Raw genomic sequence first — 137,108 nt, forward strand, 5'->3', positions numbered from 1 at the left:
CAAATATCTTCATTGACAGTAACATCTACATTGATGTGTCTTGTTTGACCATATGTTATTTTGAATAACGTTGAAAAATACTATTACTGTTTTTCTTTCAAAGTTGCCTGTGTCAGTGTGCAGTGAGAGCTGTCATCCAGGAACTCATAAAGTCCTTCAGAAAGGAAAGCCAGTGTGCTGCTATGACTGTATACCATGTGCAGAGGGAGAAATCAGCAACAGCACAGGTATATGTACCACAACCTGGAGATATGGCAATTTTCATACATTGTTTGCTTTCTACACTCTGTGCATTATGTTAAAGTTTGCTATGGTACAGTCTCTTATTTACGTTTTTAAGATGTAACTGATGCAATTAAAATAATAGTGACAATATTTCTATTACAGATTCTAATGACTGCCATAAGTGTCCTGAAGAGTATTGGTCCAATGAAAACAGAGATACATGTATACCGAAAAATGTTGAGTTCCTCTACTTCACTGAGGTTATGGGTATATTACTTGTATTTTTCACTTTGTTTGGTGTGCTCCTTACTTTTATTATAGCCACTGTATTTCTGATAAATAAGGATACTCCCATTGTAAGGGCTAACAACTCTGAGCTGAGCTTCCTGCTGCTCTTCTCCTTGACTCTGTGTTTCCTGTGTTCTCTGACCTTCATCGGCCGGCCCTCTCAGTGGTCCTGCATGCTGCGACACACAGCATTCGGCATCACCTTTGTCCTCTGTATCTCTTGTGTTCTGGGGAAAACAATAGTGGTTCTAATGGCCTTCAGGGCTACACTTCCAGGCAGTAATATGATGAAGTGGTTTGGGCCTGCCCAGCAGAGACTCAGTGTTCTGAGTTTTACTGTAATACAGGTTATAATTTGCATACTTTGGCTGACTATCAATCCTCCGTTTCCCTTTAAAAATATGAACCACTATAAGGATAAGATTATTCTTGAGTGTGCCCTGGGATCACCTGTAGGGTTCTGGGCTGTGTTAGGATACATAGGGCTCTTAGCTGTGTTATGTTTTCTACTTGCTTTCTTGGCTAGAAAGCTGCCTGATAATTTTAATGAAGCTAAATGTATCACATTCAGCATGTTGATATTCTGTGCCGTCTGGATCACCTTTATCCCAGCATATGTCAGCTCTCCCGGGAAGTTCACTGTGGCTGTGGAGATATTTGCTATTCTAGCCTCCAGTTATGGGCTACTATTTTGTATATTTGCACCCAAATGTTTTATTATTGTACTCAAACCTGAACTGAACACAAAAAAACATCTGATGGGGAAAACTGAATCCAATTAAATACAAATAAAATAAGTCTTTTATTTATTTTTATTTTATGGTTTGGTTTGAATTCTGCAGTGACACTATTCGTTACAAACATTATTAGCTAAAACAAAACATTACATTTTAGATGATTCCATGTAGTGAATCCTAGCTATCTGGTGCTACAGTACTGATATCAAATACATTTAGAATAATTTGTATTTCATATTAATAAATCAATTAAAAGTTTAAACCATCCATGACTTTCTGTGTTTTCATTTAAACTTTATTTATATTTCACAAAAACATGTAAAAATGTGTTTTATAAGCTCTCCTGGACTGTTTGTTATTTAGTAGCCCCAAATATATTAAAGTTATTAAAATAAAACATCTTAACCTCACTTTATTCAGGGTCATGGCGGCCGGCCCATAGGGGCGCTAAGGGCGCCGCCCCACCTCTTCCCACATTCTACATTGTCATAAGAAAATACTTACATTTGTATTAATTTTAAACTTTTTTTTTAATTAACAAGGTACATATTATATAGTCGGTTTCAGTAAAATGTATAATCTACGATAAAATATAGATTACGATTGTTTTACGATGTCTAAAGTTACTGATAAATAACGTGTTTCCTGCTTGTGGCGCAGAAAGTGTTGCATGCGCAGTCCGCACCCCTTCAATGCAACAGATAAGAGCAGCTCGGGCGCCCACTAAGCCCCCAGGAAGTGCGCCGGACCCTGAGGAAAATATTCTTAGTGTCCAAACGGCGGTACTACAATTTCCTTATCAGTCCGTGACGTCACCCGGCCCAGAAATACTTTTTCCCATTGTCTTACATGGGGAAAGAGTAAGTAAATCAGCGGAATTTTTTTTTTAAACTAAATACACTACCCAGTATTAACTTTGTTGTAGCCCTTATTAGAATCATTAGGTCCTTAAAGTTGTAAAATGCACTAAAAGCCGAATCTAGATATATTTTCTCTCTACATTCATTATAGTGAGCCAAGAGCGGGAGCTTGGGGGCGGGGCTTAACTGCGCATGCCCTATGCTCTCGACAGCAAGGCATGATGGGTAATCTGTGACGTTTTGCTCTAGAAAATATCAGTCCATTTTGTCCTCATTCGCCAATGAGCAGCTCTCATAGGAATGAATGAGGCCCCGCCTCCGACGCTGTATCCAGTTCTTATAGAGTGGTGCAGGGATGACGTATTTACCCGGAAGTAAGCTGCGCATTGGTTCCCTCGACAAAAAAGCAATGGGATTTCTCCATAGGATTGTCGAACCTCAGATTGAGGAGGAACAATGTGGATTCCGTCCTGGTCGTGGAACGACGCATCAGCTTTTTACTCTCGCAAGGATCCTGGAGGGGGCCTGGGAGTACGCTTATCCGGTCTACATGTGTTTTGTAGACTTGGAGAAGGCGTATGACAGAGTTCCCAGGGAGTTACTGTGGGAGGTGCTGCGGGAGTATGGGGTGAGGGGGTCTCTACTCAGGGTCATCCAATCTCTGTACTCCCAAAGCGAGAGCTGTGTCCGAGTCCTCGGCAGTAAGTCGGACCCATTTCCGGTGAGGGTTGGCCTCCGCCGGGGCTGCGCTTTGTCACCAATCCTGTTTGTAATATACATGGATCGGATTTCGAGGCGTAGTCGTGGGGGAGGGGGTCTGCAGTCCGGTGGACGAAGGATTGCACCACTGCTTTTTGCAGATGATGTGGTTCTAATGGCTTCATCGGTCTGCGACCTTCAGCACTCACTGGATCGGTTCGCAACCGAGTGTGAAGCGGCTGGGATGAGGATCAGCACCTCCAAATCTGAGGCCATGGTTCTCAGCAGGAAACCGATGGATTGTCCACTCCAAATAGGGAATGAGTCCTTACCCCAAGTGAAGGAGTTCAAGTATCTCGGGGTCTTGTTCTCGAGTGAGGGAACAATGGAGCGTGAGATGGGCCGGAGAATCGGAGCAGCGGGAGCAGTACTGCAGTCGCTTTACCGCACCGTTGTGACGAAAAGGGAGCTGAGCCATAAGGCAAAGCTCTCTGTCTACCGGGCCATTTTCGTTCCTACCCTCACCTATGGTCATGAAGGATGGGTCATGACCGAAAGAACGAGATCGCGGATACAAGCGGCCGAGATGGGTTTTCTCTGCAGGGTGGCTGGTGTCTCCCTTAGGGATAAGGTGAGAAGTTCGGTCATCAGGGAGGGACTCGGAGTTGAGCCGCTCCTCCTTCGCGTCGAAAGGAGCCAGTTGAGGTGGTTCGGGCACCTAGTTAGGATGTCACCTGGGCGCCTCCCTAGGGAGGTGTTCCAGGCACGTCCAGCTGGGAAGAGACCAAGGGGTAGACCTAGGACCAGGTGGAGGGATTATATCTCTTCGCTGGCCTGGGAGCGCCTTGGGATCCCTCAGTCAGAGCTGGTTGATGTCGCCAGGGAAAAGAAAGTTTGGGGCTCTCTGCTGGAACTGCTACCCCCGCGACCCGACCACAGATAAGCAGGAGAAGATGGATGGATGGATGGATGGATTTTGGAAAATAGCTCGAAATAAGGTCTGTTGAAAACTAACCTGTTTGATAAATGCACGTTTTGTTCAGCCGGATAATATCCACATGTCTACCCTACTTTTATAATTTTCTAATCATAAATCTAATCGCCAGAACCAAAATGCTAATGTTATGCTATAAACGAACCAACCCGAGAACAGCAGGGTCGCACGACTTCAACGTCACACCAACTTAAGATTGATATTCAAAAATGCAGATTCAAAATTGTACAAGTTGAAGCGTTTGTTTTAACAGTTTGCAAGAGCGCAGGTACTTGCTTTCAAGCAGAACAGGGGCAAACAAACTTAGCGGAGTGTTTCCGTGTTTGGCGTAATGATGTACAACGTCCTCGACAACTTCTGTAGTCCTATTCAGCCACTTGTTAACAACCATCGTTTTTCAGACACGTAAACTATTCAAAAATCACCAGTCGGGTCACTGCTGATGTATTTAATGTTGTAGAACAAAACGTGATCCGTCTCTTAAATTTGTGTCAACCACAGACTCTGGAACACTGTTGCCGAAGGTTCGGGGGTCAAGCTGCACCGCACCACCGCATATCACCCCCAGGCTAACAGCTTATGTGAGCATTTCCACCGATCAATGAAGGCGGCCTGCGTGCCGCCTTGAAAGACGACAACTGGGTAGATAAGCTTGCGTGGGTTATGCTCGGCCTCAGGTGCGCCCCCAAAGAAGACCTGCAATCCTCGTCGGCGGAGCTCGTGTATGGCCAGACGCTACGAGTCCCCGGAGAATTCATTCCGGCCGCCACGGTGCCCTGGTCTGCAGCCAGGCATCGCACCTCCCTGCTGGAGACCGCCAGGACATTCACGCCTGCCCCCACTTGGCAGAACAGCAACCCAGCTTTCCGGGTGTCCCCCGGACTACTGTCGGCGGATTTTGTTTTCATTCGTCACGACGCCCACCGCGGCCCCCTTACAACGACTGCTCATGTGTTTCCAGGTCATTGGCGCTCTTGTCCTCGCCTGCGGCCCCGCCCTCCTCGGCCCCTGTGGTCCTTACGCACCGGGGTCGGGTGGTCCTTCCTCCCCGATGCGAGGATTTTGACTATGGCTGAATTCTGGGGGGGGCTTGTGTGGTGGGTTGACATAATTCACCCACGGAACCATGGGTGGGGGTATTGTTCCGCATGGACATTTTAGTTGACAGGACTTCCTGTTTTGCCGGTCAGTGATTTCCCGGGCTTGAGTTGTTTACTTTTCTGTTCCATGTATAATACAAGACTAGCTTTGTCATTTGACACACCGCCTCGGACTCCCGCCTCTCGGCACTACAATACAAACATGATACATATTAGCATGTTTAGTTATGTTATGGTTTTTTCAAACCTGTCTCCTAAAAATTACGTTCCAACAGAACTAAACTGCATTCTCAATTACGTTTAGCTAGAAACGTATTTTCTCCCACGTTACGTTTCTTAAATACGTTAAGTTACATGTTTCTGTACTTCCTATAAGAAGAAAGGACAGTAACAGAAGATCTCTGTGACGCCAGATGTGGTGTTGTTATGCGATATGATATCCGAAAAAAAATTCTGTTTAGGATGGCCGAAGACACTACACTACCCATAATCCCCAGCTATCGTTTGGGACTACAGTCCCGTTGACAAACCCCGTGATTAATCTTCAAGCTCTGGGATTGGATGTTGGAGTGGCAGTGCGCCAAGGTTACGCCGAGCGCCAAGCTCTTTGAAATGGAATGAAACCACGGCAGACTATTCAAAACTGGACTCGAACACCCCCCCAGAAATACACATGCTGGCTATTGTGTTTCGCAACATGTTCTCTATGGCACGTTTCTACTGGGAATTGTAGTTTTAAAAGACGTTTTTGTTTTTCCCAAAATTAGAAGTTGACAGTCTTAAACTGTGTACATTGATTGATTGAACATGTTATTAACAGATTGCAGAATGGGTACAATACAGTACAGCTCAATACACACAATTGTTAAGGGGATGCAGACCAGAAAAAGACTTTCGTCTTGTTTACATCAGGGTCCCCCATTTTAATTCATCTGAACATATATGACATACATGACATAAAGATAGATTACATTTTCATTTTAGATTCATTTTCAATTAATCATAACCAGTGTTGTGCTAGTTACTGAAAACCAGTAACTAGTTACCATTACTAGTTACCTCATTTCAAAAGTAACTCAGTTACTTTACTGATTACTTACACCAAAAAGTAATGCGTTACTGTGAAAAGTAACGTTTTAGTTACTTAAAAAATGGGCTCCCATTATATTAATGCCCTTATAGCCTTCATTTCAGTACTGTTATTGCATTGGAGAATAATACAATCTGTTGATCAACTTGACATGCATTATATGCAATCTGGATAGCATCGATATTAGCTGGCTTTACATTTTTGTATATTCTTTCTCCAGTTTTCCGTTTCATATGCCGTGTGCGGCCCGGACATGCTATCATGCTAACTAGCTCCCTGAAAGCGGGTGACTCCACTGTAGCAATAGCCTGCATGTGTTCTACAACATACCGTGCAATGGCTTTATCGACTTTTCCCTGGCTAGCAGTCCCTTGGTTAAAATCCAGCCGCTGTTGCTTAGGTGCAGGTGGAGGTGGAGTGGCGTCGGCTGAGTCTCTGTGGTCTCAGCTACTAGCTTCGTCCCAGCATGTTGTTTTTGCAGATGTTTTAAGAGATTTGAATGACTGGTTTGGGCAGTAGATAGGCTCTTTGACCCGCCAGGACACAACTTACATTTAACTAAAACGTTCTTTTCTTTGTGCTCGACAAAAGTGAAATAGTGAGAATATCTCCAGGTGGAGAAACTAGACTTGAGCTCCGCCGCCGCCATGATAGTCTTGTTAGTAAACAACACAAACACGCCCACAGCCCGCATGTGACACAGGAAGTATTTAAGTACATTTACTCAAGTACTGTACTTAAGTACAGTTCTCATCTCTGTTCACCTGGCTGTTGACTATATAAAAAAACTAACGCAGTAACGGAGTAACGCACCATGTAGTAACGGTAACTGAGTTACTGAATTTAAAAAGTAATGCGGTAACTAGTTACTGCCAAAAATAACGGCGTTACAGTAACGCGTTACAGTAACGCGTTACTTTGTAACGCGTTAGTCCAAACACTGATCATAACATATATGACATACATGACATACAGATAGACAGTACTGTTACATCTAGACATTTATGACATACCAGATCTACAAATATACAGTACTGTTTTTATGTGAGTATAAAAAGAGTCTAAAAAGAGAGTATATACAGTTGCAAGAAAAAGTGAACCCTTTGGATTCTCCACACACAGCGTTGTGTGTTCCTTCCAAACAACTCAATGTTGCTTTCATCTGTCCACAGAATATGTTGCCAGTAGTGCTGTGGAACATCCAGGTGCTCTTTTGCAAACTTCAAACGTGCAGCAATTTTTTTTCTGGACAGCAGTGGCTTCCTCCGTGGTGTCTTCCCATGAACTCCATTCTTGTTCAGTATTTTACGTATCATAGATTCATCAACAGAGATGTTAGCATGTGCCAGAGATTTCTTTAAGTCTCTAGCTGACACTCTAGGATTCTTCTTCACCTCATTGAGCATTCTGCGCTGTGCTCTTGCAGTCATCTTTACAGGACGGCCACTCCTAGGGAGAGTAGCAACAGTGCTGAACTTTCTCCATTTATAGACAATTTGTCTTACCACGGTAAGACAAATGAACATCAAGGCTTTTAGAGATACTTTTGTAACCCTTTCCAGCTTTATGCAAGTCAACAATTCTTAATCGTAGGTCTTCTGAGAGCTCTTTTGTGCGAGGCATGGTTCACATCTGGCAATGCTTCTTAAGAATAGCAAATTCAAAACTGGTGTGTATTTTTTATAGGACAGGGCAGCTTTAACCAACACCTCCAATCTCGTCTCATTGATTGGACTCCAGGTTGACTGACTCCTGACTCCAATTAGCTCTTGAAGAAGTCTTTAGCCTAGAGGTTCACATACTTGTTCCACCCTGCACTGTGAATGTTTACATGGTGTGTTCAATAAAAATATGAAAACATATAATTGTTTGTGTGGTATTAGTTTAAGCAGACTGTGTGTGTCTATTGTTGTGACGTAGATGAGGATCAGAACACATTTTATGACCAATTTATGCAGAAATCCAGGTAATTCCAAAGGGTTCACATACTTTTTCTTGCAACTGGACATTGAGGGGGGGTGGGAAACTGTATATTGTAGGGGATTGGGTTTGGACATTTACAGGGGCCAGTTTCGAATTGCAGTCTCCCGTAGGTGCTCTTTTAGAGAGGTTTTGAAGGTGGGTAGTGATTCACATTCCTTGACAGCTGTGGGTAGGGCATTCCACATTGTTGTGGCATAATTGCGAAACGTGTTTCGTCCCTTGTTTGAGCCAAATCTGGGTTTAACATGATTTGTGGAGCTCCCTCTGGTGTTGTGGTCGTGGTATTCACCGACCTTTGGAAAATATTTTGACATGTACATGGGTACCTTAGTGGTGTATCTTGTAGACCAGGCCCATTGCAAGTTGCTGTACTCTGTTGTCTACTCTAAGCCATCCTAGGTTGTCAAAGTGGGTTTGTGCTTTGGTACCATGAGGTGCAAGCATAGTCGTAGTACTCTTGAATGAGTGCTCCTGCCAGAGTCTTCAGGGTATTTTTGTTTACCAGAGAGGAGATCCGGTACAATCATCTAGTTTCCTTGGTTGACTTTTTTGATTACATTGGATGCCATTTTGTCACAAGAGAGATTTGCCTCTAGTATGGAACCTAGGTATGTAATTTCCTCTTTCCTTGTGACAATATTGTCACCCACTGTAACTGAGAAGCCGTCGGTCTTGCTGAGTTTGTTTTTTGAATCGAAGAGAATGGACTCTGTTTTACCCAGGTGTAATGATAGTTTGTTATCGGCGAGCCAGGTGCAGATTCTGCCAAGTTCCGAGCTGAGGGTTTTTTCAACCTGCAACTTGTTCCTATCAGAGACCAGCAGGGCTGAGTCGTCCGCGAACAGGAACAAGTTGCAGTCACAAGCTGACGACATGTCATTTGCATAAATTAGGAACAGTAACGGTCCTAGTATGCTTCCTTGTGGAACACCACAGCTCACTGGGAGGGGGGGTGATAGAGTACCATTTACCTCCACCATCTGTTCTCTCCCCTCCAGGTAGGATTGCATCCAACTCACTGATAGACTATCAAAACCAATTGCTTTTAGCTTGTCAATCAGAATGGAGTGATTGACAGTGTCGAAGGCCTTTTGTAGGTCCAGCATGACCATGCCGCAGTATTTGCCCGCGTCCACCTCTTGTTTGATGTGGTCGTTCAAATAGAGAAGGCATGTGTCAGTGGAGTGGGATGTTCTGAAGCCAGATTGGAATTCGTAAATTAGATTTTTTTCTGTGAGGTACTTTTCGACCTGTTCGTATACTATTTTTTCCATGACTTTCGAGATGGAGGTAAGAATAGAAACAGGGCGGTAGTTGCCTGGGTCCAATTTGCTGCCCTTTTTCTGCAGGGGGGTTACTCTCGCAATGTTGAAGTCTTTGGGTATGTGTCCCTGTTTATTATTATTATTATTATTATTATTATTATTATTATGTGTGTGATGACTGGGGTGATGGCGGCTGCTGAGTCTCTGAGGAATGTGGAGGGGATATTGTCATGGCCAGTGGCCTTGTTAGGTTGGAGGACGCTCAGTTGTTTGTGTACCTCAGCTATTGTTACCATTACTAGTTTGAAATCATCTTTGCGGACCCCTAGGTTATTGTAGTAGGCTAGGATGTGTTCTACCCCAAAATGCCCTGAGTGGGAGGGTAGTTTATTTACCAGTGTTGTGGCTATGTTTGTGAAGAAAATGTTTAAGTAATTGGCCACATCCAGCTTGTCTGTGATGAGCGTGTTATCTGTCTTTATGTTTATGTTTGAACATCTGGTTTTAAGTTTTTTACTGCAGCCGAGTTGATTATTGAGTAATTTCCAAAGTTCACAGGGTTTATTTTTGTTTTCCTCAGTTTTGTTATTGATGAAATTCTTTTTTGCAGTTTTGATCATGGAGTTTTCGTCATTTCTTAGTCTGTTTCTTTGCAGTTTGAGTTCAGTCACATGGGCTTGGAGTTCACTGCTCGAGCTTTTTGTAAGCTTTGATTGACTTTTACGAAACTCAGAGCATTTTTTGTCTCTGGTTTTCATAGCGGTCAATATTTTGGAGCGCATCCACTGCTCAGCGCGATTTTTTACCCTGGTGGTTCTTAGGGGGGCCATGTCGTTTAGTACTGTTGAGAATTTGGTTTTGAAACCAAGCCATGTTTCTTCAACCAGTGTACCACTGAGCTCCTCTGACCAGTCCAGGCTCTCCAGCTCTAGGTTAAAGGCCTCGCTAGAGAGGTTTTGAGGTCTCTAGATGTGACTGTTTTGTGACAGCCGTCCTTTTGTTTTAGCTTTTTGCGGGTACAGAATATCATATAATGATCGCTTAACCCGCATGCTATAACCCCTTTACTGGAGATCCCGGACCTGTCAGAGGTCAGAATGAGATCAATGGTAGTCTGTGTTGATTCACATACCCGGGTGGGTTTGGTGATTAGCTGGCTGAAGCCGTGCAGATCACAAAACCTACTGAAGGACTTGAAAACGGGTGCATCTTTTCGTTGCATATCCGTGTTCCAGTCTCCAATAAGAATTGCTTCTACACCCCCAACTCCAGCCAAACACCCATCCAGTGTATCATAAAAGCCACTCTGTTCTGGCGGTCTGTAGATTGTGCCGACTAATACTGATTTAGCCCGTTAAAAAATAATTTCAACCCATACAGTTTCAAAGGTTTCGTGATTCAGGTCAGTACGGATAATGAATTTGGTGTCTTTATGTATGTACATGCAGACACCACCTCCATACATGTTCCTGTCATTTCTGACTATTGAGTAGTTCTCAATTTCTATTTCTGGGTCTGTCACAGAATTGTCAAGTTTTGTTTCTGAGAAGCATAATATGTTTGCACCAGATTAGCCGCGTTCACACTGCGGTACTTTTCCCACAAAGGTTCATGCGAACTTAGTTCATGATCGCGTTCACACCAAAAAGAGCCGGTACTAAAAGTAGTTCATGCGAACCTTTTTACCACCTCGAAAGTCCCTGCTAGAGAGCAGGGACTTTCGAGCGGCTCTTTTTTGAGAAAAGAGCTATATTTCTAATTGGCTGGGCGGATTGCAAACCACGCCCCGTAAAACTCCCAAAAAGTTTTGTGAAGCCGCCATTTTATTATCCTCGCATTAGCATTATTAGCATTAGCATTAGCCCAGCGCAGAAACGCAGAGAGACTAACTTATGGCAACACAAAATAAAACATGGGAGCGGTGGAGATGAGGAGGTGTCGGCGTTCTGGCGATTTACTCGGAAGGCTTCAGTAGAAGCTGCTGGGACTCCCAGCAACTTCTACTGAAGCCAGTCCCCAACTCCGGGGACTTCCGGCCGTGGACTTTGGGCGGCAGTATACGCCGTGAAGTGGTTTGCGGCCTGCCAGTAAACCCAAAGCAGAAGAAGAAGAAGTGACGTCAGCGGCTTCATTTGCCTAATCCACCCCCAGGGACTTGTTCTGGTGTGAACGCGATCTGTACTTAGTTCATGCAAACTAAAGAGTTCGCATGAACTAAGTTCACATGAACCTTGGTGGGAAAAGTACCGCAGTGTGAACGCGGCTATTGATGCATTTCACTTCAACATTTAAAAAAGGAGGTTAGGTCGACCCCCAAATAAAGCAGGTTAAAATAATTAAATTGAATACATTTTCTTTTAGTAAACACTGAAAACGGGTCCCACAGACCCAAACAGCACACAAAGGTTAACGGTAAGCATATAATAATGTTAAAATGTGCTAAATATATACACTGCAAACAAACTAAAAAAGAGGAGTAAAAGTAGCTCACGACTTGTTTTATTTTTTAAAGTAGCTCTCATCTTAAAAAAGGTTGGACCCCTGTTATAGAACGATACATTTGACAATTTTAAGTTTGGCCTACCATTTTATTGGAGCGATGAGGAACAGGTGGGGCTTGAAAAGGCCCACCTGTTCAAAGTGGGGAATGACAGAAAAGGTTTGAGAACCACTGACTTACAGTATATTCTTGATTTTTTATATTCTATATTTCTATCATTGACCTTCTACTTTCCCCCTATGAAAGTATGTACTCTTAATATTTTTTTCATCAAATAACATTATTCAACAAAAATAACATTATTCAACAAAAATAATGCAATAACATGCTTGAACCAGGGTTTCCGTTAGCCGGTAATTACCGGTTTTTAGCTGGTAAAATGTATAAAAAACCGGTAAATTCAAAACCTGACGGTCAAAATGTCTGGTAATAATTAGGGAGGCTCCGATCGATCGGCCGCCGGTCATTATCGGCCGATATTCACTCTTAATAGTTTGATCGGTGCTCTCTATAAAGGCCGATCAGGAGAGCTGGATCTGATCGATATGGACATAAACGCGAGTGAAGTGTAACCGGAGCGAGAGAGAGATCAGATCAGCTGCTGAGTCTGACCGAGACACACAGCTCTGCAGGATCACCTGAAGCCCCGCCCTCTGTTTAGCGAGCTGCATGAGAAACTCCTGCTGTCAGGAGAGAGAGAGGGAGGGAGAGGATCCGTTTCTCCCGTGTTATTATTCAAAGTTGATGTAAACTTCTGAATAATGTACGTTATCTACTACAAGTAGTTTGTTTGAATGTAATAATTATGTTGTTTGTTGTTTGTGGAATCATTTATTGAAAAATGAATCTGAATTTTTCGATCTGTTACGATTATAAACTGAAGCAATATAAAAATGAGACCCGTGAACTGAGTTTTAAACTGAAGCATATCTGCTCATAGTCCGGTAATTACCTGCTAATGGAAACTCTGCTACACAACTATTATTATTATTGAAATATGACCGGTAAGTTTCAAATTAGTCCGGTAAAATAAATTCTGCCCGGACATTTGACCGGCGAGAAAAAATCCTAGCGGAAACCCTGGCTTGAACCACTAGGCGGTGCACACAAGGTACACACAGCATACTAATAATAACTTTTTATTATTAGTGTAGGACACTTATGTATGTATAACATCTGAAGATGTGCAGTTTACTAGTTGTATACATGTTTTTACATAATTGTACAGGATATTGCTATACTATTTCTCATGTTTTACTTCTACACATTAATATCTGATTTGTAAAACATCACAGACAGAAAGGTATATCCGTCATTTAATGGTAAGCTATTGAAATTGTGATTCCATAGATGTGTTAATATATACCTATCTACCAATTGGATCAAATATAAAAGTCAGCCGGATTACTATTGATACTACAAGGAGACGTATTTTGTGAAAAGAAATGCAAGATGTTGTTTAATTGTTGATATATGTATGATCCACTTCACATATTCAGTTTTGGCGGCAGTTCTCCCATTTGTACAGAAGTCTTCTCATCAGGGCTCTATAAATAGAGAACTACGGAAGATGTGTAATATTTAATGCAGCCGAACCGTGTATTACAATGCAGTTATGTGATGACTTCCAAAGAGAAAAGCAAGAACACTCGGAATAAAGTATTATTATTTTTTTTTTAAATGTTTTCGGATATCATAGCGTATTAACATCATATCCCAACATGCATTGCGGCTAAAACATCCAATCAACGAGCTTCAAGCTGAGGATCTTGGGTAATCTGTTATGGGTGGTTTGTGGTGTGTATCGCTCGAAATGTGCCTTATAGGCCTACGTCTGTTTCCGGTGACTTTATTTACGGCTAAAAAGCATGCTAAAAATTCCAAGATTATAGAATTAAACGAATAAATAAAAACAAGGATAATTGTGTGTTATTGTTGAGTAAATAACAGTGTGTTATTTAGAAAAGAATAACAAATTAGAAGGAAAAAAAGATTTTTAAAAATACAGATTTCAGTATTTTGAGGCTCTGAACCCCATTTATTTTCCTCACATACGGCAAAAAAAGTCCGGCATTATACGATTTAAAAATAAAAACAAATAAATAAAAATATAAAACACTGGCATGTAATTTACGTTAGAATAAATAGAATGGTTTTGAATAATATATTTAGTAAAATCTACGTCACTTTACAGCCCCGCCCACTTTTGGGGAAACCAACGCTGTCATTTGAACGGCGATCAAGCCTGAAGCCACAGAGATCTTCTTTTACTGTCCTTTGTTCTTAGAGGAAGTACAGAAACACGTAACTCTTGATTTGTTTTAATGTTTGAGGTGCAATAAACGACACAGCAGCTTTTTGGCATGATAAAACTATTATTTTCTGCCTCGCTCATGAGAGGCAGAAAATAATACCTGGCGAAATTACAGCCTCGCTTACTGATTTCAAATGTGTGCTCTAAAATGATATTTATAAATGACTATTATCATTATCATAAGCAAGACAATAAATGGCAAAGATATGTAGAAAATAAACGTATTTGATACGTTCATAACGAACGTATCGTGGGAGAAAATACGTTTCTAGCTAAACGTAATTGAGAATGCAGTTTAGTTCTGTGGGAACGTAATTTTTAGGAGACAGAGTTGGTTTTTTAACCATATCATTATGTTCTCATACATTTGTAATTTTATTATAAAACCAATGCACTATCGTATGTTTTGGTTTTGAATATTAGGGGTGTAACGGTACACGTACGAATATAACGTTAAACGTAACAAATTGAGAACGTTAACAACTTTTTGGAAGTAATCTTTGGTGCTGCATCGCAGCATTCAGAGTAATTTGCTCACATTGGGTTCAACCTAGCGGAAAACTCTGGGGAACAGCTGGGACGCCAATACGGAAGTGCCACACACTGCAGTTCATACATGGGCCGCTAGGGACTGGCTGCAGAAAGGAGCAATTTCCATAGACCCCATGTTAAAATGCCAAACTTTACAGCAGAAAAAACATGTTTCTACCCATGGATGCAATACATATTATTATCGATATAGTTAGATTACACCTTCATGATTATGAATCTGTGAGTGAATTGTTTTCTAACACGACGCTTTTATTTATATTAGGTCTTAAAGTATTTGCATAAATTAGGGCGTGGTCACTTTGATGGACACGTACATGCCTCACTGTCAGCTAACAGCAACTTGTCCACTCTGCTAGGCTACAACCATAGAGGCTACAACGTTAGTTAGTCATAGTACTGTACTTGACCTTGTAGCTTTAGCCATGTTCGTGGTGATTGTGCCTTTTAGGGAATATTGTTACAAATACCAGACAATTAAAATGTTGTGCTGTGCGCTTGAATGTACTAACAGAACTTCCAAGAAGTCTAAAATTATAATATTATACATATTAACCCCGTTCGCAGGTGTTTGTGTGCTTGGTAGCTTAGCTTGTTACTTATTAGCCAGCTAAGGACGTAACCCTTTATACATACATATACATTTTAGTTTATGATTCATCCTTGGGTAAGACTTTTATAGTCTATGGCTATGACACCCATAATGCTAAACGGGAGCAGATGTTAATAGGGGACCCAATTATCCCAGTGGTGGCCGCCGGAGCTAACGGAGCCGCAGGGGGCTAGCTCCAGCCGGCGTCCCGGAGCTAGCCCACTGCGGCTCCGTTAGGTCCGGGCGTTGGAGTCCGTCGTTATAACTGGAGACAAGGAGTGCAGCAAAACGCAGACTTGGTTCGCCTGCTGTAGTATTAGCTAAATAAATTATGTTGAACAAGGCTTATTAAGCTGAACATCGCCACAATTGTTCTGCTATGTATCGGTACTTGTTTTCTTAACGTGTGAATGACAAGCATTGAGAATAACAAAATATAGCTAATTCTCTTGCAGATTGTCTCATTTGATTATGAATGTAACTTTTATATAGGGGAACTACACTGTTAGCAGTAACTTGGTATGCATGTATTTCATGTTAGCTTAGCTTCTTAGCTTGAGCTAGCTCTGTTTACTTCCAGTTCGGAGGCAGCAGGTCCCGCCTCGGCTCCGCCTCTTTGCCCTTATTTGGAGCAGGCGGGATTAGACTCTGACGCCACAGTCGCGCCGTTAGTGGCCGACTCCGCCTACTAAGGGCTTCACGGCAACTCTGCAGAATCCTATGGGTGACGTCACGGACACTACGTCCATTTGTATATACAGTCTATGGGTTCAACGCGTCATAGAGCGAACAAGTCATTTCATTGGACGAGAGGCATACGATTAGAGAGCTGGTCAGAGGGATGCGTTCAAATTTAAATCAGTAATTTGAGGAACTGTCAAAATGGCGAACGCAGATAAAGTTGAGCTCGAAAATCCTCCAGCATCATTGAAGTCTCCGGTTTGGAAACATTTTGGTTACGCAGTTACGTACAAGGATGACGGACAAAGACAGGTGGACCGAACCAAAGCTGTTTGTCGGCATTGTTCAAATAGAATTGGTTACGCGGCTGGCAATACATCAAACTTGCACAGTCAGGCCCGGACTGGCCATCGCGAGGACCGGGAGGTTTCCCGATGGCCTGGCCTGTTAAGTGGCCTGCTGGCCTGAGGAATTGTTTTTTTTATGTATTGTGAACGCAACGCTGCGCAAATATGGGTCTGACTCTGCCTCACAGAGGGTGACTGGCTGTCTACATGATGTGGCCTGCCAACATGGCCACTTTCATACAGATCATATTAATGCCCTCGATTGGTCTTCTGTCATTCAAGCTCGGGAGTGTATGTGTTGCGCGAGCGAGAGAGCGAGCGAGAGAGCGAGCGAGAGAGCAAGCGCGCGCACCGGTTACGTGTATTGTTGTTGTTAGCATTTGGTGCTAGCTAGCTGCGCTAACGGATATAATGAGCTGTCAACAAGGTGGAGGAGAGTCCTCTCCTGTCAGACTGAGAGACTAGGCTTGTTTGAGACAAGCGAGACCTGCGCAGACCTGCGCAATTGCGATCAACGTCTTGCTAGTGCGTTGCATGATGGTTCAACCCAGTCTCACGGCATTTCGTGTTCACCAACACGATTTTTAATCTATTGATTCGTGTTCACCATCACGATTTGCCCCTTTTTTTCGTGTTGTACAGCACGATTTTAAAAGCAATGTATTTCTACTGGTAACGTGTTTTGTGCCTGCAGGCTGCAGCACTTTCTCTGGTCGGGTCGTGGAAGACCGGAAGCTGTGTGGTTCATAAAAACATGTTCTTACTCAATATCAAGCCACAATTATTGCTTTTATTTTAAATCGTATAATTTCGGACTTTTGTTGCCGTCTGTGAGGAAAATAAATGGGGCTCAGAGCCTCAGGATACGGAAATCTGTATTTTTAAATATTTTTTTCCTTCTAATTTGTTATTCTTTTCAAAATAACACACTGTTATTTACTCACCAATAACCTACAATTATCCTTGCTTTTATTTATTGGTTTAATTCCATAATCTCGGGCTTTTTTGATGTCCGTCAGGAACTGAATTTCAAAATAAAAATAACCGGAAACAGACGTAGGCCTATAAGGGACATTTAGAGCATCATTGCGATTGTCAACATTTCTGAGTTTAGGATGGCCGAAGACACTACACTACCCATAATCCCCAGCTATTGTTTAGGACTACAGTTCCCGTAAGGTTACGCAAAGCGTCAAACAGCTGTGTGAAATGGAACGAAACCACGCCAGACTATCCAAAACTGGAATCGAACACCCCTCCAGAACTACACATGCTGGCTATTGTGTTTCGCAAAATGTTCTATGGCACGTCTCTACTGAACGTTTTCGTTTTTCCCACAATTAGAAGTTGCCATTATTAAACACATTGGTGTTATCAAATGTAAAACATATAATTAATAAATGGGTGAAAATCACTTGTGTCCATAATGCGCAGCATTATATTAATGCCGTATACCCACATGACAGCTCATTGCTACTTTGTAATTCTACTCCACTACAATTCAGAGGTTAACCTGGTATTTTTACTCCACTGCATTTATTTGAGTTACTTTGCAGATTCTGATTAATTATGTGAAATATAAACAACCCTTAAATCAGACTTTAGTTACACCTGAGTAAAATTCAGGTAAGGTGATTGTCAAGTGCCAACAATCAGGAGAGATAGTTGGTGCTTGAGAAGACTAAACATGTATCTGTAATTGACATGAATGGAAACAAGTAATAAAGTATATTCATTACTCATTATTCTCTACTCATAGTTAATTGAAGACTGTATATTATGGCTATTTTGCACATCCCTTTCTAGATTTGCAAAGGTTTATTGACATATCATATACACAACTACGGTGTAGTTAAGCAATGAATGAAAGACTTGGGTCACAGGTTCCTCAACAGTGCATTACAAGACATCTATCAATATGTGTGTACCTCCACCATTAAACTGTCATATTCTGCACATTTCTTATTCTATCTACATACATAAGAGTATAATTAATGTGTATAATATCAGTTAAAATAAGTGCTTCAACATAGTTAACATTTCAGGAAAGCAATATATTAGACGTTAATTACTTTGTCAGGCTTAATATTTAATATTTAATGTTTAAATAAAGGTTAAGCCGTTTTTCTGTTTTGCACCTCCTCCTATTAATATCTGTGTACATCCTGCACTAAACTGTTTTATTGTAGAGATCACTTATAGTATCTTCTTGATTTTTTATATTCTATATTTCTATATTTATACTTTCCCCCATGAAAGCATGTACTCTTAATATTTTTTTAATCAAATATAACACATAAAAACAATAATTCAATAACGTGCTTTAACCACTAGGAGGTGCACACAAGGTGCACACAGCCATAATAACTTTGTATTATTAGTGTGTATGTACAACATCTGAAGATGTATAGTTTTATGCATGCTTTCACATCATTTTACAGCATATTGCTATACTATTTCAGACTCAGTATTTACATTCTTACATTCAAAGAAAATCAGTAATATCTTTGAAAACTACAGTCCTTTTCTATCAGCTGTGCACCGTTATGGTGTAAATATACCCTATCTATGAATTAGATCAAATGTAAAAGTCAGCCGAATTAGTGTTGATACTGCAAGGAGACGTATTGTGTGAAGAGAAATTGAAGATGTTGTTTAAGTGTTGATATATTTATGGTCCACGTCACGTATTCAGTTTTGGCGGAATCTCTTCCAGTTTGTCAAAAGGTCTTCTGATCAGGGCTCTATAAATACATATCTAGGGCAGATATGTAATATTTAATGCAGCCGAACCGTGTATTACAATGCCGTTATGTGATGACTTTCAAAGAGAAAAGCAACAGCACTCGGAATTAAGTATTATTTTATACTTTTAAAATGTTTTCCGGATTTCATATAATATAAACACCAAATCCCAGCATGCATTGCGGCTAACACATCCAATCAGCGAGCTTAAAACCATAGCTGAGGATCTTGGGTAATCGCTCGAAATGCCTACGTCTGTTTCCGGTTATATTTATTTTGAAATTCAGTTCCTGACGGACGCCAAAAAAGCCCGAGATTATGGAATTAAACCAATAAATAAAAGCAAGGATAATTGTGTGTTATTGGGGAGTAAATAACAGTGTGTTATTTTGAAAAGAATAACAAATTAGAAGGAAAAAAAGATTTAAAAAATACAGATTTCAGTATCATGAGGCTCTGAGCCCCATTTATTTTCCTCACAGACGGCAACAAAAGTCCGAAATTATACGATTTAAAATAAAAGCAATAACTGTGGCTTGATATTGAGTAAGAACATGTTTTTATGAACCACACAGCTTCCACGACCCGACCGGAGAAAAAGACGTGCTGCAGCCTGCAGGCACGAAACACGTTACCAGTGGAAATACATTGCTTTTAAAATCGTGCTGTGCAACACGAAAAAAAGGGGCAAATCGTGTTGGTGAACACGAATCAATTGATTAAAAATCGTGTTGGTGAACACGAAATGCCGTGAGACTGGGTTGGATGGTTAGTCATTTTGTCCAACTTGTTCTGGAGGCTCGCCTACATGAGACGTTGAAATCTCACGGGACAAAGACGCCCGCAGACTTAAGAGCGAGGCGAGGCGGCGCAGTTCCTCTCCACGGGCTGCGGAAGCGAAATGCTTGATGGGAAAACCACCAATGAGCTGAGCGCTCATTGGTGGTTTTTACCCCGTGCTGCTGATGAAACTCTCCAATTGGCTCTGCAAAAGTCTGTTGTTGTTTTGTGTCAGTTTTACCTCGCCACTTCCATTCCCATTTTTCATCATTGTTCCACAATGTTTATCATCATGAAATTAATATCTATATATTTTATACTATACTTTGCACTACTTACCGTTTTTATACTTTATATATCTTAGCATATTCATACACACTGTTCATACTGCTCACAGGCTGCTGTGTATATCTAGTGTATTCATACCCCTCACTGTTTATTCATCATTCAATTAATTCTATATTTTATTCTGTAAATTGTGTACATTACTTTTCACTTTACTGCTTTTTGCACTCCTGGTTAGAAGCTAAACTGCATTTCGTTGTCTCAGTACCTGTAATATGTGCAATAACAATAAAGTTTAATCTAATCTTGAGCAGGAACAAATGTATTTACTTAGTACATATCTGACATTAACGATTAAACACATTTGTGCATTCTTTATATGCAAACAGAGTCAAGCCGACTCCGGAGGTGGCGGTATGCACCTTAAAGTTGTTTGCAATCTGCCAAAAAAACCGAGAGAAGAAGAAGAAGAAGAAGAAGAAGAAGAAGAAGAAGAAGAAGAAGAAGAAGAAGAAGAAGAAGAAGAAGAAGAAGAAGAAGAAGAAGAAGCCGACTCCGAGCTGTCCGACTTCAGGCGAGCTTTTTGAGACCTCCCCCGGCTGCGATCGGCTATTCTCGTCTACTTTCGAGGCGAGCCGCAACTTGTCTCAAACAACTCAGGTGAGGTAAAGGACTCTCCGAGTGTTAACTTTAGATAGTTAACTTAGTCTAAGTTCTCTGTGGGTCTCAAACGGTTTGGTCACCAGTTATGTAAACACATATTTCCTTTTGAGGGGGGAGTGATTAGTAAAATGCGCATGAATAAAAAAAAAAAAAGTTAACTAGGTGAAAAAAGGTAAGATAAACTTAAAAAACTTGTTGAGAGCTAAAACTAGTCTTTGCTGCTGCCTCAAAGAGGAGCAGGAGGGAGACGGGTGAGGCTGGTTCAGGAGTCCAGACACACTCACAACTATAAATGAACCAAAAACAAATAAATAAACAAGTTTAAATGTTTTTTCATATTGGATGGTATGTTATTGGTTATGGCCATGTTCTTATGATTATTTAAATGTATACAGTTCTGTTTCATATGGGTGTAGTCTCTTTATGTCACCCTCAAAATGCACCAGATTGATGCATTTAAGTCCAACATTAAAAAAAAAAACCTTACCAGGGGAGCATGCCCCCGGACCCCCCTAGAGGATTTGATGTCCACTTCCACTTAAAATATGTTCACATGGATAGGTTCCTAAATATATTTGCACATTTTTTTTTAAATAGTAACCCATGTCCATATGTTGATTCTGGGGTAGTAGATTTAAAGTTTAGGGCTATCACTATGGGCAGCAACGCTGTAAATATTGACAAATAACTCCAGGAAAATTGCACAAAAGAAAACTGGTAGTGGCCTGGTTGGGTGTATAATTCCCGGCCTGACTTATTGTCCCAGTCCGGCCCTGTGCACAGTGCACACTCATTTGAAAAGGCATCCCCCGAACGTGAATATCACCGGTACCAAAAGAAAAAAGATTGAAGTGCAAACCCAACTCCCACTAGCATTTAAGCTTCCACCACTCGCAAAAAGTTTAGACCGAGCCAAAGCTATTACAAACGCCCAATATCCTTATGTTGCCATGTTAGCAAAGCGCTACCTGGCTGTATCTGCTACCTCTGTCCCTAGCGAGAGGGTGTTCTCCACAGCAGGAGACATTGTTAGTGCCAGCAGATCTGCCCTTTCGGCAAGCAATGTGGACAAGTTAATTTTTCTTTAAAAAAACATGAAAATACAATGACAAGCAAGTCCTAATGTCAAACTGGCTGCTTACAGTACAGTTCAAATACAGATTATTTCAGTTCATCGAAATGCTGCACCTTAATGTTTATTTTATTATATTTTGTATTTATTTGAGTGAATATTCACAGTTTAATTATAATTAAAAACCCCAAACTAATAGTTGATGTTTTGTGAGTAGGCCTACTAGTACAGTAACGTTCAAATACAGATTATTTCAGTTCATTGAAATGCTGCACCTTAATGTTTATTTTATTATATTTTTTATTTATTTGAGTGAATACATTATTCACAGTTTAATAATAATTAAAATAAATAAATAAATATGTTATGTTTTGTGATCATACAAGTTGTATTTAATATTTCCTCAGATATTTCATGATTATGGATATCGTTTGGTTTCTATTTTTCCCTTTTCATTATTTGACAAATAACACATTTTCAGCCATGAAAAACATATTAACTTCAAAGTTTGCTTCAATTTTTAAAGGGGTATGAGTAACCCCATCATATGATGCAATTTCCTTTGACATATTGGTGTTACAAACGGTGAACAGCAGAACAGCAGAGCGCTCTGACATCATTAAACAGTGATTCGATAAGAGGACCTCAATCATCATCGTCGTCGTCATCATCATCATCATCATCATCATCATCATCATCATCATCATCATCATCATCATCATCATCATCATCATCATCATCATCAACGACTATATCTCCTACAGAAGCTCTGAAGGAGATATAGTCTGTAATAATAACAGTAACTATAACAAAGAGGTGTGTGTGTATGTATATGTGTGTGCCAGATTATTCCAGTTGATGTTGGACCGTTGCTGTGCTATGTTACTGTTTGTGATTTTTGTGGGAGCCTTTGGAGCAGAGAAAACTGAATACTGTGAGATGCTGGGAGACCCAGTGTTTCCTCTGTTATCTATGGATGGAGATATTACAATTGGAGGAGCTTTCTCCATCCATAGCCAAATATCGAGGCCTTCTCTCTCCTTTACAGATGTTCCAGAAGCTCTCACATGCTCCAGGTACCGTTTTATGTCTTGTCTCTTTTCTTGTTTGTTGGTTTCACAACAGAATAAATAATCATGTAAGTAAGAAAGCTGTTAGTTAAAACAATTGTTTCTCTTTTCAGAATACACTTAAGAGAATTTCATTTTGCCCAAACAATGATGTTTGCCATCCAGGAGATCAACAATAGCAGCTCATTGCTGCCTAATATCTCGATTGGTTATAAGGTATTTGACAGCTGTGGTTCAACACTGACTTCAACGCAAGCAGTGATGGGTCTATTGAATGGACAAGAAAGGACTTCGGGTAAAACATGCTCAAGCCAGTCATCTGTTCATGCCATCATCGGAGCCTCTGATTCCTCCTCAACAATTGTGATGCTACAAAGTTCTGGGATTTTCCAAATACCAGTGGTAAATGTTTATAATATTTCATGTTTGGACTGATTTCACTCTGTTTATACAAAAGGCTTTCAATGTTGTATATCTAGCATATAACAACCATCAACAAAGACTTAATACTGGTATTATCGTGGTTTGTTTCAGGGCTATGCTTAGGTTAGGATTACATGGTTTGCACATATGCAGATTGAGGAAAAAGACAGACAATGGTCAACATTTATTTTGCTAAAATGTGTTACTTAATACTTATCTGAAATCTAAAGAAATGTGTTTTGTTTCCCTTCTTTTTTGTTAGATCAGCCACACTGCCACATGCGCTTGTTTGAGTAACAGAAAGGAGTACCCCTCTTTCTTCAGAACCATCCCTAGTGACTATTATCAGAGCAGAGCCGTGGCCAAATTGGTAAAGCATTTTGGCTGGAAGTGGGTTGGGGCAGTTAGAAGTGACAATGATTATGGTAACAATGGCATGGCAACATTTATCACAGCCGCACACCAGGAGGGGGTCTGCATTGAATACTCAGAAGCCATATCAAGCACAGGCACCAGTGGAAACGTTGCAAAGGTGGTCGGAGTGATAAAAAGTGGCACTGCAAGAGTTTTAGTTGCCTTCATAGCCCAGGGTGATATAGACATTCTGGTTGAGGAAGCCCTGAAGCAGAACCTCACTGGGCTGCAGTGGGTGGGCAGTGAGTCCTGGATTACGGCAGGTCGTCTGGCAACTAAGAGGCACTCGGGAATCCTGACAGGGACTCTGGGCTTTGCCATCAGAAAAACAAAGATCACCGGGCTCAGTGAGTTTCTTTTGCAAGTAAACCCAGGTCAAGACCCTCATAATAATCTGCTGAGAGAGTTCTGGGAAGCCACATTTGTTTGCAGTTTTCAGTCCGGTCTCCATGGTCAGACCCTGTGCTCAGGCTCTGAGATACTAGAGGACATCAACAATACTTTTACAGATGTGTCAGAGCTAAGGATATCCAGCAATGTGTATAAGGCTGTGTATGCAGTGGCTCATGCCATGCATAACATGTTAAAATGTGATGATGCCATGAATCCTCAGTGTATCTGGAAAGATGACTTTGAGCCAAAACAGGTAACAGGTTAATACATTCAGTAAATGATTTGAATAAAAAATAAATAATAATCTTACAATATTTCACCACTGTTGTCATTTGGTAGGTTGTGAAACACCTCCAAAGTGTGAATTTCACCCTTCAGTCAGGAGAAAGTGTGTATTTTGATAGAAATGGAGACCCTGCAGCGACCTATGAGCTGGTGAACTGGCAGAGAAATCCAGCAGGAGATACTGTGTTTGTGGCTGTAGGGAGCTACGATGCATCACTACCAATTGAAAAGCAGTTTATAATGAATGGAATAAACATAACATGGGCTGCTGGATCCCTAAAGGTAAAAATAGTTTAGTATAACTCATTGTGGAGGTAATTGTTCAAATACATAACTGTTCCCTGAGACATTTCCGTAATTAATGACCAAATTAAAAAGGTTGATTCTCCTGTCAACAAACACATATTTACCTATGTATACTCTATATATTACTGACTGGGATTGGCACTTTCAAGTTGTAGATATACGTGTAAGATTAATGAGAAAAATGAAATGTTTAGAGACACTAAGAAAGACCAATTCAAATATAAAAACATTCATAAATTAAGGGCCAACTAACTGTGAGTAACTGATGAGTTGAGTGGTGTTTTTACAGAGGCCTGTGTCCGTCTGCAGTGAGAGTTGTCCACCAGGTTTCCGGCAGGCTGTGATTAAAGGGAAACCCATCTGCTGTTTCTCCTGCATTGCTTGTGCTGCGGGAGAGATCACCAAATCCAACTGTGAGTAGAATCTTTCCATACTGTAACTAATTTTATATTAATATATGTAGAAAGTCTATGAATTCCAGTGTCAATCCAATAAGTCTCCAAACATTACAAGGCCATAATTTATTTCATACAGTATGAGCTTAAGTCTCACTTGCCGCTTACAGCACAAACACATTTCAGTGGTTCATGTTTTCTATTCAGATTCTGCCGAGTGTTCGCCATGCCCACTGGAGTACTGGTCAAATGAAGATCACAGCCAGTGTGTTCCAAAGGTGATCGAGTTCCTATCTTATGGCGAAACCATGGGCGCCCTGCTCACTGCTTTCTCGTTGTTTGGAACTATGTTAACACTGGTGGTGTTGTGTGTCTTCTTCCGGTTTCGTCACACACCTCTTGTCAAAGCCAGTAACTCTGAGCTGAGCTTCCTGCTGCTCTTCTCCTTGACTCTGTGTTTCCTGTGTTCCCTGACCTTCATAGGTCAGCCCACAGTGGTGTCCTGCATGCTGCGACACACAGCATTCAGCATCACCTTTGCCTTGTGCATGTCTTGTATATTGGCTAAAACCATAGCAGTAGTGATGGCTTTTAAGGCTACAAGGCCGACTAACACACTTCCTCAGTGTTCTGCTGTGCTTCAGAGAACAAATGTTCTCAGCTGTACTTTACTGCAGGTGTTGGTATGTGTGCTGTGGTTAACCCTTGCCCCACCATTCCCCTACACAAATTCAGCTCATACCACTGAAAGGATTATTCTAGAGTGTAATGTAGGTTCACCTATAGGGTTCTGGGCTGTGTTGGGGTATATAGGACTCCTGGCTGTGATGTGCTTCATCCTTGCTTTTCTGTCTCGAAAGCTGCCTGATAATTTTAATGAAGCTAAGTTCATCACCTTCAGTATGCTAATATTCTGTGCAGTATGGGTCACTTTTATTCCTGCGTATGTTAGCTCTCCTGGGAAGTTCACTGTGGCTGTGGAGATATTTGCCATTTTGGCCTCTAGCTTTGGGTTGCTCTTCTGTATATTTGCTCCAAAATGTTATATTTTGCTGTTAAGACCAGAGAGAAATACTAAAAAGGAAATGATGAGAAAAAACGAATCAAAATGACCTTAAATTAGTGTGCATGAAAGTGAAACCTAAACGTCTGAGATGCTATTTTTCTCCCCCCAATACTTTTTCCTCAAAAACAAGAACAAAAACAAGACGCATTAAAACAAACATGCTTATATTTGGATAAATGTCTTTTTTTGTATATCAATATTGAATTTAGACCCCATCTCTTCAAAGGACATCATGACATTTGAATCTGCCAAATAAAGGTCTTGGATCATTTGTAGTCCTTCAAGTGACTCAAATAATTTTAAAGTTGCATCTGTTCTTCCTGGCACAAAACAATGAATACCCCATACTGGACTGTATGGTTATAATGTATGTGGTTCTTTTAAATATTGGTTCACATCATACGAGATCTTTATCATGTGTTTTACAATTAGTGTTTTTGTTTGTTTGCGTACGTTTCTTACTGTTTCTGAATACATGTATAAGGGAAGAGGTAGTTTCAAACAATGATATTCCATTTCATTTGAAGAAAAATAAAACATGATAGTTCTCAGCTGCCCAGTAATACCACATTACATTTGGACACTGTAAACCCCCTTGATCATAGCGTAAATACTATAAAGACAAACCAAGGCCTGCCCTCCTCTTATTCTCTATGAATTTAACCATTTTCTTCTTAATTTTAAATGTTTTGAGAACAATTCTAATTAAGGGAGGCAGGGGAATATTTTGAACTAAATAAAGTCATTTTGGTATTATATTTATTTATAATTCTCCCAATTATAAATAATGGTAGTGAAATCCATCTATCAATTAACTCATTTATTTCCATCATTAAAGGTTCATAATTAGCCTCAACAACATTTTGTAAACTAGACATTATCTGTACTCCTAAATATTAATTAAATTGATTTACCTCATTACATTACATTGCATTTAGCTGACGCTTTTATCCAAAGCGACTTACAATAAGTACATTCGACCAGGAAGACACAACCTCATCAATTGGGATCCTTCTTTCATGCTTCTTTAATAATAAAATAGAGGATTTAGTAATGGTAACCGTGTAACCTGAAACATCACCAAACGTGGTTGTTTCCTTTAATTTGTAAATGAACACAATCATGTCATCAGCATACAGGGAAATCTGTGTTACATCTGGCCTACTGTTATTCCACTAAATTGATGAGATGCAATTTTACTCTTTTTTGTATTTAAAATCATTGCAGGCCGTTAACACAGCAGCACATTAAGCATCCATATGTGCAGTTTTTTAAAGGATGTTAACAATGTCAGTTCACGGCATCCCTGAAGCTGAATTCTAAATCTGATATTCTCAGCTGTGAGAGCCATCTGGGCAGGCGAGAATCTTGAAGTAAGTACATGGGTACTAATTAGTTGGTCTATCTATCTATATCTATTTTGAAAGTAACATTGTTTTATCATAAACCATCATTTTGATTACTGAGTAAACCTTATTAATCAGGAGATGAATGATTTCATGCTGTCACTTTGATGCAGGTTCCAAGGTCTGTTTGCAGTGAGAGCTGTTTGCTTGGGATGCGTCGGGCTTTTGTCAAAGGGAAAATGCCTATCTGCTGTTTTGATTGCGTCGCCTGTGCTGACGGGGAGTTCAGCAACAGTACAAGTGAGACAGCAGGATTCCTAGCCTTTACGCTAGCACTCACCGTGTTTCTATTGGGCAAAATCACTCCAAGCACTTTACTTATCTATCTAAAGATGTGTGTGCTGTACAGCCTGAACATGTTGTGACAAATGCCTTCCCGAGTACAAGTCCAATGAAGAGAGAAATAACTGTGATTTGAAAGCTATTGAATTCCTCACCTTCAGGGAATGAATGTGTATACTGTTCGTCTCCTTTTCTGTCTTTCTGTGCCTGCCTGGCGATGACTATAGCCCTGTTATTGTTCCACTACAGAAAAACTCCTATTGTAAGGTCTAACAACTCTGAGCTGAGCTTCCTGCTGCTCTTCTCCCTGACTCTGTGTTTCCTGTGTTCTCTGACCTTCATCGGCTACTATGCTGTATATTTGCACCCAAATGTTTTTTTATTGTACTCAAACCTGAACTGAACACAATAAAACTGAATACAATTAAATACAAATCAAATTAGTCTTTTCGTTTTTTGTATTTCATGGTTTGGCTTGAATTTTGCAGTGACACATTCATACTATTCATTACAAACATATTAGCTAAACCAAAACATTAAGATGATTCCATGTTGTTCTGTCTTTCCAATGACTGACATCCATCTCCTTTTGACTGCTATAGCCTTAGTGGCTTCTTGGGGCAGGCTAGTGTGTTCCCAGTTGAAACGTTCGTGAGGGATATCCATTCCGCCATTTTGTTTACGAGCCACATAAAGGGTGTTTCTCAATGCCGAGTACTTGCTTGGTAGCACATGTATGCCGAGTACGCTTGCTTGGTAGCACATGTCTTCCGAGTCACTTGCTTCAGAAGCGAGGCAAGAATACTTCCTGGCATTCGGAAAACAAAGAGTGGAACAGGCTAGGGCTGCTCAATTAATCGTAGTTTAATCACGATTATGATTATGGCTTGCAACGATTACGAAAACAACGTAATCGAAATAAAACCTTTTTTTAAAAAGTATTATTATTACTTTTTTTTTGGTTTGGTTTTTCAGTTGAATTAAAGTTCAGGGTAATCAACTGTTAAAAACATACTGTTCACATTTTTTTTCTCCAATAAATGGATGTTTTCAAAGTCAATGAATAATCACATTTAATAATCGCAAATGGGGCGAAGCCTGCGAGCTAGTTCAGGCAGTCAACTCGAGCACCAATGATACATTAAAACGTGACGCACCTCGTCCCTCTTACGGAGCCTACACACGGCGGCGTGCGTTGCCGCTTGGCGGTGGGCGTGTCTTGAGCTTGGGGAATCAACGCGAGCAACGCGACCAACAACCAATGTGCCGCCCCGGACATACAAAGCAAAGCATTCATGCTACATCCATGCTGGCTAAATATACTGTCTATGCTTGCTAGCTGTCCATTCAAACGAAGTACACTGGATATAAACTCCCCAAACAGGCGAAAACCTACCAGTTTCACCCACTGTCTCTGCCACCTCCCCCCATGCCTGGCTCCTCCGGTTTGTATCCCTGTATGTAAAGAGGGACTGGTCATATAGTACCGGGTGATTCCCTACCGCCACGATAATTTTCTCCTACATTTTTTGACATATGGGAAATAACTGCAGTCTGGCTCTCCCAACATACATGCGGTTTGATTGGCTAGCGCTTGTACTGTCAGATTTGCATATGCGGGATTTTGATTGGCTGATGCCTCCGTCGAGGCGGCAAAAGTAGAACATTGCTCTACTTTTGCAGCGAGGACCGCGAGAGAAGCTACGCTTTGCTCCCACAATGCAGTTTGGCGAATCGTGACGTCACCCCATTCAAAGTGAATGGGCAGAAGCGTTGAAGCGGCAACGCACACGCCGCCGTGTGTAGGGGCTGTTACAACCAACCAAACACATTCTCCTAAACATGCCGCTCTATTTAAGCTGCCAGGTCTTCCTGCCTCTGCCTCGCTATGCTGCTGCTGTGTTCACTTGCTATTGCTGCGTTCATGTTCATGTTGCTGCTGCTTGCCTGCTTATTCACATCGCTGCTGCTCTTTGGTAACACGGAGTGTTTTGGTAACACTTTAAAGACTTTGTTATGGAAGCAAAGCAGGGGAGGGGGTATGTACAGCCTCCTGAGGGTCCGATTGTGGATGTCATGCGAGCAAAATATGGTGAAGAAAGTCTGTCTAAATTAAATCATATTTTAGACTGCACTGTAACTTTTATCCATGTATTTTTCCTTAATGTTTATTTTATTAGCACTGTAACTTTTATCCATGTACTTTTTCTTGTAATGTTTAATTGAACTATTCATATTTTAGACTGCACTGTAACTTTTATCCATGTATTTTTCCTTAATGTTTATTTTATTAGCTTTTCTTTTTTAATGCTTAATGTCTTTCATTTCTTTTTTGTAAAGCACTTTGAATTACCCTGCGTCGAAAAGTGCTATATAAATAAACTTGCCTTGCCTTGCCTTGCCTTGCCTTGCCTTGCCTTGCCTTGCCTTGCCTTACAAAGTCCTACATGATATTTTCAAGTTACCTGCTGGTGCTGTCCTTCGCACATGTGTCTCGCTATCTCCGACTCTGGAAGCGAATCATCATCCACGGGGGAAGAAGCCTGCCTCATATCCGAAACATAGGCGAGCTCAGAGCATGGCTCAGACGCCGCTGGAACGAGCCGCAGCTCCCGGAACGACTGGCCGGGTGTCCCGTCCGTCCTCAACCACGAGGAGCCTTTTTCCTTCCGGCCAAGAGAAAGGCCCGAGTTGTACGCCACCACCGGTAACAAACCCTCTCATCACAGAGCGTCAATTAACAGGCTCAATGTCTCGCGGCCAATTGAACACCAAAAAAGGCAGGAGCAAGCTGACTCCGGCATTCCTAAACTACCTGACATCCTGTCTTCCCTTTTCGAAGTTAAATCAATAAATTAAAATTAATTTGCGTACACGTAACAGCACCGCACGTTCATGACAGCATGGTAATGGATTGTTATTATGATGGATTTGATATTAACGAGGCGGCAGTTAGCAGCTAGCGGCTAGCTAGTAATTATGCTAATGTAACATCAATCGTTATGTACTTATATTACGCTGTAACAGGATCTGGTGATATCCAAGCAACAGAGCTTCATTTAGCATGAAAGAATGATTGCACTGTGTATATATATATACTTATAATAATAAGTAATATTAACTTTATTTAATACAACATTTACGGTACAAGATTTAATCATACAGCCCATGTAGTATGATAATGAATTACAGCAAACATGTGCAATATCCATTATTACAGCTCCGTGGGCTGGCAGTAAGACGATATGGGTCCTTTCTTATTGTGCATCCATGGGTAAAGATAAACGCAACTCACATTGGTTTCTCAAACAGCATCTCTGTAAACTACATGTATTCACTGAATTTCACTCTCTGCCTTTAACGGCTCGTTGTAGCTCCAATAGCTCCAGCCCCCACCCTCCTTGTGAGCACAGTGTGCTCTGATTGGTCGAGACACGTAACATGAACGTGCCGGGCGGCGCGGTCCCGTGGGTTAGATGCGCGTTCATAATGCAGAGGGAAATAACTCTCAGAATAACGTTATTAGCACATTATTACAACTTGAGGAACGAATGTTTTTAATAAGGGCTATATAAGTGTTCATACTGGGTAGTTTATTTAGTTTAAAAAAAAGTATCCAACGATTTACAGACCACTCTTTCCCCATGTAAGTCAATGGGAAAAAGTGTTGCCTGGCAACCAAACGGAAGTGTAGTACCGCCGTTTGGCCAGCACAAATATTTTCATCTGAGTCCGGCGCACTTCCTGGGGGCTTGGTCACTCCTCCTTAACCCATGCTTCTACTTCCCTGTTTACCCTCCGCTTACCGCTGACGTCACACCCCCGAGGACTCTGGGAAATGTAGTCCCAACTCCAACCACTGGCTCTAGCTTCCTGAACCCTGAAGCAGCAATTCCTGACTTAGGAATCACATATTAGCAGGTATATCATACATTTCTGCATGAGGCAATGTTTTATTATGGAAATCTTTCGTCTGCAGTAATTCATATTGTGAGGCAATTATACAGAAGTAGTTATACTACTATGAATTAAATAATAATAAATACAAAATAATTAATATATCTGTTATGTGGTTCTGAATAATGAAGAATAGCTCGATACTATTTGTCCATCATCTTAGACTTCGCTCATTACAGTGGCTCTCTCTTCTATGAATACCATGCATTCTTCTCTGCCAAAGCGGCCATGTACATTCAATCACCTACCAAGGAGAGAGTTTTCTCCAGAGCATTCAAGCCTTCTATATATGCTATAATTCTGGATGTGTGTACCTATCTTAATTGTAATTTACACACGTGTGTAGTTTGTACAGAGATGGCCACCCATGCTGGTGTGCCTCGGGAGGCTTCACGCTGCAAAATCGACTCCAGTGATGTGCCAGCTCTCCAAAGCTTTATCACCCTAACAGATGTTTGTCAATTACCTTATCACCAGGCTAAATTATTAGATGTGCCGCTATTTATCAGGTTCTGGTCAACAAGTCCTCCAACTCATACGACCAAATGGGTCGATTGTTTAAGCCCTTACGACCTATAATTACGTTTTAAAATTGTCGGCCTCTAGTGCTCCCGTTCAATGCAAACGTTACAGAGGGTTGTTTATTCACAAATAACCCTCTCTGTAAAATCCTAAATTGTAGGATAGTTTGGCCATTAAAACGCTTTATGATTAGATTTCTAGCGAGAAGTATATATTGTACTTTTAGAATCCACGTCTAGTCGATATGTAGGATCTATAGTTTGATAGATATTATGAAGATGATTTGAGGTTTCGTCAGGAGAACGTGTATATGCGGCAAGCTTCCATGTAAAGTTACGGGTTGAAAACAGTATTTCCGGTCTCGCCGTTTTCATAATAAAACCAATGATCAAATGATTTAACAGTGATATCTGCACTACTCATCCACTAAAAAACATCAGTTTATCCTAGTTAATTATACGACATTAATTGGTTTAAATTGTGTACAATGCTTTTGTGTTTTTCCCATAGGTTTTTCTCTTTCGATTCTGAGAGACACATTTCTGTTTTCAGAGGTTTTGATCACGCCGCAATGCACGTCGGGATATGGTGTTTATTTGATATGAAATCGGAAAACATTAACAAAATAATAATAATACTTTATTCCGAGTGTTCTTGCTTTTCTCTTTGAAAGTCATCACATAACGGCATTGCAATACACGGTTCGGCTGCATTAAATATTACATATCTGCCCTAGATATGTATTTATAGAGCCCTGATCAGAAGACCTTTTGACAAACTGGAAGAGATTCCGCCAAAACTGAATACGTGACGTGGACCATAAATATATCAACAATTAAACAACATCTTCCATTTCTTTTCACACAATACGTCTCCTTGCAGTATCAACACTAATTCGGCTGACTTTTATATTTGATCCAATTAGTAGATAGTCTGTATTTACACCATAACGGTGCACAGCTGATAGAAAGGGACTTTTTTGTAGTTTTTAAAGATGTTACTGATTTTCTGAACTACCTTTCCAACTCCTCATGCAGTTGACTGTTACAGGTCTATACAAGTGCATGGTACAATGCATAAGCTTCACATCGAGAGACTGAAACTGTATTTTCCTTTAACGTTCTGTTTTAATTTCACAATAAAGTTTATAGTCATATTATGTACGATATTATTATGTTTTATTAACTAGACCACTGGTCTAAACCGCACCTCCTAGTGGTTAAAGCACGTTATTGAATTTAGTTGTTGAATAAGTTATATTTGATGAAAACATTTAAATATTAAGAGTAGTCTACATACAAAATAGGGGTCAATGATAGAAATATAGAATGGAAAATATCAAGAAGATACTGTAGTGATCTCTACAATAAAACAGTTTAGTGCAGGACGTCCAAAGATATTAACAGGAGGATGTGCAAAACAGACAAACTGATAAGGCTGAATTTTACTCAGGTGTAACTAAAGTCTGATTTAAGGGTTGTTTATATTTCACATCATTAATCAGAATCTGCAAAGTAACACAAATAAATGTAGTAGCGTAAAAATACCAGGTTAACCTCTGAATTGTAGTGGAGTAGAACAAAGTAGTACATGCTGCTGTAACAAAAACATTTCCCAACTTGGGATCAATAAGTATCTTAACTTAAGATGATCGATGGCTACTGCCATATTTGCTAAATGTGCATCTGAACCTTGACAAGTGCATGTTTCAGGCTTATCAATTAACAACAGGAGGGGTCACAAACATAAGACCAGCTGTTAAATAAAGCTCTTCTGACCTTAGCTGTCATGTGGGTATATTAATGCTGCCCATTATGGACACAAGCAATTTTCACCCATGTATTAATTATATGTTTTAAATTTGATAACACCAATGTGTTTCGTATCCCCTAAACCTCCAGGGATGTATACAGTTTAATACTGGCAACTTCTAATTGTGGGAAATACGAAAACGTCTTTTAAAACTACATTTCCCAGTAGAGACGTGCTATAGAACATGTTGCGAAACACACAATTCTGATTCTTAAAGGGACCACGACTAGGCATAATAGGCACACAAAGAATAGCCCAGAAAATGCAAACAAGAGTACATTTAGCTGTAACAGAACAGTATGTAATCTCCATGCCGTATTGGGGGAGAGTTATCTAATCTCCACGAGTGTTGGGGGATAGTTATCTAATCATCACTCAATGTTCTTTGTAAATCTGTGGAGTGATGAGGCCCGGGCCTAGACGCCAAACTCAAACTGTATTCTGCTACAATAAACATATTTTCTTTAAAAGGGTAACTGTCAATCATCTGTCAATCAGCAAGACTAGTTTCTGAAGTGCAGTGAAAAACAAAAATAATCTTTTGAGACTGTGCTCGCATTGGCTGCTGATGTTTCTCATGTGGTAAAGAAAAACTATAAAGGTCAGCTTCCAGTTCAGAAGTGCTTTAGTGAAGGGGAGGGTGGTTCATGATGGGTTGGATCACTATCATCTTATTCACTCTGCTTGCAAGGACAATGTCGGAAAACCAAACATGAAATTTCATTGGGCAGAAAGGGTTTATGGAGTTTTCAAAAGAAGGTGATCTTATTATAGGAGGAGTATTTTCTATAACCAGTACTCGTAAACTGAATGATAATGGCTACCAGGCTTTGCCAAATGAATACTGCACAGGGTAAGTGCTTCAAATATAATCTATAAAAATGGAATGCAATTTAGGAAAATCGTAAGTTTAACAGTATGTGTGTGTCTGGTGTGTTTCAGCTTTAATAACTTCTTTATTAGTAAAGTTCCAATACTTAACATTATGTTTTCAGGTGGAATACCAGGGAATTGAAATTTGCCAGAACAGTAATCTTCACTGTGGAAGAGATAAATAGAGATACTAAGCTTCTTCCTGGAGTTAGTCTGGGTTATAGGCTGTTCAATGGCTGTGGGAGTGAAAACCTGGTACACGTAGCTGCAGAAGCTGTAAATGGAGACGACTCAAAAGGCTGCAGAAGTCATATCCAGGCTCTCTTAGGCCATTCATCTTCTGGGGGGTATACTACGAAGCAGGATCTTCTCTTAGCCGGCTAACTTCAGGGAAAACTCTGGCTTTCCGGTCCTACGATGCTGGTTCTCTTTTTAGCGGGCTGCCCCGGAGCAGGTTAGGTTGCAGGCTAAGAGCTCAACTCAGTGAAAGCACTGCCTGCTGACCAATCAGAGCTCAGTGTGCGGAGTTTAAAGCGATCAAGTCATATTACAGGAGAAAGGAAATACAGAAAAAATGCCGTCGCAGGAAAGACGGCCGGCAAAAATCACCGACTGTGTGAACGTGAACATTAATAGAATATCACCTCCCATCTTCAGAGCAATCTGACTATTATAACATTAGTGTGAAGAAAGCTTACTTAAATATCTGCCACAACATAAGTAACCGGATCAGAGTAACATTAAGTACAGTCCGCGGCATATCACATCATAATGTATCATATATTTCCTTATCTGAGTCAGCTGAGCCGTATCTGGCCGTGCAACACTCACAGTGTCACAAACTGTATGCAGAAGTATTATTTTAAGCAACACATTAAGTTGACGAAACACTCGAGACAAATGTAATTAAAGTCAGATCGTGTCTTAGACGGGCAGTGATATCATAAACCTGTTAATGTACGCATTCAAACACTTGTTCTGTTACCAGCTGTATTCACCTTGCAGGTGCAGCTATAATAATAATAATAGCTTTGATTTATATAGCACCTTTCAAGGGACCCAAGGTCGCTTTACAAGTAATAGGGCAAAAACAAACATAACAAAACAAAAGTCAGACAGACAAAACAACAGATCGATTTAGGGGCCGAAAGCCTTGGCAAACAGATGGGACTTGAGGGCCCTTTTGAAGGCGTCAAGTGTGGGGATGTTGCGAATCTCCGCAGGGAGAGCGTTCCAGAGGGTGGGGGCTGCCACACTGAAGGCTCTGTCCCCGAAAGTTTGCAGTTTGGTGCGGGGGGTGGTAAGCAGGCCAGAGTCTGAGGACCGAAGGTTCCGGGGTGGGGCATGTGGGTGAAGGATGTCCGATATGTACTGGGGGGCAAGGGCATGGAGCGACTTGTAGGTAAGGAGGAGGACTTTGTAAGATATGCGGGACTTGACCGGCAACCAGTGTAGGTGGATGAGGGTGGGAGTGATGTGCTGCCACGGCTTTGTGTGCGTGAGTACCCTAGCAGCACAGTTTTGGACATACTGGAGCCTGTCCGGGGTTTTGTTGGGAAACCCGAACAGGACACCATTGCAATAGTCCAAGCGGGTGGTGACAAACGCATGCACTAGAGTTTCGGCAACCGACTCCGAGAGTGACGGTCGGAGTCTGGCAATGTTCCTCAGGTGGTAAAAGGCCGATTTGGTCACAGATTTTACGTGGGAATGGAAGGAAAGGGTGGAGTCGAGGATGACACCCAGGTTGCGGGCTTCAGGAGATGGGGAGATGGAGCAGCCGTCGACCTCAAGGACGAAGTCACCAACCTTCTGGAGCAGGGCCTTGGGTGCCACAACCATGAGCTCTGTTTTATTGCTGTTCAGTTTAAGATAGTTGGAAGACATCCATGTTTTGATGTCATGCAGGCAGTTGATGAGAGACTGAGGGGGGAGCTGGGAGGATGGAGTGGTGCTGAGATACAATTGTGTATCATCAGTGTAGCAGTGTAAATTGAGTCCATGATGTCGGATGATCTGGCCGAGGGTTAGCTAAGCTAACTATGAAACACTTTAACTGACAGGACTCCGGATCAACTGTGTACTGTAAGGTAGCTTCTAGCTTCATGTCGAACAGTAAGTCAACATTTCCCAGAGAGCTTTCTTTGAAATCACCAGGTAACGCTAAAAAACATTACATTTAGATTGTATGACAAAGTGTTTATTTAATATATCTGGCTAGCTATAGCTACTTGCTGACGGTTTAGCTTACCCCCGCGATTCAAAGTAAGGTCAACGTAGCTGTAATTTATGCTTTGCTTACATGTTCGCATAACTTGGAAGTTTACTGACATTTACATACCTTGTTTACCTGGCTCAAGTGGTGGCTCTGGGGTTGTTGTGTGAGCCACCACTTGAGATTTGTCGTTTGTCGTTTTTTTATGTCCATCTTCAAAAACTCTGAGTCCGACTGACTGTTTATTTTAAACATTGTCACAGCTCACAGGATAGGTACCTGTCAGCCAATAAGACAGATTTGTATTTCCATTTAACTCTCTGGTTGGTCTGCTGTCTTGCCTCTGTTGCATTCACTGAACATGGGAAATTACAATCCTGCCGTCCTCTCTAGTGTCATGATGAGGTTCAGGTAAAGCACGGTTAATGTATTATATTATTGACTCAATAATATAATACATGACTTTGAGAGTAGGCAATCTAGGTATATTAACACAATTAATTAAACATACTTATCACGGCGACGGTGTACTGAGATGTTTTCTTTTAAAAAAAAAAAACCCTGCAAGTTGCTCTTTAACCCTCAGGGAGGGCAAGTACAGTGCGTTCGACAGTGACCTCCAGGCTTGGATTTTCGTCATTTTAGGGGCTAGGCCATTTGGCCTTTGGTGTCACACATTTTTTCAGGGCGCAAAGGCCAAATGCCAGGGCACAAAGGCCATTGAGTGTAACATTTGGATTTGGAGAATACAAATAAATAACTTCACTTTCTGATAAGAAAAACACACGAATGACATGGAAAACAAATCACTTTTTTAATATCAATAATGTCAAACATTATATCATCATATAGGCCTATGCCTCCTTAGTATTACTGCATATACAATGAAATACTCTACTTTGAATAATTAGTGTTTGGTATGTTTTCCAAAACATGTTTTCCTTCGCGTCGAAAGGAGCCAGTTGAGGTGGTTCGGGCACCTAGTTAGGATGCCACCTGGGCGCCTCCCTAGGGAGGTGTTCCAGGCACGTCCAGCTGGGAAGAGACCAAGGGGTAGACCTAGGACCAGGTGGAGGGATTATATCTCTTCGCTGGCCTGGGAGCGCCTTGGGATCCCCCAGTCAGAGCTGGTTGATGTCGCCAGGGAAAAGAAAGTTTGGGGCTCTCTGCTGGAACTGCTACCCCCGCGACCCGACCACGGATAAGCGGGAGAAGATGGATGGATGGATGGATGTATGTAGATAGAATAAGAAATGTGCAGAATATGACAGTTTAATGGTGGAGGTACACACATATTGATAGATGTCTTGTAATGCACTGTTGAGGAACCTGTGACCCAAGTTTTTCATTCATTGCATAACTACACCGTAGTTGTGTATGATATGTCAATAAACCTTTGGAAATCTTGAAAGGGATGTGCAAAATAGCCATAATATACTTTAATTAACTATTAACTTTATTACTTGTTTCCATTCATGTCAATTGCAGATACATGTTTAGTCTTCTCAAGCACCAACTATCAAATATCTCTCCTGATTGTTGGCACTTGACAATCACCTTACCTGAATTTTACTCAGGTCACGTGTAACTAAAGTCTGATTTAAGGGTTGTTTATATTTCACATAATTAATCAGAATCTGCAAAGTAACTCAAATAAATGCAGTGGAGTAAAAATACCAGGTTAACCTCTGAATTGTAGTGGAGTAGAATTACAAAGTAGCAATGAGCTGTCATGTGGGTATATATTAATGCTGCGCATTATGGACACAAGTGATTTTCACCCATTTATTAATTATATGTTTTACATTTGATAACACCAATGTGTTTAATAATGGCAACTTCTAATTGTGGGAAAAACGAAACCGTTCAGTAGAGACGTCCCATAGAACATTTTGCGAAACACAATAGCCAGAATGTGTAGTTCTGGGGGGGTGTTCGATTCCAGTTTTGGATAGTCTGGCGTGGTTTCGTTCCATTTCACACAGCTGTTTGACGCTCTGCGTAACCTTACGGGGACTGTAGTCCTAAACGATAGCTGGGGATTATGGGTAGTGTAGTGTCTTCGGCCATCCTAAACTCAGAAATGTTGACAATCGCAATGATGCTCGAAATGTCCCTTATAGGCCTACGTCTGTTTCCTGTTATTTTTATTTTGAAATTCAGTTCCTGACGGACACCAAAAAAGCCCGAGATTATGGAATTAAACCAATAAATAAAAGCAAGGATAATTGTGTGTTATTGGTGAGTAAATAACAGTGTGTTATTTTGAAAAGAATAACAAATTAGAAGGAAAAAAATATTTAAAAATACAGATTTCAGTATCCTGAGGCTCTGAGCCCCATTTATTTTCCTCACAGACGGCAACAAAAGTCAGAAATTATACGATTTAAAATAAAAGCAATAATTGTGGCTTGATATTGAGTTTTTATGAACCACACAGCTTCCGGTCTTCCACGACCCGAAGATGTGCTGCAGCCTGCAGGCACGAAACACGTTACCAGTAGAAATACATTGCTTTTAAAATCGTGCTGTGCAACACGAAAAAAAGGGGCAAATCGTGTTGGTGAACACGAATCAATAGATTAAAAATCGTGTTGGTGAACACGAAATGCCGTGAGACTGGGTTGATCATTCAGCAGTGTACTTTGAAATGCAAAAGTGTGTGTGTGTGTGTGTGTGTGTGTGTGTGTGTGTGTGTCTGTGAGAGTCTCTTTAATCAACTCCTCACAGCTCCTCACATCTGTTCAGAAACTAGAAATTAAACATGTACAAACCACAGACTGTCTCTGTCATGGTGAATACAGTCGCTGGTTTAATTCTGTCTTCAGGACGTTGTTGTGAGTTTGGACAGAGCAGATACAGGTTAGTTTAGCCCAGTGGTTCTCAAACTTTTTCTGTCAGGCTCCCCCTTTGGAGAAAAAAATAAGTCGGGCCCCCCCAACACAAATAGTCAGGCTCAGTGGCAGCGCCAGATATTCATTTTGGGGTGCTGTGGGGTAGCTTGACGTTTCATAGAGGGTGCTCAAACATTTAGGGTTTCCCATTAATGTACCGGTCGCTACAGTGGAATTTTCTACTTCAACAATCCCCACGCATATACACAGTGTGACAGTTACAATGAAGGCTCAAGGCATATAGGTGTAAGCAGGGGTAAAGTGCTATTTTTATAGGTGGTGTGTGGACCTCACATAGGGGGGTCCGGGGGCAAGCTCCCCCGGGAAGATTTATTTTTAAATATTGAAGTTAAAAGCATTAATCTGGTGCACTTAGAGAGCAACATGAAGAGATCGATGGATACATCTCTCAACACCCATATGAAACAGAACTGTAAACAGATTTACCTTTTCTTTATGGATATTTTACAAATCAGAAATCACCCTTTTAAACTTTATTCTTTTTTTACTGTCATATAGTATTTCATACCTGTTTTTCATTTATTCTCCTATTTTTTTATAACTATAATGATCATATAAATCACAGCAACCCACCTTTCCAGGTGTCCCCCGGACTACGGTCGGCGGATTTTGTTTTCATTCGTCACAACGCCCACCGCGGCCCCCTACGGCCCCCTTACGACGACTGCTCATGTGTTTCCAGGTTGTTGGATTTGGACTCCCGTCTCTCGGCACTACAATACAAACATGATACATATTAGCATGTTGACTAATGTTATTGTTTTTTAACTATATAATTATTTTCTCATAAATTTGTAATTTTATTATAAAATCAATGCACTATTGCATGTTTTGGTTTTCATATTTGTGTGAATACACAAGTTGTATTATGGATTTTACATTTTGTTTTCTATTTTTCCCTTTTCATTATTTGACAAATAACACATTTTCAGCCATGAAAAACGTATTAACTTCAAAGTTTGCTTCAATTTTTAAAGGGGTATGAGTAACCCCATCATATGATTTGATATAACGGTCAGAGTAAAACTTTGCAAAGCATGAACAGCAGAGAGCTCTGACATCATTAAACAGTGATTCGATAAGAGGACCTCAATCATCATCATCGTCATCATCATCGTCATCATCATCATCATCATCATCATCATCATCATCATCATCATCATCATCATCGACCACATCTCCTACAGAAGCTCTGAAGGAGATATAGTCTGTAATAATAACAGTAAATATAACAAAGGTGTGTGTGTGTGTGTGTGTGTGTGTGTGTGTGTGTGTGTGTGTGTGTGTGTGTGTGTGTGTGTGTGTGTGTGTGTGCGTGTGTGTGTGTGTGTGTGTGTGTGTGTGTGTGTGTGTGTGTGTGTGTGTGTGTGTGTGTGTGTGTGTGTGTGTGTGTGTGTGTGTGTGTGTGTGCTGTGTGTATATATGTGTGTGCCAGATTATTCCAGTTGATGTTGGACCGTTGCTGTGCTATGTTACTGTTTGTGATTTTTGTGGGAGCCTTTGGAGCAGAGAACACTGAATACTGTGAGATGCTGGGAGACCCAGTGTTTCCTCTGTTATCTAAGGATGGAGATATTACAATTGGAGGAGCTTTTTCCATCTATAGCCAAATATCGAAGCCTTCTCTCTCCTTTACAGATGTTCCAGAAGCTCTCACATGCTCCAGGTAGTGTTTCATTTATTGTCTCTGTTGGTTTCATAACAGATTAAATAGTCATATTAGTAAGGAAACTGTTATTAAAACTATTTTTTTTCTTTTCAGAATACAGTTAAGAGAATTTCGCTTTGTCCAAACAATGATTTTTGCCATCCAGGAGATCAACAATAGCAGCTCATTGCTGCCTAATATCTCGATTGGTTATAAGGTATTTGACAGCTGTGGTTCAACACTGCCTTCAACGCGAGCAGTGATGAGTCTATTGAATGGACAGGAAAGAACTTTGGGTAAAACCTGCTCAAGCCGGTCATCTGTTCATGCCATCATCGGAGCCTCTGAGTCCTCCTCAACAATTGTGATGCTACAAAATTCAGGGATTTTCCAAATACCAGTGGTAAATATTTGTAATATTTCATGTTTGGACTGATTTCTAAATTGTTTTTGCAAAAGGCTTCCCATTTTGTAGATCTGGCATATAACAACCATCAACAAAGACTTAATACTGGTATTATTGTGGTTTGTTTCAGGGCTAAATTTAGGTTGGGATTAAAGGGTTTGCACATATGCAGAATGAGGAAAAAGACAGAAAATGATTAAAACATTATTTTACTTACATTTTCCACTTAATACTTATCTGAAATCAAAATAAATGTATTTAGTTTCCCTTATTTTTTTGTTAGATCAGCCACTTTGCCACATGCGCTTGTTTGAGTAACAGAAAGGAGTACCCCTCTTTCTTCAGAACCATCCCCAGTGACTATTATCAGAGCAGAGCCTTGGCCAAACTGGTAAACCACTTTGGCTGGAAGTGGGTTGGGGCAGTTAGAAGTGACAATGATTATGGTAACAATGGCATGGCAACATTTATCACAGCTGCACGCCAGGAGGGGGTCTGCATTGAATACTCAGAAGCCATATCAAGGACTGACACCGGTGGGCACATTGCAAAGGTGGTCAGAGGGATAAAAAGCGGCACTGCCAGAGTTTTAGTTGCTTTCGTAGCCCAGGGTGAAATGGACATTCTTCTTGAGGAAGCCCTGAAGCAGAACCTCACTGGGCTGCAGTGGGTGGGCAGTGAGTCCTGGATTACAGCAGGTCATCTGGCAACTAAGAGGTACTCAGGAATCCTGACAGGGACTCTGGGCTTTGCCATCAGAAAAACAAAGATCACAGGGCTCAGTGAGTTTCTTTTGCAAGTAAACCCAGGTCAAGACCCTCATAATAATCTGCTGAGAGAGTTCTGGGAAGCCACCTTTGGTTGCAGTTTTCAGTCCGGTCTCCATGGTCAGACCCTGTGCTCAGGCTCTGAGATACTAGAGGACATCAACAATACTTTTACAGATGTGTCAGAGCTAAGGATATCCAGCAATGTGTATAAGGCTGTGTATGCAGTGGCTCATGCCATGCATAACATGTTACAATGTGGTGATGCCATGAATCCTCAGTGTATCTGGAAAGATGACTTTGAGCCAAAACAGGTAACAGGTTAATACATTCAGTAAATGATTTGAATAAAAAATAAATAATAATCTTACAATATTTCACCACTGTTCTCATTTGGTAGGTTGTGAAACACCTCCAAAGTGTGAATTTCACCCTTCAGTCAGGAGAAAGTGTGTATTTTGATAGAAATGGAGACCCTGCAGCGACCTATGAGCTGGTGAACTGGCAGAGAAATCCAGCAGGAGATACTGTGTTTGTGGCTGTAGGGAGCTACGATGCATCACTACCAATTGAAAAGCAGTTTATAATGAATGGAATAAACATAACATGGGCTGCTGGATCCCTAAAGGTAAAAATAGTTTAGTATAACTCATTGTGGAGGTAATTTTTCAAATACATAACTGTTCCCTGAGACATTTCCGTAATTAATGACCAAATAAAAAAGGTGGATTCTCCTGTCAACAAACAGATATTTACCTATGTATACTCTATATATTACTGACTGGGATTGGCACTTTCAAGTTGTAGATATACGTGTACGATTAATGAGAAAAATGAAATCTTTAGAGACACTAAGAAAGACCAATTCAAATATAAAAACATTCATAAATGAAGGGCCAACTAACTTTGAGTAACTGATGAGTTGAGTGGTATTTTTATAGAGGCCTGTGTCCGTCTGCAGTGAGAGTTGTCCACCAGGTTTCCGGCAGGCTGTGATTAAAGGGAAACCCATCTGCTGTTTCTCCTGCATTGCTTGTGCTGCGGGAGAGATCACCAAATCCAACTGTGAGTAGAATCTTTCCATACTGTAACTAATTTTATATTAATATATGTAGAAAGTCTATGAATTCCAGTGTCAATCCAATAAGTCTCCAAACATTACAAGGCCATAATTTATTTCATACAGTATGAGCTTAAGTCTCACTTGCCGCTTACAGCACAAACACATTTCAGTGGTCCATGTTTTCTATTCAGATTCTGCCGAGTGTTCGCCATGCCCACTGGAGTACTGGTCAAATGAAGATCACAGCCAGTGTGTTCCAAAGGTGATCGAGTTCCTATCTTATGGCGAAACCATGGGCGCCCTGCTCACTGCTTTCTCGTTGTTTGGAACGATGTTAACACTGGTGGTGTTGTGTGTCTTCTTCCGGTTTCGTCACACACCTCTTGTCAAAGCCAGTAACTCTGAGCTGAGCTTCCTGCTGCTCTTCTCCTTGACTCTGTGTTTCCTGTGTTCCCTGACCTTCATAGGTCAGCCCACAGTGGTGTCCTGCATGCTGCGACACACAGCATTCGGCATCACCTTTGCCTTGTGCATGTCTTGTATCTTGGCTAAAACCATAGCAGTAGTGATGGCTTTTAAGGCTACAAGGCCGACTAACACACTTCCTCAGTGTTCTGCTGTGCTTCAGAGAACAAATGTTCTCAGCTGTACTTTACTGCAGGTGTTGGTATGTGTGCTGTGGTTAACCCTTGCCCCACCATTCCCCTACACAAATACAGCTCATACCACTGAAAGGATTATTCTAGAGTGTAATGTAGGTTCACCTATAGGGTTCTGGGCTGTGTTGGGGTATATAGGACTCCTGGCTGTGATGTGCTTCATCCTTGCTTTTCTGGCTCGAAAGCTGCCTGATAATTTTAATGAAGCTAAGTTCATCACCTTCAGTATGCTAATATTCTGTGCAGTATGGGTCACTTTTATTCCTGCGTATGTTAGCTCTCCTGGGAAGTTCACTGTGGCTGTGGAGATATTTGCCATTTTGGCCTCTAGCTTTGGGTTGCTCTTCTGTATATTTGCTCCAAAATGTTATATTTTACTGTTAAGACCAGAGAGAAATACTAAAAAGGAAATGATGAGAAGAAACTAATCAAATTACCTTAAATGAGTGTGCATGAAAGTGAAACCTAAATGTCTGAGATGCTATTTTTTTCACCCACAATATGTTTTCCTCAAAAACAAGAACAAAAACAAGACGCATAAAAACAAACATGCTTATATTTGGATAAATGTCTTATTACGACCCGGCTCAAAAGGCCACAACAAAAAGGAGACACACCATGTTGACGGTTAACAAAATATGTTTATTTAGGACAAACAAATCAAATTAAGTCAAAACCAGTAAACTATGAGGTGTGGATGTCAGTATCATGATACTGGTATCAGTAATGTAAGTGCAGGGTGAGGATTGTATGGACATGTATGTGTGTGAGAGTGTTGAAGTGCACAAAGTAAAGCAACTGAAGAAACTCATAGTATACTCAACCAAACCGGAGTGCCTGCAGGGAAAAGCAGAGAGCACAGACAGGAGCAGAGAGGCTTTAAAATAGCTGCAGAGCACCAGACCCAGGTGCCCTGAGTTACTGCAATCAGTGCAATCAATGCAGCACAGACAGAACAGCCACACCCTCTCTACTGATGGACCCACAGGGGCATCACAGCCCCCCCCCCCTTAAGACGGGGCCCCAAAGGGGTCCACGACAACCCAACATCCTTCTTCTTAACTCCAGCCTTGCGACTTCGTATTGCTTCTTCGTCTCCACTGCCTTTATGTCTCCTTGGGTTGGCTGGCGTTGAGCCACAGCATGTAGGCGCTCATCGGCCTCGCCGACCTCCTTCGGCCTTCTCTTCTTCGGCCTCCTCTCCTTCGGCCTCCTCTCCTTCGGCCTCCTCTCCTTCGGCCTCCTCTCCTTCGGCCTCCTCTCCTTCGGCCTCCTCTCCTTCTCTTTGCGGGGTTTCCTCTCTTTCTTCTCCTTCACCACTTTGACTGTCTTCTCCTTCTTCTTTGTCTCGATCTCAAAGTCAAAGGACCTTGCTGGACCACTTTTTCCAGACTCCGAAACAGGTAGGTCAGTGGACATCCTACGGCTCTGCACGCGTGCAATATTATAAACTGGAGACACACTTGGAAATTGCAAACACTCTCATCTGACTCCCCAGATGCCACCGGCCTGGAAACCACCACAGGCGGTGGCACACCAGCCCACACAGCACTGCCAGCGAGATCGTTGCCCAAAATCATATGTATCCCATCAAGTGGCAACGCGGGACGCACGCCGATAGACACAACTCCCCGTACCAGCTCACAATCCAGCACTACTGTATGACGTCGCACAGGAATCAAGCCCATCTCCATGCCCCTCATCAGCACAAAATCCCCCGTTTCTGTCTCTGACGAAAAAGGCAACACTGACTCAACAATGAATGAGTATCTAGCCGCTGTATCACGCAACACCTTAATTGGCACATATTTGTCACTACCGACTACTGATACAACCGCTTCAGTGATGAACGGCTCAAAACCAGAACCCGCATCCGGGTCAGCACAAATCGGCTTCCTATCAGGCACCATGCCCGAGCCTACACCCAACGGGTTTTTTTTCAACACGGCAGAACACATGGCTGGAGAAAGTGGTGCCAAACGAGGCTTCCCCTTAGTTTCCAGCAACGGACACTGCTCCTTCCAATGACCCTATCCTCTGCAATAATGACATAGGTCCGGAGGAGCCCTACGTGGTGCACTGGCTCTCGGTCGATAGGTGTTTAAAAAGCAGATCTCCCCGTCCCAGGATCTGGAGGGTGTGTGTGTGTGTGTGTGTGTGTGTGTGTGTGTGTGTGTGTGTGTGTGTGTGTGTCTGTGTGTGTGTGTGTGTGTGTGTGTGTGTGTGTGTGTGTGTGTGTGTGTGTGTGTGTGTGTGTGGGTGCGTGCGTGCGTGTATCGATGTATCTACGTGTGTGTGCGGAGCTTGTCCCAATGGAATCCATAAAACACCCTAAATGATAGGGGGATCTAAAATGGCCAATTTAAAAGTGATACCAGTTCTATTAGTAAAAGCCGTGCATAGTAGTGTAAGTGCAGTGAAAACACAAGTGCAATGATACAAATATAAATAATTAAAACATTCTCCACAGTAATATGAATTTAAAAAGTAAAGGGAGTGTTAAAATTAACTAATACTAATAAAATAAAGGAAGGCACACCAGGTTAGTAAAATCGTATATAATGAACTGGATGTCACTGAAAAACAGAAACCATTAAAATCGAGGTTGGGTAAGTTTAAAAGATTCCAAAGGGTAGCCGTTTTTTATTTAAAAGGGTGGCAGGTCGGTGAAGAGTTCCTCTCTGCGGGTGGTTTCCCGGCCTCCAGGTAATAAAATAATTTAAAATAAATATAAATAAACAAATAAAAGCGTCCCTCCTCATGTGGCTTTGATCATTTTCAGATAAAAACATACACATAAATACATTTAAAATTATAAAACATGTAAGAAGTAATAAAAACATAAATATGAACACCATTAAGATAAATAAGATAGTGCTGAAAACATGCGATAAAAATGTAGCACACCAATAAAAAAAGTCCAGATGAGGAGGATCTAGAAATAATTAATAAATAAATAAATATAAGTGCTAAAATACGTGGAGGGCGGATTAAAACAGGCTGACACACCCGCAGAGAAGGGAACCAAAATCACCCATCTGCAGAGGAGAGACCCCGGGGGGAGAGGAGATCACACAGGTTAAAACATGTTTAAGTGGTGGGAGGCGGACCCATCAATTATATTTTTCATTTAGTCCGCCCGGGTCCATGGTGCCCAGGCGATGGATCCACCTCCGCTCCGCCGCTCGCCTCTGGCCCGTGCTCCAGCCGCTGCTGCTCTCCAGGCCCATTGACTGTACACTCTGTGTCACGATTCTCAGGTTATGTCACGTTTGTAGTTTTGTCTGTGTTGGTGTTTTTCTTGTCTTTGGGTTTCCTGTCTTATTGTGTAAAGTGTTCACCCCCGTTTCCTGCCTGTTTCCCTCCCTGATTACCCGATTGTGTTCACCTGTTGTCCTTGTGTTTCTCCTCCCCTGTCCAGCTGTGTCTTGTTCTGTGATTACCCTTCTGTGTATTTAGTCTAGTCTTCCCCTGTGTTCCATGTCGGTTCATTGTTTCCCCTCCATGTTATTCCACGGTCTGTGTTCCTTGTGCTGCTTTGGATATTTTGGATTCTGCCTTGTTTTTGCCACAGCTTTATTATTTAATAAAGCTCGCTTTTCGCTATTCTGCATTTGAGTCCTACCTGCTTCACCCATTCGTAACAGAATGAACCGACCACATTTGGACTCAGCAGATTTTAATGTTTTGGCCCCACAGGCGGAATGTTTTGGGTATTCTCTGGAGTACATTTTTTACACCTGGAAGAACGCCTCATCTAGATGGGGTAAAGAGGCTGCTTTGAAGGAGGCACGCCGGGAGGTTGCTCGCAAGCCCTGGCTCAGGAGCTTGTTGCCTGAGTGGCTACAAACCTTTACAAGTAGCCCTGAATAATTGTCACAAGCTTCTAACCCTTTCCTGGGATCCGACTATTGTCCTGTTGAAGGTCCACAGAGTCTCCAAAAAGCCTCTAGGAGACGCAGGGCCAGGATTCCAGCCCGTGCTCCAACAGCCATGATTCCGGCTTCAGTTCCGGTTTCCACAGCCATGGATCCATGCACCAGTACCGGCCCGCAGAGCTATGTTTCCTTGCTCGATTACCTGGCCCACACAGCCATGGTCCAGGCCTCTGTTCCGGTTCCAGCGGCTCCAGTTCCAACCTCAGACCTTTTCTCAGGAACCCGTCTGGCGTTTGGAGGTCCACGGAGCCTCCAAAAGGTCTCTGGAAGATGCAAGGCCAGGATTCCAGCCCGTACTCCAGCGGCTCCGGCTCCAGTGCCGGTCCCAGCAGCCATGGTTCCGGTCCCAGTTCTGGCCCCAGCGGCCATGGTTCCGGCCCTGGTTCCGGCCTCAGCAACCATGGTTACAGCCCCAGTTCTGGCCCCAGCAGCCATGGTTCCGGCCCCAGTCCTGGTCCCAGCTGCCATAGTCCCTCCTCAGGTCACTTTCCTAGTCCCTTCTCTAGTCCCTTCTCCAGTCCCACCTCTAGTCCCACCTCTAGTCCCACCTCTAGTCCCACCTCTAGTCCCTACTCGAGTCCCTTCCCGAGTCCCTTCCCGAGTCCCTTCTCTAGTCCCATCTCCAGTTCCCTCTCGAGTCCCCTCTCCAGTCCCCTCTCGAGTCACCTCTCGAGTTCCATCTCTAGTCCCTACTCAAGTCCCGCCTCTAGTCAATTCCCTAGTCCCTCCTCTAGTCCCTTCTCGAGTCCCCTCTCGAGGTCCCTCCTCTAGTCCCTCCTTTAGTCCCTGCTCTAGTCCCTCCTCGAGTCCCCTCTCTAGTCCCTCCTCGAGTCCCCTCTCTAGTTCCCCTCTCAAGTCCCCTCTCGAGTTCCCTCCTCTAGTTCCTCCTCTAGTCCCTCCTCTTGTTCCTCCTCTAGCCTCTCCTCTAGTCCCCTCTGGAGTTCCGTCTCTAGTTCCCCTCTCGAGTCACGTCTCAAGTCCCTACCCAATGTCCTGGTCTGTTGGAGGTTCCGCTGGGGGTCCTGCCAACTCCATGTCCTGTCCCGTTGGAGGCCCCGTCGACTACTCCTCTTCCGGGGGTCCTACCAATCGTATGTCTGTCCCGTTGGAGGTCCCGCCATCTACTCTCCTGCCGGGGGTCCTGCCAGCTTCTTGTCCTGTCTCGTTGGAGGTCCCACCGTCTACTCTCCTGCCGGGGGTCCTGCCAATCCTATGTCCTGTGCCGTTGGAGGCCCCGCCGACTACTTTCCTGCCGGGGGTCCTGCCAACCCTTTGTCCCGTCCCGTTGGAGGTCCCGCCGTCTGCTCTCCTGCCGGGGGTCCTGCCAGCTCCTTGTCCCATCTCGTTGGAGGTCCCACCGACTGCTCTCCTGCCAGGGGTCCTGCCAACCCTTTGTCCTGTGCCGTTGGAGGCCCTGCCGACTGCTCTTCTGCCGGGGGTCCTGCCAGCTCCTTGTCCTGTCCCGTTGGAGGTCCCGCCGACTACTCTCCTGCCGGGGGTCCTGCCAACTACTCTTCTGCCCGGGGGTCCTGCTAACCCTATGTCCTGTGCCGTTGGAGGTCCCGCCGACTGCTCTCCTGCCGGGGGTCCTGCCAATCCTATGTCCTGTTCCTCTGGGGGTCCCGCCGACAACTGTTCTGCCGGGGGTCCTGCCAACCCCTTGTCCTGTTCCGTTGGAGGCCCCACCATCACCTGTCTCACCGGGGGTCCTGCCAACTACTGGTCCTCTTCCGTGGGGGATCCTGCCAAAGCCTGTCCCACTGGCTCCGGTTCCTGTTCGGCCGACACCGGGTCCTGCCCGGCCTCCGGAGCTGTCTGGTCTTCTCCCTCGAGCCCGGCCCCCTGAGTGCCGCGGTCTTCGTCCTCGGGCCCGGCCCCCTGACTCTTCCTGCCGCTGCTTTTGCCCTCATGCACGGCCCGCTTAGTTTGCCCGCTGTGGCCTTCGCCCCTTTTTGAACTTTGCCTTGCCCCCAGGCCGTCCACCCGAGACCCCCTCCTTGGTCTCTGCCTTTCCCCCGGGCCGTCCGCCCAAGACCCGTCCTCCAGACCCCCTCCACCCACCCTTTCTTGGCCCTAGTTATGTGTCCTCCCTCCGGTCCCCCTCCACCCACCCTGCTGGACCTTTTTTTGGGACGTCTGGGATCCGTCCCTTGAGGGGGGGGGGTTCTGTCACGATTCTCAGGTTATGTCACGTTTGTAGTTTTGTCTGTGTTGGTGTTTTTCTTGTCTTTGGGTTTCCTGTCTTATTGTGTAAAGTGTTCACCCCCGTTTCCTGCCTGTCTGCTTTCTGTCTGTTTCCCTCCCCGATTACCCGATTGTGTTCACCTTTTGTCCTTGTGTTTCTCCTCCCCTGTCCAGCTGTGTCTTGTTCTGTGATTACCCTTCTGTGTATTTAGTCTAGTCTTCCCCTGTGTTCCATGTCGGTTCATTGTTTCCCCTCCATGTTATTCCACGGTCTGTGTTCCTTGTGCTGCTTTGGATATTTTGGATTCTGCCTTGTTTTTGCCACAGCTTTATTATTTAATAAAGCTCGCTTTTCGCTATTCTGCATTTGAGTCCTACCTGCTTCACCCATTCGTAACACTCTGGAGGCCATGGAGTTTAAAATGGTTGTATAAAACGCTCGTGCCGTCCCCGTCTCTAATTCTATATTGGTGTTGTTTAATTCTGAGGCTGATCTCATTGCGCGTTTCCCCCACATAGAGTCTCTGGCAGGCCTTGCACCTAATTGCATAAATAGCGTTTTTTGTGTTAGGTGTCAAGGCCTGCCGTACATTGCTCCCCTCTCGAGAGAAGGGATTGAAAACGTGGGGGAGGTGAACGAAACCAACCTCAGAGACCCGAGGCGCCTCCCTAGTTTTGATGCTTTTATTTAATTTTGTGTGGACCAGGAGGTCCTGGAGATTTTTGTTGCGTCGGTAGGCAGAGATCAGCCGGCACGGCCGCAGCGCGTCACAGTCCCCCCTGGCCCCCTCAAAATTAGCCTTTAGTTTACCTAAAAGGCTGGTCAGGCTCCCTGAGTAGGTTGTGATGAGGGGGACCAGGGCAGGGCCGGACGGCCGGGCGGAGATGTCTCTGTATTTCTCCATGAAGGTGCGGCTGACCTCTGCCTTAATGCTTCTAAGGAAGCGCCTCGTAGGGTAATGTTGTGAATCGAGTGGCCCGTGGTGGTGGGGTTATGGTATGGGCAGGCGTATGTAATGGACGACGAACACAGGCCACTCGATTCACAACATTACCCTAACCCTACCCCTCACACCATATACTGCCTGGTTTTTGGACCCCCCCAGACCCCCCCAATAAAGCAAAAATGCACGTTTCAGAGTGGCCTTTTATTGTGGCCAGCCTAAGGCACACCTGTGCAATAATCATGCTGTCTAATCAGCATCTTGATATGCCACACCTGTGAGGTGGGATAGATTATCTCGGCAAAGGAGAAGTGCTCACTATCACAGATTTTTTCAGATTTTTTAACAATATTTGAGAGAAATGGTTATTTTGTGTATATAGAAAATGTTTTAGATCTTTGAGTTCATCTCATAAAAAATGGGAGCAAAAACAAAAGTGTTGCGTTTATATTTTTGTTCAGTGTATATATATATATATATATATATATATCAATATTGAATTTAGACCCCATCTCTTCAAAGGACATCATGACATTTCAATCTGCCAAATAAAGGTCTTGGATCATTTTTAGTCCTTGTGACTCAAATAATTTGAAAGTTGCATCTGCTCTTCCTGGCACAAACCAATTGATACCCCATACTGGACTGTATGGTTATAATGTATGTGGTTCTTTTAAATATTGGTTCACATCATACAAGATCTTCATGTGTTTTACGATTAGAGTTTTTTGTTTGTTTGCGTACGTTTCTTACTGTTTCTGAATACATGTATAAGGGAAGAGGTAGTTTCAAACATTGATATTCCATTTCATTCCAGCATCCTTTGAAGAACAATAAAACATGATAGTTCTCAGCTGCCCAGTAATACCACATTACATTTGGACACTGTAAACCCCCCTGATCATAGCGTAAATACTATAAAGACAAACCAAGGCCTGCCCTCCTCTTATTCTCTATGAATTTAACCATTTTCTTCTTAATTTTAAATGTTTTGAGAACAATTCTAATTGAGGCGGGAGGGGAATATTTTGAACTAAATAGTCATTTTGGTATTATATTGATTTATAATTCTCCCAATTATAAATAATGGTAGTGAAATCAATCTATCAATTAACTAATTTATTTCCATCATTAAAGGTTCATAATTAGCCTCAACAACATTTTGTAAACCAGGCATTATCTGTACTCCTAAATATTAATTAAATGTATTTACCTCATCAATTGGGTTCCTTCTTTCATGCTTCTTTAATAATAAAATAGAGGATTTAGTAATGGTAACCGTGTAACCTGAAACATCACCAAACGTGGTTATGAGCTGGGACAGGGCCAGAGTTGTTTCCTTTAATTTGGAAATGAACACAATCATGTCATCAGCATACAGGGAAATATGTGTTATATCTGGCCTATACTGTTATTCTACTAAATTGATGAGATGCTATTTTACTCTTTTTTGTATTTAAAACCATTGTAGGCTGTTATCACAGCAGCACATTAAGCATCCATATGTGCAGTTTTTTAAAGGATGTTAACAATGTCAGTTCACGGCATCCCTGAAGCTGAATTCTAAATCTGATATTCTCAGCTGTGAGAGCCATCTGGGCAGGCGAGAATCTTGAAGTAAGTACATGGGTACTAATTAGTTGGTCTATCTATATCTATTTTGAAAGTAACATTGTTTTATCATAAACCATCATTTTGATTACTGAGTAAACCTTATTAATCAGGAGATGAATGATTTCATGCTGTCACTTTGATGCAGGTTCCAAGGTCTGTTTGCAGTGAGAGCTGTTTGCTTGGGATGCGTCGGGCTTTTCTCAAAGGGAAAATGCCTATCTGCTGTTTTGATTGCGTCGCCTGTGCTGACGGGGAGTTCAGCAACAGTACAAGTGAGACAGCAGGATTCCTAGCCTTTACGCTAGCACTCACCGTGTTTCTATTGGGCAAAATCACTCCAAGCACTTTACTTATCTATCTAAAGATGTGTTTTGCTGTACAGCCTGAACATGTTGTGACAAATGCCTTCCCGAGTACAAGTCCAATGAAGAGAGGAATAACTGTGATTTGAAAGCTATTGAATTCCTCACCTTCAGGGAATGAATGTGTATACTGTTCGTCTCCTTTTCTGTCTTTCTGTGCCTGCCTGGCGATGACTATAGCCCTGTTATTGTTCCACTACAGAAAGACTCCTATTGTAAGGGCTAACAACTCTGAGCTGAGCTTCCTGCTGCTCTTCTCCCTGAGTCTGTGTTTCCTGTGTTCTCTGACCTTCATCGGCTACTATGCTGTATATTTGCACCCAAATGTTTTATTATTTTACTCAAACCTGAACACAATAAAACTGAATAAAATTAAATACAAATCAAATTAGTCTTTTAGTTTTTTGTATTTCATGGTTTGGCTTGAATTGTGCAGTGACACATTCATACTATTCATTACAAACATATTAGCTAAACCAAAACTGTAATGGCAATTTCCTGTTTCTATGTCCTATATATTTTTGCCATTACTTCACAGAAGGGCTGAAGAGTGATCCAGACGCAGACACAAACAGATGACTTTCCGGTCCTTTGTTGCAGTTTATAATGAGGTTTATTCAGGGTTTAATTGTACAGTTTAGTTGTTGTGTGGTGAGCATCTGTCGGGCTGATGCAATCGGTATGCTCTCTCCTTCTGTGTCCTTCCTCTCCTGTCACCTACAGTATGACCTCTTTATATACACCCGGTGCAGCTAAACCCCGCCACCAAGTGTTCAAAATAATATTGCACTATACGTATAACTTAAATAAACTGACACACCAACAACACCCATAAAATGGCTCCTACACACCAGCCCCTAATTGGCTTTAGTATGAAAACAAAACAATTACCAATACATAATAAAGGAGCTATGAAAAATAAAAAGTGTGTGTTCTATGTGTTTGTATGTAATTCTTAAAGAATTTTCAGTTTAATTTCCCTTATTTTAAGGGTCATCAGTCTTTGCTGTTCTTAGGTTGAAGCAGTCGTGTTGCCATCCCGTTCAGTGCTGAGAGAACCTGTGGGTTATATGTTCACCCAATTCCAAGCCTCTCCTTATAGGGCTCCTGCATTGATGAGTCAGTCACTTCTTCAGGTCTGTCACTTGGATTCAGCCGGTGCCCTGGTACCATAACAGCAAAATCGCAGATGAGCTGCTCGGTAACATGTTTGTTGTTGGGCAAGCTGGGATTTTCTTGTCTGAATGGCAATTCTAGGCAGTAGTGTCCATCTGACATCTTCACTTCCACTTCTGGTTCGGTCTCCACTTCCACTTCTGGTTCGTTCTCCACTTTCTCGGCCACAGGCTTGGCTTCTTCCTCAGGCACTGCGTCAGATTTGTGTAACTCGACATCTGCTGTGAAGTAAGGCATGCTGTGACAGGAGTCTGAAGTCGGCTGGCTTTCAAAAGGCTCGCCTTCTGCCTCTTCATCTTCATAGTAATCACCTGAATCCCGACCCTCATCTTCTTCTTCTTGGGGGGCCTCAGTTTTGCCTTCAACATCCCCATTACTGTCTCCTTCGGCGTCTGCTACAACATCGCCATCCTCTTTGGCGTCTGCTACAACATCGCCATCCTCTTTGGCGTCTGCTATTTTTGCAGAGTGATTAATAATGTTCAGGAATTGTTTATCTTCTCTGGACATTTCCTCTGTTTCCTTGCTTGTATTTTCTTTGAAATCATGATTGTATTGTTTGACCAATAGCTCCTCTAGGTGTACAATGGATATCTGATTGACAGCAGCAGCAGGGTGGCCATTAGCATCTCTGCTGTCGATAGCTGCAGTTGGTTTATCATCCTGGATGCTTCCAAACAGAGGATCTGACAGTATCTTCACTTGCCTTTCTATAAAGTTGATAAGGTCAGGAAATGTAGCTTGATGCCCACGCTCTTCCTGTAGCTGACATGCTCTATTCCTCCACTTGTCTCTGAGTTTGTAGGGTAGTTTCTGAAGTATTTCATGTTTGAAACAACATTCATTTCATCCATAAAGGTGAGATGTTCCATTGCATTGCAACAACCTCTTAGGAACAAAGAGAAGGCTTGCAGTGCTTTCACATCTTAAGTTTTGATCATTGTCCAGGTAAATGCTTTGTTCATGTATGCAGTGGCGATCTTGTGTTCATTACCAAAGTGTTCTTTAAGCAGATGTTTTGCCCTTTGATAACCTTGAGCTGGAGGCAGATGTTGGCTGCTGCGCACTAGGTCCTTTGGTTGTCCTCTAGTGTATTGCTCTAGGTCAGGGGTGGGGAACCTTTTTCCTCTCAAGGGCCATTTCAATTTTTACAACATCCTTCGAGGGCCGTACAAATTATTGAACTCAACGTCTGCTTAAAAAACTAAAATCACAGCCCATTGATTTGGCCTTTCTTTCATGCTGTGCAAAGAAAAAGCAACCTCTTAATCCATATATTTGACCATGACCCGCACCTGCATGCACCGTGGCATGACCACCAAAACAGAAATATATGGACACAAGATGTGTGCAAATGTATTTAGTTTCATATCCATGTGGACATGATTTAAGTGGGGGGGGGGGGATCTAACCTCATCTAGGGGGGTTTGGGGGCATGCACCACCAGGAAGATTTGTTTTGAATGTTGAAGTTAAAAGCATCAATCTGGTGCACTTTGAGAGTAAAATTAATAGATCTATGGATACATCTCTCAACACATATGAAACAGAACTGTAAACAGATTTTTTTCTTTATGGATATTTTACAAATCACTTCCCTTTTAAACTGTATTCTTGTTTAATAATAACTTCTTTTTTTTACTGTCATATAGTATTTTATACCTGTTTACTTTATTCTCTTATTTTTTGATAACTATAATGATCATATAAAGATGTGCCTTTACCTCACTGGTAGTAGAAAAAGCTTCTTATATTTGTTAGCATAGCTAGCTAACCAGATGCTAATAACAACAAAGTTATTGACCGTATGATCAGTGTGACAGATGAACAGATCGCCACTGGGCTTTCAACTAAAGACACAGCCACGCAGAAACTGCGGCATGTGTCCGGCTCCTTATTGCTACTGACATTTGTGAAGCCCCGGCCCGGAGCCGCTTTCTGGTGCTCTCCGTCAGAACTGCACCCTGTCAGACGAGACATATACCACGTGATGACACGTTAGGCTCGTGTTGTGTTCAAGGACCCTGACCTTGGCCAGGAAAAACAGGCACTCGCTTGTTTAATTATTCTGCGGTCTAGATTTCTTTTCTTTTTTGCGTGTGTTTATAAATTACCTCGAGGGCCGTACCAAATGGTCTCGCGGGCCGTATACGGCCCGGAGGCCGGAGGTTCCCCACCCCTGCTCTAGGTAATGCAGGCAGTCACTTTCAACATCAGTTTTCCGCTCTACTCCTATTTCAAATGCACGGATGAAGGCTTCAAACTGCAATGGGTCACCATCATAAACAGGAATGTCTCTTGGAGGTAAAGTAGAAGTGAGATGTTGTTGAGCCAGCATAGCAGTGATGTCATTTTTCCTCTGGATTAGGTTATAGATGTCACCTTGATTACCATTGTTGATTACAGGTGGTGTGATGTCAACATGTCCCTGCACATGTGTCTGTATATTTTGTCTGGGAATAGAGGTTTGGGCTTGATGAGGCAAGAATTCAGTTGCATGTAGATTCAATCTTGCTGTAGGGTTTCTGAAGTAAGAGCTCATCCCATCTGATGCTCTAGAGGTGTGTCTTGATCCCACGCTGAGCACGTTTATCCTGGCATTGGCTTCTGCCATGTTTAGTTTGTAAATCCAATTGTTCCTTCTTTCGTGTCACCTGTTGTTCTTGTTGTTTCAACTGTTGTTCCAATTGTTGTTTCAATTGTTCCCCTTGTTGTTTCAACTGCTCCCCTTGTACATCAAGCTCATGTTGAATATCCAGTGCTGCAGCCCTCTCGATTAAAGCCGCCCTGTCTGCCTGGGCTTTAATTCGAGCAGAAGAGGTAGATGATGCATGTGATGAACCAGTTTTGTGTTTTGACTGAGGGTGTGATTCCTTTGAAACGCTGTCATCAGGTCCTATGTCATCTGAGCTGACACTTTGTTCTTTGGCACTTCCCACAGTGTGTAATTGCCTGTCCGCTCTCAGATAACCACACATTTGCATCTTGTATAAATCCATCAAATATATGCATCTTTTCTTGCAGCCGCTTTTGCTTTCCCATTTCTTCTTCAGGCAGTTGAAGGTCAGTTAATGATTTGTGAGTTGCCTTTAATTCATCACACAACCTCATAAAGTTAATTGTAACTGTATTTCCTTTGCATTGTCTTTATAGTTCATAAGATCTTTCAGTCTTTCCATTAACTTCTTTACTTGTCTGTAGCTGAAGTTTCTTGCTTTTTGACAGTTTACAATGAACAATTCCAATCCTTTGGCAGTGTGAGTGATAATCCTTTTTTCTCTCACAGATTGTAGTCCAACAGCGCCATCTTGCGACGTGACGTCAGATTTCACAGACATGATTAATGTTCACTGTTCCTTTAAATTTCGTTTTCTCTTCTCCGTTTGCAGACAGCGTGCTGTTTCAAACAGCTGACATCTTTGCAGCATTAAAACCATTTAGGCCTACTAAGCCATTGTCCAATACAGCTTAATGTCTCCAATACAATCCACTTATCATGCTGCACAGTGCACATACCCGGCCACTTTCCCAAGCCTCATCCCAATACCCCTCCTCGACTCCTCTCTTCCCCTCCTCCGGGACTTGACCCGGAAATCGATCAAGACACGCCATGTTGAAGGACGTCCGGAGGAGTCGAGGAGGGGTGAGGGCATGGATGTATAATAAGAACTGGATACAGCGTGGGAGGCGGGGCCTCATTCATTCCTATGAGAGTTGCTCAATGGCGCATGATGACAAAATGGCCCAACTTTTGAGAGAGCGAAACGTCACAGATTACCCGGCATGCCTGAGAAGTACCCGTATTTGCACTCATAGAGCATGCGCAACTTTGACCACGCCGCCCAAAAGGCTCGTTCACATTAAGCACGTGCATTTGCGTACACGTAACAGCACTGCGCGTTCATGACAGCATGGTACTGGATTTATATGAACGAGGCGGCAGTTAGCAGCTAGCGGCTAGCTAGTTAATTATGCTAAGTTACACATCAATCGTTATGTACTTTTATATTACGCTGACATCAGGATCTAGTGATATCCAAGCAACAGAGCTTCATTTAGCATGATACTTGTGTGGGTTGTACATGAAACCACTTGGTAATATATAAAAATGTATATGTTGAAGCCTGTTATGATCAATTGTGAGTTAAAACTTTATCTAAAAAGTAAAGCTGATGATGGATTACTGTGGTGGAGTTAAAATAACAATAGCCTATTTATTTTGAAATGTGATGGAGTAAAAGAATAGTAACTGTGACTATTCATGTTAAGTAGCCCACAAGTAACTAAAACAATTGCAAGTGCAATAAGAAGCTACAGGAACGTTAATCTACGTCGGTAATATTGACTTTATTTAATACAACATTTACGGTACAACATTTACATCATACAGCCCATGTAGTATAATATTTTACAAATGATGAATTACAGCAAACATGTGCAATATATCCATTATTACAACTCCGTGGGATGGCAGTAAGGCGATATGGTCCGTTGTTATTGTGCATCCATGGGTAAAGAGAAATGCATGTAAATTATCCAACGAGTTACAGACCACTCTTTCCCAATGTAAGTCAATGGGAAAAAGTGTTTCCGGGCCCAGCAACCAAACGGAAGTGTAGTACCGCAGTTTGGCAACAATGAATATTCTCATCAGACTCCGGCGCACTTCCTGGGGGCTTGGGTGAGGGAGGAGGGGTGAGAGAGGAGGGGTGCGGGAGGAGACGAAAGGGAGGATACCAAGCCCCCAGGAAGTGCGCCGGAGTCTGATGAGAATATTTGTTGTGGCCAAACGGCGGTACTACACTTCCTTTAGGTTGCTGGGCCCGGAAATACTTTTTCCTATTGACTTACATTGGGAAAGAGTGGTCTGTAACTCGTTGGATAATTTTTTTTAAACTAAATAAACTACCCAGTATGAACACTTGTATAGCCCTTATTAAAAACATTCGTTCCTCAAGTTGTAAAAATGTGCTAATAACGTTATTCTGAGAGTTATTTCTCTCTGCATTATGAACGTGCATCTAACCCATGGGACCGCGCCGCCTGGCACGTTCATGTTACGTGTTCAGCACTACATGCGTTTGTCTTTACCATAGACTGGTCTTTACCCATGGATGCACAATAAGAAAGGACCCATATCGCCTTACTGCCATCCCACGGAGCTGTAATATTGGATATATTGCACATGTTTGATGTAATTCATCATTTGTAAAATATTATACTACATGGGCTGTATGATTAAATCTTGTACCGTAAATCTTGTATTAAATAAAGTTAATATTACCGACGTCAGAGTCCTGCATCGGGTCGGGTACACGGGTGACCCGAAAAAACGCTTTTTTCTGGGTTCGGTTCTGGGTAAAACAAAGATGATGCGGGTCGGGTCGCGGGTGTTGCATAATAAATATATTAAAACAATAATAATTTTGTTTAATGTTTAAAATCCTCAGACCTCTCCCCCTGCGGGACCGCGCATAATCATAACCTCTGCAGCGCATCAATCTGCTGCTGTGCGCGCCACATTCGAACTGGCTGAGGTGAAGCTCTCTAGCGGAGAATACAGCATTTTCAATAACACTTCCTCAAGAGCGAAATCCAGCGTCTGGGAGGCTTTTGGTTCCTAGATGAGGAAATCACCAACATCCCACGCTTTTTGAGACAAATATGCAACAGCGTGTGTTAATAATTGCACGTTTTCACTGCTCATATATAGGCTATGCGGGTTTGGGTCGGGTTGCGGATCTTGTGCCGACGGGTCGGGTCGGGTTGCGGAACTAATTGGCAATATGTGCGGGTAGCGGGGCGGGTTCGGTATTGCACGTTGCGGGTGCGGGGTGGGAGCGGGTCTTGAAAATCAGACCCGTGCAGGACTCTGCGTTTGATTAACGTCCCTGTAGCTTATTATTGCACTAAGAAGCGTATTGCACTGTGTATATATATATATATATATATATATATACAGTGCAATAATTATTTCATGCTAAATGAAGCTCTGTTGGATATCACTAGATCCTGTTACAGCGTAATATAAGTACATAACGATTGATGTGTACATTAGCATAATTACTAGCTAGCCGCTAGCTGCTAACTGCCGCCTCGTTAATATCAAATCCATCATAATAACAACCCATTACCATGCTGTCATGAATGCACGGTGCTGTTACGTGTACGCAAATGGAGGTGCTTGATGTGAACGAGCATTTTGGTTAAAGTTGCGCATGCGCTATGAGCGCACATACGGGTACTTCTCAGGCATGCCGGGTAATCTGTGACGTTTCACCATGGATGTATAATAAGAACTGGATACAGCGTGGGAGGCGGGGCCTCATTCATTCCTATGAGAGTTGCTCATTAGCGCATGATGATAAAATGGCCCAACTTTTGAGGGAGTGAAAAACAGACGTCGTTTAAAAGTGACGTTTGAGTGAATGAGGACATCCCAATTAATACCTGAGGAATCCTCTGTCCTCGCGTCACCTCCTTGTGTCTCTCGCTCGCATCTTACGGAGGCGGAGCTAAGACGCAAGGAAGGGAAGCGAGTGAGGGAAAGGAGGAGTCGAGGAGGGGTATTGGGATGAGGCTCCAGTCTTGGCTCTCGGCGTCTTCAGTGAGCGCAGGTGGGAACAATCGCCAGCTGATTGCGGCGTGACTTCAGATGATCCGGGATGACGATGTCGATTGTGCAATAATCCAATTGTTTGTTTCCGGTGAAAACGATCCTTAATCCAATGTGAAGTGATTCTTATTGTCCAGTTTTACTCCTAGAGTACGATTCCACTTCATGTAATGGCAATTTCCTGTTTCTATGTCCTATATATGTTTGCCATTACTTCACAGAAGGGCTGAAGAGTGATCCAGACGCAGACACAAACAGATGACTTTCCGGTCCTTTGTTGCAGTTTATAATGAGGTTTATTCAGGATTTACATACCAGGGTTTAATTGTACAGTTCAGTTGTTGTGTGGTGAGCATCTGCCGGGCTGATGGAATCAGTATGCTCTCTCCTTCTGTGTCCTTCCTCTCCTGTCACCTATGACCTCTTTATATACACCCGGTGCAGCTAAACCCCGCCACCAAGTGTTCAAAAATAATATTGCACTATACGTATAACTTAAATAAACTGACACACCAACAACACCCATAAAATGGCTCCTACAAAAACATTAAAATGATTCCATGTTGTTCTGTCTTTCCAATGACTGACATCCGTCTCCTTTTGACTGCTATAGCCTTAGTGGCCTCTTGGGGCAGGCTAGTGTGTTCCCAGTTGAAAAGTTTGTGAGGGATTTCCATTCTGCCATTTTGTTTGAGAGCCACATCAAGGGTGTTTCTCAATACCGAGTACGCTTGCTTGGTAGCACATGTATGCCGAGTACGCTTGCTTGGTAGCACATGTCTTCCAAGTCACTTGCTTCAGAAGCGAGGCAAGAATACTTCCTGGCATTCGGAAAATGACGAGTGGAACAGGCTAGCAAGTGTGCAGGTGTGCGTCATATGAGAGGCCCCGCCTTACATTTTCCGCCACAGATTTGGGGAAATTGGTCTGTGCGCAAAGCATTGTGGGGATTTTAAGACCGCGGAGTCTACACATGTGCAGCCTCGAGATGTCTCGTTACGAAGTACGCCGGGCTCGGTAGAATTCCTATGCTGGACATTGGAACAGTCCTTCGGCGGCACTCAATGACATAGTATGCTTGAAATAGTGGCTCTGGAGCAGCTTTACTCGACATTGAGAAACACCCAGGGAGTATGGCTTAAGCCATCTTAATCGCATATTTTTCACCAACTCTCCTTCTGATAGTCGCTTCTTTACTTTGGCAAGCTGGAGTGAGAACACGTAACAACACGCCTACCCAACATGACCAATATTTTACATTTCTATTCAATCTGGCATGAAAGCGAACACGGCTGGAGAGTACAAGTCAAAGTGATCAAAACAAATAAATGGTGAATCGAGCAAAGCTGTCTTTTGGTTATTTATTTGAAGCTTCAAATACACGATACAATAATTAAATTATGTCACAAGTCGAACAGAGTATAAGATAGTCTGCCCGAGAGTGAGCAGTACAATGAAAAAGCAGAGGTTATATATGAAAAGAGTGGGAATGTTATAACTCTTGTGTTCACACGGCCAAATTGTTATGAGACACCTTCTGGCCTTGAGCAGATAGCATAACGGTTCTCAGAGTAGGGAAGTTCTGGTGTGACTGTGTATGAGTCTCCCAGTAGTCAAAGCAGCTCTTTGGCCTTGACGCGTCTGGGAATAAACCCATAAGAGAATATAATAGAATGATAATAGTAAAAGCACAACAAGAAATAAGAAGCATTTGGTTTAAGCATATGAAGGATATAATAATAATGATATAATAAAAATGTCCACTACATTCTCCCCTTTTGATCATACTTGATCAATAAAAAAACAAATGACAGGACAGACTGATATAACACATCAATGAATACACTCCATCGCTGGTTTAAGTAAACACATCACAAATATATCATAGAAAACTGGTTGTTTTTGTGGAGGACAGACTCCAATATAATGTAAGCATAAGAGAGGAGATACACACATGATTATATTGATAAATCGGAATCAGACTCTTCTGATTCTAGCTGGTCTATCTCACTGTGGCGCAAAGGATTGTCGTGTAATGGAATAGTAGTATACTGAACGAAAGCTGAGGATACCATGCTGGAAACGCACTTCTTCAGTATTGGGATAATCAAACAGGTACAACTGATTAATAGGCCAAAAATGATTGGGGCTTTGCTCGATTCACCATTTATTTGTTTTGATCACTTTGACTTGTACTCTCCAGCCGTGTTTGGGTCCTAGATTTCCATAACACAATCACACACCTATTTGTCAAAAGCAGGGACGCAGCTACATAGTTCAAGCCTTTTGCCCTTTCAGTAAAAAATCACAATTTCATTTCAAACCTTTATTTATCCAGGTGTATCCCATTAAGATCATTGATCTCTTTTTCAAGGGAGATCTGCTCAAGTAGGTTCCACTTGAAACATAAACACATAAACAGAACAACAAAAAGGACATCATACAGCATCATTACAGGGTTTACAATTTACATAACTATCCACATGAGCAGGTACCAAAATCTTCCGATTGAGTAGCATCCAACCGAGCTTTAAAAACATTTAGTGGTACCAGATTGCTCAGTTTCCGTTTCAATTGCAGACTATTCCAAGACAAAGGAGCTGCGCATCTAAATGCTATCTTCCAGACAGTCCTAGCAGTTGGCACATTTAATAAAACTACAGCATGCGATCTCAGGCAGTAGCCACTTACAATTCGCCGTGAGATCAGGGAGCAGAAGTAGGATGGAAGTTTCCCTAACATGGCTTTGTATATAAAAATGTACCAGTGACTGAGCCTCCGTACAGTTAGCGAAGGCAAACCAGCCCTTGCATACAGGGTACAGTGATGGGTTAATGCTTTACAGTTTGTCACAAATATCAGTGCACTGTGATACGCAGCATCTAACTTGACTGGGCAGGTGCATTCATATAAATCAAATCACCATAGTCCAGCACAGGTAAAAAGGTCACAGTGACTAGCCTTTTCCTGGCTTCAAGCGAGAAACAGGACTTGTTTCTGTAGAAGAAACCTAGCCTAACCCTCAGTTTTTTAAGCAGGTTATTGACATGACGTTTAATACTAAGGTATTTGTAACAGGTATCCACTTCAATTTTTATTCCTTGCGAAGTTACAATATCTACAACAGGCTCTGGTGTCTTTTTAGCTTTTGAAAAGAACATTACCTTGGTTTTATCAACATTTAAAAGAAGCTTTAGTTCAGAGAGCTGAGTCTGAATAATGTTAAAAACAGCTTGTAATTCAACAGCAGCCTCCTTAATGGAGGGACCAAGACAAGACAAGGATACAATGAATAAGTTAATCTTCATCACAACAGTGTGGTAAAGAGAAAGGACATGTAATAGTTTATTTCTTAAAGGTCCCATGTAATGGCCATTTCTACTGATCATAATTCCATTGTTGAGGTATACCAAAATAGATTTATACTGTGCAATTTTCCAAACTCACATTGGTTTCTCATACAGCATCTTTGTAAAGTATGTGTATTCACTGGTATTCACTCTCTGTCCTAAACGGCTTGTTGGAGCTCCTGCCCCCCCCCCCCTCTTGTGAGCCCAGTGTGCTCTGATTGGTCGCGACGTTGAGAGGCTCGTTGCTGCGAGCTGCAGACAGGCTTCCGTGTCTGCGATACAGCGAGAACAAGCTAAACTCATCCTGAGCACACACAAACACTCACAGCCGAAGTAAAAACAATAAGTGTGGCTTGAAAGGTTTATAACGCTGTGAGCATGGGTCTGCGGAGAGCATTTATCCGCGATCCCAACGTAGTAGCCCGAAAAACGTTTATCCATTTAAACAGTTGTGGTAGATACCTTGTTTGTTTTAAACATCATAAATACAAAAACAACAATGAATACTTACAGGTTGTGTACCCGAATCTCCCGCTGGTCCAAACAAAGTAGGAACAGCATCGTTCTTCAGTGGCCTAAGCTGTACATATCCGGCATGAATCACTGAAAGGTTTGGGAAGCTTTGTTTCGTGAAAGGCTGGCAGAGGGTGTGGCCTCTGGGTATCCCCATGTCAGAGTACCCAGGAAGAAAAAGAGAAATCTCCACCGAGGAGAAACTCTGTGTTAGAGTTTTACTCCCTACAGGGTGTACTTTGAGGGTTTTTGACTCTGTAGACCGTTTTACATGCATAAAAACCTTCATAACACACAAGGGGACGGGTAATAACCGGAAAAGCATGACATGGGACCATTAAAAAAGGTAACTGTCAATCATCCGTCAATCAGCAAGACTAGTTTCTGAAGTGCAGTGAAAAACAAAAATTGTCTTTTGAGAATTGAGACTGTGCTCGCATTGGCTAATGATGTTTCTCATGTGATACAGAAAAACTATAAAGGTCAGCTTCCAGGTCAGAAGTGCTTTAGTGAAGGGGAGGGTGGTTCATGATGGGTTGGATCACTATCATATTATTCAATCTGCTTGCAAGGACAATGTCGGAAAACCAAACATGCAATTTCATTGGGCAGAAAGGGTTTATGGAGTTTTCAAAAGAAGGTGATCTTATTATAGGAGGAGTATTTTCTATAACCAGTACTCGTAAACTGAAGGATAATGGCTACCAGGCTTTGCCAAATGAATACTGCACAGGGTAAGTGCTTAAAATATAATCTATAAAAATGGAATGCAATTTATGAAAATCGCAAGTTTAACAATATGTGTGTGTCTGGTGTGTTTCAGCTTTAATAACTTCTTTATTAGTAAAGTTCCAATACTTAACATTATGTTTTCAGGTGGCATGCCAGGGAATTGAAATTCGCCAGAACGGTGATTTTCACTGTGGAAGAGATAAATAGAGATACTAAGCTTCTTCCTGGAGTTAGTCTGGGTTATAGGTTGTTCAATGGCTGTGGGAGTGAAAACCTGGTACACGTAGCTGCAGAAGCTGTAAATGGAGACGACTCAAAAGGCTGCAGAAGTCACATCCAGGCTCTCTTAGGCCATTCATCTTCTGGAGTGAGTGAAGGCATAAACAGCATACTAAGCCCACTATCCATTCCACAGGTGAGTAGATACAACTGTAGTGTCCAATATGTTGCTTTATATATATATTTCCATCTTTAAAATATTTGTATTCTTATTTGCTGTATTTTGCATGTTGTTGTTGTTTTTGCTTTGAAGGTAAGCCATCTTGCAACATGTGCTTGTTTGAGTGACAGAAGACGGTACCCCTCGTTCTTCAGAACTGTGCCAAGTGACCACTTCCAAATCATCGGTATTGTGCAGCTCATGAAATATTTCGACTGGCGTTGGTTTGGGATTATTTACGCTAACTCTTTGTACTCAGAACAAGGAACCGCTCAACTCATTAAGGAAGCAAAAAAGGAGGGCATATGTGTTGAATACACATTACCTTACTCATGGAGATTAAATGGAAGGCAGATGTCTCCTTTTGTAAAGACAATAAGGGAATCCTCGTCAAATGTGGTCCTGTTGTTTATGTCTTTGTCTCTTACCAGGTCATTGCTCTCAAGAATTGAAAAACATAACATAACTGGAAAGCAGTGGCTAGGTAGTGAGTCTTGGATCACACAAGTAGACCTAGCTTCTGTCAAGATAAATAACATTTTGCAGGGGGCAATGGGCTTTGCCCTGCCTCAGTCATCTATACCAGGTCTTGCTGAATTCTTGCTCAACTTTAAACCTGCGGATGAACCAGAGAGTGCTATGGTTAAAGCAATTTGGGAGATGTTTTTTGACTGCACCTTCTCGTCATCAAATATCTCTACTATGTGCACTGGCACAGAGGATCTCAGGACTATCTCCAATGGCTACACAGACGTGACACAATTCAGGGCTGAGAATAACGTGTACAAAGCTGTGTACTTGGTGGCATATGCCCTTCATGCACTTTTGCAATGTAAAAATGGCTCAAATCCTACCACAGGCAAGCCCTGTGTAAACAAGAATGAAGTTGAGCCTAAGCTTGTAAGTTAGGTTTTTATTTGAATATAACTTATTTTTTTATTATTGAGTGATTCTTGGTTTTTGCGGTAAATGCAAAAAATACATAAATATCATATTATACATATAAGGTATTAGAGTACCATTCGAATGTTAAGTCTATGATTGCTAAATTGATCATTGTTCCTCTATAGGTGTTGGAACACATTAAGTACGTGAACTTCACAACAGAGAATGGAGCGAAGGTTTTCTTTGATGAAAATGGAGACTCAGTTGCTCAGTATGAATTAGTTAACTGGCAGATGAAAGAAGATGGCTCTGTGGATATTGTAAATATCGGTCAATATGATACCGCTTTTCCAGAGGGGGAAAAGTTCAAACTAAAAAAGAACACCACAATTGTTTGGGGAGGAAACAAGAATAAGGTAAAGTCAACAGAGTGTCAGTCCCCACATACTGTATATGCAAACTGTGAGATGGATAGAAGGTCTTTACTTGATAAAAAACGAATTGATATGTCAGATTTGTTTGATGATTAAAAACACATATCATTGTATTGTATATGTCGTAACCCACACACGATAACAGACAAAAGTTCTTATAATCATAACAGTTCAAATTGAAATGTAATGTACAAAGTACTTTAAAAAAGCTAATTTAATTGTGTTCCTTATACTTTATAAGAACTTAATGAACTATATGTCCATGATATACAAAAACATTTTGTTTCATTTGTGGGTTTTACATGCCGGACTTTACTTTTTCAGGTCGTAAGGTCTGTCTGCAGAGAACCATGCCCACCAGGGACTCGTAAGGTCATGAATAAGTTGAAGCCTGTGTGTTGCTTTGACTGTTTTGAGTGCCCTGACGGAACAATAAGTAATGAGACAAGTGAGTAAATAACTGAAAATTGAATATTTTCATGTGTTTTGTAGTGATATATGAAAGAGCAACAATACATTCATATTTTTTAATATAATATAATATATGTACATTTTATTGTTTGATTATTTCTTATTTTAGTGTAATGATTGCATTTCTCTTTCACAGATTCCCCTGATTGTTTGATCTGTCCACCTGAGTTTTGGCCAAATGAAAATAAAGACAAGTGTCTTCCGAAATTGACTGAATACCTGTCTTACAAAGAAATCATGGGAGCACTTTTATCTGGATTTGGTTGTGTTGGCGTTTTTCTATCTCTTCTGACATCAGTCATATTTTTGACTCACAAAGAGACTCCTATTGTGAGGGCCAACAACTCTGAGCTGAGCTTCCTGCTGCTCTTCTCCTTGACTCTGTGTTTCCTGTGTTCTCTGACCTTCATCGGCCAGCCCTCTGAGTGGTCCTGCATGCTGCGACACACAGCCTTCGGCATCAGCTTTGTCCTCTCTATCTCTTGTGTTATGGGGAAAACAATAGTGGTGCTATTGGCCTTCAGGGCTACACTTCCAAGCAGTAATATGATGAAGTGGTTCGGGCCTGCCCAGCAGAGACTCAGTGTTCTGAGTTTTACTCTAATACAGGTTATAATTTGCATACTTTGGCTGGCAATCAATCCTCCGTTTCCCTTTAAAAATATGAACCACTATAAGGATAAGATTATTTTTGAGTGTGCCCTGGGATCACCTGTAGGGTTCTGTGCTGTGTTAGGATACATAGGGCTCTTAGCTGTGTTATGTTTTCTACTTGCTTTCTTTGCTAGAAAGCTGCCTGATAATTTTAATGAAGCAAAATGTATCACATTCAGCATGTTGATATTCTGTGCCGTCTGGATCACCTTTATCCCAGCTTATGTCAGCTCTCCTGGGAAGTTCGCTGTGGCTGTGGAGATATTTGCTATTCTGGCCTCCAGTTATGGGCTACTATTCTGTATATTTGCACCCAAATGTTTTATTATTGTACTCAAACCTGAACTGAACACAAAAAAACATCTGATGGGGAAAACTGAATCCAATTAAATACAAATAAAATAAGTATTTGATTTGATTTATGGTTTGGCTTGAATGTTGCAGTGACACTAATTGTTACAAACATATTAGCTAAAACAAAACATTACATTTTAGATGATTCCATATAGTGAATCCTACCTATCTGGTGCTACAGTACTGACATTAAAGACATTTAGGATAATTTGTATTTCGTATTAATAAATCAGTTAAAAGTTTAAACCATCCATGACTTTCTGTGTTTTCATTTCAACTTTATTTATATTTCACAAAAACATGTAAAAAATGGTTTTATAACCTCTCGTGCGCTGTTGGTTATTTAGTAGCCCCAAATATATTAAAGCTATTAAAATAAAACATTGTAACTGTCATGGTTTTGGATTTTTGTTTTCATTTTCCACCTTTTTGTTTTGACATGTTTTCATCATTGGCCCTTTCTCATTTCATCAAATCCCCCTCCTCTCTCCTCGGCTCCCCTCCTCGACTCCTCCGTTCGCATCTCCTGTGGGCAGGACTAAGTCTCGAGGATAGGAGTCGAGGAGGGGAGTTAGAGAAATGAGAAAGGGCCCTTGTGTCGCTCTGATCCTACTTCCTGTGTTTGACTTCCTGTCGTCAGTTTCCCTCCTGTGTCTGATTGTGCCTCATTGTGTTCACCTGTTGCCCTTGTGTTTCTGCCTCCCCTGCCAGCTGTGTCTTCGCCTGTGATTACCCTTCTTGTGTATTTAGTCTTGTCTTCCCCTGTGCTCCATGTCTGTTCGTCATCATTTCATGTCCCTGTCACCTATGCTTGTCCGTGTCTCCTGCCTGTTCCCGTCGTAAGTTTGTTCCTGTCTGTCGTGCTCCCCGGTTTTGTTTCTGGTAATTAGTTTCTTGGTTTTTCCTGCCTTCGGTTTTTGTTAATAAAGCTCGCTTTTTGTTACCTTACCTTTTTTAGTCCTTTTTTAAACTGCACTTGGGTCCCATTTTCCACACACCCTGACAGTAACCTTACTTTATTCAGGGACATTACTTTGCAGACCATGTTCCAGTGGCGGCCGACCCATAGGGGCGCTAGGGGTGCCGCCCCACCTCTTCCCACATTCTAGATTCTCATTAAAAAATACTTACATTTTAATGAATTTTATACTTTTTTTTTTTTAACAAGGTACATATTATAGCTGGTGTCAGTAAAATGTATAATCTACGATAAAATATAGATTACAATTGCTTTACGATGTCTAAAGTTAACCGAGGTAATAGCTTGAAATAAGGTCTGTTGAAAACGAACCTGTTTGATAAATGCACGTTTTGTCTACCCTACTACCCTACTTTTATAATTTTCTAATCATAAATCTAATCGCCAGAAGCAAAATGCTAACGTTATGCTATAAACGAACTACAGCAGGGTCGCACGACTTCAACGTCACGCCAACTTAAAATCGATATTCAAAAATACAGATTCAAAATTGTACAAGTTGAAGTGTTTGTTTTAACAGTTTGCAAGAGCGCAGGTACTTGCTTTCAAGCAGAACAGGGGCAAACACACTTAGCGGAGTGTTTCCATGTTTGGCGTAATGACGTACAACGTCCTCGACAACTTCTGTAGTCCTATTCAGCCACTTGTTAACAACCATCGTTTTTCAGACACGTAAACTCTTCAAAAATCACCAGTCAGGTCACTGCTGATGTATTTAATGTTGTAGAACAAAACGTGATCCGCCTCTTAAATTTGTGTCAACCACAGACCTTATTTCGAGCTTTTTTCCAAAATCTTATGGAGAAATCCCATTGACGAGGGAACCAGTAGTGGTAAAATCAGGGCTTCCCCTGGCCAACTTGTGGCCCCATGCAAAAGTTATGTGATGAGGCCCTCTGTGTCGCGAGCATCGACGGCAGAGGTGGCGGGTAAGCCTTCCCAAATATTTTTGGCGCATCCTGGTAAAATAAAAATATAATGTATAATGTTTGTGTCTTTGACATTAGCGCTGCTATGCAGCCACCTGTGCCCTGTTCTACGAAGCCAGTTCAACATACCCTGGATATGTTTGAGTTATTTTAAATAACCCTAACAAACGAGATCTCGCTAAGCGGTCCTAAGACGCTGGTTATCAACTCGCTAAATCAAGCCAGGGTTTCTCTTTCCAGCTGAGAGCGCGTTCACGTGAAAGGGGTGGGGTTAGCAACATTTGACCAATCAAATCAAGTGTTTATATTTGAGCTAACAACGTGTCCAGAGATCAAAGGTTTCCATGGTGATGTGCAGTAATCAGTGAGAGGAGAGCATTTTCATTGTTCTGAATGAGAGATAAACCTCTTACATGTGAACGTTTTGTTGAAGAACCGTAACAGATATCGGTGAAATTTCAAAGCGTGAAGCATGTCAAGGAACTTGAGCATCTGAAGTGTACTTCTTGTGTACTTTCAGGTTAATAATGTGGCCTTTTTGGCAGATTAACTAAAGGTGTGCGGGTGCTGTGGTGGGGAAAGATGAGGCTGAACTTACAAAGGGGTTTAATGGAGACATGTTGAACGTTTTTGTCACTTCATGCCCTCAAGAAGCAGTTTGTTTAATTATTTTTGCTTAATTTCTTTAAATGTGTCAAGCTACGAGATGTTTTCCTACGTTTCTCATGAAAGATTATGTCTCAGGAATGTAGGGTTTGGGAATTATGGCAGGTTTAAAAGAAAATATGAAGGCAAAATTAAATCTGTCCTCCACTCTAGCTGTGACATCACGCACTCTAAAATCTGAAGAAGGCCTCTTCACCAAGGTCTGAACAATGTGTAATATCTCTAAGTACGGATCAGATTTAAAAGTTGTGTTACATGAATAATGTCAGAAAGATGTGTAACTTTTTAAGTATGAAGGAGCAGTTAGCAGTTGAAGTTGCATGAAGATTGTTCAAGTCTGAAGAGTTTCTCCATTGACTTCCATGTTAAAAATGTGGTGAATTATGGGATTTATCTCTGGAATTATGAAAGTTATGAATAAGAAAAGTAATAGCCATCGATTCCCGACCGAGCTGAACGTTTTGATGTTCCTGCAATGTGGAATGTAGGAGAAGAAGAGGTGCAAAATAACCCGACGGAATAATAAATAATTTTGTGCGTAGCATAACAGATAGTTGGAATGCTGTATCTGCATTCTCACTAAATTAAGTAAATGTAACACCATTTTCACCCCGGTTACGCGTTTCATTTGCCCTGTGCGATTTGCGCTGTAACTGATGAAAGTGGGGGATGTTGGCTTATCTGGCGCTGTTGTTATTAGCATCTGATGCTAGCTGCGCTAACGGATATAAGAAGAAGATGTTTCTACAACAAGGAGTCAGACTGAGATGCTCAGTGAGGTAAATGACTCTCAGTGTTTAGATAGTTAACTTTAGTCTAAGTTATCTCAGTGAGCCCCAAACGTTTGGATCACAATTTATGTAAACACATATTTCCAAGGCACTCCTTTATAATGATTGGAATAAAACATGTTTGAAATCATTTAAATGTAGACTATAGGAAAGTAAACCAAAACTATTGTTTAAAACTGGAGAGATACAAAAATATGCATAAATAAATAAATGTTAACTAGGCCTAGATAAAATGGGGGGGGTGCAGCTAAAATCTTGCCTAGGGCATCAAATTGGCTAGAACCGGCCCTGGATTACAGGCTTAACCCTTGGTTGTGCAGCCTGATGGCTACAGGCACAAAGGACTGTCAGAGGCACCTACAGTAGTGCTGTGTCGAGAAGGGATGAGTCTGTGACTGAACGTATTCCTCACATATGTCCAAAGCCAGACTCCTAACAATTGCACACATTTTCAACACATCATGTATTTGGTTGATTACAGACAAGCGGCTACAAGGGATTTAAATGTCATATAAAAGATATTCTGCACCAAACTATTTTAAATCTATAGTCTTCATCTCCACAACTTTTAATAGATGTATTAAACTGCTTGTCAGGGTAATAAACTCTTGTGTGCTAATTATTGGTCACCCAATCTGGAAACATTAAAGTGCCACAAATGATTATTACCATGTTAAGTTATGTGATTACTTTTTGAACAATATCATTATTTTCTCAGAAATGTATAATTGTATTATAAAACCAATGCACTACCGCATGTTTTGGTTTTCAGATTTGTTTGAATAAAACACCTTGTATTTAATATTTTCAGATATTTTCATGATTATGGATTTTACATTTTCTTTTCATTATTGTGCACATATTCAGCTAGAAAAAAAACGTCTTCGGTTCTAAGTTTGCATACATTTTTAAAGGATATGAGTTACCCAATCAGATGATGCAATTTCATTTAAAACTTTTTGACATATTTGTCTTACAAACGGTCAGCGAAAAACCTTTGCAAAGCAAGAACAGCAAAGCGCTCTGACATCATTTAACAGTGATTCAATAAGAGGACCTCCATCATCATCATCATCATCATCATCATCATCATCATCATCATCATCATCATCATCATCATCATCATCATCATCATCATAAAAAAAAAAAAAAAATGTTTTTAATTTTTTTTTAAATGTCTCGGGAATAATGTGCAGTACCGGAGTCCACCAGAGAGGCAGCCGCTGCGGGACATTAGCCTGCGTACTGCGTAGCCTTCCCTGCCCTGAAGAAGAAGTGATCCTTCCTAGTGCCTGACAAGTTTTAAGCTAATAGCCTATAAAGTTATGGATATTAGAAAGTTATTTTCATCGAAGCAGGCACCACAAGCAGCAGCAGCAGCAGTATCAGCAGCTGACAACAATGTCATCACCAGCAGTGAAGAAATGGATGATGTTTCAGGTTTGTGAATCTAATGGTGATATCTGCACTCTGGCTGACTGAGTAAGAAGTGAAAAAGAGTGATGTAACGTTAATGTTATAGCGAGTAAACATGGAGTAACCAAGGCAAGGCAAGTGTATTTATATAGCACCTTTCAACACAAGGCAATTCAAGGTGCTTTACAAAAATGAAAGACATTCAGACAAAGGCATTTAAAAACAGTAAAAGATAATAAAAGAAACATTAAAAGAAAAAATACATGAATAAAAAGTTACAGTGCAGTTTAAGATATGAATAGTTCACACAGAAGTTCCACTTTACTGATGAACACAACAGCTCAGTTTAAATTAAAAGCAGCGACAAAAAGATAAACCACACTAAGTCAATACCCTTATATGTTAGTATGTATACAGAACATGACTAAAAATTATTCTAAGATGTAATGTTAACCCTTCATACCTCAGTCTACTTTTAAGACACTAAAATAACGTATTCCAATTTGTATTTTGTTTTCGCGCGTGGAATTATACCGGCTCTCGTTTCAGTACACATAACAACGGAACCATAGCAACGGAACTGACAGGCAACACTCTGAATCCGATTGGCTGTGACTGCATCCACTCAGAGTGCCCGATTCAGAAACGTGACTCTCTCTCACTCTTTACGTCACAAACAAAGATGGTGGATGAGAATAGATCTATAAAACGATAAGCAATGCGCAGTGGATCGGAAGAGGACGGTGTGTCGGCGTTGTTTGATTGCGGTGCAGTATGCTAATAGGAACACACGCCAAACATGCTATATCACATCAGAAGGCATCACCCAGATTTGCCAATCACCGAAGCCCGGCAAAAGACAACAGCAGTTCAACAGCTGATCCCCGTTGTTTTTAAGAAGCCAATAGACATGAAAGCCGAGAGACCAAAATAAATAACGGAAGCTTTTGGCATATTTTTTCAACGACTTGAAACACTTTCTTATTATTTATGATGTAATATTTTCAAGACATTCTTTTTAGTTTTACAGCTTGATGAAACCTTTTGTTTGACATCAGCCATTATAGATACTATGGCCATCTGAGTGTGTGTGGTACTGTTTGTGGTTTGTTTTTAACTGTTTAATACAGTTAATTATTAAAAATGTCAGAGTTCCTTATTTTTAAACTGAAACTTGCACTACTGTTCAAAAGTAAATAACAACAAACCTGGAATTATGCATTTGGGACTTTTTTTTGCTTTTTCTTGTTGTACCGAACCGTACCGAACCGTGACCCCCAAACCTAGGTACGAACCGAACCGTGACTTCTGTGAACCGTTACACCCCTAGTCCCCGGTGTTCCAGGGAACTCACCAAGTGTCAGAAAACACAACCCTCTCTCTTTTCCTCCGTACCCAAATCTCTAAAAACGGGGCTGCAACGGATCTGATACAGACTGATCTTGAATTATTTTCTACGTCACAGAAGTGGTGCTCCGCTTATTGGTCAATTCTCCACCTATCAGGGGAATGTGGGGTTGGGCTACGGCCGGCCATTGCGCTGGAGACGCTGTAGTACATATGCCAGGCCTGGAAGTGGCGCTGTAGTCTGCCACAAAAGCAGCAAAGAAGACATGGTTGCCCTTCTGTTTATACTCTGCTCTGGCTCTTTCTCTCCCTCCCCGAGGCAAGCGTTTGCTCCCTCGCTGTAATTCTGTCCGGTAGTCCACCAGCGGCTCTTCCAAGGAACGAGGAACGAGGGGACCGTGCGGCAGAGTTTCAGTTAGATTTTTATTTCGCCGGTCAACATGTCCGTTAAAGTTGAAATCTTCCGGACAAAATTAGAAAAGTGCCGGTCAAAGGTCTTCTTTGTTATTTATTGAGCTTTAAAGCAAATGAATAACGACTCTATATAATAATAATATAAGAATAAAACACGGAGGACGGAGATCTCTTTTTCTCCCCCTCTTCTCCTCGCTGCAGCCCAGCAGCTGATCTCAGAGCATGCGCCCCTCTCCTGCAGGGGGGCATGGTGCAGCTCACAGAATCAGCCCCCTGCAAAAACAGGGCTGGAAAGAGCAAATAGAGCGAAATGAGGCATGGCTAAAATGCAGGATCCGTTTGGTATTTTGAAAGAAAAACTATTTATATACTTTATATAGGTATGGCCCTACAATATATTGTTCAAATATAGCATGATATGTCCCCTGTAAGGTATTATTAAGGTAGGGTTAATGTTGCTCTCAAAGTGCACCAGCTTGATGCTTTTAACTTCAATATTTAAAAAAAATTCTTCCCGGGCCCCCCTAGAGGAGGCGACGACCCCCCTAAAGGATGTTTGGTCCACCCCCCAAAAAATAGCACTTTACCCCTGCACCCCCCCCCCCCCCAACAACTCCTGGGCTAAGCCCCGGATCTCCTACAATCCTAAATCCGCCTCTCATCATCATCATCATCATCATCATCATCATCATCATCATCATCATCATCATCATCATCATCATCATCATCATCATCATCATCATCATCATCATCATCATCGTCATCATCATCATCGTCATCATCATCGTCATCATCTGCAGAAGCTCTGCCCATGAAAGGAGTATATAGTCTGTAATAATAACAATAACTATAACAAAGGTGTGTGTGTATGTATATGTGTGTGCCAGATTATTCCAGTTGATGTTGGACCGTTGCTGTGCTATGTTACTGTTTGTGATTTTTGTGGGAGCCTTTGGAGCAGAGAACACTGAATACTGTGAGATGCTGGGAGACCCAGTGTTTCCTCTGTTATCTATGGATGGAGATATTACAATTGGAGGAGCTTTCTCCATCCATAGCCAAATATCGAAGCCTTCTCTCTCCTTTACAGATGTTCCAGAACCTCTCACATGCTCCAGGTACAGTTTCATGTCTCTTTTCTTGTGTGTTGGTTTCATCACAGAATAAATAAACATGTAAGTAAGAACACTGTTAGTTAAAACAATTGTTTCTCTTTTCAGAATAGACTTAAGAGAATTTCGTTTTGCCCAAACAATGATTTTTGCCATCCAGGAGATCAACAATAGCAGCTCATTGTTGCCTAATATCTCGATTGGTTATAAGGTATTTGACAGCTGTGGTTCAACACTGACTTCAACGCAAGCAGTGATGGGTCTATTGAATGGACAGGAAAGGACTTTGGGTAAAACCTGCTCAAGCCAGTCATCTGTTCATGCCATCATCGGAGCCTCTGATTCCTCCTCAACAATTGTGATGCTACACATTTCTGGGATTTTCCAAATACCAGTGGTAAATGTTTATAATATTTCATGTTTGGACTGATTTCCCTTTTTTTATGCAAAAGGCTTCCAATTGTGTATATCTAGCATCGAACAACCATCAACAAAGACTTAATACTGGTATTATTGTGGTTTGTTTCAGGGCTATGCTTAGTTTAGGATTACATGGTTTGCACATATGCAGATTGAGGAAAAAGACAGACAATCGTGAACATTTATTTTTGCTAAAATGTGTTACTTAATACTTATCTGAAATCTAAAAAAATATGTTTTGTTTCCCTTCTTTTTTGTTAGATCAGCCACTTTGCCACATGCGCTTGTTTGAGTAACAGAAAGGAGTACCCCTCTTTCTTCAGAACCATCCCTAGTGACTATTATCAGAGCAGAGCTTTGGCCAAATTGGTAAAGCATTTTGGCTGGAAGTGGGTTGGGGCAGTTAGAAGTGACAATGATTATGGTAACAATGGCATGGCAACATTTATCACAGCCGCACACCAGGAGGGGGTCTGCATTGAATACTCAGAAGCCATATCAAGCACAGGCCCCAGTGGAAATGTTGCAAAGGTGGTCAGAGTGATAAAAAGTGGCACTGCAAGAGTTTTAGTTGCCTTCATAGCCCAGGGTGATATAGACATTCTGGTTGAGGAAGCCGTGAAGCAGAACCTCACTGGGCTGCAGTGGGTGGGCAGTGAGTCCTGGATTACGGCAGGTCGTCTGGCAACTAAGAGATACTCAGGAATCCTGACAGGGACTCTGGGCTTTGCCATCAGAAAAACAAAGATCACAGGCCTCAAAGGGTTTCTTTTGCAAGTAAACCCAGGTCAAGACCCTCATAATAATCTGTTGAGAGAGTTCTGGGAAGCCACATTTGGTTGCAGTTTTCAGTCCGGTCTCCATGGTCAGACCCTGTGCTCAGGCTCGGAGATACTAGAGGACATCAACAATCCTTTTACAGATGTGTCAGACCTAAGGATATCCAGCAATGTGTATAAGGCTGTGTATGCTGTGGCTCATGCCATGCATAACATGTTAAAATGTGGTGATGCCATGAATCCTCAGTGTATCTGGAAAGATGACTTTGAGCCAAAACAGGTAACAGGTTAATACATTCAGTAAATGATTTGAATAAAAAATAAATAATAATCTTACAATATTTCACCACTGTTGTGATTTGGTAGGTTGTGAAACACCTCCAAAGTGTGAATTTCACCCTTCAGTCAGGAGAAAGTGTGTATTATGATAGAAATGGAGACCCTGCAGCGACCTATGAGCTGGTGAACTGGCAGAGAAATCCAGCAGGAGATACTGTGTTTGTGGCTGTAGGGAGCTATGATGCATCACTACCAATTGAAAAGCAGTTTATAATGAATGGAATAAACACAACATGGGCTGCTGGATCCCTAACGGTAAAAAGAGTTTGGTATAAAATACTCATTGTGGAGGTCATTTTTCAAATACATAACTGTTCCCTGAGACATTTCCATAATTAATGACCAAATAAAAAGGTATATTTTCCAATGTAAATGTTGTCAAAATGTTCACATATATACTAATATACCTTCACTCTATATATTTCAGACTGGGATTGGCACTTTCACATTTTAGATTTATGTGTAAGATCAATGAGAACAAATATAATCTTTAGAGACACTAAGAAAGAAAATAACATTCATAAATTAAGGGCCAACTAACTTTGAGTAACTGATGAGTTGAGTGGTGTTTTTACAGAGGCCTGTGTCCGTCTGCAGTGAGAGTTGTCCGCCAGGTTTCCGGCAGGCTGTGATTAAAGGGAAACCCATCTGCTGTTTCTCCTGCATTGCCTGTGCTGCAGGAGAGATCACCAAATCCAACAGTGAGTAGAATCTATACTGTAACTCATTATATATTAATATATGTAAAAAAAAAAAGTATATATTTTCCAGTGTCAATCCAATAAGTCTCTAAACATTACAAGGCCATTATTTATTTCATAAAGTATGAGCTTAAAGAGCCTGTGACAGCATCCCAACAACTGTTGTGCAATGAAATATGGGGCTACTAGTCATCTCGAACCGTCAGTTTAAAAAAGAAAAAGCGAAACCGTTCCGTTAAATATCAATAATTTCGAACATCGCGGGGAAATTCCTTCGACTCATTTTGAAGTTTTGGGGGAAGCCGGAAGTGACGTCAACGCTTCACTGTGCGGCGAGAGAGCCAAACACGGACAAAGTGTGTTGTCATGCGTAGAAATGGTGAATTACTGAGTTTAGGCACGTTAATAACGTTTCAATGAAGTTGACTACAGTATATTCATATTTGTCAGTGCTTTCATGTCAATTCGGCGAACATATAAACATAAATGATCGTGGTGAAGATGATGATTACATTAGGATTACAAATCGGTAGTGAGAGCTACTGAATTTCCTCCCGTAGGATGTGATATAAAAACAAATCGATTATTTTTGTAGTTGTAAACTCAAGTGGATGAAACTACATTTATTAGTGCTTTCATGTCAATTCGGCGAACATATGATACATTAAATGATCGTGAGGATGATGATTAAAAATCGTTTGTTTGTGCCGGTCTGCATTTCCTGATGAGAAAACAAACCGATGCTTTTTGTAGTTGTAGTACACCAACATGGATTAAACGTGTGGTTTTTTTACCACAATGTTGGGGAAATTAATGGATAAAATGCACGGATTATTATTATTATTATTCCCCCTCCGATCGGGACACTAGGTCCACCGTTTCCCCGCAGCGAGGCTCCCCCCGTTGACAGTTTACGTGGGCTCAGGCCCGGTTCCAGAACAAAATGACTAAGGGTGCATCTGAGATTAGAGAGGGTGCAGTGGTAAAGTGCTATTTTTATAAGTGGGGAGTGTACCTAACACCCTCTATGGGGGTCCTCACCTCGTCTGGGGGGGTCCGGGGGCATGCTCCCCCGGGAAGATTTTTTTTTTTTAAATATTGAAGTTAAAACCATCAATCTGGTGCACTTTGAGAGCAACATGAAGAGATCTATGGATCTATGTGCTCTTTGCTTGATTCATGCCTTCCCAGTCCCTTATCACGTAGTGCCAGTTGTTGCAGCCAGTTGTGGTGAAGGCATCTGACTTGAACCGAAATGTCGACATGCATAGCAGAAGATGGCATCTTTTTTACATGAATATTCCAGCCAATCTCTGTTTTGAAACCATGAGCTGCAAAATGAGCGCCTCACCCCACTGGACAGGCGAGTTGGGTACTTTTTTAGATATACCTGGGCAGGCTCTGTTTTGCAGAGGTCCTCTGGCACTTGCGGGCCGCCGAGGGGTCGCGGTGTTTGGGGTAACGGACGAATCCCGATGGGCCGGTACCGAAGTGGGCCGGTCGGATAAGTCACTAGCACATCCCCCATAGGCGGCGCATGAGGCTCAGGTTTGGGAAGGCTAAATAACTTTTTTTACCTGACGCTGCCCGCCTCCGTCGTCTATAGAAAAGAGATCAACTCAGTGTGCGGAGTTTAAATCTCTCAAGTCATATTACAGGATAAAGGAAATACAGTTTAAACTGCCGTATGCAGAGAAGACGCCGACGTGTCGCACTTATCATTCATATTACATCATCAATCAGATTATCGATCATATAATATCATAATATATCATATATTTCCTTATCTGAGTCAGCTGAGCCGTATCTGGCCGTGCAACACTTACAGTGTCACATACTGTATGCAGAAGTATTATTTTAAGCAACACATTATGTTGACGAAACACTCGAGTCAAATGTAATTAAAGTCAGATCCACTCGTGTCTTAGACGTGAACGCGCTCTCAGCTGGAGAGAGAAACCCTGGCTTGATTTACCGAGTTGATAACCAGCGTCTTCAACACACTCTCACTCCCTAAGCGTCCAATAGCGACGTTTGGTCAGTGTCCGTGGCGTCCAATTGTGACACTCCTAGGCTCCTTCAGAGTCATAAAGGGACGCAAATAGCTTTCAACTGATTGCAATGTATTCCCATCTGCGTCGGGATTTGACGCTCATGGAAGCACGGCATTCGTTTATGCCGGCTGCCCTTAAAGGCAATGTGAGCATCCATTCCCATTGGATAACGGAGAATTTTACACCCGGAAGTAAGTACTCCTCTTACTGTCGATTGATTTTACAGTGATATCTGCACTACTCATCGACTAAAAAACACCAGATTATCCTTGTTAATTACACAACATTGATTGGTTTAAATTGTGTACAATGCTTTTGTATTTTTCCCCTTCGATTCGGAGAAACAAATATGTTTTCTGAGTAAAGGATGGCAGAAGACACTACACTACCCAGAATCCCCAGCTATCGTTTGGCCTACACCATGTGCTCTGTTTGACAAACCCTGTTTTTTTCACCATTCATTCCGATGGCTGGCGTCTATGTCACGTGATATTCAAATGTCTCCCTGCAGAAAAAGAAAACATGGCCGAACTTCGTTTTATTCTAGTTGTAAAATGCCTATTTTAAAGTTAGTTTGGCCATTAAAATGCGTTTTGATGTCATTTGATGCGAGAAATATGAGTTGTTATTTCAGATTATGTGTGCAGTGGATGTACATGATCTTTAGTTTGCTAGTTATTACGAAGATTACTTCAGGAAATCGCGACGTTTTCATTATTACCAAGGTGGTTGCTAGGGACGCTGCTATCGATATTATTTCTGTTACGTTGTGTAACTGTTTAATGGTGTTATCTTTATTGCTACCCCCTTCCCCGTCAATGTATAGTGTTGGTCCACAGCCTAAACATATTAGTTTAACAAAATCCGCATCTAAAGATAGCCTACGTTATTTCCCCCCTGTGCAATTCCAGTCTCAAATCTCACAGCACACCGTCATTAACAAATACCAGAAACAGACCGAAATAATAATAATACCTTATTCCGAGTGTGCTTGCTTTTCTCTTTGAAAGTCATCACATAACGGCATTGTAATACACGGTTCGGCTGCATTACATATTACATATCTGCCGTAGTTCTGTATTTATAGAGCCCTGATGAGAAGACAAACATGAGGAACTGAAAACGTGACGTGGATCATAAATATATCAGCCATTAAACAACATCTTACATTTATTTTCACACAATGCGTCTCCTTGCAGTATCAACACTAATTCGGCTCACTTTTATATTTGATCCAATTGGTAGATAGGCTGTATTTACACCATAAAGGTGCACAGTTGATATAAAGGGACACCTGGTGGTTAAAGCATGTTATTGAATTTCAATATTTTTATTATTAGATATTAATACGATCCCTATAAAGTATATTCATTACTCGTTATTCTCTACTAATTGTTAATTAAAGACTGTATGTAATGACTATTTTGCACATCCCTTTCAAGATTTCAAGATTTTCTAAGGTTTATTGACATATCATATAGGCCTACACAACTGTGGTGTAGTTCTGCACTGAATGAAAAACTTGGGTTGCAGGTTCCTCAATAGTGCATTACAAGACATCTATCAATATTTGTGCATACCTCCAGCAATGTTAACTATGTTGAAGCACTTATTTTAACTGATATTATACATAATGTATTATACTCTTATAGATGTATGTAGATATTTCATCTCCGGCCTTGTCAGGTATTGAACAATCAATAAATAAAGAACACAGAATTGTTGAATATAAAACACAGAATTTATGTGATTATACTAAATGATTTTCAAATAAACACAACTGCATATTTAACTGTTACACATGCTGATGTAACGCAAATGTTCCAACTTGGGATCAATAAAGTATATCTTATCTTAAGCTGATCGATGGCTACTGCCATATTTGCACAATGTGCCTCTGAACCTTGACCTTGTTTCAGGCTTATCAATTAATGTAATGTAATGTTATCACAGGGGTCACACACATAAGACCAGCTGTTAAATAAAGCTCTTCTGACCTTAGCTGGCATGTGGGTATATATAGTAATACTGCCCATAATAGGCACAAGCAATTTTCACCCATTTATTAATTATATGTTTTAAATGTGAGTGTTTCCTTTCCCCTAAACCTCCAGGGATGTACACAGTTTAATACTGGCAACTTCTTATTATGGGAAATACGAAAACGTCTTTTAAAACTACAACTCCCAGTAGAGACGTGCCATAGAGAACATGTTGCGAAACAGAATAGCCAGCATGTGTAGTTCTGGGGACGGGGTGGGGGAGGGGGGACGCGGTGGACCCGTTCAAATCCAGTTTTGGACAGTCTGCCGTGGTTCCATCCCATTTCAAGTGCTGTTCGAGAATCGGCTTAACCCTCGGAGCACACTCTCCAATCACAGAGCTTAAGGACTATCACGGGGTTTGTCAAGAGCACATGGTGTAGTCCAAACGATAGCTGGGGATTCTGGGTAGTGTAGTGTCTTCTGCCATCCTTTACTCCTGGGAATGGACGCTCACATTACCTTTAAGGGCAGCCGACATAAACGAATGCCGTGCTTCCATGAGCGTCAAATCCCGACGCAGATGGGAATACATTGCAATCAGTTGAAAGCTATTTGCGTCTCTTTATGACGCTGAAGGAGCCTAGGAGCGTCACAATTGGACGCCACAGACACTGACCAAACGTCGCTATTGGACGCTTAGGGAGTGAGAGTGTGTTGGCGTCGTAGGACCGCTTAGCGAGATCTCGTTTGTTAGTTTGTTGTTGTTAGTTTGTTTGTTACTCAAACATATCCAGGGTCTGTTGAACTGGCTTCGTAGTACAGGGCACAGGTGGCTAGCAGCGCTAAGGTCAAAGACACAGACATTATACATTATATTTGTATTTTACCAGGGGCCTATACTACGAAGCTGGTTCAACCTAACCTGGATATGTTTGAGTTAGCCGGTTGGCCTAATCCAAAACATACGCGCTCTCGCTAAACTGTACTACGACGCTGGTTATCAAGTGGATCGCTCAAGCCAGCCGTGTCCTATCTAGTTAGGTGCGCGTTCACATGAAAGGGGTGGTATTTGGAGCATTCGACTAATCACAAACATGGAGAAGCGCACTGACAGCGCAGCGTCATACTTCCTGAATGAAAAGTGAACTTTAATACTAGTCAAAAATGAAGAAGTTAAACTTTAAACATCCATGACTTAAACACTTTATCCAGGATGAAAGCCACAGAGCTGCACCTGCAAGGTGAATACAGCTGGCAAAAGAAAAAGTGTTTGAATGCGTACATTAACAGGTTTATGATATCACTGCCCCGTCTAAGACACGATCTGACTTCAATTACATTTGTCTCGAGTGTTTCGTCAACTTAATATGTTGCTTAAAATAATACTTCTGCATACAGTATGTGACACTGTGAGTGTTGCACGGCCAGATATGGCTCAGCTGACTCAGATAAGGAGATATATGATATATTATGAAGTGATATGCCGCAGTCTGTACTTAATGTACTCTGATCCGGTTACTTATGTTGTGGCCGATATTTAAGTAAGCTTTCTTAACGCTAATGTTATAATAGTCAGATTGCTCTGAAGATGGGAGGTGATATTCTATTAATGTTCACGTTCACACAGTCGGTGATTTTTGCCGGCCGTCTTTCCTGCGACGGCAGTTTTTCTGTATTTCCTTTCTCCTGTAATATGACTTGATCACTTTAAACTCCGCACACTGAGCTCTGATTGGTCAGCAGGCGGTGCTTTCACTGAGTTGAGCTCTTAGCCTGCAACCTAACCTGGTCCCGACCAGGTTAGCCGCTAAGCATAAGTTACCATGGAGATCTAGCCTGCTAAAAAGAGAACCAGCTTCGTAGGACCGGAAAGCCGGAGTTTCCCCTGAATTTAGCCGGCTAAGCGAAAATCCTGCTTCGTAGTATACCCCCCTGGATGCAGTGACACAAATATTTACATATTTACATTTACTATCTACAGCACCCGCCGCCCCTGACATCCCCCGTTGACAATTTACTAGCGGTACCGAAGTGGGCCGGTCGAGAGTCCCGGGATGATTTTTAGTCCCATTCCACCACTGGCTACTGTACATGACCGTATGATCGCCCATATTGACGCACCTCATTCCTAAACTTCTAACAGATACAACATAAACCGATCCTTCAGCCTCATATGAGCTCTCAGATACGTTCAAAATTAAACTGTCATCGCTGTCTGAGCTTGCTGCTGTGCGCCATCGTGCGTTTACATGCAGAAGCTGGGATCCTGAACGGTGCAGCTGGAGCGCTGTGCCCGCAATGACGTCACACATCATTTGGCGGGACTTGAAGAATCCCCGAGAAGATCCAGAAAATTGTCAACATTGAAGGGCAGATTAATGGTTATCAAAGTACAAATATCCAAAATCAGTTCAGTAACGGTTTTCAAGGGGACAATATTTACTCAAATTGATGGGTTTGGATGATGGGGGAAACTCGTGTCACAGGCTCTTTAAGTCTCACTTGCCGTTTACAGCACAAACACATTTCAGTGTTCCATGTTTTCTATTCAGATTCTGCCGAGTGTTCGCCATGCCCACTGGAGTACTGGTCAAATGAAGATCACAGCCAGTGTGTTCCAAAGGTGATCGAGTTCCTATCTTATGGCGAAACCATGGGCGCCCTGCTCACTGCTTTCTCGTTGTTTGGAGCGATTTTAACACTGGTGGTGTTGTGTGTCTTCTTCCGGTTTCGTCACACACCTCTTGTCAAAGCCAGTAACTCAGAGCTGAGCTTCCTGCTGCTCTTCTCCTTGACTCTGTGTTTCCTGTGTTCCCTGACCTTCATAGGTCAGCCCACAGTGGTGTCTTGCATGCTGCGACACACAGCATTCAGCATCACCTTTGCCTTGTGCATGTCTTGTATATTGGCTAAAACCATAGCAGTAGTGATGGCTTTTAAGGCTACAAGGCCGACTAACACACTTCCTCAGTGTTCTGCTGTGCTTCAGAGAACAAATGTTCTCAGCTGTACTTTACTGCAGGTGTTGGTATGTGTGCTGTGGTTAACCCTTGCCCCACCATTCCCCTACACAAATACAGCTCATACCACTGAAAGGATTATTCTAGAGTGTAATGTAGGTTCACCTATAGGGTTCTGGGCTGTGTTGGGGTATATAGGACTCCTGGCTGTGATGTGCTTCATCCTTGCTTTTCTGGCTCGAAAGCTGCCTGATCATTTTAATGAAGCTAAGTTCATCACTTTCAGCATGTTAATATTCTGTGCAGTATGGGTCACTTTTATTCCTGCGTATGTTAGCTCTCCTGGGAAGTTCACTGTGGCTGTGGAGATATTTGCCATTTTGGCCTCCAGCTTTGGGTTGCTCTTCTGTATATTTGCTCCAAAATGTTATATTTTACTGTTAAGACCAGAGAGAAATACTAAAAAGGAAATGATGAGAAGAAACTAATAACAATTACCTTAAAATTAGTGTACATGAAAATGAAACCTAAACGTCTGAGATGCTATTTTAAAACCATTGCAGGCCTTTAACAGAGTAGCACTTGTACGTCTACATTTGCAGTTTTAAAAAATCTCTTAAAAATATCAGTGCATGGCATCCCTGAAGCTGAATTGTAATTCTGATATTCTCAAATCTACTGACTAGAACATTTTCAAAATAATGCAATGCAGTAAATCCTTTACTTGATAAAACTGTCACGGTTGAGTGAAGGAAGCAGGACCCAAATGCAGATAACTCTGATAAACCTTTATTTCAAGGATAATGAAACCAACTCAGACAAAACAGAACACTCACCGGTGAACTCAGTCACCAACAAAAGACAAACCAACACTGAACACAGGACAAGACAAGACTAAATACAGGGAGGGGTAATGACGAGACGAGAAACAGCCGGGCAGGGGAGGAGAAACACAAGGACAACAGGTGAACACAATCAGACAACTAGACACACCAGGGAAACTAACGACGGGAGGAAAAACACAGGGAAAAGGACCAGACAATAATCCAGGAGGAAAACATGACAGCAAACACCCAAACATATAAAACTACAAACATGAGAATTGTGACAAAATAGCTATATAACTTTGTCTTTCTCTGCTAAATTATTTCTTTGTTCCACATTTGATGTCGTAAACACATTTAGTTCCTTCTTGAATGTAACACCATAGGTTTTAGATTCCTTGGAGTATTGGGATATGTTAGCCTATTGAGATAATAATATTTATCCATTGGCCCAATGTCCAAACATTTAGGTATTTTCATCCTTTAACTTGTAATAAAAACTCAAAGATGAAATATACTATTGAAAAACAGCTCAGATATCCCAGATATCATGTCTCTGAAATTATTATTGTAAGGATCTGGTTATGCTAAAAACAAAGATCACAACCAGATATAATAGGCCTTCTCATATGTCCATCTATCTGTCAGTCACACCACCATTTCTGTAATTGGTTGACAGAAACACATATTCACACGTTGCATCTAGGCCCCAGTGGCTTTGTGATAGTAGGAAGAAAACACTATAAAACACTCGTTGAGGGATTTTATCTTTGGGCATTGGGTGGTAAATAGCTACTATGCTGCTGATAGCAGATCTGCTCCTTGTTTCCCTCCTGGCCGTCAGAGGAGGTGAGCCTATGTGTCAGACATATGGGACAAAAGAACAGTCTCAATTTCACAAGGAGGGAGACATCAACATTGGAGGCATTTTCTCCTTCCATCAGAACCCAGTCAGTGTCAATCCATCTCTCCAAGTCAACCCAGGAACTATCCAGTGTGAAGGGTAAGAGAGGGGTGGAAACATGTACAACTTTTAACAATATGTGTTATTTATTCATGTTAAAGTGTGAATCCATTTTTATATATCATTTTTGTAAGATTGGACCCAGGAGAGCTTCAGTACGCGTATACTATGATATTTGCCATAGGGGAAATCAACAACAGCTCAGAGCTGCTGCCAGGAGTGACACTGGGTTACACGATATTTGACTCCTGCCCCAGTATCCCTCTCTCCATTAGGGCATCGCTAAACCTCATGAATAGGTATGACAATGGGGAAGGCAGCTGTAGCAAACTCTCAAATGTCCATGCTGTCATAGGGGAAACCACATCTACCTCTACAATAGGTATTGCACGCACCATGGGACCCTTCCATATACCTGTGGTGAGTGAATTGGTGTTGTTGAATAAGAAAAATTATAACATCTGACAATGTTTTATGAAATGTCTGTTTTGTACAAGGCATTGAATGCATCTAAATATTAGCTAATTTTCTGTGTTATCTGTGTTTCAGATCAGTCATTCAGCAACTTGTGCTTGTCTTAGCAACAGAAGAGACTATCCTTCTTTCTTTAGGACCATCCCCAGTGACCTTTATCAGAGCAAAGCCTTAGCAAAGCTTGTGAAACACTTTGGCTGGACCTGGGTGGGTGCTATCAGAACTAATAGTGACTATGGTAATGATGGCATGGCCACTTTCCTGGAAGCAGCAGAAAGGGAAGGAGTGTGCGTTGAGTACTCTGTGGCTATTTACAGAACTGATCCCAGAAAGCGGTTCTTAGAGGTAGTAGACATCATAAAGAAATCCACCTCTAAGGTAATAGTGGCATTTGCTGATGGCACAGACCTTGACATACTTATTAAGGAGCTTCATGCTCAGAATGTGACAGGCCTGCAGTGGGTGGGCAGTGAGGGCTGGATCACGTATCGCTACATTGCCTCTCCAGTAAACTATGCTGTGGTGCAGGGTGCAGTGGGCTTTGCAGCACTAAATGCTCACATCCCTGGACTGCAGGAGTTCCTGGCTGACAGCAGGCCCTCCACCACAGCGGGAGACCAGGGACTGGTGGAGTTGTGGGAGACGGCGTTTGGCTGCACCCTGACGCCCCAAACAGAGACTCACGCACAGAGTTCAGTTCCAGCCTGTTTAGGGAAGGAGTCTCTTTGGCAAACAAACACACGCTTCACAGATGTTTCAGACGCAAGTTTGTTAAATAATGTTTATAAGGCCACATACGCTGTCGCTCATGCATTGCACATGTTATTTACATGCAAAGATGGACAAGGGCCTTTTGAAAACAATACTTGTGCTGACAGGGAAAATCCCCAAACATGGCAGGTAAACATAAAAACAAAGTCAGTGCCTCAATTAATTCTACTGTGTATGTTATGTATATTATTAACAACATATGTGTTTCCCTAAAGGTGCTCCATTACCTAACACAGGTCAATTTCACCACCAAGATTGGTGAAAATGTGTTCTTCGATGAGTTGGGTGACCCAGTGGCTCGTTATGCACTGGTAAACTGGCAGATGGATGACACAGGTTACATAGTCTTTGAAACTATTGGCTTCTATGATGCCTCCCAGCCTGAGGGTCAGCAGTTTGAGATGAAGGAAGATGTGAGAGCCATCTGGGCAGGCGAGAATCTTGAAGTAAGTACATGAGTATTAATTAGTTGGTTTATTTGTAGATCTATGTTGAATGTCACATTGTTTTCTTATACATTATTATTTTGATTACTGAGTAAAATAAATTAATAAACAGCTCATCACCATATTAATCAGGATATTAATGACTTTATGCTGTCACTATGATACAGGTTCCGAGGTCAATTTGCAGTGAGAGCTGTTTGCCAGGGACGCGTCAGGCTTTTGTCAAAGGGAAGCCTATCTGCTGTTTTGATTGCGTCGCCTGTGCTGACGGGGAGTTCAGCAACAGTACAAGTGAGACAGCAGGATTCCTAGCCTTTACGCTAGCACTCACCGTGTTTCTATGGGGAAAAATCACTGCAAGCACTTTATTTGTCTATCTAAAGATGTGTGTGCTGTACAGCCTAAACATTTGTATGCTTTCAGATGCAGTGAAATGTGACAAATGCCTTCCAGAGTACAAGTCCAACGAAGAGAGGAATAACTGTGATTTGAAAGCTATTGAGTTCCTCACCTTTGGGGAATTGATGGGTATACTCTTGGTCTCCTTTTCTGTTTTTGGTGCCTGCCTGGCGATAACTATAGCCCTGATATTTTTCCACTACAGACTGACTCCAATTGTCAGGGCCAACAACTCTGAGCTGAGCTTCCTGCTGCTCTTCTCCTTGACTCTGTGTTTCCTGTGTTCTCTGACCTTCATCGGCCGGCCCTCTCAGTGGTCCTGCATGCTGCGACACACAGCATTCGGCATCACCTTTGTCCTCTCTATCTCTTGTGTTCTGGGGAAAACAATAGTGGTGTTAATGGCCTTTAAAGCAAGACTTCCAAGCAGTAATATGATGAAGTGGTTTGGGCCTGCCCAGCAGAGACTCAGTGTTCTGAGTTTTACTCTAATACAGGTTATAATTTGCATACTTTGGCTGACAATCAATCCTCCGTTTCCCTTTAAAAATATGAACCACTATAAGGATACGATTATTCTTGAGTGTGCCCTGGGATCACCTGTAGGGTTCTGGGCTGTGTTAGGATACATAGGGCTCTTAGCTGTGTTGTGTTTTCTACTTGCTTTTTTTGCTAGAAAGCTGCCTGATAATTTTAATGAAGCTAAATTTATCACATTCAGCATGTTGATATTCTGTGCTGTCTGGATCACCTTTATCCCAGCATATGCCAGCTCTCCTGGGAAGTTCACTGTGGCTGTGGAGATATTTGCTATTCTAGCCTCCAGTTATGGAATGCTGTTCTGTATTTTTTTGCCCAAGTGCTACATTATTTTATTAAAGCCTGAACATAATACAAAGAAACATTTGTTGGGTAAAGGGACCCAAAGAGCCCTTTAATTTAACAGTAATCTAATTGTTCTAATATATACAGTATGTTTTATATTATATCTAATTACTATATAAATATAGACCTTCCTGAACAAATATAAATGTTCAGGTGACACTGTATATGAGAAAAAGTCTGCACATACCTATGTCTGAAAAAAATATAACTGATTAAATATAGATTTATATAAACTACACCTGTTATTACTTCGAAAATGTTTTGCACCTTTTCAAAAATGTTATCACTGTTCATTTATTGTTCAACCAAGATCAAGAATGAACCTCAGCTCATGAGCATGAATAATGTGAAATAATACATGTTTGAAACTGAAAGAAAATACAAAACATTGCTTGAAATGTTCACTCATTGTTGTTGTTCGTTGCCATGAAAAAATATACATTGACATTATTGTGCACATGAAACATATACATATAAGTAAACTAGATAACAAACAATTGTTGTGCAGTATGCCTACATATTAAATAATTTAGGATTTCTGAATTTACAATTGATTCAGTATCCATAACATATAAATACTTAAAAATACAACAATTAGGGCCATATACTCAAATGTATCTAAAACCTTACACTCTATCTTAGTTAATAACATCAGCTTATGATAATTAAACACATGAGAGAGAATCATTAAGAGGATGTCAGTGAGATACACAAGTTTGTAAATGATGTTAGTTTATGCACACCAGTCTTGCCTGTTGGGCCTAGTATATGAGTTGTGCTTGTACACATAATCTTGCCTTATATGTCTTACAGTATGAAGTAAAAGTGATAAATAAACAAACCTAAACAAATAAAACGTTTCTGCCTTAATTCATTTTGCATGTGTTTATAAATTGTATCTGCTCTGCCCTACGAACGAACACATTAAATTAGCTGATGTGATGGTGAATATATTTCTGTGGATCAGTAATGCAGTGTCCGTCTTGTACGCATACAAAAATGCAACTTGTGGACAAAAAAGGCAAATGTACTGAACAATGCTTTGTGTCCCTGCAATGCCACCCATGAGTTCTAGTCAAGGCCGGCCATCTAAATGGTTCACACACAATATTCAGAATGGTCCTTTTCTTCCTTATCCCTTGTGTTCTTGGCAAAACTACAGTGGTGTCATTGAGTATTAGAGGTACGTGATTAAATGATTTGGGCCTGCAAAGCGGAGACTTACTGTTCTGGGTTTCTTTCTTATGCATTTAATGAATGTTTCCTCTCCTTAAAAAGATGTTTCTTCATATTCAAAATGTGCCTTTTATTCTACACTTAAAATAAACATACACACAATAAAGAAAGAAAAGACCCACTTTACAAACAACGCAGAACAACATGTGCTCAAACGCTAAAAAAAAGACCACACATACATTCTTGATAAACTTAAACATAATAAAACACTTGTGGCCTGTCTAGAACATATATCTAGATAAAGACATAGAGTTCAGGATATTTTAACTCTAGAAATTAACTCATAAAGAGAATATCAGTAAGATTCCCAACTTTGTAAATAGTGTTGCCTTATAATACAAGTAAAAAACAAGTAACTACATGTTTTGTTTAAAGTTTATATACTTTTGAAAAAACAGTTTTATTTTAATACACAACCACAATTACAATATGTAAGAAATCCACCAGATGCCTCTAAAGAACAACCTAAATGTAAGCACGCTAACAACAGCTAAAAAGTACATCCAAGTCTATTAATACTCCTGATGCACATATAAATACAGCTTAAACTATATAAAATAATGCTTACATAAACAGTCATCAGACATCTTAAATCTGACTATTGTGCTGACTATTGATTTTTTCGGAGTAAATACATGTACCAGTCAGTGAAACGTATTAGTGAAGGTTATACAAAAAGTAATGAATGGTAAGAAATATATATTTGTATGTTTATACAATCATTTTCCTCATTAATTACTGATTTAAATTATTCTAGAACATTTACATTTGATTTTCTATTAGTTCATACATCAGTTTTAGGGATTCTGTATTTGGATAAGGGAATTTAAGTTACACTTTTGACAACTAATCAATATAAAAAATGTAACACACGCATCGGGCCATGTAATATTTAATTTGGTGTTATTGTTTTTTTGCTTTTGTTTTTCAGCAAAGGAGATGTTAAATTAGCAGCTGATATGCCTCTTAAGGCTTTTTTTAACACAAAAATAACTTGTTTGTGTTTGTAGAGATGCCTGTTAGTTTATGAAACACTTCAGAGCTCTCCAGAGGATTTGTCTTTAGGGTCTCATTGAGTTTGAGCACATGTGGTGAAATGAAGGTGCCTCAGGCCTGACTATGACTCAAACCTCAGGCTCAACTAACAAACTTCCTCTGGAGTTCACAGTGTCCCCAGCCTGCCTCACACCTGTGCTCTCAGCCTTCACTGGAAACTTCCCTTCAGGCCTGTTGCATCAGGATCATTAAGAGCCCTCCTGTGGAACTTGAACTCTTTGTTAGTGCTTTGCCCTGGAGCACCACATCTGACACTTTTATTAAACCATGATGTCACTTTTTAAACTAAAACTTTAAACTAAATAAAAAACTGAATAGTAAAGAATACAACTCCTTAAGTGTTCATGCATTTAGTTAGATAGTCAGATCAATTCCGAAAATGTACCGGTTTAAATGACTGTTTAGTTTTGACAGAATTTGTTTGGGATGTTTAATTCATCATGAATTAAAAGTAAAACATGTATGTTATGAAGTGTTTTTTCAATTATGTATTCATATGATTAGAACCAAACAATCAAAATAGGTTAATATTAAGAACTTATATACAAGATTCAACAAAATGATTAATTCCAAGCATTTTGAAGCATAGAAAGTGTGCTAACAATCTGCTACAAACCAACCATGTTGCCTTTGCTTGTCTCTCACACACATGTTCTTGTTTTATGTCATGACATGACCAAAGTTATGCAGTAACCCGAAACAATACATCCCTGTATGTTGAACATTTCTTTCCAACCATGGACATTATATGCAGCTTCAGAACTCTAACGTTACTCTGATTCTTCCCAAGATTTATTTGACTTGGCAGGAGTGATTTCCTCCCATTTAGCCACATCATGCATTAGTGAGAATATCACTGATGTTGGGCAGTTAGTCTGTGTTCAAGTTCAACCCAATGATGAAGTTGAGGCCAGAAATCTGTGCAGGTAGTAACATTTGTCCATATCAAATGTCCATTTACATAGACATGAATTTATGCAAGACAACATTGTAATTTTGAAAGAAAGTAAAAGCCTTCACTAAACAGTTGCCATGAAGTGGGAAGTACATTATTTTCAATGTATCTATATTATTGTACAGTATTGTTTAAACACATTGTTCATATACTGTATGTACCCTCCACTTGCAACAGGCCGACTGCACAGGATACAACTGAGTTACCTGTAACACCTTACCACCACATGATGATTGACAGAGCATGCAGTTGACCAAAACAACTGAAACATTTAGATATATCTTGGGTGAAATCTTGTTAACACCTTTGTATTACCACAATTTGGTTAATACAACAATAGAAACACAGTAAGCCATTGCAAGGACAATATTGCCATCTCCTGGCAATATTGTGCAATTGCTGAGCAGCAGCAATGGTGATAAGAGATGATTATGCACCTATTCATGATGATGTTTATAATAATAATAATAATAATAATAATAATAATAATAATAATAATAATAATAATAATTAAAGTAATACAAATAATAATAATAATAAATATTATAATACAGAACATGTAATACATATTTTAGTATTATTAATGGTTACTAGGGGGTTAATTCATAAACACAGCATGAGGAAATATGTTGATATGCCAGGAACAAAAATAGATATATTATAAAAACGGCTATTTAAAAAAAATTAAATAAAAATAGGATGACGTTAAAAATAAAGAGAAATATTTAGATGGGATATAAATGTAAAAGAAAATCAGTATAATAAAAACTAAAGTGGAGAACTGTGAGCCTTATAAAAGAGATTGCATTATACAGAAATGTGCAACATATTCAGGGTTGGATGTGCAGGGTTCACATTAATCCAATGAACAAGATCTGCTGACTTGTTGTGCTTTAATATAATGCATAGTGTTTATGGAGAGGGTCAAACCAATGTCATTCCGGGCCTTGTTGATGAGATACTTTTTGTTCTCTGTTTACCATTTTTCATTGTGTTTAGTTCACCTGTTTCCTGTTTTATTTTGAAAGGTTTTCTCCCCCTAGTATAATATCTGTTTTTACTTCCTGTCCCAGAGTGATTTCCTGTCTGTTTTCATTCTCTGTGCTGGCCTTAGTTTCATCTATTCTCTATGAACCCTGCTACCCACTGTCCTCCTGTACACCAGGACTTTATCCCCTCATTAGTGCAACCTGTATATGTAGGTCCTGGTTTTCTGTTGACTCATGTTTAGGAAGTTCTGTTCTGTTTTACCTTGCATTGTCTTGTCTAGACCAAGACAAAAATTAAGGGGTTTTCAGTTCATTCCGATTTCCTGCGATTGATCCTGCTCCGCTACACATGACACAAATTCGCCTCCTCCCCATGCTTAACAGTTTTAATCGTAGAAGTTCTCTTAGGGCTAAGATGCTTTATGAATGACATTTTCCTTACCAGGATACATTCCTTACTGTTTAAAGGAAATTCTTAGAAAATGTCATTATTCCAAGAACATTCATTAAAAAAATTCCATCACCAGAAGCAACTCTTTGTATAAGGAAGATTTATGAATATGGCCCGACGTGTTACAGCAGGGAAACTATGTAGGCTATGGCATGCAGCCTACTGGATGGAGTAACAACAACACCTATTTGGTCAGCCTAGATGTACTGTAAACTCCATTTATTTCAAAGTTATTTCAATAGGAAGAGGAATAATAGTTAGAGAGCAGATCCAAAGACACCTTTGAGCCTTTGCCAAATAATTATTTTGTATAATTGTTATTCTGGATGTTGGATTCTGTTTTCATTTGTGTTATAATGATATAATTATGACATCACTGATCTTAGAAAACTTGTTTTGGGTAGTAACATTTATTTGGCTTACTATTAAAACGTCAAGGTGTCATGATAACTTCGATACTTTGTAGATTTTATTAAAAAACATTTGTTTTCAATAAGCACCCTGTGATTACGCAATCATAGATTTAGATGGCGTCAACAAAGTTTTAACGTGTCAGATTGTTCACATTTAACATAAAGATGTTATTCTCTCTATTATCAAACTTTGCCAACTTTGATGGCAAATTAATGAAAGCAGCTTGTTTTGCAAAAAGTAAGATCACCTTCCATTAAAACTCAAAGTTAATTAATTTCCAACACAACACCTGGTGAGCTCCTGTTTCACAGCCCCAGGCCTTGATGTCATCAGCTTTGTAGGAAACACTTGCTTGTCTTTGCTTGCCCAGCTGGCCCCTTGTTCCTCCTAAACCCCCGGGGTAAAAGGTAAATTGGCAGGTTTATGGTGATTTCGTGACGGCGCAATATACACAATAACAATCTTAAGTGTTTTCCAAGCGTGTGTCACGCTTCAGTGCCTGTTGTTCGTCTTGTAAAAATGCATCAACAAGTCAACCCCCCCAAGACAAGACACACTCAAACATTTAATCAGTATGTCTTTTGTTGTTTTTGTAGCTGCTCCAATAACACATGTAAGAAAACTATGCCTGGATTGTGACAAGCAGTTACTTTCTGGCTGATATATATTTTATAATCCATATTATAAAATTACACTTTCACTTTGACAGTGACAATTAGAGCTGAATTCAGCCTTTTGTATACACACTAATATATGCAAAATCCGTAATAGTGCTGAAACAGTATGCAATGGTCTCAACACTGTCATTTGGAAAACTACATATTATCCTTTATCCTTCACTCATTGCCCATTTTTCCTTGACCCTCCAGGCAGGTACTTTGATTGGTGCAGCTTCATAAGATTGTTGTCTATGTTTTTAAAATGATCTTTAATATGAACAAAAATCCAAATTGTGATTCTTAAGACAATGCTTTTTCAAACATAAGCACCAGATAGAGAGGTAGGGGGAGTTCTTATTGACAAAGGTGAGATATAAGGGTGAATTGGGGACCACTCGTTATTTTATGCCATGTCTTTTGGGTTTGTTATTTTGAAATGTTTCGTATAGTTAAAGTTCAGAAGTCTGGGCATAAGATAAAACATATTTGGAAAAGTGGGGTAAAAGTTCATGATCATTATGAAGATGGGAACAACACGATGGTGAAAATGTGTAGAGATTTAATCAAATGCATTTTTGTTTGATCTATCTCAAATCATTACTTAAATATAAGAAAGACTGGGTTAGCCAAGCATTTAGTTACTTATTTAATAGTAGTAAATTAAAAGTAGCAATACTTGTGGTTGTGAACAGAAAAAATGAATTTTGGTTTGCTGAAAGAAGACAATAAAGGGAGGATTATAGTCACACAACTCCTGCTCACCTGTTTCCACTTCCCCATTGCAAAGTCACTTTATTCCACCCACACTAAGTTTGTCCGTTTGGAGGTTTGTTTACTGTGACTCCTTTGCCCTGCCTGCGGTTTCCTGCTAGCCTTTCCGACTAAAAATATATTGTAAGCCATTCCGAATAAATCATTGTATTGTTACTGCTGCCTCCTTATCTGTTGTTTGTGTTGGCTGATATCAAATCAAATAGAGTAATAGACATTTTGCACTCTACAATTAAAGAGCAGGAAGTTAGAACTGCTATCACTTTAATGAAATCAGGGTGACCACCCTGTTGAATATTATAAGATCTACATTGATACTCTTACACATATTTTACCTAAACTATATTCTGAGGCTTTATTAGTAACCCAGTATATTCAATCAGGCAGCAATTTCAGTGATCTTTACAAAAAGAGAGGGAAAAAAAGATACACTGTTGCCCATAAAGTTGGAATAAAATACTTTGTACCTCTTCTAATGAAATGATTTTGCCAATGTGATTTATTCTTGATAGATTACGTGTATATATTTTCAAAACTGTATTGATCAATCTATTCCAAACATATCACAGTGAAAATTAAATAAGAATAAAGTGAAATGTGTCTGAAAACAAAATTATTCCCACTTTATGGGCAACAGTGTGCTTACCAAGGTATTTGATATGCACTTACAGCATGAAATGACATACATTATACAGCAAGATCATGTTGGATGCATGATTGTTGATGATCTATTATTTTACTTGATGGGCTAAGCAGGGAGTGCGACACTCATTGTGGCCTCCTGCCTGATTGTAGTGAAGGCCTTCAACTTGTTGGACCCTTATTTATTGCCAAAATCAAACCTTTTTAAAGAATGAGTCCTTTATAAATGTTTGGGTTTATTATACTCTATGTGGGCGGCAGTGGCTTAGTCTGTAGTGACATGGCCTTGGAACTGAAGGGTTCACTTCACGATCGGAGCAAAACAAAAACGAAGTGTGGACTGGTAGCTGGAGAGGTGCCAGTTCACCTCCTGGGCACTGCCTTCCTGCTCTGGATCTCGACTCTGCTGTCTGTATAACAAAAAGATGCTCGTTCTGTGTGTGTGTGTGTGTGTGTGTGTGTGTGTGTGTGTGTGTGTGTGTGTGTGTGTGTGTGTGTGTGTGTGTGTGTGTGTGTGTGTGTGTGTGTGTGTGTGTGTGTGTGTGTGTGTGTGTGTGTGTGTGTGTGTGTGTGTGTGTGTATTAAACCGAGTGGAAACTGAATTTCCTAGGGGGATCAAGAAATGTCCATCTTCTTTTATATGTTATACAAACCCAAAGGCATTAGTTATTCCAAAAAAGTTGATATTACTCCCCTTTAGACTGTCGGAGGGCACACAATAAAGGAATAAAGGCTCTCTCTATTATTGTTTCAGTTTTTTCCGGAACCTCCTTCAGTGGTTCTTGGAACAGACTCAAAGATTGCTAGAGGTAGGGCTGGAGGAAAAAAAGTTTTATTTTATGCAGGTAATATTTTTTAGCAATCCAAAAAACCTTTTCTGCGCACTGCACAACAAAGGTATTTAGTTGGAATGAAACTGGTGTTCTTGAGATAACACACAATGTAAGCTAAATACAGCTATAAACCCTCCTTTGTGTCCCCCTCTAGTCTAGACATGCCTGGAATAGCTTTACAGAGAGTATGCATCAGGGTTGGATGCATGAACCGCCACAGATAAGCAGCGAGTCCTTTTCAAGTTCCTTATGGATGAGAGATACATATTGGCAGGGCCGCCCCTCCCTACAGGCCGATCACGCAGACTGCGTGGGGCCTCACCTCGCGGAGGGGGCCTCATCTTGCGGACAACCTGATCTCACCAGAATGCGTGACTCCACCACGACTCCTTAACACCACAATGCGTGGTGGACTCACGAACTTTGTTACATTTGCGTGTCGGCACCACGCAAACAAGCCCAATGTAAAGTGAATGAGGCTCCTTTGTCGTGGTGCACACACGCATTTCTACAACGTCCTTCAGGGAGCTTTTATTCTATAAAACGTTTTTAAAATATACTTTATAGCTTGTAGTAACTCGCGGGAGGCTTCTTTTATTTTATTTGTATTCATAATAATTTTTATTTTTCGTCAGAATGTATTATGGTGCATTATTTACGATTTTTTGCTCTCAAAAAACAGTGCATTGTGTGTAATACAACTGGGATTTTTATTAAATTAGGCCAGAGCTTCAGCTGTGTCCAATAGATTGTTCCCTTTAGTTAACGTTTTTTAAAAGAACATTATATTCCAATTTGATCATGTCCCCTTTATTGTATTACGGAGAGCAATGTGAGCATCCATTCCCATTGGATAACGGAGGATTTTACACCCGGAAGTAAGTATTCCCCTTACTGTCGATTAATTTTACAGTGCTATCTGCACTACTCATCAACTCAAAAACACCAGATTATCCTTGTTGATTACACAACATTGATTGGTTTAAATTGTGTGCAATGCTTTTGTATTTTTCCCCTTCGATTCGGAGAAATAAATATGTGTTCAGTTTAGGATTGCCGAAGACACTACACTACCCAGAATCCTCAGCTATCCTTTGGGACTCCACCATGTGCTTTGCTTGACAAACCCCGTGATTTGTCCTCAACCTCTGTGATTGGATGTTGGAGTGGCAGTGCGCGAAGTGTACGCTGAGCGACAAACAGCATTTTGAAATGGAATGAAACCCATCGACGCCACACTACTCGAAACAGGAATCGAACGTGTCCTACCCCCCCCCCCCAGGTCACAGGCTCCTCCAACAGTGCAACACAATGAAACAGATACACAGAAAAAATAGTGCAAGTCAATACAAAAAGAAAATTAGTAAAATAGTAAAAAGTGAAATAGTGCAATAAGAGTCTATACAAGGGATTGGAATATGATATATTAAACAAATCATTTATAAGTAGCAGCCAGAGTAATGCTATGGATGTTATTTCAAAGTTCAGGTGTTTAATAGTTTTATGGCCTGTGGGATGTCCAGCTGCAGGTGGAGAGGATGGGTGGGGTTATCTGTCTGTCCAGCTGCAGGTGGAGAGGATGGGTGGGTTATCCATCATGGACAACAGCCTGTTCAGTGTCCTCCTCTCCAACACAGCTTCAAAGGGGTCCAGCTTGATGCCGATGACAGACCCAGCTTTCCTGATCACTTTATTGATCCTGCTGGTGTCACCCCCCCCCCCCCCAGCAGACCGCAGCAAAGAAGAGTGCACTGGCCACAACAGACTAGAAGATCTCCAGCATCTTGCTGCACACGTGGAAGGATCTCAGCTTCCTCAGAAAATAGAGTCTGTTCATCCCCTTCTTGTACACAGCGTCAGTATGAGGGCTTTCTTTAAGGTTAACCTGGTATTTTTACTCCACTACATTTATTTTAGTTACTTTACAGATTCTGATTAATGATGTGAAATATAAACAACCCTTAAAGCAGACTTTCGTTACACCTGAGTAAAATTCAGGGAAGGTGATTGTCAAGTGCCAACAATCAGGAGAGATATTTGATTGGAGGACTGGCTTATCTAAAGCCAGTTGAGTAGCACTTGAAATGTTTTTGCTCTATGAAGCCTGATGTACTTTATGATTCTGTTTTCTTCAAGGTTATATTTTGTTGGTCGAACGCACTTATTGTAAGTCGCTTTGGATAAAAGCGTCAGCTAAATGCAATGTAATGTAATGTAATGTAATGATTGTTGGTGCTTGAGAAGACTAAATATTTATCTGCAGATCCCTATAAAGTATATACATTACTCGTTATTCTCTACAAATTAATTAGTTAATTAAAAACTGTATATAATTGCTATTTTGGACATCCCTTTTCAAGATTTCAATATTACTCTAAACGTGTAATAACGTGCTTTAACCAGTAGGTGGTTTGGGTTAAAAAGCTGTCAAGTTTACAGTGTTAACAAAATAAAATATACTGCTGTTTCTGGTTTAGTTTACGACGGATATATTTAGTTATTGTTTTGATATTTGTAACACAAAAGCGATGGAAAAACCCCACAGCAACACAGAAAAGATATTCTTAACATGAGTAGTTAATAAAAAACAATAATATCAAACAAATTATTACTACTAACTTTATTGTGAAATTAAAACAGAACGGTAAAAGAATAGTTTCCGGTCTATTTTGAGGCCAGATCTCTGTAGATAAAGAAAGAACTACGACAGATGTGTACTATTTACAATGCATTCATGTGATGACTTTCAAAGAGTAAAGCAAGCACTGCTGAATAAAGTATGATTTATCTTTAACGAAACGTTTTTTTTTCATATGGAATGCAGTTCGAGGTCAACCAATCACAGAGCTTGAGGCAACGCAGAACAATAGCTGAGGATTCTGGGTAGTGTAGTGTCTTCGGCCATCCTAAACTGAACAAATCTTTGTTTCTCCGAATCAAAGGGGAAAATTACAAAAGTATTGTACACAACTTAAACCAATCAATGTTGTGTAATCAACAAGGATAATCTGGTGTTTTTTAGTTGATGAGTCGTGCAGATATCACTGTGACATCAATCGACAGTAAGGATAATACTTACTTCCGGGGTAAAATTCTCCGTTATCCAATGGGAATGGATGCTCACATTGCTCTCCGTAATACAATAAAGGGGACATGATCAAATTGGAATATAATGTTCTTTTAAAAAACGTTAACTAAAGGGAACAATCTATTGGACACAGCTGAAGCTCTGGCCTTCCTTAAAAACTAACTAATTTAATAAAAAATCCCAGTTGTATTACACACAATGCACTGTTTTTTTAGAACAAAAAATCGTAACTAATGCAACGAAAAATAAAAATGATTATGAATACAAATAAAATAAAAGAAGCCTCCCGCGAGTTACTACAAGCTATAAAGTATATTTTAAAAACGTTTTATAGAATAAAAGCTCCCTGAAGGACGTTGTAGAAATGCGTGTGTGCACCACGACAAAGGAGCCTCATTCACTTTATATTGGGCTTGTTTGCGTGGTGCCGACACGCAAATGTAACAAAGTTCGTGAGTCCACCACGCATTGTGGTGTTAAGGAGTCGTGGTGGAGTCACGCATTCTGGTGAGATCAGGTTGCTTGCGGAGGGAGCATCATCTGAAGCGCAAATGCGGCGCACCTACAGTGTAAGCGCGCCACAGTTTTGACGCTGCGAGGCTCCACTAGCATCCCACCCTACATTATCCAACCCTTAAGCATCTCAATGTGTATCTCCTCTTGTGTCCACTCCAGTGACCTTTATAGAGAATGGGACATGGTTATCATGTGCTTTCCACCTCCGCTTTTTCCATCTGGGACACATTCCTAAAAGTCTTCTTTCAACCTTTACAAATCTGTCATCGGATGGTTTGCAAGAATCTCTTTAAGGGCAACTGAAAATTCTTCTTCATGTACTTCCCAGATTTTCCCATACATACTTCCATAAATGTTTCATTAGCAACCACATAGCTGCAACCCTTCTGCCCTCCATACATACCAGTCTGCTGCTTCAGGAGTCACTTGAGTTATCCAAGTCTTAAGGGTTTGACCACAGGTGTGCACTGTTATTTGCAACACACTCTCACTCCCTAAGCGTCCAATAGCGACGTTTGGTCAGTGTCCGTGGCGTCCAATTGTGACGCTCCTATGCTCCTTCAGCGTCATAAAGAGACGCAAATAGCTTTCAACTGATTGCAATGTATTCCCATCTGCGTCGGGATTTGACGCTCATGGAAGCACGGCATTCGTTTATGTCGGCTGCCCTTAAAGGTAATGTGAGCGTCCATTCCCAGGAGTAAAGGATGGCAGAAGACACTACACTACCCAGAATCCCCAGTTATCGTTTGGACTACACCATGTGCTCTTGACAAACCCCGTGATAGTCCTCAAGCTCTGTGATTGGAGAGTGTGCTCCGAGGGTTAAGCCGATTCTCGAACAGCACTTGAAATGGGATGGAACCACGGCAGACTGTCCAAAACTGGATTTGAACGGGTCCACCGCGTCCCCCCTCCCCCACCCCGTCCCCAGAACTACACATGCTGGCTATTCTGTTTCGCAACATGTTCTCTATGGCACGTCTCTACTGGGAGTTGTAGTTTTAAAAGACGTTTTCGTATTTCCCATAATAAGAAGTTGCCAGTATTAAACTGTGTACATCCCTGGAGGTTTAGGGGACAGGAAACACTCACATTTAAAACATATAATTAATAAATGGGTGAAAATTGCTTGTGCCCATTATGGGCAGTATTACTATATATACCCACATGCCAGCTAAGGTCAGAAGAGCTTTATTTAACAGCTGGTCTTATGTGTGTGACCCCTGTGATAACAACACACTCTCACTCCCTAAGCGTCCATTAGCGACGTTTGGTCAGTGTCCGTGGCGTCCAATTGTGACGCTCCTAGGCTCCTTCAGCGTCATAAAGAGACGCAAATAGCTTTCAACTGATTGCAATGTATTCCCATCTGCGTCGGCATTTGACGCTCATGGAAGCACGGCATTCGTTTATGCCGGCTGCCCTTAAAGGCAATGTGAGCATCCATTCCCATTGGATAACGGAGAATTTTACACCCGGAAGTAAGTACTCCTCTTACTGTCGATTGATTTTACAGTGATATCTGCACTACTCATCGACTAAAAAACACCAGATTATCCTTGTTAATTACACAACATTGATTGGTTTAAATTGTGTACAATGCTTTTGTATTTTTCCCCTTCGATTCGGAGAAACAAATATGTTTTCTGAGTAAAGGATGGCAGAAGACACTACACTACCCAGAATCCCCAGCTATCGTTTGGCCTACACCATGTGCTCTGTTTGACAAACCCCGTTTTTTTCACCATTCATTCCGATGGCTGGCGTCTATGTCACGTGATCTTCAAATGTCTCCCTGCAGAAAAAGAAAACATGGCCGAACTTCGTTTTATTCTAGGTGTAAAATGCCTATTTTAAAGTTAGTTTGGCCATTAAAATGCGTTTTGATGTCATTTGATGCGAGAAATATGAGTTGTTATTTCAGATTATGTGTGCAGTGGATGTACATGATCTTTAGTTTGCTAGTTATTACGAAGACGTTTTCATTGTTACCAAGGTGGTTGCTAGGGACGCTGCTATTGATATTATTTCTGTTATGTTGTGTAACTGTTTAATGGTGTTATCTTTATTACTACCCCCTTCCCCGTCAATGTATAGTGTTGGTCCACAGCCTAAACATATTAGTTTAACAAAATCCGCATCTAAAGATAGCCTACGTTATTTCCCCCCTGTGCAATTCCAGTCTCACATCTCAGAGCACACCGTCATTAACAAATACCGGAAACAGACCGAAATAATAATAATACCTTATTCCGAGTGTGCTTGCTTTTCTCTTTGAAAGTCATCACATAACGGCATTGTAATACACGGTTCGGCTGCATTACATATCTGCCGTAGTTCTGTATTTATAGAGCCCTGATGAGAAGACAAACATGAGGAACTGAAAACGTGACGTGGATCATAAATATATCAGCCATTAAACAACATCTTACATTTCTTTTCACACAATGCGTCTCCTTGCAGTATCAACACTAATTCGGCTCACTTTTATATTTGATCCAATTGGTAGATAGGCTGTATTTACACCATAAAGGTGCACAGTTGATATAAAGGGACACCTGGTGGTTAAAGCATGTTATTGCATTTCAATATATTTATTATTAGATATTAATACGATCCCTATAAAGTATATTCATTACTCGTTATTCTCTACTAATTGTTAATTAAAGACTGTATGTAATGACTATTTTGCACATCCCTTTCAAGATTTCAAGATTTTCTAAGGTTTATTGACATATCATATAGGCCTACACAACTGTGGTGTAGTTCTGCACTGAATGAAAAACTTGGGTTGCAGGTTCCTCAATAGTGCATTACAAGACATCTATCCATATTTGTGCATACCTCCAGCAATGTTAACTATGTTGAAGCACTTTTTTTAACTGATATTATACATAATGTATTATACTCTTATAGATGTATGTAGATATTTCATCTCCGGCCTTGTCAGGTATTGAACAATCAATAAATAAAGAACACAGAATTGTTGAATATAAAACACAGAATTTATGTGATTATACTAAATGATTTTCAAATAAACACAACTGCATATTTAACTGTTACACATGCTGATGTAACGCAAATGTTCCAACTTGGGATCAATAAAGTATATCTTATCTTAAGCTGATCGATGGTGATAGAGATTTGAATGGATAACTAGTCCGCATTTTCAAATCTCCGCGCGTCCCTAAACAAGCTGATATCTTACAGGAAGGAGATCCAGAGCATACAATTAACCGTTAAACAATAATCCACTTTAATGGTAATATACAATGCAATACAACCAAATACATTACCATACAACACCATATCATATCATATGCATTATGTCAGAAGTGGGCCCACCCCTGGCCCCTGCCCACAGGCCGCCACGACGTTCCAGTCCAATCGGCGCGAGGAGAGAGAGGCAGAACAGCAAGCTGGATAGGCTTTCATACCAATGATACAGGAAGGGGTGGAGTTTAAGGACAACTGGTCTTCTTTTCCAGTCATCTCAAACAAACACCTCTGACCCTCACTGTCTCCAGCCTCCACACATACACACATCCCCCCATCACATTCCAGAGACCACAGTGGGGTCTTGCTCCAGCTCCCCCACCTTCCTTTGTCCTCAAAAACCACATGTTAGCAGGCCCAAAACCAGCCCACAGTTTTCTACACAAATCATTTTCCCCTTTTAAGCTTCTTCACAGTTTGCATGAATACATACAAATATTTCCTTACAATTCCCCCTTTTGCACTCTTAAACAAGAGTGCAACTTACACAAGGCACTTGAAACATAACTATTGTCGCTCCTCTCCACTGTGTTCATCTCTCAACATTATATTTAGAGCCCTTTAAACATTTGGAAACAGCCCTTCATATGGCAGAATGAGAGGGAGACCAAAAAATGTCAAAAAACTGCATCCTTGTCTGCTGAGTCTCCAGACTCGTCCTCTCCCTGACACAGGCCAACAGTGGCAGGAGGGGGAGAAGCAGCTTTCCCCTCAATGGTGGACCTGATTAGTCCGAATGGTTTCATCAGACCCCTCTGAGGGCAGGATGGGCTGGTTACACGCAGCACATTTAGGCGCCAGGACCCTGTGGCAGTCTTTCAGACAGTAGATTTTAAAGTCCTCTTCACAGAAAACCCTTCCTGCGTCATAGTAGAACGCCTTCCCTACTACAGGCGCTGCAGGTGAAGCAGCTGTCATGGTAGAGGCTGCCCATAGCTTGGCAGGCCTGGCTGGCTCCATACACCGTCTTGTTGCACTTAACACACACTCCTGTTTCAGCGGAGAGTGGAGTCCCCTGTGCCATCCTGGCTTGCCGTGTCTTTGTCCCCTCTGATCCGCTGACGGCGGCTTCTGGGCTGCCTGCTAGAGAGATGTCTTCCTTCTCCTCCGGCTTGCTGATGGCGGCTTCCGAGTCGCTGCTGAATAGATGTCCTCCCGATCTTCCTTCTCCGGTCCGATGATGATGCCTCCTGGGACGACTGCTGGATGGATGTCCTCGAGGTCCTTCTCCTCTAGTCCGCTGATGACCGCATCCGAGTCGACCTCCATGATGAGAGCCCGATCCGTCCTGATGTCGTCTAGGGTCCTCGCAGGTGTTTTCCCCCGCCGCACACTGGCTCCAGTGGTACCAGTTGTCCCCCTTTCCTTGTAGGCGGACGTCATTGGATGTCCTCTGGGTCACTCGGTCGGGGCCGGAGAGCCTGGGGTTGACAGTCAGCCTCCTGCGTCTCGGGTCCCCCTTTTGGCATCCACAACCTGTGTGGAGAAATCTGATACAAATCCCTCAAGCCTACGCTCCGGGCTCTGGGGCCCTCGGCTGTTTGACCCACCAGTGCGTGGCCACTTGGAGCCTGTTGGTGGGGTGTCTTAAAACAACAGACGTCTGTGCACAGGTTTTCTAAATTAATTGTGCAGCTTCAGAATCTTAATACTTGGACTGTGCCCACTAAATAAGAACCACAACATCTTTGTTTAACTAAATAACATATTTCAATAGCTCTGAATTTCTGACAAGCATCTGTATTTATTTTTAAATGAAATCCCTGAGGTCCCATTAAAAATCTAAAAATATGATTTGAACTGCTAATGTTTCTGGTAAAGAAACACACTAATGTTATGGATTCAAAAACAACCAAAATCACAATACTAACAAAGTGAATGGCTTCCTGGTGATACTGCTTCTACCCGTCAGTGCTTAGATATTATCCCACTGAAAAAATGAATACAGAATTCCAACAAACTGTCATCAAATGTCTTTCTATTATAAATGTAGATGAAATGTATATCCCCATAATGACCTAAACAATAAAGTCTATGGCTTTTACTTCTTTACCAGACTAGTTACATGATGTTGTCTGTTGAAACATTACTCACAGGTCAGCTTCTTCAGTATTCCATTCTGGACTTACATCTCTCCCAGCAGCCCCTTGGCCACTGATTCTTTATCTGTGTTACCTGCTATAACTCAATCAATATTAGAGACATGTCAACATTCATCAAACAGTGTGTTATCCCCAAATATGGAGCAGGTCAATTCTAAAACTGTCAATCAATGGTCAGATTGAACAATGGAGTTGGGCCAGCCGGTTCCTTTCAGTCCCTAAATGAAAAATGTACATTGTAAAGTTTACACTCCCCCTTTTTTACACATTATCTCATGTGTAAACAAAATCGAAGAAAACCTTCAGGTCATAATGGATTATAAGACAATACCAAACATTTTTCCCAAATGTACATCCATAATTTCCCCAGTAAACACTTCAGTGAAATGAAGTGTTTTCTCTCCATCTTTCAGTCCTAAAATAAACAGAATCTTCATGTTTTAGTTTGAGTTTCACATTCTGCAAACAGCCACCTCCTGTGGGAGTGAAATATCATCAAGCAGATTAGATACGGTTTCCCCTTTTTTGCAATGTTAGGAAACCTCTCATTTCACACATTATTATCACACACAAATAATGTGTTAGTCCAAAACATGCTTGATTAGTCATCGTTTTAAATCATGCAGTTGCACTGATCAGGTGCAGACATACACACACTCACACTGTCAGGTTGTAAAGTCAGGTTTGGTCAGGTTCACCGCAGAGTCAGTCATTGACAGTGCCTTCCCAAGTTACCCTGTCGGTCAGTTGGTCTCAGTCTTTTTGGCCATGTGTCGTGCTCTGCAGAGACTCTGATGTTCCAGCACAGGCCAGCATCCTCCGTCTATAAAAATCTGTATATATGGAGCGCCATCATTTATTAATTCACAATTACAACTATAATGTTCAAGATATCTCCAACCCCTCCTTGCTGTTTCCCACATTCCCTGAAAAGTGTCTAGCCAAAAAAATGTCACTTCCTTATTGTACTATTACTATTACTGCAATTCATTTACACCTAATTAGTATTAAAATGACTAATAGATATATTTCAGAAACATGTGTACATCACTATCTTGTGTCAAAACATTACTAGGATCTGTAAAGATCTGCTATGTATTCCATAACTCATTCTATCAATTTATCTTCAATTCTGGTGCACTTAAAGAACAATGTTACCCTCTTTAACAGTGCGTGGAACTCTGGGTGTCTGAACATGAAACCAGTACCTCAAATTGAAATACTATATTTTGTTTAGAACCAGCTTTCCCTTCAACATGACCTATATAAATAAATATTTATCTGATCTTATAGAGCTGTTACTAAAACTCTCCCTTTGAACTGATCAATACTGTACCAAATTAAAACACTACCAAATTCACACACGAATAAAAAGTCCAGTGCATACTTCCTTCATGCCCCCCCTTTTCCTATCAGTGTGTTTTAGACTGATTTTCCACTTCACTTTAATAGTTCTCCTCTTTTCCGCTATTTTTATTTACCAATTGACTAATTTATGGTCAATACATCTTCTTATCTTCACTTATTTATATTTATCTTTTGTTCACGATAACAATGGTATAACAACCACACGTCTTCAATTCTGGTCCACCTAAAAATCAATGTTAAACTCTTTAGCAGTGTGTGGAACCCTGGATGTCCGAACATGCAACAATTACTCCCTCCTTTATCAAGGATTTAAAAACAGAAGTCATTTCATATTTCCTATGGTAATAACTATGCTACAATGGTGAAATCAATTATTTAGATTGGAATACTATATCTGGCTTGGCACCAGCTCTCCCTTTAACATTATCCATACAGATAAAGATTTGTCTTATAGAGTGGTTCCTAAAACTATCCCACTACTTTATTCACACGTGAATAAAAAATGTCAAAGAATATTTTGTTAACATGATGAAAAGATTGAAGAGTATGGTTGTACTCTGTCATGTGGCCCCCTTTAACCCTCAGTGTGTTCTCATTTTACTCTAATAGTTTACTGCTATTTTTAATTTAATAAATCTTTCTGTCTTTACGTATTTATGCTTTAAATGTGAGTTTTGTGAGTAAGTGTGTTTATGTGTAAACTCACTCATTCCCGTTCTCCTTTTCTCCTCCTCTGGTTTTCTCAAGCCGTGACCCCGGCCTCCTCACTTCTAATCGACCATGCCAACTCCTCTGATTCTGTGTTCTCTTCAGTCCATCAGCTGTAACTTCATCCGCTGTAACTCTTTTAGGCAGCCATTGGCCCAGTTACATCTGCATCCCCCATCATGCCAATGTGCTTGCACTGCTTTGCATTTCATCTCCTCCTTTACAGTCTCCCTGCTGTTTTTATGGAGGGCGGATTCTGCTCTCATGTCCCACACTTTGTTCTTGTACTCAGCTTGGAACTTCATGGTCCCGTCTGAGGGACTGATGACTGATGACTGATGAGCGTAGATCTCTGCCTGTCAGCATGCTGTTTGGTTCTGGATGCCACAGGTGGAGATAGTTCTGGCTGCAGTCTTGTTGTTGTTGTTTCAGCTCTGGTTCTCTGTCTGTTCGATGGAGAAGGAGGAGTCTCCTGTTGGGTTAGGTCTTTTGTCTGCTTGGAGGGTCGGGATCGTAGCCTTTTCTAACTCAGAGGGGGAGTCCAGGTCTCGGGACGCATTACCTATAAAAAAAATCTAGCACACTGAGGTTAAATAAATCCAACCCTTTCCACTCTGACTCTTTCTAATCATACTATCTGTCTTAATTGTTAAATGCCATCTAAACAACATAATTGATGTCTACTAATGATATCACCAAAACTCACTCTAAAAATTGTTTCATCCATTGCTACATATTTACCCAACATAACTCTTTCAGGAAACCATTTGCTCCTATACATTGAAAAACGTACATGTTTCCAGCATCACATATTCCACACACTACGAAAGAACATCCACATATTTTCTCCAATATTCTAAGCTAGTTTCTATAACAAGATTATCATGTGTGACATAATAATCAGATGTCTTGTTTGCTAACCAAGAATATTAAACTTTAAAATCTCTTTTGGCCAGTTGAAGTCCTGCTTACTTCATCTTTAAAATCTTCTTTAATTTGAAACCAAAAAAGGTCTTCCTTCTCCACCATGATCCTATCTCTATATCAAAGTCCAGACAAACTGATGATTTATCTTTAGAAACCATGAGGAATGACTCATAAAACACTATTCTCCCTTACTTCAGTTCTAAATCAAATGAGCCAGACAGGAAACCCCCTTTAACCACTTGAAATTGTTTATCTAAGTTGTGTTACAAGCAGGTTAGATCTGTAATGAATTAATATCAATATTTAAGGACGTAATATAAGTTAAATATATTGTTAAGCAAATTACTGTTCTATTGTGAAGGCATCTCTGGCGAACAGCGGCCTTTGGCTTTTATTTTGAAAGGCCGTTCCGGAACGGTGAGTCCGATTTCTATAAACACGGCAAGTTAACAATCGTTCTAATGCATTAACTATAGTCGTGAAAGAGACAAGGAGGGGGAAGGCGTGTGGAAGCAAGCAATGAACTGAAAATGCCACCAATCCTCTGTTTTAACGTGATGGCGGACATTGAAAACCGAAGCGGGCATAAGCACCCCTGTCTTTTGTACCATTACATTTACCAACATAAAACAAGGTCTTTACTAATCAACAATGACAACCTACAGACAGCTTATTTATTTAAATATACAAGCCTTTTCTTTCGCTCCCTGTTTGATTCCATTTAAAATCAATATATGTTCCCTTTTGACTTCGCTTTTATTTATCTGACTTAATTAATATGTGTTCACTTGTCTATTGTCGTCGTTAACGTGCTTCCCCCCCTTTCAGCCACTAGATGGCAGCAGCAGAGCACAAATGAGCTTCACTCTTCTGAGTGCATTGTCTGTGCTCACACAATTATTTTAGGTAAAAATCACACAGATTTATTCCCCGTACAGTTTGTCCAGCCTGATAACGTGCTTCATATCTCGTCACGCAGGACTCTCTGTCTACCTTGCGATCAACGTTATGTTTACGTCAGCCTTTCAAATGAATTTTTACAGACAAGGGAAACGAGAGCCGGTTCCCGTCACATGGTGACGTTTGCTTTCTCTCCCCTGAATTGAACAAATAGTAGACCGATGGCACTTCAGCTTATGGCCTCAGTCTGCTATTGAACCTCAGTTTTAAACGGCGACTCGATCTGATATATCGAGTGTCCAGGTTTCGTCGTGCAGGAATTTCACCTCACAGCCCACGAACTGCACCGTTTCCACGCCACTTAGGAATAAACTACCTAAGATCCACGCCAAACCGCTTCATATCTCGTCACGCAGGACTCTCCGTCTACCTTGCGATCAACGTTCACGTGTTTTATATAACTTTCCTAACATAGTAAAAATATGCATTGTATATTCCATTTAAACTTCAAAAACACTGTGAAACGCCTACAGACAATCCTACAGTTTTGTTTACCTTATTTGTAGCTGCAGGGCTCTGCGATTGTCTGAGGTGTCTAAAAGTGTTTGTTCCCGACCCAGTCTGGTCGTCTGAATCCTTCCACAGCTCTGTTTATTCAGAAACTTCGGGTCACCATTTGATAGAGATTTGAATGGATAACTAGTCCGCATTTTCAAATCTCCACGCGTCCCTAAACAAGCTGATATCTTACAGGAAGGAAATCCAGAGCATACAATTAACCGTTAAACAATAATCCACTTTAATGGTAATATATGTAATACAACCAAATACATTACCATACAACACCATATCATATCATATGCATAATGTCAGAAGTGGGCCCACCCCTGGCCCCTGCCCACAGGCCGCCACGACGTTCCAGTCCAAGCGGCGCGAGGAGAGAGAGGCAGAAAAGCAAGCTGGATAGGCTTTCATACCAATGATACAGGAAGGGGTGGAGTTTAAGGACAACTGGTCGTCTTTTCCAGTCATCTCAAACAAACACCTCTGACCCTCACTGTCTCCAGCCTCCACACATACACACATCCCCCCATCACATTCCAGAGACCACAGTGGGGTCTTGCTCCAGCTCCCCCACCTTCCTTTGTCCTCAAAAACCACATGTTAGCAGGCCCAAAACCAGCCCACAGTTTTCTACACAAATCATTTTCCCCTTTTAAGCTTCTTCACAGTTTGCATGAATACATACAAATATTTCCTTACAATGGCTACTGCCATATTTGCACAATGTGCCTCTGAACCTTGACAAGTGCATGTTTCAGGCTTATCAATTAATGTAATGTAATGTTATCACCAACACACTCTCAATCCCTAAGCGTCCAATAGCGACGTTTGGTCAGTGTCCGTGGCGTCCAATTGTGACGCTCCTATGCTCCTTCAGCGTCATAAAGAGACGCAAATAGCTTTCAACTGATTGCAATGTATTCCCATCTGCGTTGGGATTTGACGCTCATGGAAGCACGGCATTCGTTTATGTCGGCTGCCCTTAAAGGTAATGTGAGCGTCCATTCCCAGGAGTAAAGGATGGCAGAAGACACTACACTACCCAGAATCCCCAGCTATCGTTTGGACTACACCATGTGCTCTTGACAAACCCCGTGATAGTCCTCAAGCTCTGTGATTGGAGAGTGTGCTCCGAGGGTTAAGCCGATTCTCGAACAGCACTTGAAATGGGATGGAACCACGGCAGACTGTCCAAAACTGGATTTGAACGGGTCCACCGCATCCCCCCTCCCCCACCCCGTCCCCAGAACTACACATGCTGGCTATTCTGTTTCGCAACATGTTCTCTATGGCACGTCTCTACTGGGAGTTGTAGTTTTAAAAGACGTTTTCGTATTTCCCATAATAAGAAGTTGCCAGTATTAAACTGTGTACATCCCTGGAGGTTTAGGGGACAGGAAACACTCACATTTAAAACATATAATTAATAAATGGGTGAAAATTGCTTGTGCCCATTATGGGCAGTATTACTATATATACCCACATGCCAGCTAAGGTCAGAAGAGCTTTATTTAACAGCTGGTCTTATGTGCGTGACCCCTGTGATAACATTACATTACATTAATTGATAAGCCTGAAACATGCACTTGTCAAGGTTCAGAGGCACATTGTGCAAATATGGCAGTAGCCATCGATCAGCTTAAGATAAGATATACTTTATTGATCCCAAGTTGGAACATTTGCGTTACATCAGCATGTGTAACAGTTAAATATGCAGAAAATCATTTAGTATAATCACATCAATTCTGTGTTTTATATTCAACAATTCTGTGTTCTTTATTTATTGATTGTTCAATACCTGACAAGGCCGGAGATGAAATATCTACATACATCTATAAGAGTATAATACATTATGTATAATATCAGTTAAAATAAGTGCTTCAACATAGTTAACATTGCTGGAGGTATGCACACATATGGATAGATGTCTTGTAATGCACTATTGAGGAACCTGCAACCCAAGTTTTTCATTCAGTGCAGAACTACACCACAGTTGTGTAGGCCTATATGATATGTCAATAAACCTTAGAAAATCTTGAAATCTTGAAAGGGATGTGCAAAATAGTCATTACATACAGTCTTTAATTAACAATTAGTAGAGAATAACGAGTAATGAATATACTTTATAGGGATCGTATTAATATCTAATAATAAAAATATTGAAATTCAATAACATGCTTTAACCACCAGATGTCCCTTTATATCAACTGTGCACCTTTATGGTGTAAATACAGCCTATCTACCAATTGGATCAAATATAAAAGTGAGCCGAATTAGTGTTGATACTGCAAGGAGACGCATTGTGTGAAAAGAAATGTAAGATGTTGTTTAATGGCTGATATATTTATGATCCACGTCACGTTCCTCATGTTTGTCTTCTCATCAGGGCTCTATAAATACAGAACTACGGCAGATATGTAATATGTAATGCAGCCGAACCGTGTATTACAATGCCGTTATGTGATGACTTTCAAAGAGAAAAGCAAGCACACTCGCAATAAGGTATTATTATTATTTCGGTCTGTTTCCGGTATTTGTTAATGACGGTGTGCTCTGAGATGTGAGACTGGAATTGCACAGGGGGGAAATAACGCAGGCTATCTTTAGATGCGGATTTTGTTAAACTAATATGTTTAGGCTGTGGACCAACACTATACATTGACGGGGAAGGGGGTAGCAATAAAGATAACACCATTAAACAGTTACACAACATAACAGAAATAATATCGATAGCAGCGTCCCTAGCAACCACCTTGGTAACAATGAAAACGTCGCGATTTCCTGAAGTAATCTTCGTAATAACTAGCAAACTAAAGATCATGTACATCCACTGCACACATAATCTGAAATAACAACTCATATTTCTCGCATCAAATTACATCAAAACGCATTTTAATGGCCAAACTAACTTTAAAATAGGCATTTTACACCTAGAATAAAACGAAGTTCGGCCATGTTTTCTTTTTCTGCAGGGAGACATTTGAAGATCACGTGACACAGACGTCAGCCATCGGAATGAATGGTGAAAAAAACGGGGTTTGTCAAACAGAGCACATGGTGTAGGCCAAACGATAGCTGGGGATTCTGGGTAGTGTAGTGTCTTCTGCCATCCTTTACTCAGAAAACATATTTGTTTCTCCGAATCGAAGGGGAAAAATACAAAAGCATTGTACACAATTTAAACCAATCAATGTTGTGTAATTAACAAGGATAATCTGGTGTTTTTTAGTCGATGAGTAGTGCAGATATCACTGTAAAATCAATCGACAGTAAGAGGAGTACTTACTTCCGGGTGTAAAATTCTCCGTTATCCAATGGGAATGGATGCTCACATTGCCTTTAAGGGCAGCCGGCATAAACGAATGCCGTGCTTCCATCAGCGTCAAATCCCGACGCAGATGGGAATACATTGCAATCAGTTGAAAGCTATTTGCGTCCCTTTATGACGCTGAAGGAGCCTAGGAGTGTCACAATTGGACGCCACGGACACTGACCAAACGTCGCTATTGGACGCTTAGGGAGTGAGAGTGTGTTGGTTATTTGGGGCTGCCACAACAGATCCAGAAGACCTTCTGGCCATGAAGAAAATGCAGTCAACTTTGAACTTGGCTCATTTAGATTGAATGTATTCAGTCTCCCCCTGCATGCAAGAGTTAATATGTTTCAGATTTAAAACAGAAATACAATGTAATCATTTATTTAGGAAATGTTGGAAGTAACATGGGTCGAGGCTGAAAGACTTTTTTGAAATATCACTCAAATATTTTGATGCACAAAATAGTTCTGCCTTCCTGCTCTCGCGTGTCTGTCTGACTGTCTGTTATATTCTTTATCTTCTACTATTCATTGTCTATCTTGTTGTATGTAGCTCATATGCTTTAATTTAAAGTATAAGTCTCATATCTCTTTTTTTCTGGCTCTGTTTGTATCTGTCTGGTAGAATCTGTTATTCTCAAAGCTCTATCCGTATTACCTTACTTTTTTTCTGTTTTCCGTTCTCTTTTTTTCTTTTGACTGACTGCACATACAAGGGTGTATGTGATCGAAAACATACTCAGGGGCTTTAATTATCTTGATTTGCCCTCTGAGCAAAACTGCGATACAATTGCAATCTCCTTTTTGTTGTATTCTATTTATGTTTTAGAGGAACAAAAAGATTAATCCCTTTCCCCTGAGAGCTTGAAATTCCTCCTATTACTGAGCTTTTTGTCTTAGGGAATCTCTGTCCTTCCTCCTCCAAGGGTCTCACAGGGACGTATTAAATGAATAAGGAAACCTAGAGCATTTGACCCGAGGCAGCACAACATGAAGCATGTCAATTATCTTTGCTTTACTCTCTGTGGTGCTCTGTTTAGTAGCCTGCAGGGTTTGTCCTGATAATGATTTGCACAACCCACTAATGACTCATTGATTTCACCATCCAACTTGTTTAGTCCCTTTGAAAGATATTTTAAGCAAGAATAAGGAAAGTTGGGAAAAGGACAGAATTTCTGTGAAAATTGTTCATTAATAATCAAGAACATGTTGAATCCAGGTTACAACAGTTTTGAAAGCAACTTACTGTAGCTACCTAAATTCAATATGTTCAATTTACATTTAAAAAAATACAATAATACATATTACGTGCCTCTTCCTTTCTATAACAGTAAACAATGTTCTCAAGATATCCTCTAACTCAGTTAGCGATACGTCACGTTTGTTTTTTCCTGTGTGTCTGTGTGTGTTATGTATCTCAGTTTAGCAGCCTCTTGTGACATGGGTCTACTATACCTGCCTCTTCCCATCACTGAAGGATGAGTTAGGCCTAGTCAGGCATGATGTTGTGACATGACAAAGCTCAAGTCATTCTCCATTATGGTCAAGTGCTCATTCCATTAAAAACTGGGTGCTCTTTTCCATTGATCGGAGGCCCAGGGGAAATAAGGTCACCTTGAGAGTTGTGATATGAGGCAGGGAGCCTATATAAGCTACAGGCCAGCTTCCTCTGCTTACCACTTTAAAAAAAGCTTGTCTATGTGGTGTTAATGTCATGTAGATTTAGCAGTGTCTGATGCCCATTACCTTGTTTTTAAACCTTCATGTTGACGAGGATTCTTTACTTTGAATTTGAAGATGATTTTTGTTTTGGCTTTACTAGAAATGTTACCCTTATTTATTTCCTGTTGATACTGTGTTTGTCACAATGGGGTCATAATGTTTTTTTTATTGTGAGCACTAGCTCTGACCACTGACACATTTGTTGGTGCTTTTTTACTGATTGTATGGGTTACCCAAAAAGATATTATTAGAACTAGACAGTGATCTATTTTAAATTAAGGATGATTTATTCATGGATGAGATTAGTAGAGCAAGGTCTTTCCTGGAGAAGGACCAAGCTTGTGGTTTTGAGTCTGTTGTGGTGTATAATGTTTCCCTACAACTCCTGCCAAAACCAGAGCCAACAATGCAACATAATCCCGGGATCAATGTCTCTGCCTGTGGTGCAGAAAAAGGGGGACATCATATTGGGGGGGCTCTTCTCCCTTCATGATATGGTGATGGAGCCCAGTCTGTCCTTCACTTCTAAGCCTCCTCCTGCACATTGCACCAGGTAAGCTGTTTTTTAACTTGTCTTGAAAATGCTGTAGCTGCAAATGTTTGATGTAACCTCTGCTCAGATGCCCACATATGGCACAGATCTTGCTTTTTTAGTTCTGTGAAGCAACTTTTTATGAACTATGTTAAGTCAAATGCATTACAATTGCTTCAACTTTGCCTGAATACACCTTCTCCCTTCTTGCAGGTTTAACTTTCGGACATTCCGCTGGATGCAAACTATGATCTTTGCCATAGAGGAGATCAATAGAGATGGCAAGCTCCTTCCCAACATCACACTTGGCTACAAGATCTTTGATTCATGCAGTACGCCCCATCAGGCTCTGAAGGCTGTCATGGAGTTAGTGGGAAATGAAAAGGTTTCAGGAGTTGAAGTGGAGACAGAGAGTCAAGGCACCTGTCGTGGGACTGTACCAGCAGTGATAGGAGACGGAGGCTCTACTCAGTCCCTTGTTGTTGCCCGTTTCCTTGGAGTCTTCCAAGTGCCACAGGTAAGGTAGATAAAGCCATTCACAACTGTGTTTGCCACATTGTTATTTGTCGTGTTTTAATACCACTGTGTCAATGATTAAAACTCAAATTGTAAGCTTTGGAGTATTCAAGTTTAGTCCATATGACTGAATAAATAATGTTTTATTGTGGGATATTGGGACACGTTTGTTTTTCTTTTATTTAGGTCAGTTATTTCTCCAGTTGTGCCTGTCTCAGTGACAAAAAGGAGTTTCCTGCCTTTTTAAGGACCATGCCCAGTGACTTATTTCAGGTAAGAGGAAGCTTAGGACACCGGGACACTAAGATTACTCACAATGTCACACAAACAGAATCATATCCACAAGTTTATTCCTGGGACGATAGACCAAAACCACCAAAGCAAATTCCTTGTAGGTAAAATCGTACTTTTCTTATACTGAATATATATACTATTTGTCCCTCTCCTTGTCTATTTATTCCCCTTTTCTTTCTATCTCTAGGTAGATGCAATGGTACAACTCGTCAAGCATTTTGGCTGGACTTGGGTAGGTGTGATAGCAGGGGATGATGCCTATGGCCTTGGAGGGGCCAACATATTTGCGGATGAGGTAGGTCACACAACAATTAATAAACAATTTAATAAGAATAAATTGTCATGTTGGAATGTTCTATGTAGTCTATACATTTAGAACATGAAATAAGTTATCTTGTATCCTGTGATGCTCCCTTAGGTTAGAAAGTTAGGTGCCTGTGTTGCTCTTCATGAGGTCATCCCGAAGAACCGAGCACAGATCCCCATTTCGTCCATCATTTCCAAGATCCGCTCTTCTGGGGCTCGGGTGATCCTAGTGTTTGCTGTGGAACAAGATGCAGCTGCTTTGTTTGATGAAGCTCTCAGGCATGACATTTCGTTTTCGTCTAACACTATAGTATTTTCTGTATGTTGTGATTAAAACTCACTTGTATTATTGGTTTTGTTGATTTTATTACAGATTCATGTTGCCTGAGTTTGAATGTCTATATGTTTATCATTGCAAACAAATCATCTTCATATCTCTTTAATTTAGAGAGGGGCTCACTGGGATACAGTGGCTTGCCAGTGAGGCCTGGAGCACAGCTGCCGTCCTCTCCACCCCAAAAAAGTACCATCACATCCTCCAGGGTTCTATGGGTTTTGCCATTCGTCGAGCACAGATCGCTGGATTGCAAGACTTTCTGCTTAGCTTGAATCCCTCGAGGCCAGGTGCCCTTGCAAATCCTTTCGTGATACCATTCTGGGAAGAAATGTTTCAATGCAGCCTGGGTGTGCAGACTGAAGGTCAGGAACATGATGTTGAGGATAAACGTCCATGTTCTGGATCAGAAGACCTGGAGAGTGTCAAGAATATCTATTCAGATGTGTCACAACTAAGGATTTCCTACAATGTGTATAAGGCTGTGTATGCCATTGTCCATGCACTGAAGGCTATGAGAAGCTGTGTAAAAGGAAAAGGGCCATTTTCTCAGCAGGCCTGTCGAAATACAGACAATATACAGCCATGGCAGGTATATACCTTCCCATTTGCTCACCAATTCAGTACACACAAGTTATAGCAATGCTAATTTATGGATCTTGCTTATATTACAAAATAATAACGTTCTTCCCTTAGCTACTTCGTTATATAAAACAGGTGGAATACATCAGCTCCTTTGGTGATGAAATCAAGTTTGATGAGAATGGGGATCCTGCAGCCATGTATGACCTTGTGAACTGGCAGATGGGACAAGATGGAGGAATTGAATTTGTCACTATTGGAAAATTTGATGAGACGACCACAGTTGGAAAGCAAAAACTCCAGATCGAGGAACCTATCATAGTTTGGAACGGTAACGAAACCAATGTACGGGAATCAATAGAATACAATTATATCTTGTATATTGCATTTTTTGCAATTATATATGTTTATTGTGACTGGGTTGTGAAGTATCCTTTTTCCCATTTGCTCAGATTCCCTTGTCGGTATGCAGCAGCATTTGTCCCGCAGGAACCCGGAAGTCTATCAGACCTAACTTCCCTGTGTGCTGCCATGATTGTGTGGTTTGCACAGCTGGGGAGATAAGCAATCATACTGGTGAGACAAAATACTTTACTACATTTTGAGAATGTGATCAACAATTGCAGTGTTAAAGCCACAGCTTAAGACTTGTTGTCTGTGTCTTTAAGATGCCATAGAGTGTGTGCGCTGTTTGCCAGAGTTCTGGTCCAATGATGAGAGAACAGCCTGTATCCCAAAATATATGGATTTCCTCTCCTTCAGCAGCACCATGGGCATTATTTTGACGGCTATTTCCCTCATTGGCTCCTTCTGCACCTGTGTTGTGGCCTTTATATTTTCCTATCACAGAACCACACCCATTGTCAAAGCCAACAACTCTGAGCTGAGCTTCCTGCTGCTCTTCTCCTTGACTCTGTGTTTCCTGTGTTCTCTGACCTTCATCGGCCGGCCCTCTGAGTGGTCCTGCATGCTGCGACACACAGCATTCGGCATCACCTTTGTTCTTTGCATATCTTGTATTCTGGGGAAAACCATAGTGGTGTTAATGGCCTTCAAGGCTACTCTTCCAGGCAGCAATGTAATGAAATGGTTTGGGCCTGCGCAGCAAAAGGCAATCATTACCATTTGTACGCTGATCCAGGTAAGGACTTCTGAATCTTTATTTGTTTAGGAAATAATTAATTTAAATGTTTGAATGGCACTGGTTTGTTTTTATGCAGGTAATCATCTGTACAGTGTGGCTGGTTGTTGTTCCCCCTACTCCACGGAAAATGATACCACGTGAGAGTGTTATTGTCATTCTCTTGTGCGACGAAGGCTCACCCGTAGCATTTTCTCTCGTCCTGGGCTACATTGGCCTGCTGGCCTGCGTCTGCCTACTCCTGGCCTTCTTGGCAAGGAAACTCCCGGACAACTTCAATGAGGCCAGACTTATTACCTTCAGCATGCTCATTTTTTGTGCAGTGTGGATAGCCTTTGTTCCAGCCTACATTAGCTCTCCAGGAAAGTACTCAACGGCCACAGAGGTATTTGCTATCTTGGCTTCAAGTTATGGATTGCTCGGCTGTATCTTTGCACCCAAGTGCTATATTATCCTACTCAGACCCGAAAAGAACACATGGAAACACCTGATGGCGAAACCTGACACATTTTAGGAGATCATCTATATTTCATGCATATTTTATGGAATTGTTTTCACTTGCCTTTCCTACAAGTCTCCTGTTCTTGTTTATGAACCTTTATTATTGTTTTACCACTAGATGGTAGCAGTGTGTTGTTAATGCTTCTTTGTGTGTTTTATCTATGCCCATCTGGAAATACAGCAACCACACCTTTGTCATACAAATACATTTTCCAATGTCTTTATAACTGTCCCTCTAGATCATTTTCAAGCTAATGATGTAAAAACCTATCACTGGATTAGTTCAATATCAATTCAAACAGTACTATCATCATTGGAACAAATCTGGCATTTATAAAATGGAGAAATAGAAAACACGTTTCTCAATCATAAAGTGGTAATGTTATCCAATGAATCCTCCTGTAGTCTGTTTAATCCACATAAGAAAAAACTGAATAACCATGCTCTTCTTGGATCAAATGGTTTTATAGTTCCTGCTACATGACACTCATTTGACGTTCTCAGTAGAAATGTGAGGGACAATTCATTGCTAGGTCTGAATGGGATTTGGCAGCATTGTCCATGCTGATTTGACCTTAGATAGAATGATGAGGCCCAGGGTCTCTGAGGTATGCTCAGTGGAAATCCCAGCTGTCATTGGTTTATTAAACTCTCATACTCCAGAGGCCTTTACATATAAACATCACGCCTGGCTGTTCTCTACAAAAACAAACTGAAAACGACAGACATTTTTCCGGCTCTCCACAGCTGCTCTCAGACTAACATTGATTATCCACCACTGGTTGATATGTTGTTCCTCCCAAGGCAGGGGAATGTATTGGAAGATGGAGAGACGTTGTGTCTCTGACGTCCATCAGGGACAGAAAGGAGGAAAATATGTCAGAAGAGGTAGATGTTTAATTGACACTGTATTATTATTTACATTTACTTTAACCTTTACTCTTATTAGCCTTTGCATTCTTTTGTCAAATCACATCATTGAATACAATTAAAGAGTTGATTTGTCCTCAGAGTGTACTGTCAGATCGTAGCACTATTTGCTGGCTTTAATTAAGGAAAGCAAAATATAAAGAGGGTTTGACTGTTTAAGTGAGAACAAAACTGTGCAGTAATTTCTTCAATAAAATGACTGGGCCATCAAATTACCTGCAAACGTAAAATGAAATGTGCATGGCTCTGAAAAGAATATATTAAAGGAATACTTCATCAACAAAATTATCCTTTTTATACGAAAATCGCTCACCTTGAATTCTTGAGGAAACTTCAATAATGGAGCAAAGTCTTGATGAATAGGAGTAAATTGGGAACGTGTTTAACAACAGCAAAACGATGTCAAGACATCATTTTACAAACTCTCACAAAACAAGTGCTGTACAGTATAATCCAAATTGTATTACAATCATATGCTCACTACTACCCAAACACATGCATTTTAGTTGTAACCTTTCTATTTGAAACACTTTAGACTTGTCCGGACTTGCATGGATGCAAATAGCTGTTTATGTGGAAGCTTTAAAGTAAATAGTGTTTAGGAAGTAATGAGCATACTGTACAGCTAAATAAATGTGATGGATTATACTGTGCAACATTAAGATTGTGAAGAACTGTTTCGATATTGTATTTCTGTTGTTTAACACAGTCACTATTTGCTTGAATTAATTAAGACTTTTCTCCATTTTCTATTCTTGGTTCACGCATGCATGTAAGAACAACATATTACTTCAAGAATTGAAGTGAACACAAGTGAGCAATTAATATAGAAATGGTAATGTTGTGGGTGGAGCATTCTTATAAAAGAGTGGGTGAAAATAATAAGACCAGAATTCATAGAAATCCATTCCTTGAAATGGATAATTTGAGACGTGATGATAGCTTGGAGGTAAACACAGGAGGGTAACTGAGAGATGTAATAAGGGCATAACTTCTCCAGTACCTACATGCAGCTATGTTCTTAATCTTGCCATCAGTCAGTTTCTGAAATGTGGAAAATGCTGAACAGATGTTTAGAGATATGGGGGATTACCTCATCAAAGACAGATAATGGAGAATAAGTTCAAAATACTGTCACAAATATGAGGTGCAAGTGAAAGGAAGTGTAACGTAATATTCTGTTTCAAGTGAGTAGGAATCATTAGGCAAATATTAAGTTACCGGTAAGTGTCTTTCAGTTTGCACTCTTGGACATCTTGATTTCTACTTGAAAAATAAATATACTTCTTGAGACTTTTCCTCTCTTTTGAAACACCATGAATTCAGGAGGCAATTGACATTTGCAAAAGCAAACATGTACATTATGTGTCATTTTGAGTCTGAGAAGCACTATTTTTTTCTGTTTTAAAGGCACTAAAGAAATGATTAAATATGACAAGGAAAAAGGTCTCACTAATATGACAAGATACAAAAATAAAACATAAAGTAGAAACTATAGGTTACTTACGTAACCCCAGTACTACGAGTAACATGAAGTGAGATGTCTCACTATGGGATGCGCCTCATCGCGGAGCAAACAGAAGCATCGATCTCATTACGCCAATCCTGATTGGCTTGTGATCTTGACGTCAGTGTCAGGCAATTCACCCCCTATAAGTAGCTTGCGCCACGACGCATGCGTCATTCAAAATAAGCACCTCTTCTCGCTTCACCATAGCAAGGAGGGCCATCTGGTGAGACATCTCACTTCATGTTACTCTGAGATCTGGGGTTACGTAAGTAACCTATAGTTCTCATTCACACTCCGTTCGATGTCTCACTATGGGAAATTGTAGCTCCCGTATTGTCAGACGAGCTTATTTTGAAAATCACCAAACCAACCAGAACTTTAACAGGTAGAGCTCTGACTCAACCAGGTGCCCAGCACTGCTTGAGTCACACTGGGAGTAGAACGTCCAGCCTGTTAAGAGGCAGACAAAAGTGAGCAGCGAGGACCAGCTCGCCGCTTGCACCAATGTCTTGGATGGGAGACATCCTGGACAGAGCCCAGGATGCAGCCAGACCCTGAGTCGAAAGAGCTCGCGGACCTGTGGGATGAAACTGTCCCTGAGTCTGGTGGTTTTAGTACGGATGTAAGATAAGATAAAATAAGATAAGATGGTACTTTATTGATCCCAATTTGGGAAATTGTTTTTGTTGCAGCAGCATAAAAGACAAGGCATTTTACAATAAAACAAAACTACAAATAAACAAGAATAGAAAAAAAGAAAATAGAAAATATACATGTTGAAATAGAAAATATACATGTCGATATTATATATGCAAATATACATATTCAAAAATATATGACAATGGAATATGGAATATCAAATATTGAACAGATTGTATATGTGTAAAATGTACAGCAAGGTTGTATTACAAGAGAAACTATGGAGCAGAGAGTTCTCTTCCAGCCAGAGGTGATTTATTGGACAGAGTTATTGCAGTGGGCAGGAATGTGTTCCTGTATCGGTCCTTGTCAGCAGTCTGTTGGAGAAGGTGCTCCGTTGTCTGTCCAGCTGCAGGTGGAGAGGATGGGTGGGGTTATCCATGATGGACAACAGCCTGTTCAGTGTCCTCCTCTCCACCACAGCTTCAAAGGGGTCCAGCTTGATGCCGATGACAGATCCAGCTTTCCTGATCAGTTTATTGATCCTGCTGGTGTCACCGGCTCTGATGCTGCCCCCCAGCAGACTGCAGCAAAGAAGAGTGCACTGGCCACAACAGACTGGTAGAAGATCTCCAGCATCTTGCTGCACACATGGAAGGATCTCAGCTTCCTCAGAAAATAGAGTCTGCTCATCCCCTTCTTGTACACAGCATCAGTGTTGATCCTCTAGTTCAGCCCATAAGTGCACTCCCAGGTACTTGTAGTCCTCCACATCAGCCACATCCTCTCCTAGAATGCGGCTGTTGTGCCAGACGGCAGCAGACAGAACAGTTTGTGGCTGGGGTGATGGGGGTCTTTTATAATCCTGAGGGCTTTCTTTAAGGTTAACCTGGTATTTTTACTCCACTACATTTATTTTAGTTACTTTTCAGATTCTGATTAATGATGTGAAATATAAACAACCCTTAAAGCAGACTTTAGTTACACCTGAGTAAAATTCAGGGAAGGTGATTATCAAGTGCCAACAATCAGGAGAGATATTTGATTGGAGGACTGGCTTATCTAAAGCCAGTTTAGTAGTACTTGAAATGTTTTGGCTCTATGAAACCTGATGTACTTATATGATTCTGTTTTCTTCAAGCTTGTATTTTGTTGGTCGAACGCACTTATTGTAAGTCGCTTTGGATAAAAGCGTCAGCTAAATGCAATCTAATGATTGTTGGTGCTTGAGAAGACTAAATATTTATCTGCAGATCCCTATAAAGTATATACATTACTCGTTATTCTCTACAAATATTTAATTAAAAACTGTATATAATTGCTATTTTGGACATCCCTTTTCAAGATTTCAATATTACTCTAAACGTGTAATAACGTGCTTTAACCAGTAGGATGTATGGGTTAAAAACATAGGTTAAAAAGCTGTCAAGTTTACAGTGTTAACAAAATAAAATATACTGCTGTTTCTGGTTTAGTTTACGACGGATATATTCTGTTATTGTTTTGATATTTGTAACACAAAAGCGATGGAAAAACCCCACAGCAACACAGAAAAGATGGTCTTAACATGACCCAGCGGTCTAGTAGTTAATACAAAACAATAATATCAAAACAAATTATTACTACTAACTTTATTGTGAAATTAAAACAGAACGGTAAAAGAATAGTTTCCGGTCTATTCTGAGGCCAGATCTCTGAGAACTACGACAGATGTGTAATATTTACAATGCATTCATGTGATGACTTTCAAAGTGTAAAGAAAGCACTGCTGAATAAAGTATAATTTATCTTTTACAAAACGTTTTTTCATATGGAATGCAGTTGGAGGTCAACCAATCACAGAGCTTGAGGCAACGCGGAACAATAGCTGAGGATTCTGGGTAGTGTAGTGTCTTCGGTCATCCTAAACTGAACAAATATTTGTTTCTCTGAATCGAAGGGGAACATTACAAAAGCATTGCACACAACTTAAACCAATCAATGTTGTATAATCAACAAGGATAATCTGGTGTTTTTCAGTTGATGAGTAGTGCAGATATCACTGTAAAATCAATCGACAGTAAGGAGAATACTTACTTCCGGGGTAAAATCCTCCGTTATCCAATGGGAATGGATGCTCACATTGCTCTCCGTAATACAATAAAGGAGACATGATCAAATCGGAATATAATGTTCTTTTAAAAAACGTTAACTAAAAGGGAACAATCTATTGGACACAGCTGAAGCTCTGGCCTTCCTTAAAAACTGACTAATTTAATAAAAATCACAGTTGTATTACACACAATGCACTGTTTTTTGAGAACAAAAATTCGTAACTAATGCACCATAATACATTCTGACGAAAAATAAAAATAATTATGAATACAAATAAAATAAAAGAAGCCTCCCGTGAGTTACTACACGCTATAAATTAGATTTAAAAAACGTTGTATAGAATAAAAGCTCACTGCGGGACGTTGTAGAAATGCGTGTGTGCACCACGACAAAGGAGCCTCATTCACTTTACATTGGGGTTGTTTGCGTGGTGCCGACACGCAAATGTAACAAAGTTCGTGACTCCACCACGCATTGTGGTGTTAAGGAGTCGTGGTGGAGTCACGCATTCTGGTGAGATCAGGTTGTTCCTGAAGTGACCATTAGGTGTTGGTATTTCAGATGCTAGATCTTGTCATTAGGTGTTTAAAAATAAAAAAAATACTGTCAGGTCTCAGGAGAATAATATAGGAACAAACATAGAGAACAGAAGACCTTAACTTGAGGCCTACTTATTGGCAGAATTCCCAGTGGAACAGTGTAGTTCCCAGCAAAGCTAGGTGGACACAAAGACCCCCTGACAGTAGAGAATATCAGCATGCCGAAGGTGATTAGTTTGGCTTAATTTAGGTTGTGAGTCATGTGTCCTCAATGGCGCATGATGTCTCTTTCTGCAGGCTGAGGGGGAGCCAGGGTCAGCCACAGCAGACAGATCAGCACCTGGCAAAATAAAGTTGAGTCAGGAAATGGAGAGGGAGATTTGTTTAGAATACAAAGAAAATGAATACTGGAGAATTGCATGTCCCTATTTAGTTGGCTTTGTGAAAGTAGAACATCATACTGTATTTGATCGCCTTAAAATGTGGATAACTTGCTATGGGTTGAACACATTAAATAAACTGAACTAGGGTGAAGATGGAGATGCCCCGCTGAGCAGGACCCACAACGTTCTTCCCCCGGCATCGTCCACCAGACAAGTGTGGCCCAGCAGACTCAAACACAAAGATAAGTCCAAACAGCATATGTCTCAGCATTCAGGTCCCAAGCCATTGACTGTCTAATGGTAAACAGTGCACATTGGAAGACTATAATGAGGGATGGCAGGAGCATGAGGCTTACCTCTAAGTAGTAATACAAATGCCACTTCAATCTCATTAGTATGCAGAAAAAGTGACAGGTCGCCCCGCCCCTTTTCGACCGGAAGTCCCGCCTTATTTGACCGGAAGTCCCGCCTTTTTATTTGATTTTGAAACCGGAAGTCCCGCCTCGTTCGACCGAAGTCCCGCCTCGTTCGACCGGATGTCCCGCCCCCGCTTCCGGCGGATGTCCCGCCCCCGCTTCCGGTTTTCAAAATAAAATAAAAAATAAATTAAAAAAATGAGAAAAATAAAATGCCGTTGTTTTCAATCAATTAATATGCCTAGGATATATGTCCCGCCTCCTTACCACTTCCTGTGTGGTTAATCCTGTATACAGTATCGAATGTAACTTACAAATACTTGCAAATAACATGAAATTAATCAAAAGTAAGGCATCTTAAAAACATATATTTAAACCTCTCTGTTTTTGCAAACAGGACATGACAGGACATGAGGGGAGAGAACATATGGTGGAGGAGGGGGAACACACACACACACACACACACACACACACACTTTCCCCGCCCCTCACCCTCTCCCTCTGTCTAAATAAAAAGCCATCGTCTTTAGTCACTCTTAAATATTTTTCAAGTCGAGAGAAAATGGCCAAGAGACGTCTTGATATGAATTTAATCAGCGAGACACCGGTGACAACTTACAGCCATCCGTTGGGTGCTCCAAATCAAAGTAAAGCATATAAAAAACTGATATTTTAAAAAGTCAGCCTTTTTGCTAGAGGATAAGGGAGGGGGAAAACCCCAAACCCCCTATGGAGAAGTCATAAACCCCCTATGGAGACAAACATGTTGTAAACAGAGGGAGGTAGGTAGGTAATATACTTAAATATATATAGAAAGTCAGAGAATATTTATCAGAGGATAAACCATATACATTTGTACAAGTCGACACTGGTGCATTTTGTAAGAAAACAGAGTTTTCGTACTCAGACCGCTGCAACAATTTCAAGCAGATCTCTGTGATATGCAGTCGCTGTCCGAATATAATGATGGTTTTAATTATTTATTAACAGTCATAAATGTATTTAGAAAAACCTGTGCTCAAACATTAAAGAAAAAGAAGGGTAAGGTTACCAAAAAGCTTTTGATATAGTTTTAACACACAGCGAGATCCCTAAAAAGTCACTAACAGCTGCGGGGAAAGAATTCTTTTAAATAAAGTTTTTCAAAACTTGTTGAAGAAAAAACGGTATACAATATTATATATATATATATATATAACAGCCATTGACATATAGGCATGTATGGTAGAAAGATTTAACCGTACGCTGAAAACTAAAAAGTGGAGGTATTTTACAGCTAAAAACACTCCTAGACCTATGATAGTGTTTTTTATGTATGACAACTCTACAACTGGTAGAAAGTAAAGTACTTTTTCTGAGCAGATTTTCTTTAAGACTGTGACTCTTAACAAACCAACCCCCGAGAGACAGACATACTCATCCACTTTTCAACGTATTTTGTTTTTGTCTTTCTCGCTTTTTTTTCCATTATATTTTTGGAAAAAACTACATAGTGATTGCTAGCAAAAATACAACATGCATACATTATACAATATTACGACTTTTGGCGATATTTTCAACACAATATACTTGTACCTTTTTTTTTTTTTGTAGGACTTCAAGATATGTTGCATGTCATGCATAAACACGGTGTCATCTTTCTTGAAACTGACGTGCTGTCCGTTTTACAAACAAGTTATGTTTATGCTTCTTCATCCTCTGAATGCTCCTCCCCCGTCCCTCTTCACAATAACAATCAAGGTGGATCTGTGAAATGAAACACCTCTTCCCAAAGCGTGACTACCCTATTGAGGGCATGCAGTAGGGGCAGTAGGGCAGTAGGGTCTAAATCGATGGGCCAGATATACTAACATGCAGAACGTACGGTATGTTTGAAAAAGACTAACCATTTATCCAGTTCAAGCTGTCTTTAAGATGTGACATAGCGCTCTGACTATTTCCCGTAAAATCGTGACAAACTATTACTTGTTCTTACATTTGACCTCTTGCTGCTTGGTTGAAAATGATAGATGAAAAATAACTTTTTTAAAAAAGAGTCAAACCACAAATGTTTTAAGATTGTTACAAAATGTAAAAAATAAAAAAGGTCTGGAGACAAAATTAATTCAGGTGACTCTGGCTTTATTAGGACAACAAACATATAATACAAATGGGTTAGGGGTTAAATATAACCATCGTGGACTTAATAGTCTAACAAAATACTTTTATCTGAATACATTTGTTCTTTTTAAGAGCACTTTTTGAAATGATTTATTTATTATTTCAGTGGAACAATCCAGTGTTTGTTAACATTAACGCTTTCTTCTCTTTTTCTTGTGTTACAAAGATACTTTTAAACACACTTTGGTGTATGCAACACTTGTTCAGATAAAACAAGGTTTTTTCTTTTCTGATAAACTTACGTATTTTAGTTATTTTATGTTACCAAGATACTTTGAGATACACCCTGATGTACACAACACTTAACAAAGGGTATAATATGAAGTAGTTGGTAAGGAAGGGGTTTTTCTTTAAGGGTGCAAAACTTTTAGAACAGGGTAAAATATTCATTAATTTGTATTGAATTGAGTTTTCTTTTTTTGATTTTCAACATACTATATGACTTTTACATAATTCTGACGTACTATACTTTTTTTTTGACTTTTTTCTGTAGAATCTTGACAAAACTATTACTTGTTCTTAAATGATGACCTATTGCTGGAGATGAGATGAAAAAGCTACAACGCTTAAAGAACTTTTTTTCTAAAAACTCTCAATTCTATAATTGACTCCCCCATTCAACGCAATGAGCCCCACCCTCCACTCAGCAAATCTTCTAAAACGAAGGACCTCACAAAGACGATCGTTGTAAACTAGCCATGGAGCAGAGAAAAGCCAAGACTCCCCCCGCGAGTTGCAGTCAGGAACAGAGTCCACCAGCGACACCACCATGTGGGAAACCCGAATCTTGCAGTACTACTGCTGCTGATGCTACTCCTCGGGTCAAGAAGTCTCGGTTTAGGGACACAGTGAAATCGGAATTGTTTTATATTCTGGAGATGGTGATGTATCGGTACAGAAAAGAAATCTGCAAAGAATGCCGACGCAGTAACCCCGACCAGAGGCAACACGATTGTCGGAATGACATGCCCGATTTCTTCTTCAGAAACAATTACAAAGCATTAATGAAAAGACTTTGGCTCGCCGACTTCGTTGCAGTGATTGACCAGAGTCTTATTGAAAAAGGCATTTGCGAGGATAAACTGAGAATAGGACGCGCTTCGGAAGCCTTTCTGCACAAGCTTGTAAAATGCAGATGCCTCAAGGAGAGACTTGAAATATCCATACAGAGTTGGATGGAGAAGAAGAAGAAGAAGACTAACAAACAGCAGTCGGATGGAGAAGAAGCCAGGGACTTGTTCAATGCAGTGACTTTTTTCTTTAAGTAAAATAAAAATGGAAAACTACTATGCAAAACGCTCTGTATATATTGATCATAATGTAGTCCTTACCCGTTTAATAAGTGTGATGATGGGGACGATTGAAAACAGAATGAGTAGTGACCCCCGTGTAAGCAGAATGGCTGAAGTTTGTAAACTAGAAGACATTTTGGATATCGTTCGTTCTGGCAGTACTATTCCGGGTCATTGGGAAATGATTGTAAACGAAACATTTAAAGTGGTCCTGGAATCTTCATTTTCCGAAACATTCTGTAACATTATCTCAGAAATGAAACAAACATCAACAGTGTATCATGTGCTCTCATTGTATGCTCTGTTTTTTGACATTGCTTTTGGTATTTGTTCAACACATTCGCAGCAGTCGGTTAGCGGGAGATGTTCTATAAGATTATTATGATCCGGTAATGGCTCTACAACACCATCCTCTAGTTTAAATTTCTTCACTTTGTTTCTTTTTCTTTTCACCTTCCTTCTTTTTGTCTTTTTAGTTTTCCGTCCTATGGTCCCTTTTCTTTTCATTCGCATTCTGCGTTTGCTTTTAATTTTTCTTCTCCTTTTCATGTTGCTTTTTCTTTTTCTTCGTTTTTCTTTACTTTTTCTATTCTTTTCTGCGAATTGTCGTTTGCGATCTTGGCGAGTGGTATGAGATATACTGTTTCTATAAAGGTTATCTATAATACCATCTTTTAAAGAAAGATATTCTTCATATGTCATGTTATCATGGTCCTCTTTTGTCCTAAAAACCTTACATGGATATGATATAGATGAGAGCTCTTCTTCGGGGACATCCTCTCCCCTACTTTGTAACATCCAGTCATTAAGCCCATATCCATTATCCTGGTGATAATAAGGGCAGGCTACATCAGACTTGGTTTTTCTCAGATCCATGGCTAGTTTTTAACGGTCGTCCTTAGTTTTATATGATTTGCTGAGTGGGTGGGACATATTGCGTTGAGTGGGAAGGCTTCATCTGTAGAAAGTACTCTGTTTGAGGAGATTTCGTAATAATGGCAGTTTGTCATTTTGAGGGTATTTCAGTGAAACAAGGCTGTTTTGAACATTTGACAGATTTATGCTTAAATTCTCTGGTAAAGATACTGAAGATACACTTTGTATATAAAAGCTGAAAAGTAGATAATGACGCGTGCTTTGTGTGTACAGACACACAGAAAACACTGAAAAACACAACAAGAAGGACTGTAATACACATGTATCAGACACGCTCCCCTTGCTAAAATGATGACAACAGTTTTTAGATGTAAAAAACCACTTTTTTATTTTTTTCACACGCAAAATCAATAGTTATACTGATTGTAGCATCCCCAGGACAGTCTCCAGCTTAGAATTCCCCATATTACTGGAGATATCGTGATGGAGTTTTTTCACTTCAGTCAAAATATTCACGTCTATGCTGTTTTCGACGCAAAGATGCATTACATCTACAAACAGAGAAAGAAAAAGAAACAAAGTGAAGTAATTTAAACTAGAGGATGGTGTTGTAGAGCCATTACCGGATCATAATAATCTTATAGAACATCTCCCGCTAACCGACTGCTGCGAATGTGTTGAACAAATACCAAAAGCAATGTCAAAAAACAGAGCATACAATGAGAGCACATGATACACTGTTGATGTTTGTTTCATTTCTGAGATAATGTTACAGAATGTTTCGGAAAATGAAGATTCCAGGACCACTTTAAATGTTTCGTTTACAATCATTTCCCAATGACCCGGAATAGTACTGCCAGAACGAACGATATCCAAAATGTCTTCTAGTTTACAAACTTCAGCCATTCTGCTTACACGGGGGTCACTACTCATTCTGTTTTCAATCGTCCCCATCATCACACTTATTAAACGGGTAAGGACTACATTATGATCAATATATACAGAGCGTTTTGCATAGTAGTTTCCCATTTTTATTTTACTTAAAGAAAAAAGTCACTGCATTGAACAAGTCCCTGGCTTCTTCTCCATCCGACTGCTGTTTGTTAGTCTTCTTCTTCTTCTTCTCCATCCAACTCTGTATGGATATTTCAAGTCTCTCCTTGAGGCATCTGCATTTTACAAGCTTGTGCAGAAAGGCTTCCGAAGCGCGTCCTATCCTCAGTTTATCCTCGCAAATGCCTTTTTCAATAAGACTCTGGTCAATCACTGCAACGAAGTCGGCGAGCCAAAGTCTTTTCATTAACGCTTTGTAATTGTTTCTGAAGAAGAAATCGGGCATGTCATTCCGACAATCGTGTTGCCTCTGGACGGGGTTACTGCGTCGGCATTCTTTGCAGATTTCTTTTCTGTACCGATACATCACCATCTCCAGAATATAAAACAATTCCGATTTCACTGTGTCCCTAAACCGAGACTTCTTGACCCGAGGAGTAGCATCAGCAGCAGTAGTACTGCAAGATTTGGGTTTCCCACATGGTGGTGTCGCTGGTGGACTCTGTTCCTGACTGCAACTCGCGGGGGGAGTCTTGGCTTTTCTCTGCTCCATGGCTAGTTTACAACGATCGTCTTTGTGAGGTCCTTCATTTTAGAAGATTTGCTGAGTGGAGGGTGGGGCTCATTGCGTTGAATGGGGGAGTCAATTATAGAATTGAGAGTTTTTAGAAAAAAAGTTCTTTAAGCGTTGTAGCTTTTTCATCTCATCTCCAGCAATAGGTGAAATTTAAGAATAAGTAATAGTTTGTCATGATTTTACGGAAAAAAGTATAGTTTATCAGAAATATGGAAAAGTCATTGTGTACAAATAGTATGTTGAAAATCAAAAAAGAAAACTCAATTCAATACAATTTAATGAATATTTTACCCTGTTCTAAAGTTTTGCACCCTTAAAGAAAAACCCCTTCCTTACCAAGTACTTCATATTATACCCTTTTGTTAAGTGTTGCGTACATCAGGGTGTATCTCAAAGTATCTTGGTAACATAAAATAACTAAAATATGTAAGTTTATCAGAAAAAAAAACCCCTTGTTTAACTGAACAAGTGTTGCATACATCAAAGTGTGTCTAAAAGTATCTTAGTAACACAAGAAAAGAGAAAAAAGCCTTGATGTCAACAAAACTGTATTTTTCCACTGAAATAGCGTTAAAATAAAAAAAGTGCCTTTAAAGAAAATGTATTCAGACAAAGTATTTTATTTTCAAAAAAAAAAAAAAAGTTTAAGGTTTTGCATACATAAAAAGTGTATCTTACAGTTCCTTTGTGAGAGAATTACACACAAATCTGCCAAGTGTCAGGGAAAATTGTTAAAATCACAAACTTACCTTTTAGAGAAACAGTCTTTAAGAAAAAATCTAATCAGACTGTACTTCATTTTCTAGTTTTAAGGTTTTGCATCCCTCAAAGTGCGTCTAAAAGTATCTTGGCAAGAGAAAGAGAAAAAAGCCCAAATCTGCCTTTAAAAGAATCCGAATTCCTTATAAAGTACTTTATATTCAACCAGTTTCAGTTTTCAGACACCAAACTGTATCTAAAAGTATCTTTGTAACACAAGAAAAAGAGTAAGTGTAATTTCTTCGGTAATGTTACAGAATGTTTCTGAAAAATGAAGATTCCGGGACCACTTTAAATGTTTCGTTTACAATACTATTACATATAGAGGAGAGCTCTTCTTCGGGAACATCCTCTCCCCTACTTTGTACCATCCAGTCATTAAGCCCATATCCATTATCCTGGTGATAATAAGGGTAGGCTACATCAGACTTGGTTTTTCTCAGATCCATGGCTAGTTTTCAACGGTCGTCTTGATGGGGTCCTTCGTTTTAGATGATTTGCTGAGTGGGGTGGGACTTATTGCGTTGAGTGGGGGGAGTCAGTGTAGAATTGAGAGTTTTTTAGAAAAAAGTTCTTTAAGCGTTGTAGCTTTTTCATCTCATCTACAGCAATAGGTCATCATTTAAGAACAAGTAATAGTTTTGTCAAGATTCTACAGAAAAAAGTCAAAAAAAAGTATAGTACGTTAGAATTATGTAAAAGTCATATAGTATGTTGAAAATCAAAAAAAGAAAACTCAATTCAATACAAATTAATGAATATTTTACCCTGTTCTAAAAGTTTTGCACCCTTAAAGAAAAACCCCTTCCTTACCAACTACTTCATATTATACCCTTTGTTAAGTGTTGTGTACATCAGGGTGTATCTCAAAGTATCTTGGTAACATAAAATAACTAAAATACGTAAGTTTATCAGAAAAGAAAAAACCTTGTTTTATCTGAACAAGTGTTGCATACACCAAAGTGTGTTTAAAAGTATCTTAGTAACACAAGAAAAAGAGAAGAAAGCGTTAATGTTAACAAACACTGGATTGTTCCACTGAAATAATAAATAAATAATTTCAAAAAGTGCTCTTAAAAAGAACAAATGTATTCAGATAAAAGTATTTTGTTAGACTATTAAGTCCACGATGGTTTTATTTAACCCCTAACCCATTTGTATTATATGTTTGTTGTCCTAATAAAGCCAGAGTCACCTGAATTAATTTTGTCTCCAGACCTTTTTTATTTTTTACATTTTGTAACAATCTTAAAACATTTGTGGTTTGACTCTTTTTTTAAAAAGTTATTTTTCATCTATCATTTTCAACCAAGCAGCAAGAGGTCAAATGTAAGAACAAGTAATAGTTTGTCACGATTTTACGGGAAATAGTCAGAGCGCTATGTCACATCTTAAAGACAGCTTGAACTGGATAAATGGTTAGTCTTTTTCAAACATACCGTACGTTCTGCATGTTAGTATATCTGGCCCATCGATTTAGACCCTACTGCCCTACTGCCCCTACTGCCCCTACTGCATGCCCTCAATAGGGTAGTCACGCTTTGGGAAGAGGTGTTTCATTTCACAGATCCACCTTGATTGTTATTGTGAAGAGGGACGGGGGAGGAGCATTCAGAGGATGAAGAAGCATAAACATAACTTGTTTGTAAAACGGACAGCACGTCAGTTTCAAGAAAGATGACACCGTGTTTATGCATGACATGCAACATATCTTGAAGTCCTACAAAAAAAAAAAAAGGTACAAGTATATTGTGTTGAAAATATCGCCAAAAGTCGTAATATTGTATAATGTATGCATGTTGTATTTTTGCTAGCAATCACTATGTAGTTTTTTCCAAAAATATAATGGAAAAAAAAGCGAGAAAGACAAAAACAAAATACGTTGAAAAGTGGATGAGTATGTCTGTCTCTCGGGGGTTGGTTTGTTAAGAGTCACAGTCTTAAAGAAAATCTGCTCAGAAAAAGTACTTTACTTTCTACCAGTTGTAGAGTTGTCATACATAAAAAACACTATCATAGGTCTAGGAGTGATTTTAGCTGTAAAATACCTCCACTTTTTAGTTTTCAGCGTACGGTTAAATCTTTCTACCATACATGCCTATATGTCAATGGCTGTTATATATATATATATATAATATTGTATACCGTTTTTTCTTCAACAAGTTTTGAAAAACTTTATTTAAAATAATTCTTTCCCCGCAGCTGTTAGTGAC

At 40.7% G+C, this 137,108-nt stretch overlaps 7 protein-coding genes across 9 annotated transcripts in view; all 7 read left to right on the forward strand.

Moving 5' to 3' along the window:
* The window catches only part of LOC117457296 (extracellular calcium-sensing receptor-like), a 3,002-nt gene extending 1,627 nt beyond the window's left edge, over window positions 1-1,375 (forward strand). For both annotated transcript variants that reach the window (XM_034097280.2, XM_034097279.2), the window contains 2 exons: window positions 104-227; window positions 388-1,375. In XM_034097280.2, the coding sequence (XP_033953171.1) occupies window positions 104-227; window positions 388-1,295 (1,032 nt within the window). In that variant the 3' untranslated portion in view covers window positions 1,296-1,375. The remainder of the gene's footprint in view (window positions 1-103; window positions 228-387) is intronic.
* Window positions 1,376-22,648: 21,273 nt separating this feature from the next.
* On the forward strand, window positions 22,649-26,167 carry LOC117457468 (extracellular calcium-sensing receptor-like). The gene is made up of 6 exons (XM_034097586.1): window positions 22,649-22,845; window positions 22,953-23,241; window positions 23,525-24,322; window positions 24,409-24,636; window positions 24,950-25,073; window positions 25,263-26,167. The coding sequence occupies exons 1-6, from the start codon at window positions 22,649-22,651 to the stop codon at window positions 26,165-26,167; spliced, it is 2,541 nt and encodes an 846-aa protein (XP_033953477.1).
* A 15,405-nt stretch (window positions 26,168-41,572) lies between these two features.
* On the forward strand, window positions 41,573-45,074 carry LOC117457453 (extracellular calcium-sensing receptor-like). Its single transcript, XM_034097555.1, has 6 exons — window positions 41,573-41,769; window positions 41,866-42,154; window positions 42,441-43,238; window positions 43,325-43,552; window positions 43,866-43,989; window positions 44,179-45,074. The coding sequence occupies exons 1-6, from the start codon at window positions 41,573-41,575 to the stop codon at window positions 45,072-45,074; spliced, it is 2,532 nt and encodes an 843-aa protein (XP_033953446.1).
* A 20,844-nt stretch (window positions 45,075-65,918) lies between these two features.
* On the forward strand, window positions 65,919-69,347 carry LOC117457017 (extracellular calcium-sensing receptor-like). Its single transcript, XM_034096886.1, has 6 exons — window positions 65,919-66,076; window positions 66,219-66,489; window positions 66,607-67,413; window positions 67,584-67,814; window positions 68,157-68,280; window positions 68,440-69,347. Exons 1-6 carry the CDS (start codon window positions 65,919-65,921, stop codon window positions 69,345-69,347), a joined length of 2,499 nt encoding a protein of 832 aa, XP_033952777.1.
* A 7,427-nt stretch (window positions 69,348-76,774) lies between these two features.
* On the forward strand, window positions 76,775-86,691 carry LOC117457482 (extracellular calcium-sensing receptor-like). 2 transcript variants are annotated; one of them, XM_071205268.1, is made up of 6 exons: window positions 76,775-76,971; window positions 77,074-77,362; window positions 77,647-78,444; window positions 78,531-78,758; window positions 79,081-79,204; window positions 85,796-86,691. In XM_071205268.1, exons 1-6 carry the CDS (start codon window positions 76,775-76,777, stop codon window positions 86,689-86,691), a joined length of 2,532 nt encoding a protein of 843 aa, XP_071061369.1. The 2 variants fall into 2 exon arrangements, with proteins under 2 accessions (XP_071061369.1, XP_033953502.1); XM_034097611.2 differs by having other exon boundaries at window positions 76,820-76,976; window positions 77,079-77,362.
* Window positions 86,692-88,144: 1,453 nt separating this feature from the next.
* LOC117457460 (extracellular calcium-sensing receptor-like) lies at window positions 88,145-91,019 on the forward strand. Its single transcript, XM_034097565.1, has 5 exons — window positions 88,145-88,411; window positions 88,541-89,365; window positions 89,452-89,682; window positions 89,850-89,973; window positions 90,106-91,019. Exons 1-5 carry the CDS (start codon window positions 88,160-88,162, stop codon window positions 91,017-91,019), a joined length of 2,346 nt encoding a protein of 781 aa, XP_033953456.1. The 5' UTR covers window positions 88,145-88,159.
* A 26,870-nt stretch (window positions 91,020-117,889) lies between these two features.
* Window positions 117,890-121,680, forward strand: LOC117457666 (extracellular calcium-sensing receptor-like). Its single transcript, XM_071205167.1, has 10 exons — window positions 117,890-118,014; window positions 118,207-118,510; window positions 118,696-118,782; window positions 118,991-119,098; window positions 119,222-119,400; window positions 119,558-120,035; window positions 120,140-120,370; window positions 120,478-120,601; window positions 120,694-121,166; window positions 121,246-121,680. Exons 1-10 carry the CDS (start codon window positions 117,890-117,892, stop codon window positions 121,678-121,680), a joined length of 2,544 nt encoding a protein of 847 aa, XP_071061268.1.
* Window positions 121,681-137,108: the final 15,428 nt, after the last annotated feature.

The sequence above is a fragment of the Pseudochaenichthys georgianus genome, chromosome 13 (genome assembly GCF_902827115.2).
Source record: "Pseudochaenichthys georgianus chromosome 13, fPseGeo1.2, whole genome shotgun sequence".
Taxonomy (NCBI): domain Eukaryota; kingdom Metazoa; phylum Chordata; class Actinopteri; order Perciformes; family Channichthyidae; genus Pseudochaenichthys; species Pseudochaenichthys georgianus.

Excerpts from the sequence above, each read along its gene's own strand:
- LOC117457468 (XM_034097586.1), top strand. The coding sequence starts at position 22,649 with ATGTTACTGTTTGTGATTTTTGTGGGAGCCTTTGGAGCAGAGAAAACT. Across the intron at positions 23,242-23,524 it reads GGATTTTCCAAATACCAGTG|ATCAGCCACACTGCCACATG; the intron begins GTAAATGTTTAT and ends CTTTTTTGTTAG. Across the intron at positions 24,637-24,949 it reads GGGCTGCTGGATCCCTAAAG|AGGCCTGTGTCCGTCTGCAG; the intron begins GTAAAAATAGTT and ends GTGTTTTTACAG.
- LOC117457453 (XM_034097555.1), top strand. The coding sequence starts at position 41,573 with ATGTTACTGTTTGTGATTTTTGTGGGAGCCTTTGGAGCAGAGAACACT. Across the intron at positions 43,553-43,865 it reads GGGCTGCTGGATCCCTAAAG|AGGCCTGTGTCCGTCTGCAG; the intron begins GTAAAAATAGTT and ends GTATTTTTATAG. Across the intron at positions 43,990-44,178 it reads AGAGATCACCAAATCCAACT|ATTCTGCCGAGTGTTCGCCA; the intron begins GTGAGTAGAATC and ends TTTTCTATTCAG.
- LOC117457017 (XM_034096886.1), top strand. The coding sequence starts at position 65,919 with ATGTCGGAAAACCAAACATGCAATTTCATTGGGCAGAAAGGGTTTATG. Across the intron at positions 66,490-66,606 it reads GCCCACTATCCATTCCACAG|GTAAGCCATCTTGCAACATG; the intron begins GTGAGTAGATAC and ends TTTGCTTTGAAG. Across the intron at positions 67,815-68,156 it reads GGGGAGGAAACAAGAATAAG|GTCGTAAGGTCTGTCTGCAG; the intron begins GTAAAGTCAACA and ends TTACTTTTTCAG.
- LOC117457482 (XM_071205268.1), top strand. The coding sequence starts at position 76,775 with ATGTTACTGTTTGTGATTTTTGTGGGAGCCTTTGGAGCAGAGAACACT. Across the intron at positions 77,363-77,646 it reads GGATTTTCCAAATACCAGTG|ATCAGCCACTTTGCCACATG; the intron begins GTAAATGTTTAT and ends CTTTTTTGTTAG. Across the intron at positions 79,205-85,795 it reads AGAGATCACCAAATCCAACA|ATTCTGCCGAGTGTTCGCCA; the intron begins GTGAGTAGAATC and ends TTTTCTATTCAG.
- LOC117457460 (XM_034097565.1), top strand. The coding sequence starts at position 88,160 with ATGATATTTGCCATAGGGGAAATCAACAACAGCTCAGAGCTGCTGCCA. Across the intron at positions 88,412-88,540 it reads GACCCTTCCATATACCTGTG|ATCAGTCATTCAGCAACTTG; the intron begins GTGAGTGAATTG and ends TCTGTGTTTCAG. Across the intron at positions 89,683-89,849 it reads GGGCAGGCGAGAATCTTGAA|GTTCCGAGGTCAATTTGCAG; the intron begins GTAAGTACATGA and ends ACTATGATACAG.
- LOC117457666 (XM_071205167.1), top strand. The coding sequence starts at position 117,890 with ATGTCTCTGCCTGTGGTGCAGAAAAAGGGGGACATCATATTGGGGGGG. Across the intron at positions 119,401-119,557 it reads GCTCTCAGGCATGACATTTC|AGAGGGGCTCACTGGGATAC; the intron begins GTTTTCGTCTAA and ends TCTTTAATTTAG. Across the intron at positions 120,602-120,693 it reads GGAGATAAGCAATCATACTG|ATGCCATAGAGTGTGTGCGC; the intron begins GTGAGACAAAAT and ends TGTGTCTTTAAG.